We start from the raw sequence: 144,179 nt of genomic DNA on the forward strand, positions 1-144,179 counted from the left end.
CGTGGCTGGTCAGCCTTGGACAGGGTACCTGGAGGAGTGGGGACCCCTCAATAAAGCTCACCCCCCCGGCTTCACCCGTCCAGGGCTGAAGCCCGGGGCTGTCACCGGTGTCCGTGGGCTGTGGACGCCGGCCTGATAGTGTAAAAACAGTCATTCCTAACAATGCTTTACGCAGGTGAACTACAAGTGCCAGCAGACCTCCCCCGCATGCTGAGACTTGGAGAATCACAAGTTCCAGAATGAGGGGCATTAATGGGCCCGCTGGGACTTGTAGTCCACATGTAAAAAGAATGTTAAACTAAAAGGGACACACACAGAAAAGTATAATTTTATTACACACACACCTCACTTTTACACCAACATACTTACCACACCAGGGTCCAGCGCTGTCCTCCCTCCTTCAGAGTCAGCTCACCCCGCACTGTGTCTCAGCGCTACAGAGGCTGCTAGCGTGGTTGGCTTATGCATCTCCATGGAGATACAAAGCTCAGCCCTGATTTTTATTTATTTAACACAAATTCGCACATTTACTCAAAATCACACATTTTCATGACTAAAATTTGCACATTATCGCGAATTATGGGCAAATGTGAAAGTGACTAAAAAATCACATTCCATTAAATGTCACCCATTGTTTTCACAACTTACACCCTGAAACTCATTAAATCATTCCATGGAATTGAGGGGTTTCGTCACATGATGCTTCTCCATAATTTTCTTTTTCACCAAGAATCTTGCAGTTTGTGGTTAGTTTAGTCATGAGATTAGAAATTGCTTATTACATTTCTTGTAGTGCGCGTCTCAGCAAGATTGCAAAATGGAAACACAAAACCGTTCCCATGAAATGCATATAATTAGACCTGAGCTCCTAAGGTCACTTTGTAGAGTGGAAATGGCCAAATGCCCCTAAGTCGTGCACTACCACCTCTTTATGTATGTACAATAATTTCACCCAGCAAAATTCTATCATATTCTAAAGTGCAAAGGAGGGTGCTGAGGTGCAGTTATGTAGAAGCACCATCACTCTGCCATCTCCTCCCCGACTATGCAAATGTCTGCTCCTCCACAATCCTTTCCATTCTACTCTAGAAACAATGGGTGACATTTAATAGGATGACAGAATCAGAAAGTGAGAGATTTGGTAACAAATCTCGAGGTTTTTTTTTAAGCAGCAATCATTTACACTGCAAAATCAGTTTAATTTTGCTGTGTAAATGATTGCCGCTTTAAAAAACAAAACAAACGGGAGTTTAATTAACCAAATCTCTCACTTTCTGCTTCTATCATCCTATTAAATTTCACCCCATATTTCTCGCTGGGATTCTAGGTGTAACTTTGTGCCAATTTGCTTTTGTCCTGCATAGTTTCAGACTGGGGGGGAGATTCTCTAAGAATCTCCGCCCCCCTTCGCCGCCCATCGCATTTAGAATTATCGCATATGTTGTAACATATGCGATAATTATAGCAAAGGACAGCTCTTGCGTTAAGAGCTGTCCTTTGCTGTGAGAGTCGCCGGGTCCCAGCAGGTCCCGGCGGCTCCCCCCTCCCTCACACACCCGGCGCTGCTGCTGCGCTGGGCTCTCCTCCTCCCTGCACCCGGAAGAGGATCAGTGCAGGGAGGAGGTCACAGGTCCGGGCAGCACAGCTCTGTCCTGCCAGACACAGGTGAGGGGGCGATGCGGGGCGGCGGGGGTCCGTACAGGGCGGCAGGGGGTCGGCGCGGGGCGGCGGGTTGCGGTAGAAGCCCATTGGCTTCTATAGGGCAACCCGGCGGGGGATGCTTACAGCATCCCAAAATGCGGTAAAAACCCAGATAACAGGTTTTTTACCGCATTTCTAGCTTAGAGAATCTCCCCCTGGAGCTTTGTAAATTGATTGAAAGAAAAAAAAATCTGGACACAATGGTAGTGGTAGCACGTCTTCTAATTCCCGGCATCCGAGTGGCTCCCAGACAATGTCTAGAATTCAGTGGTAGCCAACCCTAGCCCTCGAGAGCTACCAACAGTTCACATTTTCCAGACAACCTAGCTGCTGCACAGCTGCACTCATTAATCACTGACACATTTTAAAAGATCCACAGATGGAGCTAATTAGCTCACTTGTGATTCTGTGAGGAGACCTGCAAAACATGCACTGTTGGTAGCTCTCGAGGACTAGGGTTGGCTACCCCAGGTCTAGATACACAATCAATAGGTCAACACCAAAAGGTTAACATGTACAAGGTCGACATTGACAAAAGGTTGGCATGCACTACATCGACATCATGGACATAGACAATATAAATACATGAAAAACTTTTGCTGAACTTTTAATGGGTCCACCTTTCCTATGTTGTCCTTTTGCATGAGTCTGCCTTTTGTCAGTCACTGTCGTCTTACTGCATGTCAGCCTTTTGTCAACGTCGACAAAGTGCATGTCAAGGTCAACCTAGTATATGCTGACTGTTTTTTGTCGACCTATTGATTATCTATCTAGACATTGTCTGTGAGCTAATCCACACCCCTAATTCCTATGGATGTCCTTTGCACAGTCTCTAGACATCCCTCTCACAGCCGCCATGGAGCGTGCCGCCTGTTTTATATTCTGACTTTGTTTAAGGACCCATGGGTAAATTTACTAAGATGTGATGTTCCATTGCAGATAGGATGTTGCCCATAGCAACCAATAAGATTCTATCTATTGTATTCTAATGTTAAAAAAGACAACCTTTTTGGGTTTGCAAAAGTGCAATCAATAATACTGACAGAGGCATTTGCGGAGTGGGGCAGGGGCGACCTGCTTTTCCTGTAACAGGTTTGATATCACTTTTTTTGGGACCATATTGCCAGTGATGGGAGCGTGCCCTGGCGATAAATCGCCGGGTGCGCGCTCCCGTTTTCAGCCCCGTTCTAATTGCTGGTCGCAGGAGCTTGCTCCTGCGACCAGCTGATTACCTCTGCGGCTCCACCAGCAGAGGTTTCTTTTCATCAGCGGCCATCTCTGGTCGCCAATGAAAAGGAGACACTGAGCGATATATCGCCCCGTGTGTACGCACCTTTAGACTTAATTGGGCTGCAGTGGCATGCAGCCGACTATTGCAATATTCCTTTAAACAGCGATCAAAGTCACATCGCAGTTCGATTCGATTGTAAATGCAAGCAGGGAGTGGTATGCACCTCCTCCTACATTTGCATTGCTTAATCATATATGATAAAAGCAGAAATAGACCCACAGTTCAGAATCACTGGTACATTTCTCGTCATTAATAATCACACACTTGGAGGGGTTTAAATAGCATCATTTGTGCAATAAGTCATTTTTCAGGTGAATTTTTCTAAAAAAAAAGCTAATACCTCTTTCACAAATGCAGCTATATCATGTGTGTTTGTATGTGAATACGCAAAAACCTGAGGGGTGACATTTAATAGGATGCGATTTTTAGTAAGGTTCTGACATCGCACCTTAAAAAAATTGACTATTTAATGGAATGCGAATTTGTGGCTGAAAAATGTTATATGGTGCGATGTGGTCACTCCTTATTGGCTTGTAGGCATGTGGGAGGAGCCCCAAATGTAAACAATCATTCGGTCTTCTCTCACATGGGTACTGCCAGGCAGAGAAGACATACATTGATCCATGAAGCATGTGATGAGTATAATTTCCCTCAACAGATACTCGTTTGGATTCTACAATCCTTAGGTAATGTATGGGGGAATGCATGTAGTATGTAATAAAAGTATACTGTTCCTGTGTGTTATATTTTACCAGAGGCGTAGCTAGGGCGGTGCCGGCGGAGCGTGAGCTCCGGGCGCAGACAGTTGACATGGCGCCGGAGCCACACACCGTGAACGGCAACCCTGCCCTGCTGTATACCGCCCGCCTGCTGCCTGAGTTAAAAGTCTTCAGAAAAATGGCTGCCGGCCTCCTGCAATGAGGACATCTAGTGCAGGAGGCCGGAAGCAGGAAGTAGCCTGTGCGTTCCACGGACTTGACTGCTGCCGTCGAGAATGGAGGGCGGCACTTTGGACCCCCCTGGATTCAGGTCAGCGTTGCCCGCACCCCCATTCCCCCTGTCCATGCCGGTTCAGAGCCGACCGCCCCCTAACCACCCCCCACTTACTGAGAAGGCATCCTCCATGTGCCTTTTCTTTGCTGCCCACCCAGTGCCACCGGGGGGAGGAGGGCTGTCCACGGCACTTCCACTGCCGCGCTGCCAGGAGGTGCCACTCCCCTGTTCACCATGGATCACGGCAAACTCCATGGCCCGCACACCCCCCCGTGCCGTGGAGTAGGTCGCGGCCGCATCGCATCCACCTCCCCTGGGGCGCTGACCGGGCCTGCACCGGCCCTGGGTAAGACAGGGGGAGCAGCCTGTAGTGTCCTATTGATAGACGGGGGAGCAGCCAGTGGGGTCCGATACAGGGGGAGCAGCCTGTGGTGTTCTGTATATATACGGGGGAGCAGCCTGCGGGATCCTGTTATTATACTGGGGAGCAGCCTGTGGGGTCCTGTTATTATACAGGGGGAGCAGCCTATGGTGTCATTTTGATACATGGGGAGCAGTCTGTGTGGTTCTGTTAATATACAGGGGCTCAGCCTGTGGGGTCCTGTTATTATACAGGGGGAGCAGCCTGTAGGGTCCTGTTATTATACAGGGGGAGCATCCTGTGGGGTCCTGTTATTATACAGGGGGAGCAGCCTGTGGGGTCCTGTTATTATACTGGGGGAGCAGCCCGTGGTGTAATTTTGATACAGAGGGAGCAGCCTGTGGGGTGCTGTTATTATACAGGGGGGAGCAGGCTCTGGTGTCATTTTGATACATGGGGAGCAGCCTGTGTGGTTCTGTTAATATACAGGGGCTCAGCCTGCGGGGTCCTGTTATTATACATGGGGAGCAGCCTGTGGGGTCCTGTTATTATACAGGGGGAGCAGCCTGTGGGGTCCTGTTATTATACAGGGGGAGTAGCCTGTGGGGTCCTGTTATTATACAGGAGGAGCAGTCTGGGGGTGCATATATATAGTAATGTAATAGGGTGGCGGGCGTGGGTGGGGGGCGCAAAGCATGCCTTGCTCCGGGCACTGTGGCACCTAGCTACACCGCTGTATTTTACTATTTGTCATGTTGTGGAACTACAAGACCCAGCGGGCCCTTTAATGCCCCGCATGCTGGGACTTGTAGTTCCACAACAGTTTTATCTAATCTTAACTATTTACCAGCACAGTGCCCACCACCCCAGGGGCACTGGGGACAGCCCTGGGCTTCAGCCTGGGCAGGAATAACTCTGGAAGGTGGTACCCCTTTATTGAGGGGCTCCCCACTCCTCCAGGGTGCCTGCCCAGGCTGACCAGCCACAGGGATGAATGCTTTGGCGTTTTGGGCCTGGTGCTGGTTGCCAAAATATGGGGGACCCCTACTCAATTTGTCCTCCATATTTTGGGAACCAGGACCAGTCCTTTAACCTGGTGCTGGGTTTTGACCCCTGGATTTCTAACATCAGGACTGTTTCTTTGAGCCTGGGGTTGGTTACGCTCAGGAGGGGGGACCCCATGCTGGTTTTTAACTTTGACGCATTTTTTTGGGACAGAACCATGCACAGATAGCACTGGCCTGTGCATGGTTCTGTCAAACTCGGCAAGTTGAACTTGGTCAATTTGTTTTGCTATTTTTGGTAACACTTTACAAAAATTGCATCCTATTAAATTTGCGAGTTGTATACTTTATAATGGGAAAACATTTGGATGCGAAAATCGACAGGTCAGAATGTGTGATTTTTTACCTCAAATTGTACCCTATTAAATTGGCGATTTCTGAAAAAGTAAAAGTCATCGCAAAAGTCAAAATATCTCATCCTATTAAATGTCAATGACCCTGCACCCAATAAAGGTCATGTAACTGAGACACATATTTGAAAGTGGCATAATATAGGACAGGTATGTGGAGATGTTGTATTGATGGACTTTTCAACTTGCAAATGAGAGATAACATTTTTTACAAGAGGTTATTAAAACACTGGAGAATCCTTTTATATTTTTATATACCCCAAAATACTTTCATTTTATGAAAACTACTGTCCTCTTTTTAAAAAACGTGAGTACTTTATAGCATTATAGCATCTTTCTCTCTCAGCTGGCAATTGGGGGGGGGGGGGGGGTGTCAGGATGGTTTCCATTCATTTCCATATATTTCTCCTAGGTGGTCACTTATTCTAGAAAAGTTGTGCAACATCATCACAAGTACAGCAAAGAGTATTTCTAATAAAAATCTTGCAATTCTCAGGTGCACACATTGCTGCGGCGCATGCAGGTTTCATGAAACAAACTCAATTTTGCAAACTTGCACCTAATTGGATTTGCTCCTTAGTGTTTATGTACATATCATCTTAGAACCAGAGGCACTTTGGGGGTTATTTTCGTTCACTCTTTCTGACAAATTCCTTCTTAAGGGCCCTACTCATCTGCCCGCAGCACACATGCGGGAGATGTGCTGGAACTTCTGAGCAACTGCACTAAAATTCTCTGACCTGTCATTTCTGAATCTTGGCAGATTCAGAACGGCGGGGCCGTGCATTTAAATCGCTGTGTGGTCTACACACACACAGTGATTTACATGCGTTTTCAGGCATTTTCTGAGTGATTTAGTAAAATCGCTCAGAAAATGCCTAAATCTCGCCCTGTGTGTGAGGGGCCCATTAGATGGACAAAACCATGTGCACTGCAGGGGGGCAGATGTAAAATGTGCAGAGAGAATTAGATTTGGGTGACTTATTTTGTTTCTGTGCGGGAAAATACGGACTGCTTTATTTTTACACTGCAATATAGATCTCACTTTGAAGTAAAACCCCACCCAAATCTAACTCTCTCTGCACAAGTAACATCTGCCCCACCTGCAGTGCACATGATTTTGTCCATCTAAGAAGGAATTTGTCAGAAAGAGTGAACCAAAATAACCCCCTTTATGAGAGGAGGAGACCTGTATGCAGGCTCCGATCAGGCCCCATCCTCTCCTGCAGTGTGGTAGACTGTGGCATTATACATGCATAGATCTCCTGGAATCCCACTGTGCCGTGTTTCTAAGGACATCCATATTGCGCATGTGGAAAATGTCCGTGGTGACCATTTTACTAGTGGTATTTGCAGCTCTGCAGCCAGAGCCGGATGAGAGAGGAGTATGCTTACATGGGTGCAGGGTGTGTGAGCCCCTCTGAACCTATGAGCCCTGTGTACACCGACCACCATGCACCCATTAGAGCTACACCAGTGGTTAGAACTGTAACGCACAGTATGTGATTTGAAGATTCTATAAAAAATAACTGTATGTCTTGAAAGATGGCTCATGTCCTAGGTAAATACTGTGCCTGGTTTCTGCTAAGAGAAACACCTCCTTCTCTTGTTACTGTGTACACAGTTTCTGCACACCTGGTGTGTGTTTTATGTGTTGTCTATCATGGGAAGGTAAATAAAACATACTCCTACATTTACAGTGTACAAACATTTTATAGTCACTTACTGGGGCAATTTCAGTCAAGTGTCGTTACCCTGTGCATTAAGACCCAGAGGGTGCAATTAAAGCAGATTTTCTTTTTCCTCGCAACTGCAAGAAACTATGGGCCTAATACAGACTTGACCTCAGGGCTAATTTGTTCTCAAAATGGGCAAAATGTAACACGTGCAGTTATGACCCTTTCACATTGCAAATGCCGAGTCTCACCAGGATTTGAACACGGGTCCGTCCCGGCATTTGCAAGGTGTCAGCCCCCGCAAATGATCTGGCAATAAGCATCATAGGGGGCTGGGTGAGGAGGCAGCACATTGACCTGATGATGTCTCCAAGCGATGTCTCCTCCATAGTATGAACCGGACCTGGGTCGCTAGACCCGGGGTTACCAGTTTACACTGCACATCAACCCAGCTGCGATTGCGGATTAGGCCTTCTTTTAACCTGGGTCAGAATGCCAGGTTGCTGGACCCAGCTTATAGGTGTTGGTGCTTTCACACCGCACCTCGAAAGGTGAAATGTGCCTTGCCATGTAAAAGGGACCTTAGATTTGGGTGAGATTTGATGAAACTATATTGAATCTAAATTGCAGTGTAAAAATAAAGAAGCCACCTGCAGAAAGAAAATAATTCACCCAAATGTAACTCTCTCTGCTACATTTGCCCCACCTGCAGTGCAGCATTGTAACGCTTATTTTGAGAACAAATTTGTGCTATGATCAGGACTAACCTTTTGTTTGCTAATTGTAGGCCATTAGGAAATAAAATCACCAAACTAATTATGACAATGACAAAGAATGATCTGAATATTAGTTATGGTGCAATGAAAATCCACCCCTAAGGATGAATAAGAGTGTCTTTAGAAATATCTAATTATTTTATACTGTATGTTACTGTCAAATTTCAAGAAGATCTGAAGTAATGAAGTACCGTAAATAATTTTACAGTGTTTAATTAAGTGTTTTAATGTCTTTTCTGGTGTTCTGATGAAAACTTTAACAATTAAGGATAGGAACATTAATTCCGTTAGAAGGCATTCCCCTTACTTTATTTGTTTCATTTGTGATCCAGTCAGGCAAAGGATCGTAACAGGGATGTTGCAGCCTTTATCTGTAAATTGGTAGTTATAAACACACTGTTTAAATAATTGATAAACGTAATACTTACATCTATCTATCTATAAGCTATGGTTTACAGGTCTACAGGAACTGAAGCATTCATTTGCAGGGCTCCAGCTACATTGTGTGGCTGGTGGGTCAGGGTCAGACTCACGAGATTCCGCCATCTGTAGCATACAGAAACAGTGTTTACCATTGGGTCCCAGTCCTGCAGCAGTGGCAGATACACATTCACTTGCTGTAGTGCAGGCTGAGCATATCCCCTATTACAGGGTCAATTGATGCTACTTTCACACCGCAAAACCTGATTAGACCAGGTATTTAAAACATTTTTTTAAACGGGTCAGAGCATGTTTGACCCCTTTCACACCACTGTGAAAGCAGTTTTGAAAAAGCGCATCCTAGAGGAGTCTGTACCTGACACCCGGCTATACCTGCCTTCCTCCATTAGGATTGGCATACTTGTCTCCAAGCGGCATATCATAGTTGCAGTGGCAGAGCATCAGCCAGCACTTACACGCCTCACTTAGCCGCGTGCAGGAGACTGTACACGCTGGTGGGATCCAGCCAGCTACACCACTGAGGGACAGAGCAATTGCTGCTGCCTAACACACATTGAGCCGTGCAAGCTCTGTGCCTGGCGGGGATGAGGTAGCCGGGTGTCTGCGCGACGTCCACGAGGAAAGGGTGGGATGCCTCTCTCCCTCATGCATATCTAATGAGCGGGTCATTAAATATGTACGCGGCGGGACAACTATTGGCTGGGTCCTAAATACCGTTTCAGACACCAAAAAAAAAACGGATCTGAAACGGGTAGGACCCTGCTTTTTTACTGTTTCCAAATACCAGATTTTTGGAAACGGTATGTTCATACCGTTTTGAAACAGTTAAAAAACTGCAATATCCTGGGTAAAAAGTGCGGTCTGAAAGGGGCATGCCTCTGTAGCACTAGTAGGATTAATTAACTCTGTTGGAAGAGCAACAGCCACACTTGAATCCTGCTGTAAACCACACAGGTGCTGCTGTACATGCAAGTGCCCCTTTATGGCTTATAGTCCAGAGGTGGGCATCTCCATTGCCTTTGGGAGTTACGCCCCTAAAGCCACATCCCTATGCTCTTGGTAGGCCCAACTACACATTCCAACACAAAGTGAAATTACTGTTGTGTTTTGACGTATTTGGAAATAGGTGAAATCCTTCATATGCAAGTCCAGAATTTATGTGAGGACCAGATGCACTAAGATTCAAAAGTGATAAAATGGAGAGTGATAAACAAACAACCAATCAGCTCCCGCCGGACATTTTTCAAACAGCCTGTGACATAGCAGGTAGGAGCTGATTGGCTGGCTGTTTATCACTCTCCATTTTATCATGTTTGAAGCTTAGTGCATCTGGCCCACAATGTTTATTCAGAAGTTCAAGGTGCAAAAATTAAGTGCCCATTTTCTGCTTTGTAAATGTCCTCAAATTTTAGGAGGCTTGGTGGTACTTATGTAATATCTGGGCTCCCGTTTTTTCTTATGAGACCGCGTCCCCTCGCGGGGCTCGCTGTGCTCGCCACGCTTCAGGCACGGTGGCTCGCTGCGCTCGCCACACTATATAAAATCAACTCCATGCGTAGTTCGATAGTAGGGGTATGAAAAAATGGGGTGCATTTAACATGGGAGCCCAGATAATACATAAGTACCGGCTTGGTGCATGGAGACATAACTGATAACAGCTAGACAGGGGATCTATGTATGGCTGCCATTATTACTAATAGGCAATAGGTTGTAAAACCTGCATCTCTGCTTATCAGCATCACACATAATTTTCTGTGATTCTTGAAGCTCACTGGTCGTTCATCAGGAAAAGAGATTAAGAACCAAAGATTTAATCCTACTGAACCTTAAGATTTGTACTACAACCGTCGCAAAAAAAAAAAAATCCACACAAAGTATGCATAGTTTTAACACAAAATGTAAAAATCTTTATTTCCCTACGAATATATTACATTTGGAATATAAATAAACGTGTTAAAAAAAAAAGGTAATACACATTTCTACACAGGACACATTTACTGTAACTGAAAGTCAACTGATTGGGAGTGGTAACTTTCAGTCAGTTATGTTAACAATTTTCATTACAATCAAATCTAAACTAAAACAACATATCATCCAGTGTAAAGGAACAATTCAACTCAGCATCTACAGCAGGCATGTCCAACGTTGGCCCTCCAGATGTTGTGAAACTACACATCCCAGCATGCTTTGCAATAGTTTTAGCATTCTCTAATAGCAAAATTGTGGCAAAGCATGCTGGGATGTGTAGTTTCACAACATCTGGAGGGCCAACGTTGGACATGCCTGATCTACAGTATAGAATCCCACATTCCAAGGTTTCATATTACTATACAAGCTACTTGATTTCTTATAAAAATAAATAGTATTACATTTGTTTTTTTATGTTAGGTTTTTTGTTGACCAAAATGTTTCTCTGCTTAGAAAACATGGTATAGAAACATGAGTTAAGCTGGGTACACACCAAACCAATGGTGTGACCGAGGCAAAGATTTCAACGAAGATTGAGGTTCCAGGATGTGCTGTTAAAGCTCCTTTTTATTGAGTAGATTGCATATACAATATATCAGATGCATTACTTTGTATTCCATTGTTGAAGCTCTTTTAAAGAAGCACAAAGAAATGGGCAACGCTGAGGATGGTGCACGCTGTGGTTCGCCAAGAAATCTTAGCGTATCAGGTGAAAGACAAATCATGCTTGCAATTGGCCCATTGGACATGCAAAACATCCAATGGGATGATGTGAACACTCATTCAGTCAAATGATGAATTGGGTGTTTTTTGTCCAATATATAGGATAGTTACAGTTGTTAAATAATGAAGTGTTTTAACCGAGTACTGTACTGTAACTAATGCAAGTAAATCAATGATCAATAAACAGTAGTCTATTGGAGTTTTCAATATTAATTAATAACTCAAGTGTCTGAAGTCTACTGGCAGCATCACTAGTGGTGAAAAGAATATACTCTAAGTACATACACACTTGCTGATTAGCTGTGATCAACATTTGCAGCCTGATTTAACATGTAGACAATGGGGTATATTCAGTTGCAGTCGAAACTGCCATCTTCTCGAAAAAAAGATGGCAGTTTCCGACTTGTATAGGTCGGAAGGGGTTGCGACCTAGTCAATAAGGGCTATTTTTTCCCGACAGGTCAGAATACCGCGGATCCACCTGCTTTTGTAGGAAACACAGACAAATCCGACAGGTTTTGGCCCCCCATTACTGACAATCTCAATCCGAGATCGAGAAGTCGGATTGAGACAGAGGACGGCGCCGGGTGAGCAGCAGCTCTCCTGGAGCCCTCTTCGCCGTCCCACCCACCTTCTCCGTCGCTCAACTAGTCCCAGCCGGGTGAGTAGCAGCATCCAAATCCGACAGTAAATTGCATATTAAATAGGGCATGTCAGATCCATTCTGACAAATGAATGTTGGAATGTATCCGACTTTAATTGAATTTACCCCAATGTCTAATATTTTAACTATTTTTGACCAACATGCTGTTATTTCATGTAAAATATTGTAATTTTTTCAAACTGCAGCATACTAGCATTTCACTACAATAATCTTACAACTGACCAATTTCAGATCATATGGCATACTGTAAATAAGCACAGGTGCAGAAGAGATGTACCAATAGGGGTATGTGATGAATGTAATTTAATGATAAGACCACCACCACCAGTAATGCTGCCAAATCAATAACTTACACAAATAGGAAAATTATGTAAGTTTAAGCATTACACTCCCACAACATTGTTATGAATGTATTAATATTGGGGGGGGGGGGGGGGTTGAAACAGTACAAACAGTACAAACCTGTATATCAAATATAGCGCTGCAAAAAAAAAAAAAAGTTACATTTTTCTGAAATGTTGTATTTGTCCATGAGAGTCATATTGGGGGTTATTCAGATGTGGACGGATGTGCTTTTCATGTCACAATGTGCCGGTTATTAGTACTTTGTGCATGAGCAGGACCCTTTCTGCGTGAGTGCAACGGATCCTGCGACTTAGCATGCAAAGGATCCCTGTTTGTTAGACAGGCAAGACACTCTGTGGTGAGTGAGTGATCCTATATTGTGCTCTAGCACACAGGTTGTATCACTACTGCAGAAGGAGTTATCTACATAGGATGCCGGCATTCATAATACCAATGCTGTTACCAGTGTGTAGGTGGTTAGGGATAGGCTGCACGAAAGGAGGGTGGGGAGGTTGGTGGGCGGGGGCAGGAGGAGTGTTAATATACTTGCCTTTCCCCTATTGGGATTCCCTCCTTCGTGATATCAGCATCATAATTCTGACCACCAGCACCCTGACCGCCGGTCCTCAGTATGTGTCCCACCTACATGTGATAAATGCCTCTTGCTGCATTACCATACAGCATTATCACTGCTGCTTACAAGAAAGCAGTAGTGATAGCACCTTAACCACATCTGAGTGAGTCCCATTGTTACAATATTTTTAGCTTCTGACATATAAATCATGTAATACAAATTCACATACATTCCAGACATTTTCCCGATACACATTAACTTGCACTATAAAGAAAAATGTGCATATTACACGAAAACAAAACATATTATATAGAAACACAAAAACATATTACACAAAACTCACCTACAAACATATTACACAAAAACACACCCTACATGTTAAACAAAAACATACAAACATATTATGCAGAAACACATACTATCAAATTATACAGCAAAAGAAAAAAGTACGAAAAAAACCCTTTTGTAAATCTCTTCCATATATACTGTATGTATATCCAATTACCAACTCATAGACTCTGAACATACAGTATGTAACCATTACAATCAATTACAATCAATCAACCATTACAAAAAGCAACATCATTTTAGAAAAAACTAAATCTACAGTTTTCATTTGGTACACTTAGGGCTATTTCACACGCTGCGGCTCCTGCCAGGCGGCGAAACCCCGCACGACGAAAAGCCGTGCCGCACACCATAGTTAATAATGGACACAAATGTGTCCATTCACATGGGACGGTGCGGGATGGCTGCTGGGCTGAGGCCATCCCCACCATTGTATGCTCCTGGCCGTGCAGGGTTTCGCTGCCCAGCAGGAGCCGGAGCATGTGAAATAGCCGTTACTATGCATATATAAATCAGTATTCCCAATAATATACAAGTATAAACTTTAACAACAAATTCAGGTTGAGGTATTTTGCATGCAATAAAGAAAAATGGAACTAAATACACAATTTATAAAACCAATTCTTAGGAGCAGGTCTAATGTATACACACACACACAAAACTGGGTCAACTTATCACCTCAGTGTGCGTGTATGTATGTATGTATGTATGTATATATATATATATATATATATATATATATATATATATATATATACACACGCTCCTTTCCAGCAACAGTTCTCAAGACAACCAATCAGTTTATGGGGGTTATTCTTGTTGATTCGCAAGGCAGCCTTGCAAGTCCACCAAACCTCTGCCCGGCGAATGCTGGGCTGCCCGCGCCCTCCCCCCCCCCCCATGTGTTCCCACCCAAAGGCTGCGAATGGATGTTTAACATAAACATCCATTTGCATGCTGCAGGGAACACCCACATCTTCCGATGGTCGCCGACCATCGAAAGATGTGGAAGATGCACGCATCTAAAAGTGACTTTCAAGCGGGGACGGAAATGGGCGGGCAGCTGACATCCGGTGATCCGCGTCACAGCCTCATTACCATAAGAATGCCCAGCGTTCTAATGAAATGCCGGGCGTTCCCATATGGTAATGGGGCTGCCCGGCAGCTCGCGCCCCTCTCCGCTCCCTATGTTGTGTGCACCTGGGGAACAGAATGTTTGTTGTGGGTGCACACACCCTGTGTATGCACATGCGCACTAAGAAACATCGGTCCAGGTGCGAACAGACATGAATAAGGTCCTATAACTGTTCTCTTCTAGAAGGTGCTAATACATAAGAAGCAGAATCTGATTGGTTGCTATTGGCAACATCCCATCTTCAATAGAACTCCCATCTTAGTGAATTTACCCCAAACAGTGCAGGTTGTAAGGATATCCATGCACAGATGGTTAAAGCAAAAAAATTTAGGTACAACATAAGTCAACTGTGCTATCCATTAAAACGTGGACTATTACTGTACCTTCAGGACTGAGGTTGGGAAACACTGATATAAACATTTAATTCCTTCATCAATGTATTCTAAAACTCTATTATTATTGTTCCATTTCAATATGGCACATTAAACAATTAACATAGTTTCACCCCTTCTATCTTTAATGCGTAACTGTAAACAGGTCTTGAGTTATGGTGTGTACACATAGTGAGATTCCCTTGCTGTTAAGATTTGAGTGCTATGCAATCTTTGCTATCTCTGTACTTTTTACATACAATCTGCACTATATAGTCATTGCTGCCCTGTCTATCTGGGTTATGATTTGTGCTGTCACGGGAGCGCGCATCGGGATCGCAAGGCAAAAAACCTGTGCGATCTGCATACGATCTGCATGTGATTTTGACTATATAGTCAAAATCTCATGCTGGATTGCACCGTGTGTACACACCATTAGTACAATTTGACCTTATGTTCCCTGTCTTTTATTATTTATTCTCTTATATTGTTTGCTTTTTGAAAAAGGGATTTGTATATTGCATAAGTTTTCGCAGCCTATCACGCAGCATGCTAGTTCACGTCCGCCGACACTGAGGACTGTTAGGGGTTGATTCATCACTGGACATACTGTACCTGCCTGGGCACTTTACTGCTTATTAGGGTATTGAATGTTTGTTCATTCATCTACTCACCTCTTCTGGGGTGCAAGAATAAATAACCATGGATGCATTGCTCACTGACCCATAGACCCAATATTCTAGCCATATTGTTAATGGTCCCAATGATGGTAAGGGATGCAGTTTAAATCCCAGCGGTCGGGATCCCGGCGTTCAGAATCCCGACGCCAGAATCCCGACCGCCGAAATCCCGACAGTTTCTTTCTCCGTGGGTGTCCACGACACCCCTGGAGGGACAATAAATTAGCGTGCCGTGCGTAGCGAGGCACCGGGGCCGCTGCGTGGCGAGCGCAGCGAGCCCGCAAGGGTGGGCGATCCACGTCCCCCCCTTGTCGGGATTTCGGCGGTCGGGATTCCGGCATCGGGATTTTGAACGCCGGGATCCCGACCGCCGGAATTTCATACTTAATCCGATGGTAATACCATAAGCTAAGTGTATACATTGCAATGGAGTGCCTCACAACCATTCAGCATTAAGGGGATCTGCTAATGTTGTCTTTATAGGCCACACATGATGACTATAGTATAGGCCAGGATCACCTGTCGGATTAAAGGGTGTATGGCAGGCATGTCCAAAGTGTGGCCCTCCAGCTGTTGTGAAACTACACATCCCAGCATGCCTTGCCATAGTTTTAACACACCTTTATAGCAAAACTGTGGCAAGGCATGCTGGGATGTGTAGTTTTACAACAGCTGGAGGGCCATAGTTTGGACATGCCTGGTGTATGGTCAATGCAATAAGAATGGAGTCCTGCTGTTAAATACAGCTCAGATTGGGGGGGGGGGGGGGGAGAGTATACGCAGAGTCAGAATCAGACCCTATTTATGAGACATCTTTGAAATAATATATATTCTGTATATGTATAGGCTCATTACATAATTAGGCCATAAAGATTAAATGGATAAAAATATGCTTTCTTTTCATATATATCTGACATATTAAAAACTGAAGTGATGACTACCCGGCAGGTGGCTGTGGATTCCACCTACAGATCATTTATTATTTTGTACTGTCTTGAAAATACTTCATGAAGTTTGTTTTTCTCTTTCCAACAACCTTCTGTCACCTGTAGGCATGTTTTTGGCATAATTCTTAACCCTTTGAGTGCCAAAGTTGCTGTGAGAGATCCTTAAAATACTGCATTGGCTAAAAATGCCAGCGTCTCTCACAGCGAGTGCATTTTTTTTTTCCCGCGGTGCAATATTTACATAAACTTCAATGAATTGATAGAACAATCGCTGTGAGCAACGCTGGAATATTAGCGGATAGTTTGAGGTCTCTCACAGCAACGTTGGCACTCAAAGGGTTCATTGTAAAGTGCTGCAGTGTAAGGTTACATGAATGCAATTTATTAGTAATAATGAAAGTTATTTTGTTTCCTGAGCTACAACACTCCTGCTGTGCGCCCTGCATCAGGTCCATGTATACTACAATAAGCAAATCTTATTAGAGAAGGTGCATTGGGTCATGGTACATGCAAGCCAATAAATGAGGCGGCTAGATAAATGACTAGACATACTAGAGAAAGAGGTAGTGCATATAGGTCAGGCTCAGTTTTTACCACATTGATATTTCCCTACACAATATACAGAAAATATGATAATCGTTGTTTTGTTATTTTCCAAGTATTTTTAAGCATTAACATTAAGTGCAAAAAAACTATACTCAATAATCAGTAATCAATAACCAGGTAAATACGAGTGAGGTTCTTTGTGCGTAAGATAACAGGAATCAGTTCAGTGTTTTCTTTTTTTTTCATATTTATACAGATAGATAATACCCAGATTGATATAGTTTTAAATATTAATTTATAACGCTGAAAAATGCTGTATTTTAGGAACTAATAAAGAAATAGTTTTAAAACACTATGTAAGGACCTTCTATCCATAAAGTTGAAACTAATTCCGCTTTTAAAGAGTAATCCCCTAACCCACCAGTATTTTGGTTGCTGTTATACTTTCCTGTAGGTTACCCAAAGGAATACTGAAGTATTTTGGAGCCTTTATTGGTCATATCTCCCATCACTTCTACCTGCCAATGTACTTAACTCTCCAAGTTCCAGCACTAATAGGTATTGAAAAAAGAAGAATAAGGGCTGCGCTTTGCAAAATAGTATAAATTTATTAAAACATATAAATAAAATCAAAACTTTTTTACACTATAATCAAAGATGCTGGGTGGCCACTTAGACATACAAGACAGACACACATATAACAATTAGAGCTCTTGTTTTTTTCTCTTTCAACTTTGTTAGTATGGATGTTATCTTAGTCTATCTTGTTAGTCCATTAGTATGATGTTAAAAAAGCTTCAACACTTTGTTAAAGATTAAAATACACCTCCTGAGGAAGCCGCTGACTCTTAAAGGCGGAGAAACGCGCAGAGGGCGACAGGGACATCTGGTGGCTAACTGAGACAAGCCTGAGGGGAGACTGACATCGCATTGAGGACCGCAGTGAACTGCTGAAATATTGGTTGTGACAACTCCCGAGCATCAGAGCTGGATCCCCACGTGTCAGCAACCTAATTATCACTAATGTGAGTTTTTAACCACTAATACATGTGCACATGAGTGGGGGACATTTTAATCTTTAACAAAGTGTTGAAGCTTTTTTAACATCATACTAATGGACTAACAAGATAGACTAAGATAACATCCATACTAACAAAGTTGAAAGAGAAAAAAACAAGAGCTCTAATTGTTATATGTGTGTCTGTCTTGTATGTCTAAGTGGCCACCCAGCATCTTTGATTATAGTGTAAAAAAGTTTTGATTTTATTTATATGTTTTAATAAATTTATACTATTTTGCAAAGCGCAGCCCTTATTCTTCTTTTTTCTATCTGACATATTTAGAAGGGGTTTGGTAATCCCCCTTCACTGGGAGCTGCCGCAGTGCTAAATAGTCAATCAGCGCTCAAACATTTGTGTTTTTTTTTTCTAATAGGTATTGCACTGTGACACTGGCAGCAGCACTGGGTTCCTCTTCGTCATCATGAGGCTATAAGGTGAATAACACTTTAGCAGTCGGATGGGGGTATGTGGAAATCTGTTTTAAATCTAATTTATTTAAATACATTTTTTTATGTTAATTTTACTTTAGAGATTTTATGATAAGCTAATACTGTGTGTTTGTCCTACTTTGATAAGCAAATCATATATTAATATTTGAAGCACTGGAGTTCAGTAAGTGACCATCACTATAAAACCTTCTCAAGTTTGAGGTAAAGTACTGCCAGTGACTATTGGAGGCCATTCAACAGACCAAATTGCTCCTTAACAGAAAGTGAAAGCAAAATGATATGTTATAAACGTCCTGGATATGGACAGAGGGAGCTGTGAAGACAGAGATTGGAGATAGGAGCAGATAAGGACTAAGCCGCCATTTTGACAGGCTTTTAACTAGTCTACAATAAATCCTTCAAAGGCTTCAAAAAATACACCAGGCATTATACATGTATATTACTACGAATTCTTAAACTTGAACAGGCCATGTACTGCTGGCAATCACAATACACCCATGTAAGATGACGCAGATGATTTGCAGAGGTGGTATAATTACTGGCTCAGTCATTATAAATGTAAAACTCTCTAATAAAAATCATCAAACAACATAGTTATCTCCTAAAATAGATTTAAAAATATCCCTCTTTAATTTATAGTATAAATAATTTACATTCTATCAGACTTCTATCAGGCACTTTCAAGCTTCACCTATAGAGGATTTGTCTTCACCATATCACTTTTGTCAAAGACAACCCTAGTGGAAAAATATATAGCTATCAACCCAAAAGCTGCAGCTAATGCTACATAGGCAGTGACTGTGTGTGTCATTTGTACAATGAATCCCAGGACTAGGGAAGGGACCACCTGTGACAGCAGACAGGCACTGTCAAGGATGGCCATATCCAGACAGATCCCATTGCTTGGGACGGTAGGCTCTCCGATCATGGCGGACCCATCACAAGAAGGACCAAGGCATAGAGTTGAGGAATGTGAGGAGAACAATGGGGCAGCACTGTTTGGTTTGCTGTTTAGGGACTCTTTGATGAATCCAGGCTTTTGTTCTTTTTCCTGAATCTCCTCTTCAGCCATGTCCTTATATTTTGGAAGAAAGACCTGTTAAATAGGTAAACATATTCATTCTTCCTATTTACATATGTATTGTCAATTGTATAATTTACTTTCTATATTACAGATTCACAGTCAAGTAGGATCTATTAAACAGTCTATATAAAAATAACTATATGTATCTAAATGCTGAATGTAGGGACAAAACTTCTGCTCACTTCCAATCAGGCTCCTCATAAGTCACACATTCCCTATTGAGCAAGTCATCATTATATACTGTATAGCATCTGCTTGCAGTTCAATACATGCAACACTTACAGAATGGAAGGAACATTTTCTGCACTCCATGATTAAGTCCATCCAAGGAAAGCAGGAGAAGAGAAAAGAATCACCAATAAGAAACAGGCAAGGAGAAATAAGGACACTCACCAAGAGAATAAAAACAGGACATGCCTGGCCAGACACTGTTCTATCCCAGGATTAGATGCCAATTGATTGAAGCAGATGTATTACGCCTGGAGAAGAGATAAACTGGAGATAAAGCACCGGCCAATCAACTCCCAACTGTCATTTTCAAACAGTTCATTGGCTGGTGCTTTATCTCCTTTCACTTTATCTCCAGTTTATTTCTTCTCCAGGCTTAATACATCTGCCCCACTATCCTATAACGTATCATTATTTACAAACTAGACAAATTGTAATGTTTCCATTATATGTTATTTGTAATGAAAGTGCTTGTGGATCCCAACGCACCCCAACAGTCCTGGTTTTGAGGATACAGTATACATGCTTATGCACAGGAGACTTGATTAGTTCCACAGTCAGTTTGATTATACCATTTCTGCACAAGTAGAGATATCCCTAAAACCTGGACTGCTTGGCTATCAGAAGACCTGAGTCTAGGAACCACTGGCCGATTGGCTAATATGTTTACTGTTGTCTTTTTTAAATTATCCATTCAAAATGTATAAACATTGAATCCTGCTGACCACATTATTTCTCTATAATTCCTGCTAAGCTTGGAAAGTTCCATAGATAACAGATGGAAATCTATTAATACAAATGGTTATTAATAGGCCCTGTTAAATATGCCATGTAAAAGGAAACAACTGAATTGTACAATGTTCTCCTAATTAATCACCAGCTCCTCTGCAGTATGTTTTTAGAATTAATTGCAGTAGTTTTAGCTTACAGTTGTGATCAATGCACTATAGACCTAATTCATGTTGGCTAGCAAAACCAACATCTAATGGGCAAAACCATGTGCACTGCAGGTGGGGCAGGTGTAACATGTGCAAAAAGTTACATTTGGGTGGGGTGTGTTCAAACACAATGAGTGTGTACAAGGGGGAAAAAAAGCTGTCTAGAAAAGTGTATTGTCTTTTTTGGAAAAAGGGGGAAAAAAAAGACCTTTTTACTGTTGAAACCCAGGCAGAGATACTTATTCACTTAGTTTACTTTGGAAAGTAACAAATCTTGAGAACAATCTGTTACACAACTATGTTTCATTGTTAAACTGTATCAAAATCTCTGTGCTTAGAGGAATTTACCTCAGTAATTATCCCCCAGCTGAAACAGGGAACAGAATTACAATACTATATCCCTAATAATATCAGCGGGTGATTATTGACACATCGTATCACAAATTGTTTTCGTCATTCATATAGTGTATGTGTGTTTGTCAAACCCTTTATTTTATTATAATTCTAATAAAAGCTATATTTAAAAATGATCAAAATTCATTACAAACCATAAGAGTGCCCCAAAAAAAGAGTTCTCTTTTTCTCTCTAAACCATTTGTCTAAGTCCACAAAAGGTATAAAGATTTATTTTTACACTACAATTTAGATTTCAGTTTAGCCACATCACCAGTTGCAGCTGCAGCCAATAGAGATCACTAGAAATTCGCCTTCAACTTCTAAAGCTGGGCATACATTAGGCGAAGTCTCCCACAATCCCACTTTGAGCCACTCAGGGCAGGATCGCATGCAATATATCAATGCCATATATTGGTTTGGATACTAAGTATTGGATTGATTGCCGCAATCGCATAAAAAGTAACCAAATCGCATGTATATCTCCTTAGTGCATGGGCACTTTTAGCCCACCACCCAGACTCCCATTGACTAGTTTCGCAGGAGTCTTATGCTGGGTACACAGTAGACGATTTCTGTGGCCGCCAATATAGTTAACTATAATGGCGGTGCCATGGGAGAGAGCAATATTGATGTACACATTGGTGATATTGTTCACGATATTACTCAGTGACATCACCCGCCCCCTGCTCTGTAAATGAAGTCTCTGACTATATTGTCAAATTGAGCTGCATGTACAGATGACCTGTAGCCACGCGCATTGTAAATTATATTGATTGAACACACTGGACGATATTTGTTCGATATCAATTATATCGTCCATATCGTTGACCATATATGGCTCAGTGTGTACCTTGCTTTAGTGACTGTGAATAGCACAATGCTCTTGATCCCAGAGGACCGGCAGATAGCACATATATTACATACAACATTGCATGTATGTTTATATGTGCTACATGCTCCCTACATACAAAGTGTGGTGTGCACAGCTCAACTGCACCCTCAAATATAAATCTCTCTGCACATGTTCCTATGCCCTATCTGCAGTACAACATGGTTTTGCATTACTTTCCAATATGAATCACCCCTGATGTGCGCAGCTGCTAACTAACTGGTAACTACATACAGTTGCTAGAGTGTACAGTAAATCCAGCTTGAAGGTATAATTTGGCACCTTGACATAACTGTTTCACCATGTAGGAGACAAGGTGAAATTGGGCACACAGATTTAGTATTGGCAGAGGACAGGTTCTGGGACTGCCTGTAATTTGTGTGCTGCTTGCTAAAGCACGCAGTATTTGTTCTGTATGCAAACAAATAACTATATTTGGACCCCTTGCATTGCAACATAGTTTTTCCAGGTGCAAATCTACACCATTTAGGTCAGGGATGGGGAACCTTCGGCCCTCCATCTGTTGTAGAACTACACATCCCAGCATGCCCTGCAACAGTTGTAGCATGGCCACACAGCAAATCTGTAACAAGGCATGCTGGGATGTGTAGTTCTACAACAGCTGGAGGGCGGAAGGTTCCCCATCCCTGCTTTAGGTGGACCCATAACATTAAAGGAATGCCTCATTCTCTAATCCTCTATCATTATTATGCTCTGGTACAAGTAAGGGAGAGGGGGTACAACCCCATATCTAGGAATACTACAGATACAAATTCCTGATAAGTATATTTTTAACTTTAGTAGGGATAACTTTGTTGGCTTATAATAAGTTTAATTAATAATGATAACTTTGTAACTATAGAATCTTTTATATATGTGTTAATGACATTCACCTGTTTACAAGAACACAACAACTTGTGGACTTACCTGCCGGTTATGGTGATAGAGTGAGGTGAGAGTGTATGGCAGGATCTGCAGCACAGAGAATGGGATGCCTGTCATGGCAGCCGATGCTGTTATCAGAATAACATTATCGGAAAAGCACATAATGATTGCAGCAACAGGGAGGCAGGATACACCAATCAAGTACACAGACCGGGTTCCAAATATCTTCACCAGATTATCCATAGAGGACGAAATGATTATTGACATCACAGACTGAAGGAAAAGTCCAAAACTTCCCATCCTGACTCCTATGTGCAGAATGTGCAAAGAAAAGGACATTGAGTTGATTACAAGAATGCAGGAACCAGATTTTGTTACATATGATACTGTTTGTGGCTTGTAAAATATTGCTACTGACCTTCATCATACCGAACTCTAGCCTCCGTGCCTGGCTCAGCTAATGGCACACCGCGATATATTCCTTCTCCAACAAAATCAGTATAAAAGAGTGTAATTGTCATCAGACCCATCCAGGAGCATAGCTGGGCCACAAACAGACGAGACAGAGCTGCGGGAACTCTGTATATAAACGTCCTAAATCGTGACACCAAGGTGCACACACTTTGCAGTGCTAAGGCCATTCGCCAAACTCTGTGTGGCACAGTCGAAAGTTGGCATGTCCTTAGCCAAGCCCAGCTCATTCCGGTGTGATCTAAAGAAATGTCTGACTGTCCAGCATTTGTCCTGACCTCTTCAGAAACGAAGAATGTTGCAAAGACACATCCAGAAAATATAATAAGTAGAAGTACAAAGAGACACTGTTCTTGCCCACCTAGCTGCTGTGCCAGCCAGCTGCCACTCCAGTCAACAGAAGGCAATAAGTAACCAATGCATGCACCTATTCCAACAGTTAAAGCATACACTGAGAATGCTTTTCTGCAGGCCTCTCCTTCTGGGAAGAGGTCAGAGAGTAAAGCTTCCACAGGAGTGAAACACACTTGTCCACAGGAGTCTAATAGCCCAATACCTATCACAAGGAAGGCCACCTCCATACCATCATGATGGCGGCCTGTTAAACTGGCAAAATGGTTGGAGTATGGGATGATAATGAGACTCAACATCACACCAAAGCATAAAAGCCAGATGAAGGGTCTCCTCCGACCATATCTGCTGCTCCAACGGTCACTAGCAGAGCCGATTAGATTCACGACCAACAGACCAAGGATAGGACCAATACCTAGAAGCAGAAAGAAATAGAATTCATTAGCCACAAACAACAATGCATGTTAAAATAAAAGTAACTGAGTTACTGTACCAATAACAAGTATGTATTTACAAATTTCAGGAGCCACCATCCCTTCTTTTTCTTTTCCTAATATTTGTTGAGTATTATTATTGGCCACTTTTTATATGTATCTGAAGTGTCCCTTTTTCATATGATTAAAACGAGTTTGCATTATATTCCATATGCTGATTATATACCTTTTCTGACAAGGGATCACAAACACAGGGTCTCAGATGATGACTTGGTGGCCATACACACGCAAATGTATCTGCAGATCTGTCTGGTTGGAACAAAAACATGGTTATGGATGAGAGCAAATGACAGTTGACCATTTGCTTGGAAATGCTGGAAAACTGACAAACTGTCATTCATCCATAACCATGTTTTTGTTCCAACCAGCCAGATCTGAAGATAAATCTTACTAGTGTATGGGCACCTTCTCATCGGCAGGTACAGCAGAGCAGGTGACATTCATATACAGTTGGCATCACAGGTAGTAGCTTACAGTCATAGCAGAATCCTAAAAGGCTCCAATGGTCCCTAGTCTAACCCACACCCCCAGTCTATCACTTGGGTAGAGATAGTCCACCATCGAGAGCAAGAAGACTCTGCCATGGGAAGCCTTAAATTAGAACATCCCAGGTGCTGTTGATTACATCTGGGATTCTGCTACTGCTAACAAAACCTGGTCTGGATCCTCCACATTACTTTCATGTGGGGGAATGCTGACTCTGCCACACTTCATATCGTATTAAAAAAAAAAAACGAACTCAGGAGATGCTTTTTCAATGCACTGCAGACCTTGTGGCCTTTAGTCTTTTGTAAGATAATTACAGAGTTATTCTGTAAGTGTGAAGTGACTAATAATAGACATGGGCAGTATTGTTCTCAATCATATACTGTGAGCATAATGAGCAATGAGTGATGAATTGAGTCCATACACTGGATCAGATCAAGTCTTGGTCTTTATTCTTCGTAGAAAGTTAATGGCATACGACGTAATCAGCACAGCAATAATGGTGACAGCATTCACAGCATACAGGTCACAGCACAGTATAAGCACTTCAGGAAGCTCCAGTAGTCCCTACCGTAGCCCACACCCCGGCCTATCACTTGGGCAGCTAATCCGCCATCAGGAACATTTTCCTTCTGCCCAGGAAACATTTAAATCAAGAGAGCACAGGTGCTTGTTGCTGCTACTGCTCCGAAACCTGGTCTGGATCCTCCACATTACTATCATGTGGCGAGATGCTGTCTCTCCCACAATATATATATAGCAAAGGCACATTAAGGATGAAATTTACTAAGATCGGATGGATGCAAATGCATGTATTCGTACCCATTCAATGTAAAATACAGCTGGTAAATTAGCATTAGCATTTGCCGTATTTATATATGGCCAGCTCAGCCGAATTGTGGTGTATGATTGAATGCAACATCGACAGAATTCAGCCATATACAGCCATGATTTCTATGGTGGTTGCTCATTTACTATCATTTGGCCTGCTGAATTTGGCAAGTAATTTAGCAAAAAATACGACTGAAAAACACTCCTCATTTTCCAGGCGTATTTGGCTGAACCTGCACGGATCAGTCAAAACTATATAGGCTTCTCTGTGTAAAATAGTATAAAAATAAATCATTTAAAAAAACGATGTGGGTTTCCCCCTCCCGAGTATAACCAGCCCTGGTCTCATTGAGCCACTCCTGGTTGCAGACATGTATTTCTATAACCAGCACCAAGCTTTCAGCCCGGTCCTGATTTAAAAAATACGGGGGTCAAATGGAGTAGGAGTCCTCTTCCCCGTATTTTAGAAACCAGCACCAGGCTCAAACAGTCAGCAGGCTAATGCCACAATCGAGGGAGACTTTTTATACAAGTACCCTGGCCAAAGTATCAACCTGTGGCTGGTTAGCCCAGGCTGGGTTCCAGGGGGAGTGGGGACCCCGCCTGCAGGGAAACTCCAGTCGGGCTGAAGTTGGGGGCTGTTCCCGCCACCCCTGGGCTGTGGGTGGCGGGCTGATGGTGTTAAAAGTGTAAAATATAGAATAAAGTATTGGGTTCTGTTGTGGAACAACAAGTCTCAGCAAGCCTCCCCCACATGCAGGGACTTGGAGAACCACAAGTCCCATTAAAATCCCTTCCCTGGTGGTACAATAGCCACTTTAATTATGCCGGAGTCTACTGCATCGGCGTCACTTCCCTGAGACATCTCTATTGAGCATGTGCAAATCGCCATAAAATGGCCAAGACAAGCCATTTTCCCAGTGATATTTGCAGTTCTGCTGCCAGTGCTGGGCTGACTGAGCGGTCAGTATAATTAAGGTGGTGTAAGGTTATGGTATCAATCATCTACAGCGTCAAGGCCTACAATCATATGGTCCACCACTAATGGTCGACAGTCACAAGGTTGACAGGGTCTAAAGGTCGACTTCGAAAAGGTCAATATGGTCAAAAGGTCAACCTGGAAAAAGGTTGTCATAAGTTTTTAATGTTTTCCAGGTGTCTATGTCGACATGGACACTCTCGGCACACTATTTTATTCTCCCACCATACCCTAGTGGATGGTAGGGCATGAAATACCGCCTGTTGGCACATGTTGGCTGAAAATTTTGTAAAAAAATGAATGTCAACCTCTTCCATGTCAACCTTTTGACCATGTCCATCTATTGCCTGTCAAGCTGTAAACCTTGTCGACCTTTAGACCATGTTGACCTATTGTGTGTCGACCTTTAAACCCAGTCGACCTTTTGACCCTGTCAACCTTTCGACTGTCGACCATTAGTGGTGGGGCATATGACTGCCTATCATGAGTCAGTCTATGATCAGTCCGGATAACGTTCTGCAGAAATCCTTGTGCATGATCCGTTTAGCTGACTAGCAAATTTGCAATAGGACTAAAAATTTATTTGGGGGCAAAGTTCCACTGGAAAGAATAGATTCCAAAACAATGTAAAACTATAAAGATAAATATTTAAAACTATAAAATATTGACCATTGCATTGAAAAATGCTTTATTCACATAATAAAACATTTATTTTCATACATTTCTTGTTATCTCCAACCCAAGAAGGAGATAACAGAAATAGTATTGCTAATTAGTCTTCCCAAAAACCAGCTAAGCTCACAGCCTACAGGTGCTAACTCTTTAACTTATAGGGAGAAAAAGAAAAGAGGCCCTATGGGTATTTTTGTCATTCCGTAATTATGCCCAATAATGGATTTAAAACATAACTTCCCACTGGCAGTGCTCTGTTAGGTCTTGTTTAAAGTATACAGACAGTTTGTGCAGGACGCTACTAGGATACAGTGACTAAAGGCCCCCAATGATCAGCAACAGACTGTCACAATTCCCCTGTACCTTGATGAAAGGGTTGGGGAATCAGGAATATTAAACATGTTAAAAAAATCTGAGATTTTCAAAGTGTTTAATATCACTGTTCATCAATGGCAGTCGGTCAGCTATGAAGGAATCGAGGCTGCTGATGTATGAGGGGCCTTAACACTGTAATACATTTTCTGTCACAACTTTCAGAGTGACAGGAAATTCCCCAATAGCAGTCAGCTTCTAGAGGAATACTATATTGGTATGTGACAGGGAAACACAATTTTTTAAATCTTCCCAGTTAAGATTTAGTGAAAACCAGTTTGATGCTGATGTTTCTGATAACTAACATTATGGGGGACATTTACCAAAATGGATTCGTAGAAAAAAGGTGTATTCGTAGGGAGAAATACACCTTTTTTTTACGAATTTGTATTTTCGGGATTTACAATCCCAAAAATACAACAATTCGTAGTCCTAAAGATGGGACATTCGTATTTGTAGTTACAAATACGAATGCCCTACACCATCGATAGGATACGACAGAAATCACCATTCAAAAGAATGGTGGTTTCTGATTTACTAAGCAGCCGTACTGATAATACGGCTGCTAAGTGGTGTGAAACACCTACGCAAATACGACAGGAAAATAGAACACCATTTTCCTGTTCTATTTGCGTTTTAGCCTGCACGGATCAGTCAGATCCGTGCAGGCTGCAGTGTAAAAAAATAGAAAAAAAATTAAATATTAAAAAAAAAACCGGCGTGGGGTCCCCCCCACAGCTGTAACCAGCACCAGGCTGAAGGAGCCGGGGCCGGTAATTAAAAATCAGGGAACCCGACAAATAGGGGTTCCCCGATTTTTAACAACCTGCCCCAGGCTCCAGGTCCGGGGCTGGTTCCCAAAATACGGGGGACAAAATGGCTAGGGGTCCCCCGTATTTTAAGAACCAGCCCCAGGCAAAACCAGCCAGCAAGGTAATGTCACAGCCGGGGGACACTTATAATATAAGGTCCCGCGGCCAAAACATTAACCCTACCGACCAGTCAGGCTGGCCAGGGGCCCTGGGGGAGTGGGGACCCCCCCAATGAAGGGGTCCCCCCCCTCCAGGACTTACCTGACCAGGCTGAAGCCTGGTGCTGTCCTCGATGCCCCTGGGCGGTGGGCATCGAGCTGATAAATGGTGTAAAAAAATAGATAAAACTATTGTTTTTTACTGTGGCACTACAAGTGCCAGCAAGCCTCCCCAGCAAGCTGGGACTTGGAGAACCACAAGTCCCAGCCTGCTGGGCATTAAAGGGCCCGCTGGCACTTGTAGTTCCACAGTTAAAAAAATAGTGCACAAAACACACTGACACACTTTTAAAATAAAACTTTAATACATCCATTACACACATACTAATACTTACCTATCTTCTTCCCGTAGGTAGCCCTGGTCCTGATGTCCTCCGGTCCTGTGTCGGCGTTCCTCTTCATGTCGACGTCCTTCTTGAAGTCGACGTCCCTGTCGGCGATGGCGTCCGGTGTCCGGGTCCGACGAAATCCATGGAGGAAGCTGTGGAAGGAAACCATACTCACCTGTCCCAGCGCGACGTAGTCCAGGTAAGGGTCTTTGCAAAAAAACAAACCGAACACCCCGAATCCAGCCGGACAGAGAGCCGCACGGTGTTTGTTTACATCGTGCGGCTCCGCCTCCCGAATGCCGCTATTGGCCGCCTTGCGGCCTAGCGGCTCCTGATTGGCCGCTAGGCCGCAAGGCGGCCAATAGCGGCATTCGGGAGGCGGAGCCGCACGATGTAAACAAACACCGTGCGGCTCTCTGTCCGGTCTGGATTCGGGGTGTTCGGTTTGTTTTTTTGCAAAGACCCTTACCTGGACTACGTCGCGCTGGGACAGGTGAGTATGGTTTCCTTCCACAGCTTCCTCCATGGATTTCGTCGGACCCGGACACCGGACGCCATCGCCGACAGGGACGTCGACTTCAAGAAGGACGTCGACATGAAGAGGAACGCCGACACAGGACCGGAGGACATCAGGACCAGGGCTACCTACGGGAAGAAGATAGGTAAGTATTAGTATGTGTGTAATGGATGTATTAAAGTTTTAGGTACTTGTTTCCTAGCACGGCCACATATCTTATGGATCGTGTACCTTTAGTTAAGGTACACGATCCATAAGATGGACCCGATTTCCTTTGAAATCAGGTCCATTTGGCCGGCTAGGACAAAATATCGGGGGCATCGCGTCGGTCGGGACCGTTAACAATGGTCCCGACGCGACCGACGCGATGCCCGCGATTTCCCCATAGGGTTCAATGTTAAAAAATATTTTAACATTGAAATCGTGTCTGGAAAGGTAAAATATCGGGGGCATCGCGTCGGTCGGGACCAAGAAAAGTGAAAAACTCCATGTCGACCTTCCCCATGTCGACCTAATGCTTGTATCAACCTTTTTGCATGTCCACCTTTCTGCATGTCGATCTTGTTGGTTGTCGACCTGTTTGGTGTCTACCCGTTGTCCAGATACCAAGTTGTAAAGTGACCTAAAGCTAATATGGCCTCACACTTCCTCATTCATTGTAATAACCTGACAAGCAGGTCCAGTATCAGCCATTTTCACACCATGTAACAAGTAGAAAAGTGGCCACAGAAATACATCAGATTCTAGCTATCATTTATCTAAAACATCGGTACTTGTTTCCTAGCACGGCGCCCATCGCATCGCATACCATAAGGCATACGATGGTATGAGATGCGATGAGATGCGATACGATGTTAGCCGATGTTATACAATTTTAAATTGTATACAATCGAATTGTATGCCACTGTACAATTTTAAATTGTATACCATCGAATTGTATGCCATTGTATGGCATATACAATGGTATACGATTTTAAATTGTATAAGCACCCTAATGGGTGTTTTCAATGTTAAATGTGCCCCCTATAAGATAAATAATTGTATAAGCACCGTAATAGGTGCTTACAATGTTAAAAGCACCCCCACGCCACCCCCACTATCAACGCCAACCCGAAGCGTGGCGAGCGCAGCGAGCCCGTGAGGGGCGGCAGTAGGCGTCCTCCAACCTTTTCATACCCCCACTATCCACGTCGGCGTGGAGTTGATTTTAAATAGTGACGTGGCGAACGGACTCGGAATACATGTGAAGTAATGCGCGGCCCCTCGTGGGGCTCGCCACACTATATAAAATCAACTCCACGCCGATGTGGATAGTGGGGGTATGAAAAAGTTGGACGACGCATACCGCTGCGCTCGCCACGCTTCGGGTTGGCGTTGATAGTGCCGGTGGCGTGGGGGTGCATTTAACATTGTAAGCACCTATTAAGGTGCTTATACAATTAAAAATTGTATATACAATTTAAAATCGCATTGCATTGCATTGTATGCCATTGTATGCCATATACAATGGTATACAATTTTAAATTGAATACAATGACATACGACTGAATATCGTGGGCGCCGTGCTAGGAAACAAGTACCAAAACAGCTTTTAAATGATTAGTCAAATCTAAAGTTTTGCTATACACAACTTCTTCACTACCTCTATAAAAGGTTTGCTAGATCTCCCCCATGATGAATAGTGTGGCCCATTTATCATTTTCCCTTAATAAACCTAAATGAGCATTCAACTGCATTCTGATCAGCCAGCACTTTGCCTTCATATCAGAAGACAGAGGCCAGGACTGGACTAACAATGGGGCAGAAGAAGCTGTAAAGGCCCCCATACACTACGAAATTTGGGCCAGATTTTACCAGATTCTGGAGGATCGAGCCGAGAAATCGGGTGAAATTGCCCAAATCACATAGGATCTATCCCATGCGCATGGGATGTGCGGTCCCATGCGCATGGGATAGATCCTTAGGTCGGACGGTCTGCACATAAGATAAAAAACACCATTTTTTTGTCCCCCGTATTTTTGGAACCAGGACCGGCCCAAGAGCCCTGTGCTGATTTCTTAAATATGGGGGATCCCCACGATTTTTTCCCCGCTTTAAAAAACTGGAGATCTCTTACCAAATTTCTTACTTTCTGAATCTCTCATCCTATTAAATTTCACCCTATAGGTCACTTGTGCATTACTAAGACAATAATCCCATTACCACTTTTCTTGGTTCGCTTCTTAAGGCTGAACGATTTTTGGTTGTGTAGCGTTTATGTGACTACCTTTGCAATCACAATAACTTTATTGTCCTATTGAGCTGCATGTACAGACGACAGAGGGGGTCATTAACTTTAACAATACCTAACATACACGCTGGACGATATTGTAAATTAAATTGTCTGTATCGTTAAGGATATGTTGCCCAATGTGTACCCAGCTTTAAGCCATGTACACAGGGGACTCAGTCCTGGCAATTTCGTGTGTATCAAGATGTATTTAAGCTGTAAGAGAGACAGCTAACTACATCCTGCCAACCCTGGAAGAAATACACAGTGTAGCGTAAATATTCCTGCCTGTAGAGTCTATTTAGCTGGGCGATAGCGTTGCTTCGGGGCCACGCATCACTATGACCCGCTGTGTACAAACGGGGCGATTCAGGCAACCCTTGTAAGCGATTTTGACGATGTAGTCAAAATTGTTTAGTATAATTGCCTCATATGTACACCATTTAAGAGTACAAATACAAAAGGGATAATATACTGGTGAAGATTTATCAGAAATTGGAGAGAGATAGAGGGGTCTATATGCTGAGCCTTGGAGAGAAATAAAGTGGATGGAGATAAAGCACCAGCCAATCACATCCTAACTGTCTAGTTATAGGCTGTGTTTTAAAGCTGACAGGAACTGATTGGTTGGTATTTTATCTCTCTACACTTTACCTCTCTCCAAAGCTAAGTACATAGATCCCAAAGTGCCAACCAGTCAGTTTTAAATTTGACTACATCGTTAACGACTGCATGTTCAGCGCTTAATTTTATAACAGAATAATTATTATTTTATAATTATATTATTATTATATAACAATATTTAAATATTGTTTTAGCGTTAGGTCTTATGTCCAGGTGGACTGAAGTTCCATGAATCGTATTGTGTACCCAACTTAAGTAGAGAATAAGCATAACGTTCTAATCTCACAAAACAGTACATCTTTATTTTGTAATGTTTCATGTAGATGGCCAAAGACACCATTAAAAATTAAAAAGTGACATACTGTAATCTACTATATATATATGTAGTGTTGAAGCTAGGCTGTTTTAGCAGGCACCACACCCTGCCCTGTCCAATTTCTAAAGGGCAAACTGTACCCCTGCCCCTCTAGCAACGCCCTACTGGAACAGCCTCTGCCCCCGCCGACGCCTGAATGGATGCCAGGTTATCAGTGTTGACTGTCTGCATTTAGCTTATTTAACAAAACAAAAAATACAATGCACTGTTTTAGAAACAGATGTGTGGCTTAACTTATATTTATTTAAGCATACACTCAAGCAGAGAACATCTTGGAAAGTTTTCTGACTGCCCAAGCGTAACTACAGACATAGAATAGATATAGATATTATAGATGGGGAGGCAAAGCTGGAAAAGCTTTGACCAATTAACCATGGTACAAAAATGCAAGCACATTAGTAGTAATTAAATAATCAACATGCCAGCCCTATCGAAACAGTATCCAAATTCAAATGCTTTTTTGATCATGTATGCATGATAATCCAGTGTTAAAAGATGTAAAGATAGCCACAGCAATAAAAGGTAACAGAAGTACCTTGAGGGCAGGGGATGTGACCCATACTGAAGACAAGGGAAGTCTTCTCCTCCTTACAGTGGCCCTCGTGCCAACTGGCAAAGGACCCTACAGCACCTCCTAATACACCATCTCTGCACAGTCTCTTCTTGGTGGCACATGCACAATGGATGCATGTGTCTGCCATGCAAGAACAGAACTGCCTTGTCGTGGAGAGAGGGCATCCAGGGAGGCAGCAATGGCATCACCAGCCCCTTTACAAGTTTAGAAATGGTTCAAATTTCTTGCTGGCAGTGTCATCTGGAGTATACTCATCTTCATCTGTGCCACTTCCATGCGGTGTCCCACAAGGTTGTATATTATCCCCCATGCTTTTGCAGTGTATATGCTGCCACTGAGGGAATAATTAGGTGCCATGGCCTTGTCTGCCACTGCTATGCAAAAGATACACAACTGTACTTGTCCTTTGCTCCGGGCACCGAAAACCCCCAAACAACCCTAAATGTATGTCTAGCTGAGCTCCAGGAATGGATGAGTGCCAGTTGGCTGAGACTGAATTCTGATAAACAGAGTTCCTTCTGATAAGACCTCAATATCAAAGGAAAAGACTGCAGCATAGCAACCCAACTGGACTGACACTTGGGGGTACAGAATTACAAAACTCTGATCATGTGCGGAATATTGGCATGGTACTGGATGCTGGCTTGACACTTAAACATCAGATATCAGCCACAAAAAAATCCTCATTCTTTCATATAAGGAACATAGCCAGAATCAAACACTTAATCCCTTCTGAAGATCTGCCAAAAGTCCTACATGCATTTGTATCATCTCGTTTGGATCACTGCAATGACCTCTGCCTTGGTCTACCAGCAAAAGAACTGCACCGATTACAGCTGGTGCAAAACACTGTTGATCAAACAGCCCTGTTCTAGCCACATAACTCCCATTATCTACTCCCTTCACTGGCTGCCCATAAAATGGTGCAGGTATATGTAACCAATATCTCTGAATTCTATTATCATGTAGTGTTCAAGATTGGTTGCTAAAACTATTCAGTGTGCCGGGGGAACCAATGTCTTGTTACTTACTAAGTATTAACCCCTCCCTTGCATGCACCCGAAAAGTTTTACTGAACTAAATTGAGCATCTACCACTATCTGTATGGATCATTTTCAAGATCAACTTACTAGTTTCAAATCCCTACATGACCAAGGCCCAAGTGACATGAAGCAGCTTCTGATTTCTTACTGTCCCACCCAATTAATGCGATCTGTAGATGAAGAACTTTTAGCATTACCTAGGATCTCCTGTAATTCATCTGGGGGTACAGCTTTTAGCCATGCAGCTCTGAATTTATGTAACTCAGGATTTATTAAACGTCGATCAGGGGAATATGCACTATCCACATCCGCTATGCCTGATGTATGATCCGGAGATGTGGGTCTTCATTTGTTATGAAACCCTGTCCTGGATCGCCATCTTCTTCTGGCACTGTGGGTCTCCTGCTACTAATATGCAGCACCGCTTGCTGGTCTCCGGCGACTTCAAATTAAAACAGCGCTGGGTATACAGCATCCCTGGCGAACATTACCCGGCGCATGTGCAGTGGAAAAAAGAAAGGTACCACACCAGCTGTTATGGGAGGTCGCATATCCCTGTTGGGTGGGGATAACGCACTCCCATAACGAACGCACTACAAATAATAAATCTGGGTGATGTGCTTGGCCGCTGCACCACGAAAAAGTGGTGAAGCAAAACTGGTCTCAGGGAACGTTAGGGACTTGTTAATAAATCTACCCCTCACTTCCCTGCACATTTCGAGAGGCTCAAGACTTTCCTGTTTACTCAAGCATTTCCTTCATTCCCTTAAGAATTGTTTATGAAAAGCTTTTCTGTACTTCATTGTTTCTGTACTGTATTACATTCATTCTATGGCCAGTATTCAATGCCTCTGATGCGCCATATTTTTTGGGGAATCAGGCAATTCGCTGGGTTTACGGGGAATTTTCTCACAGAAAAAACAATTTGCCCTATTCAATGGACACAATTCTCTGCAAATGAAGAGCAAATGTCTGGCGATTCTCTGTTTGTGATTCTCCGCAATTCGCCAGTGGTTTTCAATGGGGCTTTTAGTGGAATTCGCCGAGAGTGTATTCAATGCTGAAGTGGAGAACTGCTTTCTCCAGTGATTTTCCCCCGGATTCTCCATTTTACAATCGTCATCTTTTTATTTTGGTGTAAAAAAAATCAGATTTTTTTTTTCTGTGAAGGGGCATGCTATTTTTATTCATGTCCTTGCAGCACATGAATATATTTTATTATTATTTTTTTTTTTTTTAACTATATATATATTTTTTTTTACACATTCACCAGCAGGGGGCTGATTAATATTCATATATTCACTGCACACTGATCCCGATCATTACATATGCACGATCGGGACCAGTGTGTAGCGGCTCCCTAACAGTAGCGGCTCCCTAACACAGCCCCCTGCCTGCTCTGGGGGGCTCTCCCTGTGTCCCCGAAGCCCTCCTTAACCTCCACAGTGTCCGGCGCAGGCAGGGAGGCTTCCATCTCCCTGCCTGCAGCCGTCCTCCGGCTCCCTGCGGGGGGTTAAAATTCGCCGCCAGGGGCAGCAAGCCCCTGAGGCGTTGAATAGGGGGTGAGGGAGGGCTGGCAGCGAATGCTGCAGCCCTCCGGAACCCGGCGTTTGTGCAGCGAATCCAAAACAGGATTCGCTGCACAAGGAGAATTAAAGTATTGAATACCTGCCTATCTGTTAAGCGCATTGAGTCCTATTGGAGAAAGAGCGCTATATATATAAAATTATTATTATTATTATAATAATAATTATTATTATTATTATGTAATAATGTAGCTTTAGGTTAGAACAAACAAAATCTAATTCAGTTATACACTTTTTTAAAATATTCGGTACTCTTTACCTAGAAGGGCGCCCGTCGCGGGCATCGCGGGTACATTTATGTATGGCCGCAACGCGACCGACGCGATGCCCGCGATTTCCCATTGAAACCAATGTTAAACTTTGAAATCGTGTCGGTCGCGTCGCGGCCGTCCATAAATGTACCCGCGATGCCCGCGACGCGATGCTCCCGATTTCCCATAGGAATCAATGTTAAAAGGCGCGATGGACCCGATTTTACTGTTAAATGGCTCAATCCACCCGATTTGGCCATAGGAATCAATGTTAAATGGGCCACAGAGCCCATTAACCCTTAAATGTCCCCCCAAATTTTTAACGCCACCCCACGATCCACGCCAACCCGAAGCGTGGCGAGCGCAGCGAGCCCGCGAGGGGCGGCGGTACGCGTCCTCCGACCTTTTCATGCCCTACTATCCACTAGGGCGTGGTGTGAGAATATAATAGTGTGGCGAGCACAGCGAGCCACCGAGCCCGAAGCGTGGCGAGCGCAGCGAGCCCCGCGAGGGGACGCGGATACCTTCACAGTTATGCGCGTCCCCTCGCGGGCTTCACAGGTGTCCGTGGCGAGGCGGACACCTGTGAAGCCCGCGAGGGGACGCGTCTACCTGTGAAGGTATCCGCGTCCCCACGCGGGGCTCGCTGCGCTCGCCACGCTTCGGGCTCGGTGGCTCGCTGCGCTCGCCACACTATTATATTCTCACACCACGCCCTAGTGGATAGTAGGGCATGAAAAGGTCGGAGGACGCGTACCGCCGCCCCTCGCGGGCTCGCTGCGCTCGCCACGCTTCAGGTTGGCGTGGATCGTGGGGTGGCGTTAAACATTTGGGGGGACATTTAAGGGTTAATTTGGCCTATTTGGCCCCAAATCGGGTCCATTGAGGCATTTAACAGTAAAATCGCGGTCAATCAGCCGTTTTAACATTGTTCCCTATGGGAAAATCGCGGTGATCGCGGTCATCGCGGCCATCCCGATTTACCCGCGATGCCCGCGATGACCGCGATCACCGCGATTTTTACCCACGACGCCCGCGATTTCAATCGCTGGCGCCGTTCTAGGTAAAGAGTACCAAATATTCTTCCTCATAATCATGCTGCCCTTTATATTCTAAATATGCACAAGCATAAAATCTTGCCAACTTTTAAAAATAATCTATATATTAACAGCAGAAGGATGACTTTTATGATTTCTATCATGCTGTTGTCTCAGCAGGGCACATTATATATCAAAGTAAAGGTCAATAGATTAGATTTGCAGAAAAATAGTGTTAAAATGGGTTAATTCTTTTCGGGGTTATGTGATAAAACTTCCTCCATCGATCTACAATGTGTCACCATTGTGTTCTGGAAAATGTGACAGTTGGTGAACTCTCCCTGTGCACCTGCTGGGTAAGAATGGTTGTAAAAACAGCCCAATTGGGCGGTGTGATGGGATAGGTTTGTGTAACTGCTACTAAAAAAGGGATTGATAGGTCCTTAGACAAGAAAAACAGATACACAAATGTAGTAGCGCTAGACAATATTAAATTTAAAAGTACACATTTAATATGAAAAAGGATATAACATATAAAAAGCACAACCAATTGAAATGCGAATAGCACAGGCACCTCTATTTCTAAGCTACCAAGTGGAAAAGTCCATTCCTATTATGCCGCCATTATTTCTGGGGGTAATTTTGCAGAGTCCCATAAATTAGCGTTTCGCTGTAACCAGGTACAGCTTTATCAGCTTTATCCCTTTGATAAAGCTGTACCTGGTTACAGCGAAACGCGTCCGACGTAAGCACTTCTGGCTCCCCTCCTGCTACCCATTTCATCATTTGGTCCAGACCAGCCGTCACCGGAATTCACCATTCAGGAAACCGCTAATTTATGGGACTCTGCAAAATTACCCTAAACCTGCATCCACTTGAAGGACTATTTGCTGTCATGCTTTCCTTAAAAAAGGATTAAAAATCTTCACTTGGATATCTACTGCGGTAACTATACAACACTTTTTCAAAATCAAAAAGACATTGTTGCTATATCCGGGATTCCCTACAGAAATAATGGCGGCATAATAGGAATGGACCTTTCCACTTGGTAGCTTAGAAATAGAGGTGCCTGTGCTATTCGCATTTCAATTGGTTGTGCTTTTTATATGTTATATCCTTTTTCATATTAAATGTGTACTTTTAAATTTAATATTGTCTAGCGCTACTACTACTTTTGTGCACCTGCTGGGTAACCTGGAACATGGGACCTGCTAAATGATCTGTAAACTGTGACAGTTATTTGCAACCACCCACTAAGCATAGATTTGTCCAAACTCGATTTCTAAGATGGGAAAAGGAGTAAAATGTCCCACTCAGCAAATTATTGTTCAGTTGAAACAGGACACATCAGCTACTCTTATATTATTTTATCCACATATTATTTTATAATGCAAATTACTCTATTACAGTATGTCCAATTGACATATTATGATCAGAAACAAATATAACCTCAAGCTATCTTATTTCTCTGTGCGTTTCAGAAATTACTGAATTTCATAATGGCTTGAAGAGTTATATCACAGCCGAAATAAAAATAGAGGCATAAAGTAAATTAGAGCTTTGGTAGATCCCGACACTAAGAAAACAATATCATGTAGGCATCATAAATCTGATTACTGCAAACACTAATTACAGCCTTCCAACAAAGTCATGTAACCCAGTAAACAACCCTTCCTACAAGCCCAGCTTTGTTCCAGGAAAGTAATTAAGTATCTGTCTGATGTTCATTGTACAAAGATATATGTTATTACTTACTAAATCAACAGCAAACATTTCCCATAGTGTATTTATATGTATACCATGGTACCACAACAAATTAAAGCAGGTATTGTACGTGGTTCCTACATTTCATGTAAACACACAGGAAAATGTCAAATTAGTACTTCAAGTTACATGGCTTTTAAAGCTTTTCATATATGTCATGCACAGGAAGCCAATCTCTAATTGTTTATGATAAAGCCCTAATCATCACAATTATTTCCCCAATACCAGATATGGTTTACCTTCCAACGTTATAAGTCAAAATGGGGGCATAACCACACCACGGCGGCATGCCTCATGGGAGTATGCCAACATCTGCCTTGGGAGGAATGTGTATATTCACAACATCATCCTAAAAAGCACATGTATCTAAATATTGCCATTAACAATACGTGCTGTGGTAAGATACTGTATTCCAAGGTGTAAATTTACTAACTTCTATTAAAGATGGCAACCAATCAGATTCTATACAGTATATTATCTTCCCATCTTCAATAGAACTCCCATCTTAATAAATGTACCCATTAGTATCCACGGCTCACCACCAACATTAATACCATTTAAAAGTAGTAAACTGTTTCTTGTATTCTGTATGAGTTTGTTAGAGGTCACCTTAAATAAAGCTGCAATTGGTTGTACATTATGGGACAGGATGTGTTGCTAATAATATGTACTAACCAACAGACACAAAGGGCCAAATGTAATATGGTGTGAATCAGAAAGTGAGAGATTTTGAGAGTTTACCCATTTTTGTAAAGCAGAAATCATTAGCACTGAAAAAACCCAAAACATTTTGCCATGTAATTGATTGCCGCTTGTAAAAAAAAAAAGTGAAAACTCTCCCAAAACCTTTCACTTTCTGAATCTCTCACTCTAATATATTTGGCCCAAAATGTCTTCCAACACATTATTGTATGAACATTACATGTAATAGGGTGTTAGGAGGGGTATCCCATCCTCTTGCCCGTTTTGTCGATTACGGCCATGAATTTCGTGATCAGGGCCCAATCTCGACAATCCACGGCCATTTTTGTGGATACACCCCCTTTTCACCGATCGGCAGGTCGGACATTGAATCCCGCCTGGCGATATGCTGTAGAGCAAAATGAAAACGAGCCAGGGTCACGGCTGTCGGGACAGATCGACAGTCGTGACACAGGATTGAATACCCCTTTAGAATCAGAAAGATTTACCTGTTTTTTATTTTTTATTTTTTTAAACGGTAATCATTTATAATCATTTATACATTTATAATCATTTATACTGCAAAACTAGGTTGATTTACCATTTGAATTACTGCCCTTTTAACAAAAGAATTCTCACAAAATCTCTCACTTTCTGATTCTCACACCGTTACAACGTTCATTTTAGTTGATTGCATTTATTATATCTATACAGTCATTTCCTGTTATACCTTAGGAATTTGTTATATGGGTCATCACCGGCATGTGCAAAACTTTATTCTGTTTAACTTTCTGATATCTCACCTCTTCCTCATACTGTATCAACCATATTATAAGTCATCTTAAACTATAGAGTTTACTTTGCTATTTCCTTAACGTGACAGGTGGGCCACTCCTAAGTACAGGGTCAGCTAATAGTTTATTTATGGCACTTTCATCAGACAAAATACATTACCAAGTGCTCACCTTATATACCTGATCCCCGTGTGCATAATGGATGCCGGAAGCAGGACCTGCCAACCACTCGGCAACACGTGTGCTGTGCTGATATCAATGATGACGTGTCACCGAGCGGTTGGGATACATCATCTATATATGATATATAAGGCCAACAAAACTCTAGCATGTATTAAAAGGGGCATGGAAACTAGGGACTCAAAAGTAATTATGCCACTGTACAAAGCATTGGTTAGACCGCACCTCGAATACGGAGTACAATTCTGGGCCCCACACTATAAAAAGGACATCATAGAATTAGAAAAAAATCCAAAGAAGAGCAACAAAGCTTATAAGGGGAATGGAGACTTTAAGCTACGAGGAAAGATTAAGCAATCTGGGACTATTTACACTAGAGAAGAGACGTTTATTGGTTAAAAACATCCACAGGTACAGATGGAGCCAGGCTCCCTCTTGCTGGCGAATCGCCAGACTGTCACCGCTGGAGATCCGCCAGCAGCCCGGCTCTCCATCTGACTGAGACACGCGTGCATCTCATGCGCACGCGCGTCTCAGTTTCCATGCGGTGGGGCGATGGGAAACTGTCCGTCTCCACTTCAGGGAGATGGACAGGGTTAGGGGGGGGGGGGTGCAGGGAGGCGGTGGGGACCCGGGTGACCGCCGACAAGCCGGCGGGGACCCGGGGGATACAGATACAGATGGCGGGGGATGGCGGCTGGCGTCGCCATCGCCATCCCCTGCAAAGAAAAGCCCGGCTCCGTCTGTACGAATAAGTGACATAATCTGTCTTTAAAATATTGGAACATACTACACAACAACTTGTTTATCCCTTGTTGTCAACAAGGGATAAACTATTATAAACATAGGTTGAACTAGATGGACGCAAGTCTTTATTCAGCCTCACCTACTATGTAACTATGTCAAGTGTCTGTGTGACTCCAAAACAGTGCCATCTGTTGGCAGCAAGTGAAACTACATCTACTAACTTTCGAAGCATTTTCTTCGAGTGGGCTTACTAGTGTATATATATATTGAGGTATTGATATATTTCACCAAAGTACACTTAATTACTCCTATATACAGGCATGTACTCTATAGGAGTCAAGGACGAATATAGTCCTGCCTATAGTGTCTAAAAACTACTACACAACATTTCCATGGCCAACCTTTGAACTCTTAGTACTGTGATTGTGAGCAACAAAGGTAAACAGTATATACTGTAAACTCCCAAGACAGAATATCAGTCCATATCTACAGAATTCTGACCAGTATGTCCATCACAGAAAAATCCATGTATAATTACTGTACGCATGCCTACCAGGTTCTGAACTGTTCATTGCGGAGATGCGTAACAAAACTGGTGGGATGTCCCAGTGATATTGCTTGAGTGTCATAGGGCAGTATTCAATGAGAAAAATTTGCCATGTTTTATGGCGAGTTTGTGCTTTTCTCGCGTTGGACGGAGACTTTTGCTCTCAAAAAGCGAGCAACCCTATTCAACGTGCACTTCTCGCCGTCTTTCTGAGTGATTTTCGCCGTGTCTCTCCGTGTAGCAATTCTCCATCTTTTCAAGGTGAAGTGGAATGTGAACTTTTTAAATAAAAGGTTTTTTGTTTTAATTTTGGTGTCAAAACATCAGGAATTTTATTCTGAGAAGGGGCATGCTATTTTTATTCATGTGCTTATAGCACATGAATATATATATTTTTTTTACACAGAGCAGCCAGCAGGAGGCCGGGAGCCGAGCCGCTCATTAGATATTCATATATTCACTGCACCCGATCATTACATATGCATGATCGGGAGCAGTGAATATACCCGGTCCCCTGCTAGCTCTGGGGGGGGGGGGGCAGCTTGTGCTGCCTGGGTCCCGGGGAGCCCTCCTCCCCCCCCCACATACGTTCTGGGGCAGGCAGGGAGACTTCAATCTCCCTGCCTGCCACCGTCCCACAGCTCCCTGCCTCGGACGCTCGTCCGCTGCAGGGGTTAAGATTCACCGCGAGGGGCTACTCGCCCCTCCGACATTGAATACGGAGAGAGCGAGTGGCAGCCAGCCCTCCGGAACGCAGCGAGTATGCAGCGAATCCTAAACAGGATTCGCTGCACACGCCGAAATTTCTCATTGAATACTGCCCATAGTCTGAGGGGCTCCCAACTTTTTGGGAAAGGTCAAACAAGAGCTTCTATTAATTAAAAGGCTTGCTTGCCAATTTTCACACCTATTTTGACAAATTTCCTTGGCACTCAAAGAGCCAACTGCACCTATTTTGCTCAGAAGAGGCAAGCTCTTTTCAAAGCTGAGCAGTGGTGTCAAGAAAAGTGATTGAGGGCATTGGTATAGACAGGATGGGGGGTGGAGAATCCAGAATCACAGGATACCTCACTTCTTGGCTCCATAGCAGCTGTATTGCCAACACTCATTGTACTTCTCTTATGATGTCAACTATACACTACTCTATGCATAACAGAGCACAGATCAGCATAACAGCGTCCAGGCAACCACATGCAGACATGTATACATCCCGCTACAGCACCAATGGACATCCCCACTGTAGCTTTGTGCCAGCTATAGGTGAATACTTCAGTAATCTACATGTATTAGTCTTCAGATGTTATTTTAAAAAAAACTGCTGGTGCATAACTTGATGTATATGTTAATACATACCTAGGACCATAGTCATGAATTTTTCCTCCACTCCAGCTTCTAGCAGCAAAGGTGGGACAAAGGTGATTCCAGCTGCCAGACACACCTCCAGGCCACATGTCAGAGAGTTGACAAGAATAAGCTGTCCCAATGGACTGCGAAGATGCTCACTGATCCCCAACTTCTGCATTATGACAATTGCCGGAGTGAATTTTTTACTTTCATTATTTTATAACCAACTGATAAAGGTGTGCAGCAAAATATGCCACCTGCAGCTCTGACACAGCTCAGTGGAGACCATCTCTAATGCTGGATTCTTCAGCTATTGAGGGAGGGGAGGATTCAGGCTGAGACTGCTCATTTAAATCCAAGCTTAAATCCAAGAAATAGAATAATCACCTGAAAAAGAGAAAAACAGGGATTTCATCAGCAGAGAATGTATTGAATTTTATAAAGTTAACCAAAACAAAAAATGTAATAAAAAAAAAAAGAACAGAATTATTTGTTTGCCAAACTAAGGTTAGGTTTTTAGTGCAAAATATGTTTATTGAATTTTAAAGGGGTACAATAAACGGGAATACAAAAGTGTAGGATAGTCTTAACAATAATCCAACAGTATATAAAATTGCATGGATATATGAGCATACAAAAGCTTAAAAAGGTAGGGAGTAAGAGGGATTTAGGTGATGAAAAGGAGGGGGGGGTGGGGGAGGGGATTGGGGGTGAGGGTGGATCCGATATAGAACATAAAAATCCGTTAGGAGGTGATAAGCATATACTCCTCTAGAGAGTTTAAGGGGTATGGGTGATGTGTGTGTGAGGCATATAAGAGGTGGGGTCTGAGGCATCGTCATCGAGCTGTGGTAGCACTAGGGTAGTTGTGGCGGGAGGGGTGGTAATGCTGCTCTATAGGAGGGAGATTCTTTAAAGTTTATCCATGCTGACCAAGTATACCTAAAAGCAGCAGAATCGTCTTCAGCCGAGCAGACTATATCCTCCATGTCAATATAGGAATCTAACCGGCTAAACCAGTCTGAAATTGTTGGGGGAAGTGGAGAGCGCCACCGGACAGGAATAACTGCCTTTGCCGCATTGTTTAGGCGACAAAGGATAAATTTCTTATATCTTGAGATTGAGCCTGTTGAGTAGTGGAATAACCAGAACAAAGGGTCTGATGGGGCCGGTTCACCCAGTATTTTCCCAGAGATGGCAATAACATTATGCCAGAAGGATTGTATGGATGGGCAGCTCCACCAGATGTGTAGGAGATCTCCCGGGCTCGCGGAACATCGCCAACATTTGTTGGGAAGACCGTAGCCCATTTTAGAAAGTGTGTCAGGGCATCTGTACCATCGTGACAGCAACTTATATTGTGTCTCGACCACCAGTGTGCTAGGGGAACAATGATGTGCTAATTTGAATTTTTTTTCCCAATCAGCTTCTTTGTGGTCTACCTTCAGATCTGCATTCCATCTCGTAGTGAAAGGAGGAGGGCTATGGCTCCTGTCTTCCAATAGGAGATTGTAAATCTGGGATACTGGACGAGGAGGAGGATCTTTCGCCTCACATAGCTGTTCAAAGGGGGTAAGGGTGGAAGGTCTTGGGGTTGAGGCATTCAGGGAGGTAAGGTAGTGACGTGTTTGAAGGTATCTCCAAAGGTCATTTGCAGGTAAGTTCCATTTATTTTGTAGATCCGTAAAAGGGACTACCGATCCCTCGGACAGTAGCTGGCCCACTCGGTATAAACCCAGGTCATACCATGGGCGGAAGGTAGTGGACTCGTATCCGGGGGAAAGCGTTTGTCAAAAAGAAAGGACATGTAAGGGGAGGTGAGTTAAGAGATGGATGGGGATTTGTGAATAGTCTTCCAACAGACCAGGGTTGGGCTTATTGTAGGGTGGGTAGAGCTGGGTAGATGTGAGAGCCAGGGTGCAATATTGATAGGGGAAGAGAGTGAGTGGCTTTCTATCTGGACCCATTGCTTGTTGGTGTTTGATCTGGACCAATCTATTATTCTGTTTAATAGACAAGCTTGGTAGTACCCTTGAACGTCCGGCAATCTAATACCCCCTGCATTTTTTTGTCTCTGAAGTAAAGCAAGGCCCACTCGTGGTCTTTTATTTCCCCAGACAAAGTCCCGGAAAAGGGATTGAATCTCTCTAAACCATCTAGGTGGAATTTTAATAGGGAGGGTCTGTAGGAGATATAATATTTTCGGAAGTGAGTTCATTTTGAGGATCCCTACTCTGCCAAACCAGGAAAAGGGTCTAGATTTCCAGCATTGGTGGTCCGCGCGAAGTTTGTGTAGAAGAGGGGTGAAATTGAGGTCAAACAGTCTAGTAAGATCATTGGAGATGTTTATTCCCAGATATTTGAGGTGGGATGTGTGCCATGTAAAGGGAAATTAGGTTTTGAGGTTTGTCACAGTAGTCGGAGAGGCGGAAATGTTCATAGCCGCCGACTTGGAAAAATTTATTTTGTAATTAGAGAGGGTGCTGAAACACTGAAATTCGGACATTAAGTTAGGGAGGGAGGTCGTGGGATTAGTAATTGTGGCAAGTAGGTCGTCCGCAAAGAGCGCTAGCTTGTATTCTTGTCCAGCTATTGTAATCCCGATGTTTTGGTTTCCTCTGATCGCTCTGGCCAGAGCTTCTATGCATAGGACGAAAATTAGGGGGGAGAGCGGGCACCCCTGTCGGGTCCCATTGCTGATAGTGAACGAATTAGACAGGGTGCCATTGACCCATATTCTAGCGGAGGGGGAGGTATATAGGGCTAAAATACATTGTAGGCATGTCGGTCCCAAACCCAGGTGGCTCAGTACACCCCTCATGAAGCCCCAATCAATTCTATCAAATGCCTTCTCGGCGTCTGTTGAGAAGGATTCCAGGGGTTTTAGTGGTTGTAAGGTGGTGTATAAGGGCAATTATTTTGGAGGTATTATCTTTGGCTTCACGGCCTGGCACAAAGCCCACCTGGTCATTGTGAATAATAGCTGGCAAGAGGTGTTTTAATCTGTTCGCTAGTAATTTGGCGTAGAGTTTCACATCAATATTAAAGTGAGATGGGGCGGTAGCTGGGGCAAAGGGATGGATCTTTGCCCTCTTTAGGGATTATAGTAATGTGGGCTTCTAATGATTGGAGGGGGAAGGGATGAGTAGTATTTACTGTGTTGCATGCCCGTAGTAATAGAGGTAGTACTGTCTTTGAAAGCTTTGTAGTAAGAGATGGTAAAAACATACGGGCCAGGACTTTTACCTGAGGGGGTTGTTTTAATCGCCTCGGTCAGCTCTAATTCTGTAAAAGGTCTCTCGAGATCGTTTTTAAGCTCATCGGTTAAGGTAGGGAAGCCAATTTTCATAAGGTAGGATCTAATATGGCGTTGTTGTTCTTCGAGTTGTTCAGGGGTCTTTGGGGGATTTAAGTTATATAAGGAGGAGTAATATGAGCAGAAGGTAGCTGCAATGGAGTCCGTGTCATGTAGTGTTTGGGCTAGAGTGTTTTTAATAGAGGGAATGAAAGAAAGGGACCTTTGGGTAAGGAGTGCCTTAGCGAGCATTTTGCCCGGTTTATTCCCCCAGCGGTAATATCGATTACGACATTTCCGAAATACCAATTTCACTTTGTCCAACAATAGTTTATTGAGAGCTGACCTAGCGGAGGTGAGTTCTACAAATGTGGTGGAGGACAGGGATGCTTTATGGGTAGTTTCTAGTATTTGGATTTTCTGAAGGAGGTCATCAATTTTACTCTGTTTTTGTTTTTTAATAAATAACCCCAATTTTCCCCTCATAACACATTTGTGTGCCTCCCAGATCACCATATCAGAGACATCGGGGGTGACATTATGTTCCACATAGGTGTCCAGGGCTTCTTCTAATTGAGATTTGGGTACTTGTGTACTTTCACGGCTCCCATCGCATGCCATATGTAGTGGCATGCGATGGAATGCGATGGGATGCGATTTTCCCGTGTTTTTATGCTTTTTTGATAAAATCGCATGAGATCGCATGCGATCTGATGCGATGCGATGTCATTTTTCACAGAAATAATGGACATGAGTTGACATCATGTAAAATACACCCCAAATGTCATTTTTCACACTGTACCACTCCCACTATCAACGTCAACCCGAAGCGTGGCGAGCGGCGACGGTACGCGTCCTACGACCTTTTCATACCCCCACTATCCATGTTGAGTTGAGAACAGAAAGTGTGGCGAGCGCAGCGAGCCACCGAGCCCGAAGCGTGGCGAGCGCAGCGCGCCCCACGGATACCTTCACAGAGATCCGTGTCCCCTCGCGGGCTTCACAGGTATCCGTGTCCCCTCGGGGGGCTCGCTGTGCTCGCCACGCTTCGGGCTCGGTGGCTCGCTGCGCTCGCCACACTTTCTATTCTCAACTCCACGCCGACGTGGATAGTGGGGGTATGAAAAGGTCATAGGACGCGTACCGCCGCCCCTCGCGGGCTCGCTGCGCACGCTACGCTTCGGGTTGGCGTTGATAGTGGGGGTGGTACAGTGTGAAAATTCACATTTGGGGTGCATTTTACATGATGTCAACTCATGTCCATAATTTCTGTGAAAAATGACATTGCATCGCATCAGATCGCATGCGATCTCATGCGATCGCATGCGATGCGATTTTTCCCTGTACGATGCACATTGTGATAGCCGTGAAAGTACACAAGTACCGAGACTTGTAGTATGGGTCTGAGAGTAGAGATTCATTAAAGTGCCAGGAACGTTGTCTAGGGGCCATATCCAAGGAGATGTCTATATAAACAGGGGCGTGGTCGGACCAGGTTATGGAGCCAATGGAAGAATCTCGGATCAAGTGCAGGCAGTTGTGGTTCAGGAGGAAATAATCTAGTCTAGAGTAAGATTGATGGGGGGGTGAGTAGTAAGTGAAATCTCGTTCGGTAGGGTGGTGAATCCGCCAAACATCTGATAGTTGGTGAGTGTGAAACAAGCGCTTAACCTCCCTGGTTTGTGAATTCTGAGGAGATTTAGGAGATGGCGTTACATCTTGGAGAGGGTCTAGTGCCCAGTTGAAATCGCCCCCTATCACCAAGATCCCTTGCTTAAGCGAATCAACCGTATCTAGAACCTTCCTGAGGAAGGCCGGTTGTCCCTGATTGGGCGCGTAAATGTTAACAATTGTGAGCTTTGTATTATATATGGAGCATGTTAGAAGCAGACAGCGACCCTCTTCTAATATATGTGTTTGTACGTCAGAAATTGGTACATGTCGGGCAAATAAGGTTAGGTTTTTAATGGCTAACTTATGTAGTGACCTCCGGTACTTGGCAAAATAAAAAAATCGACATTCCGGCACCAGCGAACAGGGGAAGCACCGAAGGTTTATCTTCAGCGCTTCTCCTCCGTATGATTCTACTGGCCGCCTAGCGGCCAATCAGGAGCCAAATTTTGCGGCTTCTAATTGGCCTGATGGATTTCGGCGGACCCCTGGGCCATGGAGCCCCGGACCTACCTACGGGCTCAAGATAGGTAAGTATCAGTATGAAAGGGCTTTGAATGTATTAAAGTTTTATTTTTCATGTGTGTGTGTGTGTGTGTGTGTTTAATGTCCCGCATGCTGGGACTTGTGGTTCTCCAAGTCCCAGCATGCGGGGGAGGCTTGATGGGACTCACAGTTCCACAGTATTAAACAATAGTTTATTCTATTTTTTACACTGGAATCAGCCCGGTGACCACAGCCCAGGGTCACCGGGGACAGCACCAGGCTTCAGCCTGGTCAGGTAAGTCCTAGAGGGGGAGGCCTATATTGGGGGGGGGGGGGGGCAGGCTGACTGGTCGGTAGGGTTAATTCTTTGGCCGGGGGGACTTGTATAAAAAGTCTCCCCCCCGGCTTTGGCATTACCCTGCTGGCTGGTTAGGCCTGGTTGGGCCTGATTCTTAAAATACGGGGGCTCCCGCCACAGCCCTTCTCCGCTCCGCATATTACGCGAGCAAGCTTCCCCTTTTCTGCTCCCCGCACACTGCTGTCACTGTGATCGAGGTGGAGGGTGATATATAATTGCAGTAGCAGGAGTTGGAAGCATACTCACCTGAAAGATGGCAAACATGTCTTACTGTGACAGCCGTCACCCCCTCACCAATACAGACAGCAAGCCAGCAAGGTAAAGCAGGGCCGTAACTAGGGGGGGGGCTGGGGGGTCATGCGCACCGGGCACTGGAGGGGGGGGGGGCGCGCTAGTGTGCGGTCCTGGGACTCCTGGCAGCGGGTCCGGGGACGGGCAACGGGATCCCGGGGACGGGCAGCGGGGTCCCGGGGATGGGCAGCGGGGTCCCGGGGACGGGCAGCGGGGGTCCGGGGACTGGTGGGTTAACTCCGACTCCAAGCGCTGCCGGGCGGTGGGTGGGAAGCAGATTTTGAAAAGTCTTTTCAAAGTCATCAGCGCTTCCCGCCGCCAGGCACAGACAGATAGCACTAGGAGACGGAGTGAGTGAAGGCTGCCGCTACACCAGTCCCTGGACCCCTGGACGCTGCCTACCCCCTCTGGCTGCACACAGGTATGTTGGCAGCGGGGGTCCAGGGACTGGGGTAGTGGCAGTTTTCACTCACTCGTCACTCCGTCTCCTAGCCCTATTTGCCTGGCGGCGGGAAGCGCTGATGATTTTGAAAAGACTTGCCGAACGCTGATTGGCTGAATTCAGCCAATCAGCGTCCAGCAAGTCTTTTGAAAATCTGCTTCCCGCCCACTGCCCAGCAGCGCTAGGAGCCGGAGTTAACCTACTCCAGTCCCCGAACCCCCGCTGCCTGTCCCCAAGCCAAGGCAGTCATTTGGTGTGTGTCCCCCGCCGGGTGGGTGACCAAATGACTGCCGCCCCGGGCGCCGTAACACCTAGTTTCGGCCCTGGGTAAAGGCGCGCTCACCGGGGTCCCACCTCTAGAGTCCTCTGCTGTGCCTCCCACATCAGCCTCCAGCCGCCCGCTTCTGGCTGAAGGCCACTTGAAGTGACATCATGGGGCGCAATTGGCCCCTGGGCCGGACTTTGGGCATGCCTGCTCTAATACATGTACTGATTATCTTCCTCATAAATTATACAATTGGTCCCTTACTGGTTTCCACAGTGTACTGTATACTTCTAATACCACAGTCCACTTTGAATGTAGCTTTGAGACTGATCTTCCTTGCTAAATATTCATCTGCTGAACTGCTGTCCCTCCACTGGTTATCTGTATTGTGCCAAATTTAATATAAAATACTTCTGCTCACACATGAGACTACTGACCGAACTACACCAACATATATTGCTTATCTTAAAATATCTCGCAACACAATGGTGTTTCAATGATTCAATGCCTTTGGTGAGCTGTGACGGCAAACAGTGCCGCTAGCTCACCGACACAGCTCCCGGGTCACTATTCAACTGTCCCCCCCCTGCACTCACCGTTTCCACCACGCTGGGTTTTTCCAGCAAGGTGGAAATGGCAAGTGCGCCCGTCAAAATAGCGAGGGTCGCCGCTATATGTAGCAGGCTCGCTACGTTAGCAGCGCACCTCACCGTTCGGGGGAATCCTCGCCTGCGAGGAACACAGAATAGGGCTAGTGGCCGGCGAGGGGGTTAGATGGCGAGGATGGCTTGTTTTCTGCGATCCTCGCTGAAAACAAACCACCTTCGCCGCAGAAAGCCCCATCGCTGGCTGCATTGAAAACTTTGGCATTTGCATATCCAATTGGGACTAAGATACTAACAACTAACTGATATATTGCTGACAAGCCTGGATATGCTTTGCTATTAAGAGCTTATTGAAAACCACAGTTGCTCTTCTATAAGTAGTTAGTAATGTCTATATATTTTTATATATATTGTGATTTGACTTTTATTTATGTTGTGTGCTACTGGCCAGTTGATTTATATTTTTTAAACAATAAATGTCCAAAATTATTTATTTAAAGAGAAAGTGTGCTTGTTCTGTTTGGGTCCAAAAGCGCTGTTTAAATCACAAACAGCCAATGAATACTGCCCAATCTCTCCTCTCTGCACAAGATCTGCATATCTCTTCCAAATGCATTACCCATGGTAACGGGACTTTTTCCGGGTTGCACACACTATGGGCAACTATGACCAGCGTGTATGGACAGTGATGATCGCGTTCATCGCTGCGGGGAAAGACACTCAGTGCATACACACTGAGCGGCTTTCCCCCTGCCCGGCGCCGCTGGAGGGGGGGGGGGGTATGCAAAGCTATCCTGAAAGCCGCTCATCTGCTGTGGGAAAGGGGAATTCATTTATCTAGTAAATGCTCATCAGTGTATTACGAACTACTAAAAGGAAGTGGCTGGTGAAAAATACATTTTCATATAAAAAAAGGCATGACAGTCAGCATTAGGAAAGCAGAAGTAAAAGATGCAAGAGTCTCAACACTAGCTGCTAAGGCAGGGCTGGGCAATTGCGGCCCTCCAGATGTTGAGGAACTATACATCCCAGCATGCCTTGCATCAGTTTCAGCATGGCACATAGCAAAACTAATGCAAAGCATCCTGGGATGTGTAGTTCCTCAACATCTGGAGGGCCGCAATCGCCCAGCCCTGTGCTAAGGGGACAGTTGTGCTATTATCTAAGTACAGTATAATATAAATATTCATTGTTCTTCAACTATGTGATTTACAGTATGTTAATAAAAAACGAAGTACTCAATTTAAAAGCACAACTAAACACATTAGCTGCAATATTAAAAAAAGAAATAGCAAAATCACAAGGGCAGAAATTTTTTTTTGTCACACTTTAATAGGGATAAAGTTACTAAGCCCCTGTGTTTCTGCCGGTTGCAAATCGGCTGGTTATGAATTTACAAAGGTCTGTTTTTTTTAAATTCAGTGATTTACTAAGTTCCTGTGCTTGGTGCATTCGCGTTTTCTGATAGTGTTTGGCTGACAAATTTGCGGGCAGCCAAACACTGCCGAACATGAAGCACGCACAAATCAGTGAGATCTGCATGGTTCTTCTGTGTTTAAAAATATAAGAAAGAGTTACAAATAATAAATAAAGAAAAGCTGCAGCCCTGTGCTTCTAGAAATACAGGGGGGGGGGGGGGGGGGGTTGCGTAAGGTCTCCATGTATTTAAGGAACCAGTGCTGGGCTCTTAGATCAGTCCTGGTTCCAAAAATACTGGGTCCCCGTATTTTATTAAACCAGCACCTGGTCCCACTAGTCAGTAAGGTAATGTAACAGCTGGGGTACATGTTTATATCGGACTCTGAGGCCATAGCATTACCCCCCAACTAGTCAGCCCTGGCCAGGGTCCTTGGGGGAGTGGGGACCCCCTCAATAAAAGCCCCTCCAGGGCACCCAAGGGCCAGGGCTGAAGCACGGGGCAACCCCCAGCACTCCTTTGCAATTAGCCACAAATGTCTTTGGAAAAAAAATGCATTCTTGAATGAACATGAATGCTAGAAATGTAATACCAACTATGGTGAGCTCCAACTTGTGTTATTCTCAGCTCTTAAATTGGTGATGTCCAGATATCAGTTTGAAAATCACAATGTCAACAATTACAATGGGACAAACCTGTATGGCGACATACTAATAATATGATATAATTATCAGAAGGGATTTGTGTAGTGTTTGACCAAACACTGAACCTGTGACTGTCAACACTATGTTTGTCGAAGTGAAGTACCGAACCCAACTAGGAGATTTGAAGAGAAATTATATGTGGACCAAATGCATTTTTCCCCAACCTAGGGCTGGGTACAAACTATAAAATGTGTACCCAGCCTGACATCAGCAGCGGTAAGACTTGGAAGGGGATTTGGGATTGTTAAGTGTACACACACTTGACACTGCAGGGGTCATGCAGCAATTGTCAGCATGGCCAGTGATTACCGCATCCTCCGCCTGATCGCACATTAGGGCAGATATATTGAGCCTTAACAAGAGATAAATGCAAGGGTGATAAAGAGAGATAAACGTCCAGCCAATCACATCCTAACTGCCATGTTACAGGCTGTGTTTGAAAAAAAGTCAGTAAGGAGCTGATTGGCTGAAAGTTTATCTCTCTTTATTAGCCTTGCATTTATCTCTTGTTAAGGCTTAATACATCTGCCCCATTGTCAGCAACATAGCGTGTATGCACTAGAAGATGATGTGCCTGATTTGTCTGTTCAGTCCACCAGGTCCGGTGACATAACATCTAGTGCAGGGTTGGCCAAACCGGTCGTCGAGATCTACCAATGGTCCACATTTTACAAATCACCTAGCTGCTGCACAGCTGTAGAAATTACGGTCACATTTTCAAACCTGCTGCATTCATTCCTTCTATACATCCACATACCTGAACTGTTAGTAGATCTTGGGGACAGGTTTGGCCACCCCTGATCTAGTGTGAACACGCATTTATGTTTTGATTAAATCAGTTCTCCCATTGAAACCAGTATGACTGCTCTTAAAACAGGAAGGCAGACAGCTGACATAACACTTCCATGGGTGTTTTATTCTGAGCCTGGAAACAAGAGATGTTCCTGAAGGGTAAAACCAAATACCACCAGTGGTACATCATCATATGTACTACAAGTACAGCTCGCTTTGCAGAGATGCCAAAATCTTAATTGTCCCAAACTGTATATGTTACGTCAATGTCCTCTCTCCTTCTACTCTAGTACCACCTCTTTCAATAAAATAAACTAGGTTTAAGCTGGCCATACATCAGAACGATTCTAGACCCGAACGCATAGGGTTACCACCTAGTCCCTTTAATTCCGGACACATATTAATTACACAGGTTCTGTGGCTGGCTGACTTCAAGACTCCACTTCACCTGATTTTAAACTGCCACAGAACCTGTGTAATTAACATGTGTCTGGAATTAAAGGTCCTAGGTGGTAACCCTACGAACGCACGATTTCGATGGATCGTGCGATCGATTGTGTGCCCATCGTGAGGTATTTCGATATGAATGCGATGTACGGTCCCGCGGGTTGTTAGGTCGCACCTATGATCTTATGTGCCGCACATGTTATCAGTCGGGATGGGTTGTGGTCATAAGCAGATTGTATGCAGATCATGTGTGTTTTTAGCACATATGATCGATTGTTTGGTCTATCATATGATCTGCATCGTATGCAGGTCATTCTAATGTATGGCCAGCTTTAGCCTACTTTGTAAATTAGATCACAGGTTCTCAAACTCGGTCCTCAAGATCCCATACAGTGCATGTTTTGCAGGTTTCCTCACAGAATCGCAATTGAAATAATTAGCTCCACCTTTGGCACTTTTAAAATGTGTCAATGAGTAATAAATGCACCTGTGCACCTGCTGGGTGACCTGGAAAACGTGAACTGTGTAGGGTCCTGAGGACTGAGTTTGAGAACCCCTGGATTAGATTAATAATGACTTTGATGGTGCATTGGGATGAACTATATTACATGAGACATTTTTGTGCATATATACATGGAGAAGAACTTACCAATCAGCTCCTATAAGTTTCCAGGCTGTGTGTAAAAAATTACAGGAGCTGATTGGCTAATCATTTTTCTTTCTCCAAGTTTTGATAAATCTGTGCAAAAGCACTTTCTTAACTTGTTTGGAATGGGCCTGAAAATATGCTTCTACAAGGTCTAGATCAGTGGCTCTCAACCTCGGTCCTCAAATACCCCCAGCAGTGCATGTTTTGGGAATCACAAGTGAAATAATTAGCTCCACCTGTGGCTCTTTTAAAACGTGTCAGTGAGTAATGCCAGGTGATCTGTAAAACATTAACTGTTGGGGGTCCTTGAGGACCGAGGTTGAGAACCACTGGTCTAGATCTGTAGAAGCATATTTTCAAGAATTTGAATTAACCACCCACTTTCCTCATTTCAATAATCTCACACCACAGACATGTAATTTGTGGACAGCACTACTAATCTAAGGACATCTAACAGCATCCATACTCTGCAACAAGAGCAGACATCAGGTTTAAAACTGACTCTCATAGTTTGCATTGTGCTTTGTAAATGACTGCCAGTGGAATGCACTAACTCACCCTCACTCCTGTAATAGAGAATGGCTCAGTCTAGAAAGCTGCCAGCTCAGTTTCTCTGGGTGCATATGACAAAGCACCTGCTACATTGTGAAAGCAGCAGGTATTTCTGCATTCTTCTGCCATGCACACTTGTCTCAGCTACAGTATGTAACCTGTTCCTAGCTACAAAGGCAGCTGCTTCCCTAGAAATAAGACCAATGTGTAAAGTGGCTGACCACACAAATATGACTGCTACGTTTGCACACTCTTCTGTCACTGACATCACATGGCAAAAGTTCATAATATTTCCACTCTCTTCCCTGTACGGGAATAACTGCGCCCCTGTTTACTTAACCCTTTCCACATTGCTTTGCTTCTTTTCAAAGCACACCCGTATTATAAGCATGACAAGAAAAAAAGAGAGCTTATCTGGAGATCACAGAATGTCATATGAACACAATACGCGCACCACAAAAAAGTGTATGAAGCGTATAGACAATTGGTTCCCCAAACTATGCTCAGTGGCACGCTGGTGACTCAGGACACTTGCAAGGGTTTCCTGGTTTGGGGGTCAACCTAATAGGCAAAACTAGTGCTTGTGGCTTCTAATCATAATTTATGTGGACAAAAAATTGAACCTAAAAAAGACATAGACACAAAATACTTAATTTCATTTTTTTTTCTAGGGGTGCCGTGAAAAAAATTCTAGGTACTTGTGTATTATCACGGCGCCCCCGATGTTGGTCGCGCAATATTTTTATCGCATCGCATGCCATACACCCGATGGCATGCGATGCGACGCGATTTTACACCACTATTCGATTAAAAATTGTACAAGCACCCTAATGGGTGGTTTTAAGCACCCTAATGGGTGCTTACAATGTAAAATGTAGCGTAGCGTGCCGAGCGGACGCGTATACCTGTGAAGTTATGCGCATCTGCTTGCCACGCTTCGGGCTCGGTGGCTCACTGTGCTTGCCACACTTTATAAAATCAACTCCACGCCGACGTGGATAGTGGGGGTATGAAAAGGTCGTAGGACGCGTACCGCCGCCCCTCGCCACGCTTTGGGTTCACGTTTATAGTGGGGGGTGACGTGGGGGTGCATTTAACATTGTAAGCACCCATTAGGGTGCATTTAACATTGTAAGCACCCATTAGGGTGCTTATACAATTCACATCCCATCGCATTGTATGGCATTGTATGCCATATTCAATGTCATACAATTTTAAAATTGTATGCCATCGTATGCCTTATGGTATGCGATGCGATGGGCGCCGTGATAATACACAAGTACCAAATTCTAGTTCTCTAGTGTGGCATGATAAAAAAAATGGGAACCACTGGTATATACAAAGAGTAAAGTTGGAACTTATAGATTGTAAGCTTGCAGCAGGGCCCTCTTGCCTCAAAGGGGTGCCGGACGGCTCACCGACATTACTCCGCCGTCGGAATCCCAGTCATTACTTCGCCGTCGGAATCCCGACTGCTCCCTCGTGGAGGTCCACGACCCCCATAGAGGGAGAAGAAAATAGTAGCGTGGCGAGCGCAGCGTGGCGAGCCCTCAAGGGGCTTCATTGCGCTCCCCCCGCTGTGCAATCGGGATTCCGACATCTGAGTAATGACTGTCGGAATCCGGACTGTCGGGTAAATATACCACACCCCCTCAAAGTCTGTCTGTTGTTACCCTGTTTGTTCTATCACTGTCTACAATTGTAAAGCGCAACAGAATTTGCTGCGCTATATAAAAAAACTGTAAATAAATAAACTACCATAGGTGCAGGTGATGTGAGTGCTTTTAGGCTAATCTGCAAGAACAGTTGTTGCTATAGTATATTGCATGATGAAATTAAAACAACTTTATACTTAGGGGCCGATTAACAGAGGAGGGGGTCCATGTGCAGACTCTGTGTGGGCCCTCCTCTCTACAGCGCAGTAGTGCCAGGGTCTACTGCACCTGCGCAGGTTTCTGGAAATGTGACACCAGACATGTTCTGCACATGAGTGACAAGAATTTTTCCAGTGATTTTTTGCTGCAGCTGCAGTGCTGACACAGGACTGTGAAAGGTGTTCACCGAACATTGCACACAATGTAGATATGCCAATTAGGGAGGCCAATCCCGGGGCATTTTTTCAATCGGGATTCGGGATTGAAAAATGCTCAATCCCGGGATTGGCCTCCCTAATAAAAAAAATAAAAAAAATGACCCGCCCCCCCAAATATCAATATTAATGCCCTCTTACTTCGCCCCGCCTGCCCGCCCGCCACTCTTCCCCATCCCCCTGCCCTGCGCTGTCACTTACAGAGGTAGTGGTGACAGGCAGCAGCAGGAGCGATGTTCCTCCATCCATCCAGCGGCGGAGCGGGCGGGCGGCTGAGCGATTGTGTGCTTGTGCTGAATTTAGTGCACTGACAGGCATGGCGGCGGATGGGCTGCGCAGCGTGGCATGATGTCAGGGGTCACGCTGCGCAGCCTGGGCGCCGTCATGCCTGTCATCACAGAGCACCTGCACACAGCGGAGAGCGGACCAATCGGCCACCGGGGGGTACGGAGCAGACAGCCGGGCAGCATCTGAGCCATTCTAAAGTGCTCAGCGCTGCCCGGCTTTGAAAAAAAAGTACATTTAGCACTGGGATACTAATCCCGAAATCCCGGGATTGAAACCTTTAATCCCGGGATTCAAATCCTGACGATTTTAGGCCTAAATCCCGGGATCCCGCCGATCCCGATCCCGGGATTGGCCTCCCTAATGCCAATATTTATACTGCTGCTCTGTGAAATTTGTTAGCATTAAAAAAAGGAAATAGGTAGTTGTTTCCTAGCACAGCGCCCCCGATTTTGATTGTATTACATCTTATACAATCGCATCTAATGCGATACGATTTTTAATTGTTCAAGCACCCTGATGGGTGCTTTTCATGTTAAATGCACCCCCATTGGCAACGCCACCTTCACTATCAACGCCAACCCGAAGCGTGGCAAGCGCAGCGGTACGTGTCCTCCGACCTTTTCATACCCCCACTATCCACGTCGGCATGGAGTTGAATTTAAATAGCGTGGCAAGCTCAGCGTGCCACCGAGCCCAAAGCGTGGCGAGCCCCGCGAGGCGACACAGATTACTTTACATGTATTGCGCGTTCGCTCGCCGTGCTTCGGGCTCAACTCCACGTCGACGAGGATAGTGGGGGTATGAAAAGGTCGGAGAACGCGTACCGCCGCCACTCGCGCGCTCTCCATGCTTCGGGTTGACGTTGATCCTGGGGGTGGTGTTGACTATGGGGGGCCATTTAACATTGTAAGAACCCATCATGGTGCTTGTAAAGTCAAAAATTGTATACGATGAACAACTGATATATTTTTAACTAATCAGCGGGTGTGATTAAATGACACGTGCTTGAACTACGATGTTCACAGATATATTGCTTGGCTCTGCTGCACAAACCATATATCTGCAGATATTTGGTGCAGCCAATCCAATTCTGTCTATCATGTTCTAGGGTGCAGTAGAGAAATGATAGACAGAATCTGATTAGCTTATATGGGCAACATTACTTGTTTTCATATTTAGAAACTTTATTAAATTTAGCTCTTAAGGTTCCCATACACGGAGCAATGTTCTCTGTACTTTTTGTACTGGATCGCATTGCATCTAGTACAAAAAGCATGCAATTTGCTACAGCAATAAAATCTGCACAAGTAGATTTTAAATACTAAAAAAATGTAAATACGCCATTATAAGTGCTCAGTGGAGGCCCATGCCGGTGGCAGTGTCTTTGAAACTGACTAAATCCCACATGCATGCTTACCTTAATTCCTTATTCCAATCCCATTTGGATAGGTCAGAACAATCACATGGATGGCGCTTACAATGTCAAGCTAATGTGATCAATTTGGTGTAGTCACAGTTCCAATCCCCCTGCAGCAGTCACAAACAGTCACTTTTCAGCCTGTAATTTCACAGTACCACAAACCCCATGAAGGTATGCTCAAAAATTGATGTTTTTAATATACATTCTACTTTGACACATGCATTATGGTGGCATATTGTGGAAAAATCTACCATACTCCTTCAGTGTAGACAAAAAATAATAATAGAACAGTAGTATTGTAATAGGATATGGTAAAATAATTATGTTCCTGTAACCTTTAATTTATATACAGATTATTATTATTATCATCATCATCATCATCATTATAGACCTTAAAGGCATAAACATGCTCAGTCACACTGGATTCATTTTACATGACCACTATTTAATGGTCAAATTTTGCTTTCTTTCACTATGAATCTATTTTCTCCATGTCTTATCTATGTCCTGTTTGCTGAGGCAAAGTTCACATATAGTAGATATGCAACAGATTTTCCAGATGTGACTGAATAGATCCACTATTACAAGTGCCTCAAGCAGTTGCAACAAGAAAAGGTGTTACATGAACTACAGAGGAACCCTTCTTTATCTATGGGGAGATGGGTCACTTAACCTTATCCTATATTTGATAAAGAAAGCATGGAAAACTATCCACGCACAATGCCTTTATTTATCAGGGAACTCAGTGCTTACAAATAAAAAAAACTCCTAATATAAATTAATTCACCTAAAGTAAATAATACAGATGACAAAGAAATCTGTACCTTGAGAGAGAATACAATAAGAAACTACATCCTGGAAATTCTATGTGGAAGGCGTGTTATGACAGTAAGTGCAGTTTCACCTCTCTCTCTCTCTCTCTCTCTCTCTCTCTCTCTCTCTCTCTCTCTCTCTCCTCCAACTCATTAGACTTTCAATTCTAAAGAAAACTGTGCCTCTGAAATAAGCTCATAAGAGTATGATTTTGTATAGGGTACAGTTCTGTAAAACTAGTGACACACTGTATCTTGTTCACATTAATTGTTGATAGGTTAGTATATCTGTACTTCACTGGCTGTAACCAATAAAGCAATACATTTGTTCTTTGTTATGATCTTTTTACACGGGATTACAAATGTGGTCAATTGTTGTCTTTCAGGTTTAGGATACATGTATATATTGTACTTCCTGATTTATCTCAAACAACCAGTTTAAGGGCCAGATGTACTACGCTTGAAAAGTGATAAAAGGGGGAGTGATAATCCACCGGCCAATCAGCTCCTAATTGCCATGTCACTGCTGTGTTTGAAAAATGACAGGTTGGAGCTGATTGGTTAGTGGTTTATCACTCTCTTTTTTATCACTTTTCAAGTCGTAGTACATCTTGCCCTTACTGTTTTATGCTTCTTGAAAGAGGAAAAAATACAGTAGAGAAAACAATATTAGCAGGGTGATACTACTAAAAGCAGTGCATTGTGCATGCTATAAGTTTTAGGGGGCACACACACAGGGCAATTTAAGCCCGATTTCTAAGCGATCTGACTAGAGTGCTTAGAAATGAAGCACGGATCACTTATGTGTATAACCCAGAGCGACGGCACTTGACTAGGTGAGACGGCGCCTGACTAGGTCTTGACTACATATAGTCAAGACCTAGTCTGATCACCAGTGGCCTCACCAGAGAACACTGGTCAGCACAGATTGCCCAGCACACATCACTGGTGCATAGCATGTGTGCCAGCGATGTGTGCTGAGCCATCTGTGCTAAACTAGATTGCTCAGCAACAAGGGGCTTAAGTCACCTTGTGGTATGGAGATTGACTCTTTTACTTATATGATTTTGAGTTAGAAATAAAGCAAAAAAAAAAAAACTATGTTACAATGCCAAGGGGAGCCAATATATTTATATTTTTATGGGCAAGGTAAATACCTGCTGCTTTTGCACAGTTACTGGCTTGTTTTTTGCTTTATTTCCAAATCAAAATCTGATTGTTTAGCTCCATACACACTAGAGGATCTTGAGAAAGAGATCATTTACAAAAGGGCCTTCTGAGCAATATTGTTCACAATATCGTCTAGTATGTACAATTAATATTGTTAACAATTAATTACGTCTTCTTAACATGCAGGTCAACTTGGCTATATAGCCAAATAACCTGCTTGTTCACCAGGTCCTGGTGATGCCACTGAACGATATCGTTTACCAATCTAGTTATCACGATCTAGGCATCACGAATGGTGTAATGGTTAGCATTACTGCCTCACAGCGCTGAGGCCATGGATGCAATACCCACCATGGCTCTAACTGTGCAGAGTTTGTATATTCTCCCCATGTTTGCATGGGTTTCCTCCGAGTACTTCGGTTTCCTCCCACAAAAATATACTGGTAGGTCAATTGGCTTCCAACAAAAATTAACCCTGGAATGTCTGTGTGCGCGTGTACATGTGGTAGGGAATATAGATTGTAAGCTCCACTGGGGCAGGGACTGACGTGAATGTTCAACTATACTCTGTAAAGTGCTGCGTAGTATGTATGCGCTATATAAGAAGCTGTTAATAAATAATAAATAATAATAAATAAATCTACATAATTTAACGTATTGCAGATTGACCTGTTTCATGTCAACCTTTTACCCCGTCGACCTTATGCGTGTCAAACTTTTGGGGTAGACCTATTAACTGTCTATCTAGACTGTAGAGCTATCTACAGCAACCGTGCACACCGGTGCCGGAGATCGCAATGGCTGCCATAAGTATTTGTTGTAACCTTGAGCAGTGATTGGCATCTCATACTATACATCATCTACCAAGGCTTAGTGTATGGGGGGCCTTTAAGAATAAATCCAACTATGCACCTGAACAAAGGTTACAATGCAAAGGGAATTTAGTATTACTGCATGAAGTGAAACACTACTCACTCTTTCACATATAGGGCCTGATTCAGCTGGGATTGTGTATGATAAGCTGCTCGCAACTGTTTCTCATATGCAATCCTTAAGCAATGCAAATGCAGGAGGTGCATACCTCCCCCTAACCTGCGTTTGCAAACACATCGAACTGCGATGTGATTGCAGTTTAGAGGAACATCGTAATCATCTATTGCGGTGTCCCTCTGTGACCGTACTCAGGCTTACAATCGCAGGCAGTGTTTTTTTTATCCAGCTGTTTTGGGGTATTTTGCTTAGTCTGCCTGAGACAGGCAAACCAATATCCCTGATAAGCCAGCCAACCCACAGCGGAATGCATGTGACCTAAACAGTGTGATATCAGTAATTAAGCACATACTATTTCCGTCATCAACAGCAGCATCACCACATCAGCTGTGGACTTTGAAAAGTTTCCAGGGTTCATAAACCTGTAAATAACCCCAGCCCTAGTTTGCGCATTCATATTAGTAATGGGCCTGGAGTTTAGCATTTAGTAATGACACTTGGCCTGATTCAGTAATGGACAGAAATTCAATGGGGTTTGTAAGCAGCTTTGAATGGGAAACATGCAGCAGACGCTTCAGGAGAAGAGACGCCTCCTGCATGTCGCTGCGATTCCAGCACTGCGACTGATGATGCAAGTTTTAGTCCAACATCGCTACCATAGGTTCAAGCAAATGGTAAGCCTCAGCTTACATAGCTCACCAGTGGAAGGGGGGACTCCAAGGGCAGGAAGTCTGTGTGGTGACAGGCAAACTCTTGGCTCTCCCCCCCAGAAAACGGGGTCAACATGCAGTTTCCAGAGTCCGCCAGCCAACCAGAAGGCAGGCATGAAAACTATGGGCGATAATCCTAAACCTGCAACTGTCCCCTCTACTGTGTCAGTCTCCTAATTAGGCCCACTTTCATGAGCCATACTTACAAGTACAGAATAGAGAGTTAGGAGGGGGAGGATGAATGAGGCTTATTTGCTCATATGTGGGTATTGTTAAGAAGTATCAAATATTTGTGTAAATATATTACTTCATTAAAAATCCTTAATACCAAAGTATGTAGTATTTTTTTTTTATCATAGCCATGAACAGGGGTTAAAGTGAGGGGGAACTGGGTGGAACTGAGTTCCACCACCACTAATGGTAGGGGGAACTGATTGCCACCTCTACCATAGTCCTGAACAGTAATTCCAACAGAAAAGCCTGTCCCAGCAGCTTCTTCTTCTGGCATGGCGTATGTGATGTCATACCATCACCACTGTTGAAGTGAAGAAGGGCCACTAGGTGGATCAGACTCTGTGGAACAGGCTTTGCACTTGCTAAAGACAGGTGAGAGGGGGCTGGAGGGACTCAGAGGTCGGGAAGCTGCTGTAGGGACACAGCGAATGGAGCTGCTGAGGGACATGGAAAGAGAGCCTCTGGATTGACATGAGACAGATGTGTATAAGCAGCACAATTGGGAACATTATGTGTATAAGGGGCAATACTGTGACTTAATATGAATCAAGGGCACTATCTGCGGTGTAATGTGTATATGATTGTGCTACTGTATGTTGATATATTAATTGGACTTACTATTGTGTGACCACACCTCTTCCTTGTGGGACCATTGTCCCTTTATGGGAGGTAGGTCACAAATTCCCTGGCACTGGTCTAGTCTCTGCCTAATGTACGGGGAGGGGGGGGGGGGTGTTTGTAGGGGAAAGGAGTTCCACCACCTCTCCAGGACCACTTTCAGCCCTGGCCATGAATAAGTATAGAACTATAGAAGGGACAATTTAGAACATGAAGGCCTAAGGATGCACTGAGAAGTCCGAATGGTACGGGTCCAATTGGTCAGCTGGTCCGGTCCAGACTGTACTACTAACGCGTTTCGCTGCTTGGAGATGTGCAGCTTTGTCAAAGGTTTGACAAAGCTGCACCCCTCCAAGCAGCGAAACGCGTTAGAAGTACAGTCTGGACCGGACCAGCTGACCCATTGGACCCGTACCATCTGGACTTCTCAGTGCATTTGGTTGCCCACTCTCCACACAGAGAGGTAACCCACACATTCTTCACCCCCGCACGGGTCACCATCTCTGTTACCTCGCCGGTACACATCATATGCAGGAATCAAGGTTGGTCACGATCCTCTGAAATTACTGACCATCTGGTCCCACAAACCCTACCAACCCTAAGGACACCTGCTGTTATACACCATCCCTGAGATTGGAGCCTCTAGCGACATGTGAAACCCGTGGCTGATCCAACATCCAGCCCCACCACATCATTTGGGTCCCCACCAACTGTGGCCCCATTGTCGCAAGCATCTGAGGACATCTCTGCAATTCAGCATTTGGGAATGGACCAATTTTAACCATTGTGATAACTATTAGCCCATTGGGCAACTTGACTAACTTTACATACCAGCTGCACTCTGATTTGCTGAGACGAATCACTCATTGGTCCCATTCAATTTAGCCTCCGGTCCAGATATTTATCACCATTTTTATTGTGTAATTTTATGTCATGATTTCTTAATTGTTATTAAATACGTGTATGACCTTTCATCAAACCAGCGCCACTTTCTTTTTCTTCTTTACCTTGGTCTTTTGGGGCTGACAACCCCATTACTAAGTGGCAGCTCTTGACACAGCACCCGTGGTAGCACCTGTCTGTGCACCTTAGGGAGCACATTGCACCTAAGGATTAGGGAAACAGCAATGGTGAGACACAAGCAGGGGTTAAAGTGGGCAAAACTCCCCAACCTTAGTTCACTTTCTCGTTCTGCTGTATTGCCATCCATATCAATGTGGCAAATGGGCGAAGCTTCAGTGATCTGGCCTGTCTCCCCCTCCTATGGCAGGATGGGAATGATACACAGCATCATCATGAGGTAATGTGTGGTCTGTCTCATTCCTATGGCATGCAAAGGGGCAGGGCATAAGAGGAACCCTTGTTCGCAGATGCGCTGCACATATAAGGAGTAGATGCACAAGACAGGAGTGCACGCCCAACATCTTACTCCTCTTCTGTGACTCCTCCTCTCATACACATGGGCAGACCCACTTTCTCTGTTCTGTCTCTGTCCTATATAGTGTGGCGAGCGCAGCGAGCCACCGAGCCCGAAGCGTGGTGAGCCCCACGAGGGGACGCGTATTACTTTACATGTATTCCCCGTGCGCTCGCCACGCTTCGGGCTCAGTGGCTCGCTGCACTCGCAACACTATATAGGATCAACTCCACGCCGACGTGTATAGTGGGGGTATGAAAAGGTCGGAGGATGCGTACCGCCGCCCCAAGCCGGCTCGCTGCGCTCGCCACGCTTCGGGTTCACGTTCACAGTGGGGGTGCATTTAACATTGTAAGCCCCCATTAGGGTGCTTATACAATTTTAAATTGTATACCATCGGGTACCAATCGCGTCGCATCGCATCGCATGCCTTATGGTCTGCAATGCGATGGGCGACGTGATAGTACACAAGTACCAATGCAGTTATCATTTTATTGTTGTCATATCCAGAACTGTGCACAGGAGTTATATCATGCAAAGCTCACATCGGACCATCTGATTAACTGAATCTACCCTTATTATAATGTACTAAAAAGTCTTTATATTCAGATATATGACACTTTCCTGATATCCGGGTAATGTTGTTTCTTGTTCTATCTGTGCAGGGTGTTATATGTAACTTAATATGCTGCTCCTGATTTTTATAATGCATGAAAAATAATGCTTCTCATTACAACAGGTGAGCGCATTTGCATCACAGCTGCTTTACTAGCTGGTGACCCATGGAATAAAAGCCAAATTGCCTGTAATTAGCTTTCTTTGGGCTTGCAGCATTACCAGATCTGGAAATGTCGCACTTGATTTCCTCGATTTCCTGAATAGCCTATGGCTATGAAGAATATCAACAGGTAACACTACTGTCTTAAGAAACATTGAACACTGTGAATACTAACTTAATTCTCCTCTCACATGCCCTACAGACAATAAACCAGCAGTCGGTTAAGAGGAAAGTAAATGATTTACAGTGTCCTTTCTTGAATATATTCTTTTTATTATATCAACATAGTTTTCTATGATTGGTACTTGTTTCCTAGAACGGCCACACCGATGTTGATCGGGTCGGTCGCATCGCATCGATCACATCGCATGCGACCAAATCGCATGCGATGCGACCGACGCGATGGTCCCGATTTTTACATTGATTGTGAATTCTCCACAGACCCCAATTTCAACCCCCTCAACGGCACCCCACGATTGACGCCAACCCGAAGCGTGGCGAGCGGTGGCGGTACGCGTCCTCCGACCTTTTCATACCCCTACTATCCACGTCGGCGTGGAGTTGAGAATATAAAGTGTGGCGAGCGCAGCGAGCCACCGAGCCCGAAGCGTGGCGAGCGGACGTGTATAACTTCACAGGTATACGCGTCCCCTCGCGGGGCTCGCTGCGCTCGCCACACTTTATATTCTCAACTCCACACCGACGTGGATAGTAGGGGTATGAAAAGTTCGGAAGACGCGTACCGCCGCCGCTCGCCACGCTTTGGGTTGCCGTCAATCCTGGGGTGACGTTCACAATGGGGGGGGGGGGGGGGCATATACAATGAGAAATGGGCCATATTGGCCCATTTGCCATTTTTTTCACGATTACAATGTTAAAAATATTTTAACATTGAACCCTATGGCAAAATCGGGTGCATCGCGTGCCATGTTAATCCCGACCGACGCGATGGACCCGATTTTTCCTTTGCCGGCAAAATGAACCTGATTTCAAAGGAAATCGGGTCCATCGGGGGTAATCGTGTACCTTAAGTTAAGGTACACGATTACCCCCGATTGTGGCCGTTCTAGGAAACAAGTACCCTATGATTTCAACAAGAGTGTATAAATCTAAGATATTCAATTTGCTGAGATACACATAATCATCTATATATATGTCTAGGGACACATTGCTCGGTTTTTGTACTTTCCTCTGAATGTATGATTGCTATCACCTGTGCAGAACAAGGTAATTGATAAGAAAGGTGTTTTTCAACACAGGTGGTGGCAGTTATTCATTTAGCAGGAAGTCCAAAAACAGAGCAATGTGTCCCTCCTGGAGAGGGTCGTGTTGGGTGGTATGCTAGTGTCTGTTTGTGTGTCTCCGAAACTTTACCATCTGTTGGCAGCGAGTGAATCTACATCTCTTTCTCTCTCACATATGCACAAACACAGAGGCAATCACAAGGTAGCAGACTAGCTTTCGAAGCATTTACTTCAAGCGGGCTTACTAGTCATGAATAATGATGTAAAGGGTGTTTATAATTAAAGTTCACCTATTCCAAGCAGTCTACAGCAAACACTACTAAACAGAATGTCTCCAAATTTTCTGTACGTGTTAGCAAGACCATGGGAAGGAAATTACAGGCAAAAAAAGTTGCTGAGGACTGGAATTAGGAGCAGGGTTGCCTACCTAACCCTCTCCTTCAGGGAGAAAATGCTCTGTTCCTGGACTTCCCTGGTAATATATGATTGCCATCACCTGTGCATGTATCCCATGTTTACATCATCTATATACGCAGAAGCATACTGTCGATGTGCCTTTAGAATTCGATCCATCGTCCTTTGAAAGGTTATGGGTGCCCCATGTAACACAAATGTCAACATCTGGTATTGGAACCACCCTTTTACTTACTCGGTGGCTGTGGTAGAAACAGGGTGGAGCTAATGTCACACGACTTCTCTTCAAACGCTTGGGCATGCGTTTTCCCTGACACTCCCAGAAATTGGCAGTTACCACCGACAAACGCTGTCTTTCTGTTAATAAACTTGCGTCTGACCAATGATAAAAAAAACATAGCAGGATTTTATTCCAGGATGGCATCTCGTTTGCATACTATGAGATGTACGCATGGCCAGTCATTTCATTATTGCTGGCCTGCGAATTCACAGCCATGCGATCAGGTTGAATAAACACTTATGTCATGTTTACTGTCTGTTGCTTTACCTGGTATGTCTGAAAACACAACTCTATTTCTTATAACAAATTCGGTACTTGTTTCCTAGCACGGCGCCTACGACATCTTATGCATTGTATCACATCGCATGCCATATAGCCGCATGCGATGCGAGGCGATTTAAGCACCCTATACGATTTTTAATTGTATAAGCACCCTAATGGGTGCTTACAATATTAAATGCACCCCCACGCCACCCCCACTATCAACACCAATCCAAAGCATGGCGAGCGCAGTGAGCCCGTGAGGTGCGGCGGTACGCATCCTGATTTTATATAGTGTGGCCACGCTTCGGTGGCTCGCTGCACTCACCACACTATCTAACATCAACTCCACGCCGACGTCGATAGTGGGGGTATGAAAAGGTCGAAGGACGCGTACCACCGCCCCTCGCGGGCTCGCTGCGCTCGCCACACTTCGGGTTGGCGTTGATAGTGGGGGTGCTTTTAACATTGTAAGCACCCCTTACGGTGCTTATACAATTAATAATCTTATAGGGGGCCCATTTAACATTGAAAACACCCATTAGGGTGCTTATACAATTTTAAATCGAATACCATTGTATATGGCATACAATGGCATACAATGCAATGGTATACGATATAAAATTGTATAACATCGGCTGCCATCGCGTAACATCGCATTGCATACCATTGTATGGCTTATGGTATGCGATGCGATGGGCGCCGTGCTAGGAAACAAGTACCAAAAATGATTTAGCCTTGCGCTGTTGAACAGTTGAGAGGCTGAAGAGTTTTTCATAAGAAATAGTTTTGTTTTCAGACACACAGAGTAAAACAAAAGTGATTATGTCATGTTTTATGACTGGGTCATTGATTATGTTATGTTTGTTGTTTTACCCGATATGTCTGAAAACAATACTGTATTTTTTATGAAAAATTATTTATTGCTGTTGGAAGGTTGAGATGGTGTCAGCCATTGTTTATTTGGGAACCAAAGGCACTGGGTTTACTAGAGGGACTGGGATAGTTGACATACACACCCCCCTATCCTCCCAAGGTTTTATAAGATATACATGGAAGATCTACTCTGGCTTTCTTTTTACTGTACATAAATAATTAATAATCCTTCCCCACTTTTTTGAGGTTTTCAAAGGGTACTTTCCACTTAGTCAAAAGGTTCCTTTCTACTATAGGAACCAAAACAAGCAGACACATCACTGGGTACTGTGATTGTACACCCGATGCTGGGCCTGTTCCAAGTGTTCTTTCACTATCGGCACCACTGCGGCAATAACAGTTTTATATGGACTATATTGTGCCTCCCATGTCTCTTTGGTAATGTCCAGTAGTCCCCTTGGGTGTCTCCTGTACATTAAATAAAAATGTGACAACCCTGTGAAGGATTAAACAAAGACTGACAGCAGATAATAACCTTGGCTCAGCTAGTCTGCCCCTTTTTTTCCTTTTTATAATTGCGTCCCTTTTATGATCCTTAGTTCTTTGAAAGGATTTCCATATGCCAGCCACAAGCATTTAAATTGCTCTACTGTCTTAGCCTCTACCACCTCTGATGGGAGGCTATTCTACTTGTCCACTACTGTTTCTGTGAAGTTATTTTCCCTCAAATTTTCCCCTAATCTACATCCTTCCAGTCTCAGTGCTCGTCCTTAAGTACATTTCCTATTATTTTTTCAAATGGAACATGAATAATAGATAATGGGACAAGCGGGCTTTCAAAATTTGGCATTGACACATGATACTGACATTCAGGGCATGACGCATAATATTACTCAACATTTTTTCTAGCCCTAGGTGAGCTGCAGTTATGTGACCATGAGCTAGGTAGTCTTATACTTCTTCTATATGCCTTGGAGACTATTCTAGAATATCTTCATTTTACAGACACTCGATATACAAAATCCTGGTTTACTGCCATGTGAGGATATGACAACATAATATCAGGGTTTCCGAGGTTTCCATTAATTACTTTTACATTCTTTTGATCTTTTACCAGAGTTGATTAATTAACTGCTCTAAGCAAAGATCTCTTTTCCGATTTCAAGATCAGGCAGATGATCAACTGGTTAAACAACATTTTCTTTTTCAGTAGGAGGTATATCACTTTGTGTCCCACTACTGCTCTCATCATTCTCTGGTTCCCCAGTCATGCTTGAGAAAAAGAACACTTCAGACTCAGAAGACACTCCCACTGACACTGTAACATTCACAAATGGGTCAGGGTTATTAAGGTCTATAACAAATTGGATTTCCCACAACTTCCAAAAGCGGCAAAAGTCTCTCCACAATATTGCATCATACATCAAACCAGGAACCAATCAGAGACTACTGAGGAAGCATACTGCGCACCTTTAAAATCCCGCCTGCAGAAATGTCTGATCACCCTCGCGTGTAGGTATCCTCGCATGGTTGCGAATGGATTTTTTTACATAAACATCCATTTGCAGCCTAAGGGGCCAAATCCATCGAATGATGTGGAATGTAGACCCCAAACTAAAAAACTCTCAGGTGTCTTAGCTTTGCCTGTGTTCTGGAGGGGAAAATGGCAGGCAGCTGATGTCAGCTGCTTGCCCCCTGCACCCGCATCACTGGGTCATTACTATACAAACATCCAGTGTTTTCATAGGAATGCCCATGAAACACTAGGCATTCCCATGGCCGCATCACCCGGACCACCCCCTCTCCCCACGCAGTGTTGTGTGCGAGCGCCAGGCGAATGCTCTGTTCACTGTGTCCAATCGCACACAGCGAATGTACAGAAATGCGCAATTGTAATACATTGTGCACCCGTGCAAAATCATCTAAAACATTGTACACTTGTGCGCATGGACCAGAATAAGGTCCTGTGTTTCATCACACCAACAATATTTGTATTTCAATTTTAGGGGTTCCCCAATTTGACTTTCATGAGAGTATCCAGGCTACCAGAATGGAGCCTCTACCTGGTCTGCAGTGCAAAGAAAGACACTCTGCGGCTGAGATAAAAAGTATCACATTGCATAGGTTCAGAGGCACCATGGCTCATCCACTTGCGCAGAATTTGCGTAGAGACCGTACGTATCAATCCATAATGACCCTTTCCACGATCTGTGGTCCTGTAAGAGACTCTGAATTTGTATGGTTATAAAGGTACCAAGACTGAGCACTGCAACAATACACAAGGTAGTTATACTGCATCAGCAAGGTCTCTCCCAGGCAAAGATTTCAAAGGAGATTGGGGTTTCAAGCTGAAGAAGAAGGGAATGGGCAATGTTTAAGGGCTGTAGACGCAGTGCTTAGCCACAGAAACTTGTATCAGATGAAAGACAGATCATGCTTACTTCCCAATAAATTGAAAGATGTCCAGCATTGCCATTAGCTCAGAATTAGCAGAAACCAGGTGACCCAGGTACACCCATCTACTGCCTGGGGAAGTCTGGCCAGAAGTGATATGCATGTGAGAACTTCAATATGGAAACAAGGCCAAGCGGCTGAACTATGCACAAAAACTATGCACTCACAAAGGCAAATTCCTTCTCAAATGGACAAAACCATGTGCACTGCAGGTGGGGCAGATGTAACTTGTGCAGAGAGAATTAGATTTAGGTGGGGTTTTAAATTGAGTGAGATCTAAATTGCAGTGTAAAAAAAAAAAACAGTCAGTGTTTACCCTGCACAGAAACAAAATAACTCACCCAAATCTAATTCTCTCTGCACATGTTACATCTGCCCCCCTGCAGTGCACATGGTTCTGTCCATTTGAGAAGGAATTTGCCTTTGCAAATGTCATCAAAAAGAAAAGAAAGTTCTGGTAGTGATGATATGGCTCCCACAAAGCCTTGATCTCAGTCTGCCTGGGATGACATGAATAGACAGAATCATTTGAGCAAAGCTACATCCGCAGAAGATCTGTGGTTAGTTCTCCAAGATGGCTGGAACAACCTCCCTGCCAAGTTCCATCAAAAACTGTGTGCAAGTGTACCTAGAAGAATTGATGCTGTTTTTTTATAGCCGCCAGCCCTATGTCCGCCTGACGTGTGCAAATTCCTCGGCAAACTGTGATAGTCACTGAAAGCATTCACGCAGAGGGGCTGCACATGTGCATAAATGAGCATGCGCAGCCCCCTAAACATCAGGACGGAGCCAAATTTAAAAAAAGAATGAAGCTGAATCGCCTCTGATATGCACGATAACGATACCGTTAATGATATTTTCATTAATATAGTTTAGTATGTATGCACTGTATCGTTAATGATGCATGCTAGTGAACTATACAGTAAATGTTATTATGTACCTAAAGTCATAGGACCTATACAATTAATTCACTTGTCAACTACAAGGCACAGTAACACAATGGAAAAACATAAATTGCAGTGTAGCTGAAAATAATATATATTTCTTCTCCTTTGTTAATGTTATTTTTCTTTTATGAAATCATACTATGATTGGATATCTGTATAAAGATTGTTCATGTGTGTAAGTATGGTACAATCATCTAATTAGTGACATCATCAACTCAAATTGATTTTCACTCAAGATTTAAGGGGTTATTTATCAGTTGTGAGAGATATAAAATTGTGAGAGTTCATGTACCAACCAATCAGCTCCAAGCTTTCAAGTTTCAAATACAGCCTGGAACATGGCAAAAAGATAAAAGCTGATTAGCGAGTACTTTAGCCCTTACAGCTTTTTCTCTCTCTGAGATTTAATAACTACTCCCCTTAGTAGACATACCTGAGAAATTGGAACTACAATATACCTCAACATGAACATCCTCATTCCATATACCATAGCAAAACTACAGGATACAGTGATAAGGGAGGAGAAGTGATAAAGTGCCTGGTACATTATCACCGCCCAATCAGCTCCTGACTGTTAAGTCACAGGCTGGGTTTAAAAAGGGACGTTACGGAGCTGATTGGTTGGTGATAAAGTACCAGGCACTTTATCGCTTCTCCCACCTTATCACTGCTTCATACATCTACCCCAAAATGTGCTATTTGAATGCATTTCTTACAATGAATCACAAATTGTACATACATTTTTGTCAGCATGAGGTTCATGGAATCTGCCAGAAATCACTCTTTATGGTGACCAGATGATAAAAGCACGGTTCACAAGCTAATATTTACAGATGTATACTCCTACATTTACATGAACACAATGGAGGTTATTCAGGGCCGCAAGCAACGCTGGGAATTTTGCAGCATTGCGTGTGGAATGCCCCCCACCGCTCTCACAGCCTCCTGCCGCCCCTCGCTCGGCGAGTTCCCTGCATGGCTGTGAATGAATGTTTTGCATAGGATTTGGAAGGAACACACACTACTAAAGGTACACACAAAACTAAAGGCCCCCTTACACTTGTGAGATTTAGTCAGATTTGACCCAATTCAGATGGATTGGGCCAATGTATCTGACAAAATCTGATGTGCCTGTCTGACAAAATCTGATGTGTCTGATGCTGTAGGACCCAATGCACGTTCCCGTGCGCATTGGGTCTAACCAAGAGACTGATCCTCCTGCACATAGGATACATCTCAAGTCAATTAGATCCAACTTGTCTCTCAAACATGTTGGACAAGTGTAAGGGGGCCTTAAAGCTCTGTACACCAGGGGCGATATGCTCACTGAGCGATTATCTTTCAGCGAGCATATCGCCCAGTATCCCATTTTCATCTGTTCAAAAAACATTATTCACATTATCACTCACCATGCGATATCTGCTAACATGCCTCAAGAAGGTCACTTTTTACAGCTTTTCATATATGTACTGCTTGTGGTGGTAATAAAAGGTTAAGTTGGGAACGTGAACTTAAGTCTTCAAGAGGCGGAAAAAAATGACAAAACAGCATCCCAACTATTCATTTGATGTGAGTCACAATTCTCATGCTGGAAGATGAGAGAGAGAAAGGGTGCCCTCCTCTAGCAAACAAATAGGAGTAGAGTGGAGGACAGAACATAGAAGAGTGCAGCTAGTGTGGGTTCCACAAATTTAGATCCAGCATCTCAAATAGTAGCAACACCCGGCTCCAATCACAACGTGATGCTGAGAGCATGTCATGTGTGAAAGCTACTAGTCATGCCATAGAGTACTGTATGTAAGGAGCGTGTATCACCAGCTGCAGCACTGCTACATACACTCACATATCTGAAATAGCAGAATATAATATACTACTGAACTACAGGAAACAAACCTCACCCGGGGCAGCACATGCCTGAATGGCGAGGAAGGGTTATAGAGCTGGGATTGTTTTGTATAAGGGGAGATACTCTCATGCCTCTCCTTTGCGTAAGGTGAAGGGGGAGTATTTATTAGGGGCAGGGGTACATCGGACTCGTTCAGCACCCCGCAGATCAGAGAGCCCCGGAAAGTTAGCAGTGAAACATTAGGAGGATTCCTGTCAGGAGTAGCACGGAGTATCCGGGCACAGTGCGGGCAGCCGCTGTCCCAAAGTTCTGCCACACATACTCATACAGCAGCAGGGGGGGACCATGCGCTCAGCGCACAGGGAATGATGGATCGTCTACTTTGGGGACTAATGCTCACCTGCCTGCCGTGCGGGTCCCGGGCCGTCCGCCCACTGTGTCACCTCCCTCCTCCAGGTGTCTCCCTAGTGACGGCCTCTCTCTCCCCGGCTCCCACTAGGCTGCCAGTGCTTCTGCCAGCGCCGCCGCTGCTCTGTCTGTAGTGTACACAGCGGAGAGAGCGACGCATGCGCGGTGCGTGGCAGGAGAGACCTGGCTGCTGGGGAGGTGTCATTCAGTGACACAGTGACAGGAGATCGGTGGTGCTGTCACTCATGCACAGCGGGGACGCTGCCCATTCTCCCACAGCCCACCTGGGACCCTCTAGTCTATAGGAGAGCTACGGCAGAACTGCCACCTGTAGCTCCCTATATATTGGGAGTGGGTCACACAGGTGCCCAAGCTGTGACCTGCTCGCTCCACATACATAAGGAGAGCAGCTGAGTGGCACGGTGCCCATGACAGGTTTACCGGGCTGCCAGTGACATCATGCCACCTGCTGTGTGCCACTATTACCCATGCCACTTATCACGGGTTGATGTGCTGTGGTGGCAGCCAGGTCTCATACGTGCAGTGTACGTGGCTGCAGTGGTGCCCACAGTACTGAGTGCATGCCTCCGTGTAGCCTAGCAGCTGGGCCGGGGACAGAGCAGGTGGCAGAGCGCGGTGGGATCGTGTACGTGACTCGGGATCTAGCATAGCAGGAGTCGGCGTGCACAGGGTGCGGGAGTGACACGAAGGTGTGCCCTGTGTACAGACAGCAACCGGACAAACCTGTCAGCAGAACCTGTCGTAAAAGCGACTGCTTGTCACCCAGCGGGGAGAGTATTAGCTAATGTACCTGTCAGGGCAGTCCGTGTGTTCACTATGCTTAGTGTAAACAGGGCCGGCAACATACATTTTGGGGTACTGCTTTCCTAGCACGGCGCCCGTCTCATTGATTGTATGCCTTAAGTTTAAGGTACTTAAGGCATACAATCAACGCGATGGACCCGATTTTTTAATCTCATGGATCTTATGCATCCATAAGATGCATGAGATCCATGAGATAAAAAATCGTGAGCCCCCAATAACCATTGTTAACGCCACTGTGAGGGGACAGGCGGCGGGGGGCTGTGCTGGGGAGGGGACGGAGGAGGCTTACCTCCGTCTCCCTCCGGCTGGCTCCCCGTTGCGGCGTCAGTGGCAAGATTGCGGCCTGGAGGAACTTGAGTCCGGGAGGATTCAAGTTCCTCCAATCAACCGCCGGTATTTCGAATGGCGCGCCTTGCGCGAGCCAATAAGCGCTCGCGGCGAGGCGGCCAATCAGCGCGGGACGCGGCGGACCAATCCGGGCTCGCCGCGTCATAGCTCCGCCTCCTCCCAGCGTCTTATATTAGACGCGGGGGAGCGGCGGAGCGCTGTTCGTCGGCGGAGAGGGAGCGAGGAAGAGCTCCTGAAGGCGGAAGGGAGAAGCAGCGGCAGAGACGGCGGCGGAGACGGCGGCAGAGACGGCGGCAGATCCAGGAGCAGCCAGCACCGCAGCAGAGGCTACCGAAGAGCCCGAAGAACAGAAGCTGAGGACCGGAGAGTGCTGCAGCAGTGGGGAGACAAAAGAGCTAACGAAGTCCCCTGCTGCAGCCTCTCCCACCGGATCGGGTAAGTGGCCCTAGCCGGCCACCACCAGCACGTAGCCACCCTAGACCACTGGTGTCAGGCCTCCAGCCTGTGTCCAATCCCAGGCCTCCGGCCTGTGCCTCCGTGTCAGGCCTCTAGCCTGTGCCCAATTCCAGGCCTCCGGCCTGTGCCTCCGTGTCAGGCCTCTAGCCTGTGCCCAATTCCAGGCCTCCGGCCTGTGCCTCTGTGTCAGGCCTCCAGCCTGTGCCCTAACCCCAGGCCTCCGGCCTGTGCCTCAGTATCAGGCCTCCAGCCTGTGCCCTAACCCAAGGCCTCCTGCCTGTATGTAATCACCAGGCCTCCGACCTGTGCTCATCCCCAGGCCTACTGCCTGTGTCTCATAGGCCTGCGGCATCCATCTTAGGCCTGTCGGCCATTTTGTATATTAGCTAACTGTATAGGAAGGGAAGGGTGATCCAGCCCTCCCACACCACAGGTTTTTGAACTGGGATAGACGGCTGTCTTCCCAGGTATCAGGGCCTGTTCTAGGGGTGTATTGCAGTAAGCCGGGAGCACTTTATATCACAGAGGTTAGTACCTTTCACACACACCTGTTATAGTATGATCTGCTCACGTCATTGTTTGATTGTCCTTATGTCTGCCTTGACCGTTAGTTAGAGGATATTGCTTGTTATTTGCTAGTGTAAGTTCAGCCTAGTTACTCGTGTTACGTTAGGGACAGGTTAGTCCTAGTTAGATTAGAGAAGGGTTGTAGAGAGGCTGTTTTCGTTCTCGTTCCCCAGGTGCTGGGATCCTCAAGCAAGGTGACAAGGAATTACGTAGGTGAGTTTCATCCGTGTGTGTGTTTGTCCCTGAGCGCCGGTCTGTGGCTCTCCCGTGAGAGAGTCACACCTACCACCTACGTGCGAAAGTGCGAATAGGTGAAGTTAGGGTGGCTGAGGCCTTTGGCCGATGATGACCTTCGCCTAACCGGCGAAGCTTGCAGCCACCCGCGGGTGTCCATAAGTGACCCTGTCTTACTATACAGCCCGGCTGTGGTTACAAGTATCCTTTTCCCCTCTAGTGATATTCCGGTCCTCGTTGGATACCTGAGGCGGACTCTTCGCGGAACCTTTGAGGGTAGAGGAGCTCACCTAACCGTAAGTGAATTACTAGTCATTCACATTTGGCGTAGTCGGCAGGATGTCGGAGACAGAGGAAACTTCTCCGAAGGGGGACCGAAAGTTTAACTTCGGCTCCGCCCTCTCCAGAGTGCCCCGGTACGATGGGCGAAATATGCCGCTGGGAGATTGGAAGAAGAGACTGGAAGGGATCATCCAGATGTACCAGGTGCCGGAAGAGCTCCAGCATCAACTTGCTGTTAATGCCTTAGATGGAGAGGCCTGGCGGTCCGTCATCCTTGTCGCCGAGGATGAGCGGGGTACTTTAGACAACGTGTTTGAGATACTCGACGGAATCTATGGCAATACTTCCTCCGCCGGAAACCTGCGACAGCGATTGTTTACGCGTGTGCAGAGGGAGGACGAATCTATCCCGCAGTTTGCCAATGCCCTCCAAGAAATGCTGGGGGAAATTTGTCGTCGCGACCCGGAGTGTTTGGGCAAGCTGACCAACCCCAGCATCGTACTACGAGATCAGTTCGCACTGGGATTACGGAGCGTTCCCCTGCGGCAGATTTTGTTGGACAAGATTTCTGACAAATAAACGCTTACGTTTCACCAGACCCAAGTTGAGGCCATCGCCCGAGACCGGGATGCCAACTTCGGCCCCTACGCTATGGCCCCACAGTGTCTGACGCCTGTCTCGGCCCCAGTCGTTCGGGAGGAACCCCACCCCCTTGAATCCTGTATCAAGGATTTGAAGGAGGCCTTCTCAAAAGTCACCTTAGAAATGAGAGAAGAGATCTCCCAGTTGCGGGAGGAAGTCCATCGACAGAGGGGTCATGGAAGCATAGAAGACCGTGCTCCCCGGCGAGTGCAAGGGGGATCACGAGGGGCCAACCACGGCGGGGCCCGTCCTAGAGAGAACAGGGGCCCCCGATGTTACAGCTGTGGCCGCTTCGGACATTTCGCCCGGGAGTGCGGGGCCGACCGGGGCCCTCCTTTAAACTAGAGTCCCTCGCGGTCACGGGACCACCCGCGGGGGAGATGGGCGGAGAGGCAGCTATAGTGGATTCAGCTGACCTAGTGGGAGAGTGTCCTGTTGTTGTGGGATGTTTTGCGGACAAGGAACAGAAATGCCTGCTGGACACCGGCTCTCAGGTGACCACCATGTCGGAGGACTGTTTCCTGGAACATTATTCTCACCTGAAGGAGGCAGTGTTTGAAAGCTGGGTTACCCTTACGGCTGCTAACAACCTTCCTATCCCAGTCGTGGGGGTGGTCTGGATGGAGATAGAGATTTGTGGCCAGAAGGTGGGGAAGAAGGGGATCCTGGTAGTTAAAGGTAAGGGGCTCAGCCATGGGCCGGTGATCGTCGGTATGAATGTATTGAAGGATCTTGATCGGATTTTGTTCCAGGAGAGTGGCCCCCAATACTGGAAGAAGCTGGGTGTCCAGCGCCCGGTGCAACAGGCATTTCAACAAGTGGGACAAATTTGCGAAACCGGAAGGTCGGAGGAGTCTATGGGAATTATCAAAACTAGTCATAGACAACAGATAGAGCTGCCTCCCCGTCAAGAGATCGTTCTTCCCCTCGAGGTAAGGACCCACCGGCGGTTGGAGGGGTTTGAAGTGATGGTGGAACCCGACAGATATTTGGGAATTGGCTCCGGCCTCATCCTGGCTCGAACCCTGGCAGTGGTAAGGGACGGCAAAGTATTGGTTCGGCTGTGCAACCTTCTGGATGAGCCCAGGAAAATTCCAGCCGGCGCCACCATAGCTACCGTGACTACTGTCCCCAGGGATAATATATGTGGGGGGCGGCCAATTTTGCTACGACCAGAGGAAAAAGAGGCATGGTCGATGGCGGTGAGTTTGGGAGAGGAGGAGTGCCCCAGTACAGATTGGAATGGTCGAGTAATTCGGGAACAGATGGATGTTTCCCTAGATGAGTGCGATGCTGCGACAGTACAGAGGCTGGAGGATATGCTGTGGGAGAGGCGGAAGGTTTTTTCCCGGCATGAGGAGGATTTTGGGTATACTGAAGACTTGCAGCATGAGATCCGCACTGGAGATAGTCTTCCCGTTCGAGAGAGGTACCGGCCAATTCCTCCCAAACTTTACCAAGAGGTGAATACAATGTTGCGGCAGATGCTGGAGAACAAGGTGATCCGTGAGAGTAAAAGTCCGTGGGCCGCCCCCATTGTTCTTGTGCGGAAGAAAGATGGTTCCATCCGATTCTGTGTGGATTACCGTCGGTTGAATAGCTGCACCGTCCGAGATGCGTACCCATTGCCACGAATCGAGGAATCCCTAGCTGCCCTCGGGGACGCTCGGTATTTTTCCACACTAGATCTGGCCAGTGGGTACTGGCAAGTCGCCGTAGCTACGCAGGACCAAGAAAAGACTGCCTTTACAACACCGATGGGGTTGTTTGAATTTCTTCGTATGCCTTTTGGACTCACCAATGCGCCGGCAACATTCCAACGGATGATGGAGAGGTGTTTGGGGGACTTGAACTTTGAAGCGCTGTTGATTTACCTGGATGACATCATTGTCTTTGCTTCTACTCTGGATGAACACCTGGTGAGGTTGGACTTGGTGCTGCAGCGCCTGGAGAAGTACGGACTTAAGCTAAAGCCCCGCAAGTGCCATCTCCTTAAATCCAGTCTCGAGTACCTGGGTCATGTGGTGTCCAGGGATGGAGTGTGCCCCACCCCGAGTAAGATTTCGGCTGTACAAGACTGGAAAACTCCTACCACCATTACAGAGTTGCGAGCCTTCTTGGGATTGGTCGGCTACTACCGTCGGTTCATCAAGGACTTTGCCAAGGTGGCCGAGCCCCTGCAGGCCCTGCTGCGAGGTGTCGCCACTACCAACAAGAAACAGGCCGTGGCCTGGGGGGCTCCCCAGGAGATGGCGTTTGCCCACCTCAAGCGAATGCTCACGGAGGCGCCGGTACTGGGCTATGCCAACTTTGAAAAGCCTTTCATTCTTTATACGGACGGCAGCCTGCAGGGACTGGGGGCCGTACTATCCCAGGAACAGGACGGCCAGGAGCGAGTGATTGCCTATGGCAGTCGGAGTTTGCGAGAGACCGAGAGGAACCCGGACAATTACAGTGCCTTCAAGTTAGAGCTACTAGCAGTAGTCTGGGCCGTGACTGAGAAATTTGCGGAGTATCTGGCGGCAGCTCACGTGGAGATCTTCACCGACCACAATCCCCTGGCCTATTTGGACACTGCCAAGCTTGGAGCGTTGGAACAACGGTGGGTAGCGCGACTGGCGAAATACAGCCACAAGATCCGCTACCGGCCAGGAAAAAGTAACGGGAATGCTGATGCTTTATCTCGGTTTCCTCAACAGATACCCCTGGTCCCGGGGGACGAGGAACATGAAGCAGTAGAGATTCCCGACTTAACCAGGATCACCTCCTCTGGGGTACAGACACAACCCCGGGTAGAGGTGGAGACACGTTTGTACCGAAACACAGAGCGGGATTGGGCCTCGTTACAACAGAATGATCCCGGGCTACATGCCATTCGCCAATGGAAGATCAGAGGACACTGGCCCAATCGCGAGGAGCGGAATCGACTGACCCCCTACTGCCAGAAACTCCTTCGGAGCTGGGATCGTCTAAAGGTCTGCGCTGGTACGTTACGCCGCCAGGTGTACTTGGAACAAGAATTTCGCATGGTGGATCAGGTTGTAGTGCCCGAAGCATTGATACTGAACTTGGTAGTTGAGGCTCATGAGAATGGAGCCCACCTGGGAGTAGTAAAAACTTACCAGTGGGTACAACGCCTGTTCTTTGCCCCCCAGTTGCTGGCGATTGTAGAGAGAGTGTGTCGGGAGTGTCGACAGTGCGGGGTAGTGAAGCCCTCGATGCAACATCCTCCTATACAGACCATCAAGACCAGTCGCACCTTGGAACTGCTGATGATTGACTACGTCCTTATTGGAGAATCTGTCAGTGGTCATCAATATGCCCTAGTCATGACGGATCACTTTACAAAGTTCACTGTGGTGGTGCCGACCCGGGATCAGACGGCGGAGTCCGCGACCAAAGCTATTGTGGAGCATTTCATTCGGCAATATGGGTGTCCTGAACGGATCCATTCAGATCAGGGTGCCTGTTTTCAAGGGAGACTCATGGAACAGCTTTGCCTGCTATATGGAGTGCAGAAGTCCCGCACCACGCCGTATCATCCCCAGGGCAATGGAGCTTGCGAACGGTTCAACCGGACGTTGCTTCAGATGTTGCGAACTTTAGAAGCAACCAAGAGACGACGATGGCCCGAACATGTGCAAGAATTAGTGTGGGTTTATAACAACAGGGTACACAGCACCACGGGATTCTCGCCATTTTTCTTGATGTTTGGGCGCCCCGGGCGAGATGCCCAGGAATTACATCTGTCCGAATCGGGAGCGGGGGGGGACGCCTTGCCTGGGGATTGGATCACTGAACATCAACAGAGGTTGAAAGAGGCACACGACATAGCGAGGAGAAGAATAGCGGATCATGCTCACCCCCCTGTTAGTGGTCGAGGGGCGGAGCCCCTGCAGGTGGGTCAACGAGTACTTGTCCGCATGGTCCGTCCGGGGAACAAGCTGTCAGAAAGCTGGGAGGTGGTGCCATATGTGGTCCGGAGACGGTTGTCTGAGCAAGGTCCGGTTTATGAGGTAGAAAGTACGGATGGGACAGGTCGGCTGAGGATCCTCAATCGAGACAAGCTGCGTCCTTGCCCGTTTCCAGAAGACATCGAGGAGGAAGGACCTCCGGACACGCGGCCTTTGCCACCACCAGTGCCCGAGGAAGATGATCTAAGCGAAGATTGGTGGGTGCCCTTGGAACTGCCTAGGGACAGCGTGGCCCCTGATGATGGAACTCCTGGTCCTGGGATTGTTCCCCCAATGAGACGTTCACAGAGGACCAACCGTGGTGTTCCCGGTCCGCAATATGCTGACCCCAACTTTGTATGGTCCAGTCCTGTATTTGTCGGGACGACAAAGGAAAAAGGGGGGGGAAATGTGAGGGGACAGGCGGCGGGGGGCTGTGCTGGGGAGGGGACGGAGGAGGCTTACCTCCGTCTCCCTCCGGCTGGCTCCCCGTTGCGGCGTCAGTGGCAAGATTGCGGCCTGGAGGAACTTGAGTCCGGGAGGATTCAAGTTCCTCCAATCAACCGCCGGTATTTCGAATGGCGCGCCTTGCGCGAGCCAATAAGCGCTCGCGGCGAGGCGGCCAATCAGCGCGGGACGCGGCGGACCAATCCGGGCTCGCCGCGTCATAGCTCCGCCTCCTCCCAGCGTCTTATATTAGACGCGGGGGAGCGGCGGAGCGCTGTTCGTCGGCGGAGAGGGAGCGAGGAAGAGCTCCTGAAGGCGGAAGGGAGAAGCAGCGGCAGAGACGGCGGCGGAGACGGCGGCAGAGACGGCGGCAGATCCAGGAGCAGCCAGCACCGCAGCAGAGGCTACCGAAGAGCCCGAAGAACAGAAGCTGAGGACCGGAGAGTGCTGCAGCAGTGGGGAGACAAAAGAGCTAACGAAGTCCCCTGCTGCAGCCTCTCCCACCGGATCGGGTAAGTGGCCCTAGCCGGCCACCACCAGCACGTAGCCACCCTAGACCACTGGTGTCAGGCCTCCAGCCTGTGTCCAATCCCAGGCCTCCGGCCTGTGCCTCCGTGTCAGGCCTCTAGCCTGTGCCCAATTCCAGGCCTCCGGCCTGTGCCTCCGTGTCAGGCCTCTAGCCTGTGCCCAATTCCAGGCCTCCGGCCTGTGCCTCTGTGTCAGGCCTCCAGCCTGTGCCCTAACCCCAGGCCTCCGGCCTGTGCCTCAGTATCAGGCCTCCAGCCTGTGCCCTAACCCAAGGCCTCCTGCCTGTATGTAATCACCAGGCCTCCGACCTGTGCTCATCCCCAGGCCTACTGCCTGTGTCTCATAGGCCTGCGGCATCCATCTTAGGCCTGTCGGCCATTTTGTATATTAGCTAACTGTATAGGAAGGGAAGGGTGATCCAGCCCTCCCACACCACAGGTTTTTGAACTGGGATAGACGGCTGTCTTCCCAGGTATCAGGGCCTGTTCTAGGGGTGTATTGCAGTAAGCCGGGAGCACTTTATATCACAGAGGTTAGTACCTTTCACACACACCTGTTATAGTATGATCTGCTCACGTCATTGTTTGATTGTCCTTATGTCTGCCTTGACCGTTAGTTAGAGGATATTGCTTGTTATTTGCTAGTGTAAGTTCAGCCTAGTTACTCGTGTTACGTTAGGGACAGGTTAGTCCTAGTTAGATTAGAGAAGGGTTGTAGAGAGGCTGTTTTCGTTCTCGTTCCCCAGGTGCTGGGATCCTCAAGCAAGGTGACAAGGAATTACGTAGGTGAGTTTCATCCGTGTGTGTGTTTGTCCCTGAGCGCCGGTCTGTGGCTCTCCCGTGAGAGAGTCACACCTACCACCTACGTGCGAAAGTGCGAATAGGTGAAGTTAGGGTGGCTGAGGCCTTTGGCCGATGATGACCTTCGCCTAACCGGCGAAGCTTGCAGCCACCCGCGGGTGTCCATAAGTGACCCTGTCTTACTATACAGCCCGGCTGTGGTTACAAGTATCCTTTTCCCCTCTAGTGATATTCCGGTCCTCGTTGGATACCTGAGGCGGACTCTTCGCGGAACCTTTGAGGGTAGAGGAGCTCACCTAACCGTAAGTGAATTACTAGTCATTCACACCACCAGCACTATCAACGCCAACCCGAAGCGTGGCGAGCGCAGCGAGTCTGCGAGGGGCGGCGGTACGCGTCCTCCGACCTTTTCATACCCCCACTATCCACGTCGGCGAGCGCAGCGAGCCACCGAGCCCGAAGCGTGGCGAGCCCCGCGAGGGGACGCGGACTACTTTACATGTATTCTGCGTCCCCTCACGGGGCTCGTTGCGCTCGCCACGCTTCGGGCTCGGTGGCTTGCTGCGCTCGCCACTCTATATAAAATCAACTCCACGCCGACGTGGATAGTGGGGGTATGAAAAGGTCGGAGGATGCGTACCGCCGCCCCTCGCGGGCTCGCTGCGCTCGCCACGCTTCGGGTTGGCATCAATAGTGGGGTGGCATTAACAATGGGGGGGGGCATTTCACCCATGAGGGGGGGTTAGCAATTACAATTGGGGTTTTGGGGCCTTTTTACATTGATTCCAATGTAAAAATCTCGTCGATTGCATCATCTCATGCATCTTATGCCGCACAAAGACATAAGATGCATTAGATGCTTGCAATGTAAAAATCTCGTCGATTGCATCATCTCATGCATCTTATGCCACACAAACACATAAGATGCATGAGATGCTTGAGATATCAGCCCCACACATACCATCTAGATCGTGGGCGCCGTGCTAGAAAAGCAGTACCCATTTTGGGGCCCCGAACATTGATATCTCTGAGAGCCCCCTCAAACACTATCACCCCCCTTTGCTGGGAAATAAACTGGAAGTGCATGCCCATTACTGGAGTGGAGTGCTCTATCACACTGATGCACTACCTCACCCCACGGTCTGTGCTTTAGCACACTGACGCACTCCCTCACCCTGCGCTCTTTCAATTGAAATGGTCCCTCACAATGCGGTCTGCGCTTTAGCATACTGACGCACTCCCTCGCCCATGGCCTGTGTTCTATTCTATCACACTGACGCACTCCCTCACCCCTTGCTCTGCGATTTAGCAAACTGGCATGCTCCCTCACTCTGCAGCCTGCGCGCTATGAATTGACATGCTCCCTCACCCCGCGGCCTATGCTCTATCACTCTGACGCATTCACTCACCCTGCGGCACTCTCTCACCCTTTGGTCTGTACTCTATCTCATTGACATGCTCCCTTACTCCGCAGCCTGGCCTCTATCACACTGATGCACTCACTCACCCCACGGTATGTGCTTTAGCATACTGACGCACTCCCTCGTTCATGGCCTGTGTTCTATAATACTGATGCACTCCCTCACCCTGTGCTCTACGCTTTAGCAAACTGGCACACACTCACTCACCCTGCGTCCCGCGTTCTATCACAACTGACACGCTCCCTCACCCTGCAGCCTGCGCTCTATCAATTCACATGCTCCCTCACCCCGTGGCCTGTGCTCTATCACACTGATTCACTCACTCACCCTGCGGCTCTCCCTCACCCTGTGACCTGCACTCTATCACATTGACATGCTCCCTCACCCCGCAGCCTGCGCTCCATCACACTGATGCACTTACTCATCACGCGGCGCTTGCTCTCATACTTACACACTCCCTCATGCTCCCGCCTGTGCTCTATTACACGACATGCTCCTTAACCATTCCCAACCCTGCAGCCTAATCCTGACTCTCCTCACTAGTGCCAACCCTGGTATGCTGTACCCTAACTCTTACCTCCCCCGCGCATCCTAACCATAACCCACCCAACATGTATGCACACACCACTTACTCTTACCTCAGAAACACCAGCAGGGTGCAATCTTACTGGCTAGGCATCCCTGTCTGGAAGTTCCTGGAACTGCAGCAACTGTGTGAGTGCCATGTAGCCCCATCCCCTCCTGTAGCTCTGCCCACTTCCCTCTGAGTCAGGGGGGAGCCACACGGTAGCTGATTGCAGGCTGCAAGTCAGGCGGCTGAGTGGGGGGGGGGGGTTTGGGGGAGCAGATGGCTCTGGGGCCCATCCCATTTTGTACATCCCCAAGAGGGACTGTCCTCCCTAAAGAAGGACATTTGGTCACCTTAATATAATATTATGCACAGCTCACATTGGGCAATATGTACTAAAGAAGAAATGTGGTAAACACCCATTTTTAAAAAAAGTTTTCGCCACATTTACAAATGTACTAAGGGACCCATTTAAAAAGGATCCCATATACAATGTGATCTGGTTGGAATTACCGCCAGGATCACATTGCAATATGCTCCTATCGGTGGTATGCACTATAAAGCAGAGGCAGGCACCATGAAAAGAGCCCGTCCCTGTAATCTGCTGTGCCAAAAGGAGCCTGTGCATGTGTGGTCAGTGCAGACCCTGCTGACCACTGCCCCACTGGCGATGCGCTAAATAGCCCTAGGATACAATGCTATGGGGCATGCGGCTGCAAGTAGGACAGGAGGGATCACAGCAGGTATCAGAGACAGATGCTACGCTCTCTCTGTCATACACTTCATAGCTTCCAACTGTACCAATTTAGTCAGTACAGCACCGTTGTTGTTTTTTTATGTTCTGTACCTGCTAAAAAACCCTCTACCAAATGTACAAGAATTAAACCGCAGCCAGGGCCTGCCCGACAAATACGCTGGGGCTGCTCTATCTGTACAGCCCTTAGCAGATTCGGGGGGGGGGGGGGGGACCCGGGTCCTGTCGTTTCTGACATAGCTCATTTTGTAGCTAAGGACCAGGGCTTTCCAACGAGCCCGGCCCCGCGTCGCTAGCCCCCAGGAACCAGAGATACCGCAGGGCAAAACTGGACAGTTTTTTCCTTAGGATAACATGGTACCTGCTAATTCCGCCCCCCACCCTGTTCCAACGGCTGCCAGTTCCCTCACCGGCATCACAGAAGCTCAGGGTTGATCTCATTCGAACCCAAATAGCTTCAATTTGATAGCAGGCTGGTCCATATGGGTCAATTAGTTCCGGAGATATTGCGGGTAAACCAATTTTTTTATTTCTCAAATGTAATTTCATGGCTGTCATATTATTTGAGGGAAGATTTCTCGGGAACCAGGTCCAGTTTCAGGAGACCAAAATAATTAGAAGCCCACTCAAATGTCCTTCAATTCGATACTGGTGTAAATGATACTCATGTAAACGGGTCAGTCGGTTCCTAAAATATAGCCGGTTAAACTACATAGCTGGCTAAACGGCATATTTCTGGGTAATTCCATGCATTTTCTGGTGTGAAAGGGGTATTATTTCAAATAGCCAGGACCTGCTGCCACCTGTTCTCTGCCTGCCTGGCTGTCACTTTTGCCCGGTGGCAGCTGTCTCCCAGTTACCTCTAGAATGTATTCCGCCTTGGCAATGAGCATGTAATCCCACATGGCAACGAGCATGGAACCCCTGGCAATGAGCATGTAGCCCTTGCCAATGAGCATGTAGGTAAGCAGCATGTATGTAGCATAATTTTTAATAGTCATTATGGTGAGTGGCATAATACGTAATGGTCATTATGGTGTAAATTTTTAATGCGTGCCTTTGGTGCGCAATGTCCCTGCTTATGAAGCATATTGTGAATTTGGCTCAATCCATGTAGCATTATGTTATTTTTGGCTCAATCCGTGAGGCATTATGTGAATATTGGTTCAATCCGTGTGGCATTATATGAAATTTGACTCAATCCGTGTGGCATTATGTGAATTTTGGCACAATTCATGTGGCATTATGTGAATTTTGGCTCATTCCATTTTGCATCATGTGTAAAGTAAAATGAGTCTAGTATTTTGTTGCATAATGTGTAAAAGTTGTATATGGTGTGGTACACAACACTCAAAAACACGCCCGTTTGAGTGACCACACCCCTTTTTCCAGAGCGCGCCTTTGGCGCACGCACAACTACAATCTTCACTTTTGTCGCCAAGGTGGGCCTTTGCACTTTAAACACCAGGACCCATTTTTAATCCCATTCCCGCCATCTCTCTGCTCTCCTCTCTCTCACTGCTCTCTTAACATGTACACTGGCACCAATAACCCCTCCCCCTCCAAAACCCTCTCCTATCATGGTGACCCCCTGTCATTTTCTCCTGGATCTGCCCCTGTGTACAGTGGAGAGGGTGACGCATGTGGTGTGTGGCAGTGAGAGACCTGGCTGGGGTGGTGTCACTCAGTGTGACAGGAGATTGGGGCTGTCAATCATGCACAGCTGGGATGCTGCTGATCCTCCCACAACCCATTTGGGCACTATGTTCCCCTAGAACTATGGCAGAGTTTCCATAGTTTCCCCGCTACTTATGAGAATGCCCACCATATTGATCAAATGTGCATACACACTGCATTTTGTCCCGATAAGGTCCCGTTCCGTTGGATGAATATTAAACTGCACCTAAGACCGAGACTTTAGGAGTTTATCGATTGTACCACATGATTCGGGACAGTGTACATATCTATTCAATGCATCGGCTGTTCATCCGAGGTCGAAAGAAAGGTCAGACAATTGTATAGGGGTGTTGCAGCTTTACCCCAAGTTCCTATCCTGGAAATGTTTCTCATTGTCTTTCCTGCAGGAATATATTGATAAATATAAGGATTATTCTAGAGCTATATCATTACAGAGGTTTTCCATATTTACTTGATATAAAACTATTGGCTTGTACATGTTCTGCAATTTTAACTTAGCACATTTATTTTCTTTGTAGCCTCCTCAGCTTTTTCCCCATGTATTCCTGTCAACAGTTGATTGTTTATTTTGTTACTCCAGGATATTACACACACCTACTGCACATCATTGTGAAATGCCCCTTTAAGAACTTTCTATAAGTTTTCCCCCAGGAAAACATGTGTAGCCAGAGGGCACAGTCTTTGCCAAGATAACTTATGGTCTCTACCACCTGATCTTTTATAGGAAGCCTAGATGTTCACCCTGTCATTACAAGGGATTATAGTACTCTCATTACATGCAAAATCATCATTTTTTTGGGCAGGATGTAGCAAAATCTATATTTGGTTTTTAGCCTAAAAAAAATTTCAACCAGATTAATTTAAACTACTTCTGTTTTTTTTTTTTTTTTTAAACCAAAACAACAGGAAACACTTCAGATATAGGCCCTTATTCAGATCTGATCGCAGTACAAATTTGTTCTCAAAATGGGCAAAACCATGTGCACTGCAGGTGGGGCAGATGTAACATGTGCAAAGAGAGTTAAATTTGGGTGGGGTGTGTTGAAACTGAAATCTAAATTGCAGTGTAAAAATAATGCAGCCAGAATTTACACTGCACAGAAACAAAATAACTAACCCACATCTAACTCTTTCTGCATATGTTCCATGTCAGTGCTCCATCTTGAGTAATAGGCTATGCAACAATGCATTTTAACCTCTTTGCTGCTGAAGGGTTTTCTGTCCCTTTGACAGAGGTAGTGTTCACATTTCAAATTTTATTGAAGCAAAGACACTGTTTACAGTTTTGCAAAACAGACATGAGTCAAACACATTACACGCAGTGATAAACAATATACATAGAGACATATCCCAGCATGCTTATGCTTCTATGAGCACCCACTACAGTATATATATACATATATAGATGTTCATATCACTATATATATATATGTATATAAATATATATATATATATATATATATATATATATATATATATATATATATATATATATATACATATATAAAAGGCTAAAGATCCTCACTTTTTTTAGGTGAAGTACCGCCAGTGACCACCAGAGGCAACTCGTATGACCAAATTGCAGAAAGTGAAACCAAAATGATGTTTCAAACTTCCTGAATATGGACAGAGGGAACTGTGAAGACAGAGAGTGGAGGTAGGAGCAGATAGGGACTAAAGAATGGGCAATTTTGTCATTTGAGTCACTTTCACCTCAAAAGCATACCAGTGGTATTACCAGTAGATGAGCAGCGGGATGGACAGCTTTCCAAAGCCTCCACCCCTGGGAAAAACTGCTTAAATGGGTGAAAATCGCTCAGTGTCTATGTGCACTGAGCGATTTTCAGCCTAGTGATTTTCCCATTATTGCTGTGTGTATGGACCTTTAGATATCATTTTGATGGGCTTTTAACTAATAACTCAAGATTTGTGTCAAATACAAACAAATATTTGATGCTTGGATATTAATGTGAATGAGGTACAATTAAGAACAAAAAAAAAAGAAAAGAGTGCCCAGCACTCCCCTTTTTGGGCATTGTAATGGGAGGATCACCTAAATTTGGGATTGCGTTGAGATTGGCAAATTCTCTATAAAACTTTCTCATATAAAAAAGTCATTCTTCTCCTTATTATAATAAGAATCAGCTCTATTGGCCAAATATACTTGCATATACTAGGAATTAGATTCAGATTGCTGTGCAACAGCCAGGGTGGGAACAAGTAAACAGTGACAGTACAGATATATCACACGTACAGATAAGCACTAGAAGTATTTTGATGAGGGACATGGGGAACATATATTTACTGAGCTGTACAGCACCCAGGCAGCCATTTAGCTGTGCCACTTGGTGACTGCACCAGCCAGATAGGTAGGCAAGTAAAGAACAGTACAGAAATAGGACACATACAGATATGCAATAGACGCATCCTGGTGAGGGGTATGGACATGGTAACATATATTTACTGAGCTGCACAACACCCAGGCAGCCATTCAGTGGCACCACACAGTGATTGCAACAGCAAGATAGGTAGCAAGTTAAAAAAAACCAGTACAGATATAGAACACGACAGGGGAGACACAGGGAACATATTCTGGCTAGCAGGCCAGATCCTAGGCAGCCATCAGTGGCGCCATCTTAACGTTGCTACTCCCAGGGGCCCTAGCTGGAGCCAGAGCTGGAGGGAGAGCCAGCATGGGAGGGGGTGGGGTGAGAGAGTCAGTAAGGCCTGGGAAAGTCAGTGAGGCCTGGAGCCGAAGTTAGGCCCCCTCTGGGCTGAGGTCTACCGCCACTGCCCCCAATTTCTGCAGCCATACCTCCTCCTTGGGGGTCCCCCCGGTCCGCTGGGTTCACCAGGTGGGGGCGAAAGGGCTTCAGAGTTCACCAGAGGGCTTTCGGTCTCCTTTGCTGTGCAAGGCCAGCGTGGTTCTCCCCTGCAGGCCAGGATTCTCCTCTGTGGGTCGGGATCCCCCTCTGTGCATCGGCGTGTGCCCAGGGGTGTAGCATCCGCGCCCACAGCACTTATAGCACGTAATTATTTCCTACTGCCCATAGTAAGGGATAATTTTCTATTAAAGATGGGATAGAAACAAATCAGATTCTACTTCTTATTTATTTAGCACCTTCTAGAAGATAATAGATATAATCTGATTGGTTGATATGGACAACTTCCCATCTTCAATACTACTCACATCTTAGTAAAATTATTTTTTACAGGGTACCTGCAGATACTGTACCCCTTTTCTTTGTTTAGAAGACTTTTCAGAAAATACCATTAATCATTTTACTCATACTGGTCCAGATGTGCTAAGCTTGAAATGTGATAGAAAGGGATAAAATATCAGCCAATCAGCTTATAAATGCCATATTACAGGCTGTGTTCGAAAAATTACAGTTGGGAGCTGACTAACTAGTACATCTCACCCACTAACAGGTCAAGAAAAATTAAACCCGAATGGCCATAGCAATGTTTCTTGAAATTTCAAGGAAGGAATCCTGAGATGTTTTTGTCCATCGTATAAACACTACAAAGTAATACTTTGTGGTTCTTCTTTTGCCAGTAATTCACCTTTCCAAAAAAGTTAAAGTTTTCTAACGTGTAGGTGTAATGTTGTCAAACTAATATGTGGTGTAATCGGTACCTTGCACTCTTGATTCCCGCCTGTCACTGTTTGTCAGTGGTCTTCCAACTTCACTCGCCTGAACTCTGTGGGCAGTGGGACAAGTGACCCCAAAGAGCAACACCCCCAAACACACACCCACACAATAACATGCTAACCACACGTGAGGGCGGAGAACAGATATTTTATTAAGCAGCACTGGATCGCAGGTCACTGCTGTAAGGAAGATTAAGGGACACAATAGCAGTAACAATTGGCAATCAATGACAAAAGAATACAGTATAAATGGTTTTTAACGATATCGTGCGTGATGGGGCCCTGTCACGCAGGCCGCAATTCGCATGATATGCTGCGCAACAATAACGGTTAAGTAATTCAGGAATAGTGCAATCAATTTCAATCACAGGACAGGACTATATGCATTAAAGGACACAGTGCAATATAATCAAGAAAATAACAAATCTGGTACAAGCTAGCAATAGTACAATGCAATGGATAAATGTGTGTAAGTGTCCTGAATTCAAACAAGTCCAGTTCACTAAATATGTTAGGTACCTTTGTGGCCTAGGTGCATCGTGACTTGCAGTAGCAACTACTAAAGGAACTTGTAACCAATGGTAAGCAATGTCTTGATCTCTGGTGCAAGGCCAACACTGACAGTTAATTCCACCAAAAGAAAGGATTCCGATAAAAGCTGGAGTGGCCTTGAGCTATAAGGCAACTAACTTCTTTGCCCTATATGCCTGACGTACCTTGCGGAGGAAAGGGCACATATATGATAACGTTCCCGGGAAGGGGAGTGAGGCTCACTTGATGGGTTTTGTCCCTATCAAGCCTTCCGGTAAAGGCTGGTTAATACTGGCCAAAAAATAGGGTAGACTCTGAGGCGGACTCATTAAGTACTACAGAAAATTATTCCTAATATTTGCAAAATGCGAGATGTCCTTAATTTTTAATTACAAAACCCTTATACCTAATGGATTAAATAAGGACTTCGAGACCAAATGATTTCTGTAATTTTGCTATATTTTACTGTTTTACTAAATGTATTTTATTATCTTGTGTATTGATTTTTTTTATCTCTGAGGGAATATCATCTTTTTATACCTCCAAAAACAATTTCTTACATAAAGGGACATGACGCAAGCGGATTACCATGCCAACATCATTCCTCTCTTGAAGAAAAGGGCGGAGAATAGAGGACGTTCCGAATGGAACGCAAGCGCTACTCTGACAAACAGCTTCCGGTCAGTGGCGTAACTAAGTTTTGGGCGCCCCCCCGCCGTTAGGGGGGGCGCCCCCCCCAATCCCCCGCTGCCGCCCTGCCAAGCACCCCCAATCCCTCACTGCCCCGCCGCCCATGCAAACCCCCCCCCCCCCCCCCCCATCCCCTGCAGCCTTACCTATCGCGCTGGTCCCGGCGGCTCCGTTCTTCTTCTGCTGAGGACCACCACAAAATGGCCGCCCCCATACAGCAGACAGTTTCAGAGAACTGTGTGCTGTATGGGGGAGGCCATTTTGTGGTGGTCCTCAGCAAAAGAACGGAGCCGCCGGGACCAGCGAGATAGGTAAGTCTGCGGGGGATTGGGGAGTGGGTGTAACTATAGCACCGCAGCCCCTGGCGCCCCCACATGCACACGCGGTGGCGGGGGCTGCGGTGCTATAGTTACGCCGCTGCTTCCGGTGTACAAGGCGGAAGTCACCGCATGGAACGCAAATGTCATATCCGCTTCCGGCATCGGGCAGGAAGCCGGAAGCCTTGTACACCTGAGAAGCGCGAACGCAGTGAATTGGAATCAGCAGGCGTGAGAACAAGTGCATGGACTGAGACTACACTTAGGCTTTCCCCTGTGATAGTGTGTTAGGTCTTTAGCGGATAGGAAGTCTATGTCTGGCAATAGGTTTTTCTTCTGTCTCCCGGGAGAGGCTATTTATATCAGTACTACACCACACGCCTTGAGAAAGATACAGTGGTATCGAATCCGGTCGGCCTGTGACTTGTGGACACAAGGGAGAATTTCAGGGGACTTAGCTTTGACGACCAGCATCCAGGGACGCCTGTGGTAAAATCCTTATGCTATGTTTGTCTACAATCCATCTGTAGACATAAATTCATGGTGAGAGTCCTTTGATCATATCCACCGGTGTCATCTTGTTTTAACCTGTTTATATTAAAAACGTACTGCACCATAAATTGTTTCTCTTGTCCTTCCGAGTGTACATCCACTTTATTGGGCTAATGAGAGGAGGAGGATCCATTGGTGGAACATAGATTCCCCTCAATCAAGCGCTATTGTCTACAAATTAAGTAGACATATCCATTTGGTACGAGTTTACAATCTTTATGTCCTACATGTGTTGTTTGAAGTGAAACAATATCACACTATTTGTTTTCTTTTCTCTTCTTTTTTTGGGTCATTATACTCAATTTGAGAGAGAAATCATCTATTATAAGCGCTCTGGGAATATCAGACATCGATTGGTATTTGGTGGTTGCCCCTGACTATACATTGTCCGGGAATTCTTCCCGCGGACCGGCGCCTCATACTGTGATGCATACCAATGATGTGATGCCCATTCAGGTGACACACTCTTTTTCACTACGCGGTGCGTGCTGGGAGGAGGGGGGAGAAAGGGACACTGTGATGTTTCCCTCATCATCATGTGCCTTCCAGCTCCCAACCCAGGCAGCAGCAGTCAGGACCGCAGGGATGTGAAACAGCAGCTGGGCAAGCTCCTGCACTATATCTGGACCCTGGAGTACACCCACCAGCACAGTTGATGGTAAGAGACCAGACTGACATTTTTTGGGGGGAAGGGGGGGGGGGGGTGGATTACTAGTTCTAGCCCAGTCCCCTGGGTTTGCCCTGGTATAGCTCAGGCTTAGGAACCCTGTGGGACTACACATCCCAGTAGGTAGGAGTACTGGGGAATTACGGTGTGTGGCATACTGTGTACTGGACATTATGGTGTATGACATGTTGTGTAATGGGCATATGGGTGTGTGGCATAATATTAATGGGCATATTGGTGTGTAGCATAATACATAATGGGCATATCTGTGTGTGGCATAATTTGTAATAGGCATTATGGTGTGCGTAATCCTGTGGCAGTGTGTCCAACTGGCTCTAGCTGGCGCAGTGTAGATTGTAAATGAAGTAAAGAACCAAGACTATCCAATTTAAAGTAGATAGACTGAATTAAATCAGGGTTCTAAAGGGACTTAGGGAACCCCTATGTCATTCAGTAAGAGTCAGCAAGTATTTTCAAATAAACTGTTTTATACATGCATGTAATTGCGCTAAAATACCTTTCAGCTGAGCAATAGAAAACCCTATAATAATTGCCTTACTATTGTGTTTATTACCACCTTTAAGGTACAGGGATGCAGAGAGGTTTCAGTATGTACTAATATTACCCTGATCTGTGCTTGTGCAGTGTCCCAGGTCTGTGCCACCCCTCCTCCCTTCCCCCCACCACACACACTTCTTACCCATCAGCAGCAGCAAAATCTTTCCCCAGGTCACACTGCTGTGTGCAGAGCTGCGGTGGGTCCGGGGAAGCTGCTGCAGTTATTTTAATTTTTTTGACAACATGAGTTTGCATAGCTGGTATATTAGTCGTTCTGGTTTTCATATGGAAAATTCCCCAAATCAGTCCAGATCCATCTATAATCCATAACACATATTTGTTCATCCTATTGTTGACACCATTCTTCGTCACTAATCTTTCTTTCCATTAAGAAACTCCTGGAAAAATAGGTGTGTATGATTCCATATACGATACAATGTATAATGAAGGAATTTAAAGGAATTTTTTGTTATCTGTAGCCCCACATTTTTCACATATCAATTTGCCCCTGGAGTATTTTCTCTTACTAGAGATTTGGATTTGACAGAACCGTATATGGCGCTATGCAGCCCTGATGTTCCCAGTCCCTTTAAGTGTCACCCACACTTATAGAAACATGTGTACAAGAAAAAAGTAGGAACTGGTATACAATACGGCGCAACAGGAAAATGCTTGTAAATATGATGGAGTGTGGTCCTCCTTATCCTGACATATGATTCCACTTTGGTTCAGTGTCCGCTTCAAATGGATCGATACTCGTGATGAAGAAATAAAGTGAAAAAAAAGGGAAAAATTACTCCTTTGTGTCCTTGATTTACAATTGTTAATGTGTTGAAAAAGTGAATTTTTAGGGTAAGCGTACCAAACTCACGTTAAAGTAAGTTGGTGTGAAGCACATCAAGGTTTCTTTAGTGTTGTATCTTGTTTTTTCTTGAAGTGAATGTGACTCTTTGAATAGACTCCGAAGAGAAGAAAAAAGAAAAAATACAGTTTGTGTAGATGTGACGTGAATAATGTGTAAGAAACAATTTGTGAGGAGCTAGATTAGCGTACCTCACTCACCAGAAGTGAAAAAGATATACATATGTAAAGGTTTCTTTTAGATTTGAAATGTGGGCGTACCCCAACTCACAGGAATGTAGATGGCGTCAACCTCATAAAGGTATCTTTCCTTGTTCTTTTCCTTATATGTGTCGTCGTGGTTTATTTCCAATTTATCTCAGAGAAAAACCAGATGTACCATATATCAGAATATGTACCAATATATTTGAGGCAGAAAGTGGGGGTGATGAGAATAATATATAGAGAATATTGTCTCTCACCCTTTAGCCAGTTTTAAGCTCAAGCAAAAATTATAAAAATATATAAGAATATATAAGAAGAGAAGGTGGGCGTACCCCAACTCACACTTGTGTGTCGGGTAGTCCACTCATAAAGGTTTCTTTAATTTTCAGAGATTTGGGACCTCACAGCATTTTCATCATATTTCCTCCCAGATACATGCAAGACAAAGCATATATCCTATGTGTAGATATCACCTTTACGTATGGGTTAGATAGAAGATAAACCATACAATTATGGCGTACCTTACTCACCACTTTAGGTGGCGGCACGAAGCCTATAACGGTTTCTTTCAAATGGTGGTACACAGGAAAACGCCTTATTCTTATACACAATCTCTCTCCAAAATCAACCAGGTATTTGAAAGGGTAAAAAAACTTTTATTCCAAGATATCCATAAAAACCAAATGAGACCCGCCACGGGTATCAAGCAGCAAAACAATGAGTCCAAAAATAAAAAAATAAAAAAGCAAAAAACACCATCAGGTGTAAAAACAGTACAAGTTAAAAATGATACATACATCCAAGGTGTGATGGCTGTTCACTCCTCTCCAGTGGCATCAACGCGTTTCGGTCTGGGGACCTTTCTCAAGATGTGCTGGAGTGGAGTGAGCAGCCGATATTTAACTGGTGAACAGCCAATCACAGTTAACAGGAAGTGAGGTAAGATTGATTACAAAACGTGTTTAAAAATTATTATTTTTAACATAAAAGCACAATGATGTAAACAGTCCTAAATAGAAAACTTTTTCTGTTTTAAAAGACATATAAAAAGCACCATATTTTAGCAGCCATACAAATGTTGGGATCCGTTGCCATGGAAACATTTCCTGCCTCCGTATGTACGATGTTGTGGACAGGATTCTAAGTCCATTTGAAGGGATTAGGGCAGTGTATTTTATATATGCAATGTCCGATCACTAAAGAAAAGTGATTAGGGGATAACATCCGGCATGTTATAGCGTATAGATCAATCCGGAAGTGTCGGCTCGGTGAATGGAACGCACGCTGCCGGATGTGACGTTCCGTGATAGGACGTTGGTGGAACGCATCCCGGATGACGTCCAGAGCTTGGTCGGAGGTGTTACTGTGTTAGGGGCGGCAATTAGATGATATTCAGCCGACGGATCATGTTGCCATGGCACCGGACGCCCAGACCTATAAATGTATATAAATGCATAATTAGTACATTTAGATCGTGGAATATAGTATATTTTCCTTTATATCCCCATCTTTATATAATGAAAGTGTGTTTTGTGGAATACGGCAACATTTACATACAGTATATTATTTAACACAGGTGTAAACGTTGGTGCAGAATGCATCTGAAACAGATTTGGGGAATGTATGAACTTGGGGTTTTTGGTGGATAATCTAAGGCAGCTATAAGAACCATTTCAGCTCAAAGTCGCTGTTGAGCCCATTTGGTAAAAGGGTGTTACAATTATATATAAGGTTCATTTCTGCCTTGGCTAATGCTGTAGAAAGGCCTTAAGTATGCCCCCACCAATCATGTAGATCCCTTTAATTTATACATCGATGTTCAAAGATTTGTCCGCAAACTTACCCTTAAACGGTTCTTCTCTAAAGAGGAAGAAGCCCAAAAAACAGTGGATAATAGGACAAACTTTAAACCAAAATCATTTTTTTACCCTCAGCATTGCAAAGGGCCGTTTTTAGAAACATTTGCTACCATGGTATTAGAAGAAGCTAAATTAATGGAGGTTAACAAAAAATACTCCAATTTAACCAGGAAAGAAAAGGAAGCCATCAGTTCACTTAAAAATAACCATGATATTATCATCAAGCCAGCGGACAAAGGGGGGGGGGGGGTCATTTTAGATACTATAAAATATGAAAAAGAAGTGATGCGCCAACTTACTGACACATCTACTTATAAAAAATTGAGGAATGATCCTACCCCCACCACCCTTCCGAAACTAAAAAGCTTAGTCCAAAAGGCCGTTGAAAAAGAAATTTTAACCAAGAACGAGGCACAATTCCTAATTAATGAAAAACCTTTAACTCCGGTTATATATATTTTACCTAAAGTGCATAAAGCCTTGATAGATCCCCCTGGACGCCCCATAATTTCAGGGGTAGATTCACTGACAGCTAACCTATCCATGCTAATAGACCATCACCTACAACCACTGGTATTATGCAATAAGTCCCACTTAAAAGACACGGGCGATTTTTTAAATTTATTATCCACCATTGTTTGGGATAATGACTACTTCTTGGTAACCGCCGATGTAAATTCTCTTTACACCATTATCGATCATAGCGATGGTATTAGAAGTGTAAAGAGATTCCTGGAAACCACAGATAAATCTAAAGAATTGCAAGATTTCATCCTTGAAGGGATCCAATTCATTTTACAAAATAATTATTTTATTTTTAATAATGAATATTTCCTACAGAAGACAGGCACTGCTATGGGCACCAGATTCGCTCTGAGTTATGCGAACATATTCATGGGCGCATGGGAACTTGATAACATCTGGACAAGTGATCCCCTCGGAGCGAGTCTGGTGTCCTACGCACGTTATATAGATGACATTTTCTTTGTGTGGAGGGGAGACCAGGATACCCTTAATTCTTTTTGTACCACATTGAATAACAATGATTTAAATATTAAACTAACATTTGATGTCCAGAAGACGCAAATCAATTTTTTGGACATTACTGTATATGTGGAGGACAGCTCCCTCAAATATAAAAATTATGTTAAGCCAACAGATTCAGGAACATATATTCCATATAACAGCTGTCACCATGACCATTGGCTAAATTCTGTCCCCACTGGCCAGTTTAAGAGATTACGGAGAAACTGTAAAGATGACCAAGTTTTCTCCGAACAAGCATGCCAAATGAAAAACAAATTTTTGGCATGTGGATATAAGGAAAACATAGTAGAAAAAGGAATGGAAATGGCCGTATACAACCAGCAGACTCCCCAAAGTCAAATACAACAACAAAATGATGATAAAAAGGATGATTTCGCCTGTGCCTTTATCACTACGTACACTGTAGAACATAAAAAGATAGAACAGATCTTTAAAAAACATTGGGGAATTATTTTAAAAGACCCTATCTTAGGTAAAATAGTCCCTAAATGTCCAAAACACATATACCGTAGGGCACCCAATCTTCGCTCAAATCTGGTGGGCAGCAGTTTTAACACCAAAGCCGCACCAAAGGGCATTACATCCAAAGGATTCTTTCGCTGTGGTAGCTGCCTGGCCTGCAAAAACACCAAAAGCCAGGGCAATAATAAAACACAGGAATATTCCATCAATGGATATAATATCAAAGTAAAAGAATTTATTACTTGCAATTCAAAAAATGTTATTTATATGGTCAAATGCAGCTGTAACAAATACTACATTGGTAGAACATCAAGACCTCTAAAAACTCGCTTAGGCGAACATCTGAGGAATGTGAGAAAAGGGTGTGAAACTCACGCCCTAGCACTCCATTTCAAGCAGGTCCACCAAAGTGCCACTAGTGAAATTATTGAATTTGGAGGTCTAAGATTAATCAAGGGCAATGCAAGACAACCAGATTGTTCTACAGCATTAGCAAAGGCAGAAATGAACCTTATATATAATTGTAACACCCTTTTACCAAATGGGCTCAACAGCGACTTTGAGCTGAAATGGTTCTTATAGCTGCCTTAGATTATCCACCAAAAACCCCAAGTTCATACATTCCCCAAATCTGTTTCAGATGCATTCTGCACCAACGTTTACACCTGTGTTAAATAATATACTGTATGTAAATGTTGCCGTATTCCACAAAACACACTTTCATTATATAAAGATGGGGATATAAAGGAAAATATACTATATTCCACGATCTAAATGTACTAATTATGCATTTATATACATTTATAGGTCTGGGCGTCCGGTGCCATGGCAACATGATCCGTCGGCTGAATATCATCTAATTGCCGCCCCTAACACAGTAACACCTCCGACCAAGCTCTGGACGTCATCCGGGATGCGTTCCACCAACGTCCTATCACGGAACGTCACATCCGGCAGCGTGCGTTCCATTCACCGAGCCGACACTTCCGGATTGATCTATACGCTATAACATGCCGGATGTTATCCCCTAATCACTTTTCTTTAGTGATCGGACATTGCATATATAAAATACACTGCCCTAATCCCTTCAAATGGACTTAGAATCCTGTCCACAACATCGTACATACGGAGGCAGGAAATGTTTCCATGGCAACGGATCCCAACATTTGTATGGCTGCTAAAATATGGTGCTTTTTATATGTCTTTTAAAACAGAAAAAGTTTTCTATTTAGGACTGTTTACATCATTGTGCTTTTATGTTAAAAATAATAATTTTTAAACACGTTTTGTAATCAATCTTACCTCACTTCCTGTTAACTGTGATTGGCTGTCCACCAGTTAAATATCGGCTGCTCACTCCACTCCAGCACATCTTGAGAAAGGTCCCCAGACCGAAACGCGTTGATGCCACTGGAGAGGAGTGAACAGCCATCACACCTTGGATGTATGTATCATTTTTAACTTGTACTGTTTTTACACCTGATGGTGTTTTTTGCTTTTTTATTTTTTTATTTTTGGACTCATTGTTTTGCTGCTTGATACCCGTGGCGGGTCTCATTTGGTTTTTATGGATATCTTGGAATAAAAGTTTTTTTACCCTTTCAAATACCTGGTTGATTTTGGAGAGAGATTGTGTATAAGAATAAGGCGTTTTCCTGTGTACCACCATTTGAAAGAAACCGTTATAGGCTTCGTGCCGCCACCTAAAGTGGTGAGTAAGGTACGCCATAATTGTATGGTTTATCTTCTATCTAACCCATACGTAAAGGTGATATCTACACATAGGATATATGCTTTGTCTTGCATGTATCTGGGAGGAAATATGATGAAAATGCTGTGAGGTCCCAAATCTCTGAAAATTAAAGAAACCTTTATGAGTGGACTACCCGACACACAAGTGTGAGTTGGGGTACGCCCACCTTCTCTTCTTATATATTCTTATATATTTTTATAATTTTTGCTTGAGCTTAAAACTGGCTAAAGGGTGAGAGACAATATTCTCTATATATTATTCTCATCACCCCCACTTTCTGCCTCAAATATATTGGTACATATTCTGATATATGGTACATCTGGTTTTTCTCTGAGATAAATTGGAAATAAACCACGACGACACATATAAGGAAAAGAACAAGGAAAGATACCTTTATGAGGTTGACGCCATCTACATTCCTGTGAGTTGGGGTACGCCCACATTTCAAATCTAAAAGAAACCTTTACATATGTATATCTTTTTCACTTCTGGTGAGTGAGGTACGCTAATCTAGCTCCTCACAAATTGTTTCTTACACATTATTCACGTCACATCTACACAAACTGTATTTTTTCTTTTTTCTTCTCTTCGGAGTCTATTCAAAGAGTCACATTCACTTCAAGAAAAAAACAAGATACAACACTAAAGAAACCTTGATGTGCTTCACACCAACTTACTTTACCGTGAGTTTGGTACGCTTACCCTAAAAATTCACTTTTTCAACACATTAACAATTGTAAATTAAGGACACAAAGGAGTAATTTTTCCCTTTTTTTTCACTTTATTTCTTCATCACGAGTATCGATCCATTTGAAGCGGACACTGAACCAAAGTGGAATCATATGTCAGGATAAGGAGGACCACACTCCATCATATTTACAAGCATTTTCCTGTTGCGCCGTATTGTATACCAGTTCCTACTTTTTTCTTGTACACATATTTTCTCTTACTGTCTTTCTTTATTTCAGATATATATTTCCCAGGATAGCTATAAATCAGTGCTTTGTGCATTGTTTATACAATGTACAACAGCTCTGTCCTGCTTGTCCACACAATGAAATTCATGGTATACAGCTTGCAAGGCTCTTGTGTTACTCAATGGTCTTATTCACCACTTTACCTGCCCACCTAGACACACAAGAGATGGTCACCTCTGCCGAGGACAAGGGGGGCGATTCAGGTTTTTTAATGGACAAAACCATGTACACTGCAGGTGGGGCTGATGTATCATGTCCAGAGAGAGTTAGATTTGGGTGGGATGTGTTCAAACGGAAACCTAAATTGCAGTGTAATCGTGTGTACACACGGTCGATTAGGCTTGCTATTTGATCCCGATGCGATCAGATCGAATCGCACAGAAAGCCACCCAACGAATCGCACAGAAAGCCACCCAACGAATCGCACAGAAAGCCACCCAACATGCATGCAATTTGGACGATATAGTGCAGATCTGCACTATATAGTAATTTCAGCCCTGTCTATCTGGGTTTTGATTTGTGCTGCCACGGGAGCACACATCGGGATCGCAAGGTAAAAAACCTATGCGATCCCGCTGCGGTTTTGCCTATATTGTCAAAATCTCATGCAGATTGTATCCGTGTGTACGCACCATAAAAATAAAGGAGCCAGTATTTACTCTGCACATAAACAAAATAACTAAATAAAGTAAATTAAATAACAAAATAAATCAACCAACTCTCTCTGTACATGCACCTGCAGTGCACATGGTTTTGTACAGTAAAGAATGAGTTTGCTTTTGCAAACCAACCTGAATCACCCCCAAAATATATTACGTTTAGCATGCAATGTATCCAAAGTTTTACCTTGTGTGTTAAGGTCCATACACACTGGGCGATTTTGCACAGGGTGTATGGACAGCAATGATCGTTTTCATCGCTGGGGAAAAGCCGCTCAGCGAGGTGGGGGGGGGGGGGGGGGAGGGGGGGGACTTTGCATAGCACAGAACTGTGCAAAGCCATCCTCAAAGCCGCTCATATGTGTCTACAATAAACAATTATTAATAATAAAATATTAATGGATTTTTTTTGTTTGTTTGTTTTGTAATTCAAACAGTTCGGTTTAAATTAATTGTAAGTTTTTTATTAATCAAAAATGGTCTACATTGAATGTTGAATGATTATTTTAAAGTGGCTCACCATTGGATCTGCTACTAGCGCTAGGACTGTTGAGCCTGACTAGACGTTGGACCTCAAAGGCTTAAAAACCATGTATACCAAGTATATTCAGAGTACAAAATATATATTCCCTTTCCAGAGCCAGTGATTATAGCCAACAGATTGTAATGAGTTAGCTCACCTGACCTCTGGAAGCCCAGTATTTGAGGTGTTATTTTCAGCTTTGCAGTAAGATATAACTCACTGGAAAGCTAGCGGAGCCGCTAGCTTTCCAGGTCCTGTGGGTAAATGTAAGAAGTGTCAATATGGGGGATAAGCGGTATCAGTGCCATCACCCGTGCTAATACCGCTTCTCTCCCATGTATGAAGGAGGAGAAGCGGGCTCCGTGATAGTGGTGGCCCTGTTATTATCAGCAATGCTATCTGTAAGATAGCACACCAATATGTATGTAGAGTCAGTAGCACTGTTTGGTGTCTGGCAGCAATTGCTGTATGGGAGAGGTTTTCACTCCCCCATTTTGGCAGGCATCTGAGGTGTTAAAACATCTCGGAGCTCCTGCTTCACCTCTTCATCAAGTGTTATATACGCAAGATAGGTATGGCATAATAAGAGCATTAACCTTCTGGTCAGTGGCGTAACAAGATACATGTGGGCCCCATAGCAAAAGTTTGTAACGGCCCCTATTAATCAACTAATGTTGAAAAATGTATATAGCAAATGATACTTTGACAAGCAAAGTGGGCCCCTCTCAGCTCTGGGCCCCATAGCAGTTGCACCCCCTGCACCTATGGTAGTTACGTCCTTGCCTCTGGTTTCACACAGCCTCACTTTCAGCTGTTCTCTCACAATTTCCTAATGTACAACTGTGTTGCCAATTCAACACTCTCTCTCACTGAGCCTAGGAGTCTGTCTCTGCTATATGTGACATGTTCCCTATATGTGCATACCTCCCAACATGACCCTCTCCAGGAGGGACACTTTGCTCTGCTTCTGGACTTCCCTCCTAATGTATGATTGCCATCGCCTGTTTTAAACAGGTAAATGGGTAAGAAAGGTGTTTCCTCACAGGTAATAGCAATCATACATTACAAGGGAAGTCCAGAAACAGAGCAATGTGTCCCTCCTGGAGAGGGTCATGTTGGGAGGTATGTGTGTGTTAAGTAGCTGTATTTGCTAGTTTAGCCTAGTTCTGTTGTTATTATTATTATTTCAATGCCCTTGTAAACTATTTGTTGTGCTATCCTGTATTATCAGGGGGGGGGGGGGTTATTTGTAAGTGGGTAAGGGAAGGGCTTATTGTAGTTAGTGGGGTATGGATAGAAATGTGAGGAAGAATTTTTTCACAGAAAGAGTAGTAGATAAGTGGAATAGCCTCCCAACAGAGGTGGTAGACGCAAATACAGTAGTACAATTTAAACATGCTTGGGATAAGCATATTGATATCCTTACAAAAAAATAAGGATCAAATATGGTTTGAGGTAACATGTTTAAAAAAAGGGGCAGACTAGATGGGCCAAGTGGTTCTTATCTGCCGTCAAATTCTATGTTTCTATGTTTGGCATCCAGGTATGCCTGGGTTGGGGTTAGGTTATACAGGGTGGGGGGTTCTGGGAAGGTTTGTTTTGATAGTGTGTTTTTTCGGTACTTATGTATTATCTGGGCTCCCATGTTAAATGCACCCCATTTTTTCATACCCCTACTATCCAACTACGCATGGAGTCGATATTATATAGTGTGGCGAGCCCAGCGAGCCCGAAGCGTGGCGAGCGCACGCGGTCTCATAAGAAAAATGGGAGCCCAGATATTACATAAGTACCGTTTTTTCTTTTTGATAGCTACAGTAGGCATACATTGCTTTTTTTGGGTTTGCTATTGTATTTCGGTGAGACATGCACATTTATGCTTCCAATTGTGCAGTAGGGTTGAAGCACCTTGACCTGCTACCGTATTCTTATTCTATATTACTATATATCTCTAATTGGATTTACCCGAATGGCGCCTTTGGGTGATCGTGCACATGTAGCATGTTTTGGTGGTAGCTTGTTTATCCTGATTGAGATTTTGTGCGTTATGTACTCCTCTACATATTGCTTATACCACATTTGCTATTATATGTCTCTATGCCCACTATGTATGCTCTGGTTATATTATTTGGTACTTGTGTATTATCACAACGCCCGGCTACGCTACATTTTCAACCGTAAGGTACGTTGTCAGCGTAGCCGGCGCCGTGATAATACACTTTTGGATTGTGTGTGTGTAGTGCTTTATACTTCTCTCCTCCACCGCGTCCATCACAATATCCCTGCGATCCACCGATGTCCCCTGCGGCAGCGTTCAGTGACAGTCCCCCTTCTCCGGCAGTCACTCCCCGGTGCATGTACAATGTACGTAATTCAGCCTAGTGCCGCTGGGGGAACATCACATGATTTCCCTGCTCCCCCAGCGGCACTTCGTTAATTGCGTACATTGATATATATACACCATATATATACACCATATATGTATATAAACCTAGCTATGGGAATTTTATAGGAATGAACCTATGATGGCGCTATGCTGCCTATGGTATGTACTGACCCCTGATTATCACCTAATAATCAAAACACAACACAATATATACAAATGGGGTTTTCCCACCAACAGGCGCAAGTAGAGTTGTAGTCTCTAGGTCTTCTTATATTTCCTCCAAGTTTTATCGATCATATGTTGTCTTGAAAAAGGTGTTGCACACACCGAAACGCGTTGACAGATTTCTGTGGAGAGTGAGCAGCCATCATTCCTTCCTTAGGACGTTTTCTGGACATGTTGTATGTATTTTAAAAAATTTTTATTGAATTTTGAATTTTTTTATTTTTTATTTTTTTCTATTTTGGACTGTGTACTGTATTCTGGGCCTCTTTCGGACTCATTGTGGAGAGTCCTTAAAGGAGATAATGTTTGGCATCCTTTCATTGTTGGGATGAAGGATTTTTTACTATTTTTTCTACTGCATAATAAATAATTTTAAAGAGACATTTTACTGGAATATTTTTGGAATTACCTATCATGCATCAGGGATCCTGACTGCCTTAAAGAAAAAAGATACCTTTATAAGTGGAAAGACGCACCCACAATTGTGAGTCGGGTACGCTTAACATCCATTTCAGAGACCTCATCTCTTTCGGGTAGATAACTCCCTATCCTTTTAAACACACAAGTGAAGTCACGGTGAAGGGAACCTCTTTCTACAGAAAAGAAACCTTTATGAATGTTAAATTGCACAACCACGTGTGAGTCAGGGTACGATACGAGTACCTTCTGGTCACGTTAACATATAAAACCTTTATCACTACCTCCAATATAAAGGAGGCTTTATTATTGCTCATCTGACAACCTTTCTTTATATATATTTTTTCACTACACTGTGCCCGTGAGGAATAAGGCCATTTGATTCACATCAAGTCCCACCGGATAAAGAACACGCTACGTGTAAGACGATACATCTCTTCACGTGAGTGGGGGTACGCAAATACAAATTGGTCTTCAGATAAAATAAAAAAGATACCTTTATATGTGTACCTTACCTACAGTACTGGTGAGTAAGGTACGATCCAGGCACCTATTTCATTCACCAATAGATCAAGTCACAGGGTGTCGATAGATCTGTATAAGGAGGTTGCATCACCACTTACCTGATATTTTCCTTTCATATTTTTATACACACTGCTCCTGAGAGAAAATACGGCCCATCGATTGAGGTTGAGCCCCCCCAGACAAAGAACACGCTACGTGTATGAAGATACATCTCTTCACGTGAGTTGGGGTACGCCAATATAAGATTGGTCTTCATAGGAAAAAATAATCTCTCAGAATAATAAAAGAAACCTTTATATGTGTACCTTGCTTATCCTGCTGGTGAGTAAGGTACGATCTAAGCACTTTTCTCGGTTCACTAAATAGACCAAGTCACAGGGTGTGGATGTGTCTATATGAATATATAGCCAACTTAATATAAACCTGTACATTGCACTTTCCTTTTTCCTACTACACCCATCATCAACACTTGAGTCACACGCTGGGAGAGGAAACTACCGAATGAGAGTAAAGAGGGAGAATAAATAAGAAAAGAAGAAGAAAGAAAAAAGAAGAAAAAAGAAACTGCTACGTGTCTTTACGCTGCCCTTCTTGCCGTAAGTGGGGTACGCTTACCCATCTTTCACAAAAAAAATATCTATCTTGTGATATAGATTGATCCTTGGGATAGTCAGATCTAACCATTCCTTTCTCTTCTAAATTTCCCCCATATGATCGATAAAACTTGGAGGAAATATAAGAAGACCTAGAGACTACAACTCTACTTGCGCCTGTTGGTGGGAAAACCCCATTTGTATATATTATGTATATAAACCTGATGAAGGCTGGCATGCTGCCGGCTGAAACAACTGTCGGGACTACAGACAGACTGATAACCATTATGACCTGTTGAAATACATCTTCTTTTGTTTCACCAAAATCTTGAGTGCTGGTTTTCTTTTCCTACCAAGGATTAAGTGTCGCTGTATATAAACCTAGAGATGGGTAGTACCACATTTGCTGAAAAATAAAAATATTGACACACAAGAGTGTGACTTTAATAGTACATACGCAGATTAAGGCTTCTTATATAAGAGTGAATATCTGCAAATGAAAAAGCAGTACCTGTAGTAGTTAGGTAATTGTGGGTAATTATTTCTAGTTCACAAATATGTAGGGGAGAATTGGGGACCCTGTGTGGGGTTCCCACAGTTCTCCTCTTTAGAGTGAATTTATTAAAATATAGCTTTTAATCAAATACCTTAAAAAATTGGACTAGACAGACATATAACTTAACTTGGACACACATACATAAATGACATGAAAGAGAGACAGTATACGTTGGTTAGTCTCCGTGGGTTAAGGTCTGATACAGTCCCTCCTCTATAAAAAAGGAGATTTAGTGGCAGCTAGTATCAATCTGACAACTTATATACGTACAGAGAGAATATTGTCACAGAGTATCTCCCAAAAGTCAAAAATAAAGGCAGAGTGATGTATCTACTAATTAATCTTGTAGAATTTACAACAGTTTATTCTGCAACATTGTTTGCTTGATGGAGAGGAGACCAATTGTGATATGTGTCTCTAGGAACAAATGATCCTATTTGTTACCACGGAGGACGTATACATACACGATTTACTGTCCTAATACAAATAAAAAGTCACACTATACAGTGAAGTTTGTAGAATGCATATAACTAATACTAGTATACCTGCCGCTTTGTGGTGCTCTCATATTTATAGCATCCAGTATCTGGTATGGGCATTTGTCATATCACATTCCCTTTTTGCAGCAGATCAATAATATAATAACAGCTGTGGAAAATCTGAGGGGTATTGGTGTGGTGTTGCCAGAGGTTTCTCTGGTGCTTATATGTGTTTATAGTAGGGTTCTGGGTAAAGAGGGGTTAGAGGTAGAGTGGTGAGGGGGGTTAGAGGCAGGGGAGCCGAGAGAGGGGGGGAGCAGGTACTAATTACCCGGGCCCAGGCTTGCTGAAGGGGCCCCGCAGGGGCCCTGGTTCAACCCCTCCCTTCCCCCTCCGTCCCTCCCGGGTATCACCAGTAGCACACACTTCTACAGCATGTGCTGTTCTGACAGCAGGCTCAGCATGAGTGTCTCACTGACAGCGTGAGAGGTCATGCTGAGCCTGCTGTCAGCACAGCACATGCTGTAGGTGTGTGCTGCGTCTGAAATTACAGTTTTTAGAGTTTTCTTTTACCCACCTCTAAACATTTTGGGGGTGTGGCCTAAGTGTGGGAGGTGCCCACACCACCCACACTTAGGCCACACCCCCAAATTTTTACCGGGGCCCGGCATTCCTCTCGGCTGCCCTGGTTAGAGGTAGAATGGTCTGAGGATCCCTGTGAGGGTGGTGTGAGGTGTTCCCAAACCTACTTTATATACCCTCGACAGACAGGTAGTGAGATCTGGTCAGACCAGAGAAAGTCCCCCTTCCCGTCTGGCAGGTCCCTCTAATCCTGTGGTCAGCTGCCACCAAAATAATTGAGTGGGCTTTATGGGTATTGTGGGGGAGCACTTCCCCCCTGGGTCTCAGAGAAGTGGTAGTTGGCTCCGGGGGCCCTTGAGTGACAGGCGGCTGCTGCCCAGCTTTATATACCATATGATCAGAGTGGAATTAATACATAGGTTTGTCTGAAGAGGTCCCCCTTCTTCAGCAAATGTTTTCGACACAGCTGACAGGCTGCCACCAGTTTAATTTAGGTGGGCCCCTTAGGTATTGCGGGTGAGTGGGCCTGTGTGCACAACAAGGGGGTTCCTAATATGGGAGCCAGTAAATGGGGTACTGCTGCCCGGTACCATCCCTACCTACTCCCTGTTAAGAAAAAATTCCAGTGCAGGGAGGTGCTTGGGGATAAATTCTGGGTGAGTGGCCCCAGAAGTAGTAAGGGAAGAGGTAGTGCTGGTTTAGTACGCTGCTGTCCTCCACTTGTGACTAGCTACAGAGGTGGGGGATGAGCGATACTGACAGAGTTAGTCCAGCAGAGTTAGAGATAAGTAAGTTTGAAAAACTGGATACAGTTAGAGGGTAATTGGATAAGTGTGTGTAGGTTGGGAACCAGTAACCCACTGTTCTGTACCTACTCTTATGGCACCCAGACAATTAAGGTATCAATTGCCGGCTACTGCTATGTGTGAGGGTGTCAGGTGAAGCACTAATGCGCTTGTTGCTCTATGATGTCTGAGCCAGGCTGTATGGCTGCTGCCGGCTGGAATATGGGGGGACTAACTCAGAGCGTGCTGATACGCTCGTAGTACCTGGGCAGCTGGTTGCTGCTGCGGGAGACGCACTGCTCCGATCTAAGCTGTGCGGCTGCTGCCGGCTCGTGTCTGGGGAGATACCTCTGAGCGCGCTGGTGCGCTAGTATAACTCAGAGCATGCTGATACGCTCGCAGTACCCGGGTAGCTGGTTGCTGCTGCGGGAGGCACACTGCTCTGTGCAAGAATGCCCAGAGATACGTGAGCGCCTGATCTCAGCTGTGCGGCTGCCAGCTAGAGTCTGGGGAAATACCTCTGAGCACGCTGGTGCGCTCGTAGTACCCGGTCAGATCCGGACGGCTGCTGATTGCTGCTGCGGGAGGCGCGCTGTGATGGCGTTACTTCACTATCACCAACGATCGTTTCACCTTTAGACCAAGGCTTCTTCAGGGTGAGTGTGTGTGAAGAAGCCTTGGTCTAAAGGTGAAACGATCGTTGGTGATAGTGGAGTAACGCCAACACAGCGCGCCTCCCGCAGCAGCAATCAGCAGCCGTCCGGATCTGACCGGGTACTACGAGCGCACCAGCGCGCTCAGAGGTATTTCCCCAGACTCTAGCCGGCAGCCGCACAGCTGAGATCAGGCGCTCACGTATCTCTGGGCATTCCCGGCTCAGACATCATAGAGCAACAAGCGCATTAGTGCTTCACCCGACACCCTCACACATAGCAGTAGCCGGCAATTCATACCATAATTGTCTGGGTGCCATAAGAGTAGGTACAGAACAGTGGGTTACTGGTTCCCAACCTACACACACTTATCCAATTACCCTCTAACTGTATCCAGTTTTTCAAACTTACTTATCTCTATCTCTGCTGGACTAACTCTGTCAGTATCGCTCATCCCCCACCTCTGTAGCTAGTCACAAGTGAAGGACAGCAGCGTACTAAACCAGCACTACCTCTTCCCTTACTACTTCTGGGGCCACTCACCCAGAATTTATCCCCAAGTACCTCCCTGCACTGGAATTTTTTCTTAACAGGGAGGACGTAGGGATGGTACCGGGCAGCAGTACCCCCATTTACTGGCTCCCATATTAGGAACCCCCTTGTTGTGCACACAGGCCCGCTCACCCGCAATACCTAATGGGCCCACCTAAATTAAACTGGTGGCAGCCTGTCAGCTGTGTCGAAAACATTTGCTGAAGAAGGGGGACCTCTTCAGACAAACCTATGTATTAATTCCACTCTGATCATATGGTATATAAAGCTGGGCAGCAGCCGCCTGTCACTCAAGGGCCCCCGGAGCCAACTACCACTTCTCTGAGACCCAGGGGGGAAGTGCTCCCCCACAATACCCATAAAGCCCACTCAATTATTTTGGTGGCAGCTGACCACAGGATTAGAGGGACCTGCCAGATGGGAAGGGGGACTTTCCCTGGTCTGACCAGATCTCACTACCTGTCTGTCGAGGGTATATAAAGTAGGTTTGGGAACACCTCACACCACCCTCATAGGGATCCTCAGACCATTCTACCTCTAACCCCCCTCACCACTCTACCTCTAACCCCTCTTTACCCAGAACCCTACTATAAACACATATAAGCACCAGAGAAACCTCTGGCAACACCACACCAATACCCCTCAGATTTTCCACAGCTGTTATTATATTATTGATCTGCTGCAAAAAGGGAATGTGATATGACAAATGCCTATACCAGATACTGGATGCTATAAATATGAGAGCACCACAAAGAGGCAGGTATATTGGTATTAGTAGTGCTGCTTTCAGACCGCATAACTGGCTTTGACCCTGTATTTGGAAACGTTTCCAAAAACGGGTCTGCCAGATAAAACCCCTTTCACACCGCAGCACTTAAACGGTATATTACCGTTTAAGTGCCGATTTTTTGACACTGGCAGACCCGTTTTTGGAAACTTTCCAAATACAGGGTCAAAGCCAGTGCAGCCTTCAGCCCTCCCCTCCGTGCAGCTCCCCCCCCCCCTCGCGTGTCGACCGAGAGCATGCCGACGCCCCCCGCGCATGTCGACGCCCCATGCGCGTGTCGACGCCCCCCCCCACCCCACCCCGCGTGTCGGCGCCCCCCCCGTGTCGACTTACCCCGTGCCGGTACCTCCGTTGTGGACTGCAGCTCAGTATGCTCGGAAAGCACTTATGAAAAAAGTGTCTTCCAGAAAATGGCTGCCCCATAGGAAACCCTGTTTAAAAAAACTGTCTTCCGTATAGGGGGCAGCCATTTTCTGAAAGACACTTTTTTCATAAGTGCTTTCCGAGCATACTGAGCTGCAGTGCCGGGAACCACAACGGAGATACCGGCACGGGGTAAGTCGACACGGGGGGGGGGCGCCGACACGCGCGGGGGGGTCGACACGCGGGGGGGCGTCGACACGCGCGGGGGGCGTCGACACGCGCGCGGGGGTGTCGACACGCGCGGGGGGGGGCTCCAGTGCTGTGAATACTTAATGAGCGCTCATTAAGTATTCACTGTGCTGAATTTAGGACCCAGCTCATTGGCTGGGTCCTAAATACCGTTTCTGAGCCGATTTTTGCGCTAAAATACCGGTTCAGAAACGGGTAGGACCCTGCATTTTAACCGGTTAGAAAAAACGGCATTTTCTAACCGGTTAAGTGGGACTGGACCTTTCAGACCGCACACATTACCGTTTTAAAACGGTAAAAAAACGGCAATTTACCGTTTTAAAAGTGCGGTCTGAAAGGGGCATTATTTGCATTCTACAAACTTCACTGTATAGTGTGACTTTTTATTTGTATTAGGACAGTAAATCGTGTATGTATACATCCTCCGTGGTAACAAATAGGATCATTTGTTCCTAGAGACACATATGACAATTGGTCTCCTCTCCATCAAGCAAACAATGTTGCAGAATAAACTGTTGTAAATTCTACAAGATTATTAGTAGATACATCACTCTGCCTTTATTTTTGACTTTTGGGAGATACTCTATGACAATATTCTCTCTGCAAGTATTTAAGTTGTCAGATTGATACTAGCTGCCACTAAATCTCCTCTTTTTTATAGAGGAGGGACTGTATCAGACCTTAACCCACGGAGACTAACCAACGTATACTGTCTCTCTTTCATGTCATTTATGTATGTGTGTCCAAGTTAAGTTATATGTCTGTCTAGTCCAATTTTTTAAGGTATTTGATTAAAAGCTATATTTTAATAAATTCACTCTAAAGAGGAGAACTGTGGGAACCCCACACAGGGTCCCCAATTCTCCCCTACACATTTGTGAACTAGAAATAATTACCCACAGTTACCTAACTACTACAGGTACTGCTTTTTCATTTGCAGATATTCACTCTTATATAAGAAGCCTTAATCTGCGTATGTACTATTAAAGTGACAGGTGAGATAATGTGTACCTCGCCAAATCTTGTACTTATCTTAACGACCGAATTAAAATATGTATAGATTACCATGCGTAATCTGAAGTAAAAGAGTGCCCCAAAAAACAGAGAGTCTTTCCTTCTTCTTCTTTGCAACTATAACCACTCTCTTGGGTGCACCTCCACACTCCTAAATAAACGGAGGGTATCCCTCCCGATATATAGCAGTTACTGTGGAACTAATACGTTATCATAGGTTATCACTTTTTGTAATACCTACCTGTGCACCGGTCGCCATCCCCCTCCCCTTTTTTCCCCTCAAAAAGCGACACAAGAGTGTGATACAGGTAAAACCTAAATATATATATATATAGATAAGCAAAAGGGAATTGTATGTGGTCCACACAAATGAGCACTCAGTGCGTAATAGACAAACACTTCCTCCAAAACGTACATTGATGGCTGCGAGTGCCGGAGGAGGGGGACTGAACACTGGCGCCGGGGAGTGACTGTCGGAGGAGGGGGACTGAACGCTGCCGCCGAGGACATCAGACTTTCTACACATCTTAATTTAGTGAACTGGATCATGGGTGTAGCTGCTGTATGTAAGCTATGTACTGATATATTTATACAGCTTCAGTGCTTTGATTAGCTGTCTGTGGTGAATGATGCCACAGTAGGTGCTGTGAACATTGTCTTCACTCTGTTTAGAAACATTCTGTGGCTTTCACTCGGTTTGTTGCATGTGTCTAATGGCATCTGTGTGGCTGCTGGGTATTTTAGCTGCTATGGGCCTGTGAGACCTAGGCAGTCAGGGGGGTTGCGGTGGGCAAAATGAGCTGCCCAGGCCCTTCCAGAGGCCGGGGCCCGGGACAGCTGTACCCACGGCACCCCCCTATTAGCAGCCAAGACTGCACCTCTCCTCAGTGCAGCACACAGCAGTGTTCGTGCCGGGCTGGGGAGAGAGCCTGCTGCAGCAGTCGTTCCACTTTCTCTCTACTGACTGCAGTGGGGGAAAAGGCAAGCAGGGGGGGGGGGGGAATTAATGCCTTCCCTTTGGCGTACCACAGAGAAAGACAAGCAGTGTTCTGCAGGCTTAAACAGATGAACAAGGCCATGAGTATGTAAGCAGCAGACTGCAGGTCTAGAGGTTGGGAGAAATAAATTGCACAGCAGCAGATGGAAAGTGGACAGTTACAAGCTGCAATGGAACAGGACTGCACATTACAGGGAAGGCCACTCCACTTTGACATGTTGGCTAGGCCGTACCCTCCACAGAACCAAAACATAGGTATGAACAGGATCCAGGAATTTCACTGGTTTCAAGACAGGCAAGTGAGCCAAGCTCAGGGTGATCTGAGTGGAAGGATACCACTGAAAAGCAGGTGAGGTAGCAGAGGAAGCCTAAAATGGAGTCATTTTGATGTGCCTCCCTCTGTCTCTGCAAGTCTGATGTTTTGCAAGACAGGTAAGAGGGATATATGGATTGTGCTGGTCAATGCAACACGTCAGGCTACAGAAAAGGAAAGCATATAGGAGGTGTATTGAAAATAAAAGCTAAAGATTCAAATTGTAGAACATCACCCAACAAACTGTTTTCTACAGCAATCTGACCACTGTTTGGCTACAGAAAGTATTATTGTGGAAAAGCAGTGAACTGTTAAATCCTATTGTTACTAAACTGGGAAATGACCTGCCATCTGTTTATTCAGCTCTCATACATCAGATCTAGGGCCAGATCTACTAAGCTCTAAAAGGGATAAAATAGAGAGTGATAAACTACCAGCCAATCAGCTCCTAAATGTCATGGCACATGCTGTGTTTGAAGAATGACAGTTGGGAGCTGATTGGCTGATGGTTTATAACGCTTATCACTTTTGAAACTTAGAATATCTAGCCCATAAACTTTTTACTTTTTTTACAATCTCATGTATAGTGCAATAAAATGTTTTCTTTCTCCAGAACCAGATGAACCAGATGGTGAGAAATAAAATCACATGTATATCAGTCCCAAGTTGAATAAAAACGTATATTTTTATTACAGTAGTGAGGCCCCATAAAAAAAATCCACCACCACAGTGACTGCCAGCAGTGGTAGTGGTTTATTTTCCATTGGCTGCACTCTCTGCTAATCACATTCTGGATAGGCAGTCCCAGAAAGAGGCCATGTGAAGCCACTCTCCAGAGATCATGGCAGCAATTGCTACAGTCATTAAAAGCTGGCCACGCGTTCATTCATGCGAATACACAAGATACTGTATATATATCTGGCACTGTGTGTACACTGCTTTAGATATTGCTGGCAAACTGTTGAGTGAGGCGCTCTCCTCGCTCTGCAGGTTGAAGAGGAGCTCTCCTTACTTTGCAACCCCACTGCTACTGCCAGCTGCCACAGCGCAGGTCGAACTGTAAAGGCCCCCATACACCATGCGATTTGGGCACGATTTCAGCTGATTCGGATGAAGCTGTCCGACCCAATGCACGGTCCCGTGCGCTTCGGGTCGGAGTCGGGAGGTCGGACTGGCTGCACATAAGATTTGCTAAATCTTATTCCTCGCCTGCCCGGCTCCCTATGCAGCCTCCCCCTGCTCCCTCTGCCTGGCTCTCTATTAGCCGGCATGCCTCGCCCGCTGACGTCCCCCGCACTGCTCCCTCCTGCAGCTCCCTGGGGACTGCATATGACAAATCCATGCGATTTATCATATGTAAAACTTGGCACATCAATTACCTAATCATGTGTCCGCCTCCCGAGAAGCTGCAGGGGAAATCAGGTCCGACTCGTCCCTAGGACAAGTCAGACTAATGTATGGGGGCCTTAAGATGCGATGTGGCACCTGCAATGTGAAGTAGTAGCCAGGGCTCGTCTTACTTAACCAGATGCCTGCTGCTACGGGGAAGCGTGGTCTGCAGCCCGGGAAGCCTGTTCTGCATAGGAAACTTAAGCAACTGGAGTCCGTCGCTCATTGTGAGAGAAGCAGGAGAGCCCACCAGATAGGGCAGAGACAGGGAAGTGGAAGACCACACAGTGATTTAAATGCACGGCCCTATGGTCTGAATCCGGCAGAGATTAATAACCTGCAAGCAGGTTATTAATCGGTTGGGGCCAGTGTTCTCAACAGAGAACACTGACCCTGTCACCTCGCTCAGTACACAGCACTCTGCGGCTCTGTGTGCTGAGAGAGACCGGGGCATTCTGAGGGAAGTAGCTTCGCTCAGAAAGCTCGTTGTCCTGAATGTAGGGCCCTTAAGTCAGCCTACAGTATACAGAAAAGCTGTGTGAGTTTAGACAACACTATTTATAGCATTATTATTAGTTTCAATACAAACAGGTATTTCTGCTGTCTAGTCTAACACACTGAGCAGGAAACACCAGTTCTAGAAGCCTTTGTAATATAACAACTATCTGAATAGAATTCAAACATTTTCTAATAGGCAAAAAGGGCATAATTCAGCTACTCTTGGGGAAAACAATAACATGCCGAGGGGTCCTCCTTATCTGTATATAAAGAGCAATCTTCTTGTGAAACCTAGCTTTCCCCTCTGTAGAGGCAATGAGGTGGCACTTCAAAGTGATGTGTATCAAAGGTGTGTTTCAATCAGAACAAATAAAAGCAACGTTTCAAGACTCTGTGGCCTTTTCTTCACGTTGTGCAAGTCATACAAAATAACAAAACGTGAACTTCTTTTAAATAAATAAATGTGCTTATACAATTTGTCAATAATTATGATTACCTCTTTTGTCAATACAAATTTTGTAGTTAATATGTTCAAAATCTATTTATATTATTAGGATATCACTCAATTGCAATTTTGTAATTTGTCAAGTGATTTTTGTATTACTAATATGTGTTTATTTATTGTGATTACCTCTGTTATTATATCATATAATATTATTATTGTTTATTTATTTGGCTCCACAATGGTTCCACAACGCCTAACAAAACATAACTGAACAAAAACAAGAAAATAACGACTTACAGAGGGCCCTGTATCAGGGATGTGCAGTCAGGGGAGACAGCGCTTTCCCTGTAATTTTTTTTAAATAAATACAAAGAATATACCTATCACACATATTCTGTATCATAAGTTTTTTCTTTAGATTATTTTAGGGATTTGTAATATTTAAAATAGTTTGGAAGACACCATTAAGTGTGACTACCAAACAAGTGTACTATAAGGAGATAAGGGGACCATCAAAAGATGTGGGAGGTTCCCCCTGGCCTTCGAAAGGATGTTACTGTGTTACATGCTCTACATGCAAAATCACGCTTGCGAATGGGTGGCACCAGCTAACCATTCGCAAGTCGGGGTTTGGTGGCATCGCAAGGCTTGAGAATCAACCAGAATAACCCCTAAAGTGTAAAAACAGGAAAAAATGGTGTTCACCCATCGATACAAAACAATAGATACCTATGGAAAGCTGTAAAGAAAATGCTAAAAACCTTTACAGTAAAATAAAAGCATTACATTTATTAAAATATATTTTAAAAGTTATTAAATTACTCAAGCAGAATGGAAGAAGAAGCACAAGCGGTGTGAGTGTGTTCCGATAGCTGGCGTGAGTTCAAAAAGCAAAACACTTAAAAAAATTGTATCCAGATGCTTTCACATTGTAAACATCAAAATTGCAAATGTAACAGGGTTTGATTTTCTAAAATTGGACACCAAAAAAACAAAAATAGACCTGCTTCTGGCAGATGAGTTTGCCAGAAGCATGTGCAGATAAGTGAGATATGTGCATGCTTCTATCTGTAAAACTGTAAAAATAAAAAAATAAAAATAAACGGTTTGGGGGGAAATACGAGGGGGAAATTAATTGGATTCACCCTGTTTTAAAAAAAACAACACCGGACTTTCGGACTGGTCCCAGTTCCAAAAATGCGGGGGACAAAAAAAAGTACGGTTCCTTCATATTTTGGAACCAACACCAGGCGCCAACAGCCAGCAGGGTAATGTCACAGCTGGGGGACACGTTTTATGCAGAAATCACAAGTGATTTTTGGCTTGTGCAGAAAAATCAAACCTTTGGAGCTTCACCTCATATGATGTGTAGGATATTGTGGTGGGGCTTACTCCGCCAGTCTTGGTGGCCTCCTCCATCTCCATAGCCATTTTCTTTTTCAGCTGCCGCTTGATGTCGTTAAACCGCTTTTTAACGTTTTTGCTTAGCCTCTTGCGGTGACTGACAGCGTTGACCGCCTGGGTGATGTCCTTCAACATACCACGTTTACGATGTGAGGTGGTCTTGTGCTGGTTTTTCCCCAGTAAGCGGTCATACAGGGGTATGATGGCCCGGACAAGAAATCGCACTTTTTAGTGACATAATTTTGCATCAATTCGCCGCAAATCGCAATACATCGCACTTTTTAGCCTCTAATGCGCATCCCATTAAATATGCGAATTATGACCAAAAAATGCTATTTCTGAAAGTGTGAAGAGCGGCAATGTGGAGTGCGAAAAATAAATGCGCTTTTCTCTCAGCCCATAGAATGTCACCCCTGGTCCGGACTGAAGGAGCTTCCTACCATAATGGACATGTCTACTGCTACTGCCTATGATGCTATCATAAGTGATAGAATGGTGGATGATTACTTTAGCAATAGCATCGATATAGGTATGTCAGACTGTCCATTCTATTATTGGCAAGAAAAAAAGGCAATGTGGCGGCCTTTGCACAAACTGGCTTTGCTTTATTTAAGTTGCCCACCCTCCAGTGTATATTCTTAGAGAGTATTCAGCGCAGCTGGGAACCTTGTTAGCGATCGGCGTAGGAGGTTACTTCCACAAAACGTGGAGAAGATGATGTTCATAAAAATGAATTTCAAATTCCAACAACTGGACCTCCTTCACCAGTCTTACGTCCTAATACACACAGTCCTCCTGTATTGGTTGATTCCAGCGACAACAAATTAATTGTGTGTGAAGAAGAGGATGAGGGTGAGGAATCGGATGCTGAGGATGACATCTTGTAAAACCAGTTTGTGCACTGTCCATTGCCAGCTTGTTTTGTGGTGGCCCAAACAAACCAATCGTTTCAGCCACATGTGACAGTCCCTGCCGCTGAAGTCCCTGTCGCTGAAACGATTAGTTTGTTAAACTGTGCATGTCCTGTATACAACATAAGGGTAGGTGGGAGGGCCTAAGGACAATTTCATCTTGCTCCTCTTTGTATTTTTTGCTCTTTGGAGCATTTCTAATTTTTTGGTGTAGTTTATTAAACTGCCACCCTGTCTGCCCCTGCAGTGCCGCTCTGCTTCCAAGATGTGCCAGGTTGGAAGTGTAAGGTAGTAGTAGTAGTAGTACATTTATGTATAAGGCGCCACAAAGTGTCTGCAGCGCCATACATAGCAAACAAAAAACAAATTACAAGGTAACGTACAGGGTGTGTTGATAAAATACAGCATAAATAGGGGCATAGCTGGTAGAACTAAAATCAGCATCAGTTCAGAAGTAGGTGTCGAAATTGTCGAGGAGACTGAAGATGAAGTAGAGGAAGGGAAGAACAGGACAGGAGCACAGGTGAGGTAAAGAGGTAGGGTGAGTATGCGAGGAAGGAGGGCCCTACTCATAAGAGTTAACATACTAAAAGGAGGTGGGAGGACAAACGAAAAACAATAGGATAAGTAGGAACAGATGGGAGGTCCACATGTATGTGATGCCCACTGCTCTCGCTTAGCTTAGTCATCCAGCTACCTCGGTATAACCTTTTGGCCCAACTACAGTAAATGAAAACAATTTTGTGAGCTATGAAGTGATTAAAATTGACTAGAAATTAGTGGAAACTAATGTTATTGAGGTCAATAATACTTTAGGGGCAAAAACAGGCCCAAATTCTGTTATTTTAGCCATTTTTAGCATTTTTTCATAAAAATCCAGATCCAAAACCCGCAAGGGTGGTTTTGCAAAAACCAATCCAGATCCAAAACACGAAGAGAGATCCAGATCCAAAACCAAAACCCGAAAAAGTGGCCGCTGCACATCTCTAATATGAACACCACTCACTTCCACTCTACTCATAAGTATTGTATATATTTTAAATTGAGAGGAGGTGGACTCATATATGAAGAGCCTAATGAAGGGTTACGAATGAGAATAAAGTTTGTGAACTGCTGCTTTACATGATTACTGCAGTCAAATTCTATTTACCATATATAGGGTGACACTATATATACTGTGTATATATATATATATATATATATATATATATATAAAAGTGAATTTAATAAGAATTATCCCCCCTGAGGTCCTGCCTGGGATGCACATTGCGGATACCGATAGGCCGGCAAGCCCACCCCGAGCTGGTAAATGTCACCACATGCAATATGAAACATACATGCCAATGTATTTAAACTGCAATGTTATTTTGTATTGTTATACTAATTAATGTGGTGCTGTGGAACTACATAGCCCAGCAAGGTCTGTCAATGGCAATAGTTTACACCTACTTTAAAAATGATCAGAATGCTGGGCCTTGTAGTTCCACAACTGCACATCTATTGTTCCACACTGTAACATTTTTTCTAGCATCTTCATATGTATGTGGCCCAAAAACATTGGTGTACTGGTGGTTTAGCAGTCACGCCTACATACCACAGATTTGCCAACAGTTGTAATGTGTCAAGCAGTGTTTTAATTTTTTTGGCTGACTACAGATGCAAAACATCAATGTAAAAATATGAATAGTAAATAATATAGCCCTAAACCAAAGGTAAATTTGTCCATTATTGTAATTTATTTGATGATTTTGCACAAAAGCATCTCCATTGCTCGGTACATAAAGTCTGCCGATCTTTCCTTTCACAGATTGTCCGTCCCGAAGTGATCAAGCATCCAAGAAAAGAAGCTCCCATGGTGCCGCATCTGTGGAAGCAGGTAAATGTTCAAACCACAGGCCATTACACACACAGTACACACACCCATGTCACATCAAATAATAAATCACATTACAGTCATCTCCAGCTGCTACATTGCAACGGACATGAATGTAATTATGGCCTAGCCATGTCAATGAAGATTATTGTCAATGTTTCATGCAGGATCGGGGTCCATTTGTAAGTACATACCGTCTTTTCCCCGATAATTAGAGCTACCCCGATAATAAGCCCTACCCCAGATTTTGGACGCTGGTCCAAAATAAGCCCTCCCCCGAAATTAAGCCCTATCATTTTCCCCATGTAATTTGATGTACCTCATATGTGTAGCCCCCGCTCAGCCCCCGCTGACTCCCGCTGACCCCCGCTGACCCCCGCTGACCCCTGCTGCCCTCCGCTCACCTCCTCTCACAGAGTTTTCTTGTGTAGCCACTGCGATTCTCTCCTGGGGCACTCCCCCGTCTGCCCAGCCTCAGCGTCTCTGGCTAGCCGCTCCTCATGCAGCCAATCCTTCCAGCCTGCACCTCCCCTCCTGGTTCTTGTAATGTAGATGAAGTTCAAGGTCCCGTACAGCCGCTCAGCTCCCCTCCCGTAGCGCCTCTCCGGCTTCTCCACTATCTGGACAGCTGTGGCTGCCGCACGTCACTGCTGTGCGCCCCGCGTCCTCACTCCGTCAGCCGGCTTGCACTGCCGCCAGCCACACGATAAAACAGCCCAGCTCAGTCCTGCACTCTCCGAGCATCAAACGGCAAGTATTCTCAGCCTTTGGCTCCCTCCAACACTCTCCGGCTAGGGCATTTGCTTTTTTTTTATCAGGATGTATTCCAGGGAGCTCCCATACCACGCTTCCCTACACCCGCTCTGCCGTGGTCACGCCCCCCTTCCTGGGGCATTTTGTAAAGGCACAGTGGGGCATGTACGGTAACATGGAGCATCTATTAAAATAAGCCCTCCCCCGAAAATAAGACCTATGGTCTTTTTTGAGGGAAAAAAAAAAATAAGACAGTGTCTTATTATCGGGGAAACACGGTAGTACCCCTAGGTATGGGCGTCTACCATCTCAGACCCTCTCCAAAACAGTACTGACGACAGAAAGGACAATATATGCATCTGTACTTACCTCTTCCTCTGTATCCACAGGTACTGTACAACTAGAACAACAATCCACAGAATCCTCTGATATGCCGGTGGATGACAGAGATAATTCTGGAACCAGTGGACACGTTTGCGGCTGAGGAGGAAATAAACACATCATCACAGAGTGATCTTCCACCAAGTGGGGTGACTCCAAACCCACCCCTACCCAGAAATACTCCCCCTACAGCTGCTTCTGCTGCCCAAGTAGCTACCTCCTTGGTACATTTCAAGGACAAACAACTAGAATTTATGGCCTCCCAAAGTCTGGAAATGGGCAACATTAAGGGGTACATGTGTGACACCTTTCTACAGTTGAGAAAATTGTCTAGGAGTGTACGGGTTGGTGTAGACACTCAGGTGCGTATGGCAAATAGCATAGACACCCGTCTTGCTGAACTTAGTTCTGCTGTAAGGGAGCAGAATATCCATATTGGCAGCCTTGCACAAAGTATTCATTCAATTAGTCAATCGTGTACTGCACAGACCAATGCGTTGATCGCTATGCAGGCACAAATCCATCAAATGGAGGTGTCAGGTGTCATAGGTGCAACTACATCTACAATTAGTAGTGTATCTAGCACACCAGTAAGTGGCTCACCAACTTCCCCACCCCGTCGGAGTATTTGGACCCGGGGTGGCGTGTGCGCAGGGTCAAGAGGTGGTAGTGCGCGGCCTGATGGAGGGAAAAAATAATTATTTAACATAAAATAAATTGATAATGCATGTACTATGCTTGAATTTTTGTTACATTAATACACATTTCTATTGTTTGCGACTGACAAATGCAGGTTATGTATGACATAATATACTGTAGTAAAAATGTCACAACGCATACCATTTTGTCTGTGTGTTATTCTTCAAACATTTGTTGTGTGATCTGTTCCATAATGTAATGATATATGGGCAAGGTATTGGTGGAAGATGCTGTTGTCTCAAATCTGGCCCGTCCGAGGTTGTGGAACTACATATTTCAGCAAGCTGTGGCAGTCATGTTTTGAGCTGTCATGCTTACAGTGTGTCAGGGCATGCTGGGCCATGTAATTCCACAACAACAGGTGAGCCATAGTTGATTGCACAAAAATCACATACATGTTGTTAATATACTTACAAGGTTTTTTACAGCAAGGGATAGGTCTGCACCACCAACTGTACCCTTGGACTGTGTCTATTGGGCTAAATGTGGGGGCAAAAAGATGTTAGTGATAAATGTAATGTAGGTGAGTTCACTTCCAGCAAAGGTACATGTAGGAATAGAGGGCACATGTGTTTACCAGAAAAGTAGTGCCTGATGATGTCTGTACGCACCAGATTCCCCCTCTGCGTACCCCTCACTACCCGAGGTGTGGTAGGTTGGGCTTCCTGCACGATTGCTGCATGATCCTCCTCCACATAGGCTGGTTGGTATAGGCCTATGTTGTGTAACATGCAGCAAGCCTGGACAATCATCACTACTTTTGCAGGGTGGTAAAGCAGCAAACCAGATGACCGGTCCAAACACCGGAATCTACTTTTCAACACTCCAAACGTACCCTCCACCACATTGCGGGTTGCAATATGGGCTTCATTATACCGGTGCTGTGCAGGGCCATCGGGGGTGCGCAATGGTGTCATGAGCCAGGAAAGACACCCATATCCTGAGTCACCTAAACCAAAGAAAGGAAGTTATTGCCTTATATGGTTAGGTATGTGCAGTGGGCAAATAGTATTTACTTGGACAAGAGTAGTAGGCTGGTGAAAATTGAAACACACACACACACATTTCAGCAGGTACAAATACGAATAAAGAGGGTAATATGTAAAAATGTACTTACCAAGTAGCCAGCCCTCTGACATTTGTTGTTGGGTAAATCGGTTACAGAGGCCGGAGTGTCTTAGAATATAGGCATCATGGAAGTTCCCAGGGAAGCCTGCAACCACACTTAGGATTTTGAGATGAGCATCACATACAACCTGCACATTCAGGGAGTGCCGCCCACGCCTATTGACATAGATGTGGCCCCGAACGTGCGGTGCCCTAATCGCAATGTGTGTGTAGTCTATAGCTCCCAGCACGTGAGGGAATGCTGAGAGTCTATAGAAAGCAACCTTGTGGTCCTGCCACTCTGACTCTGAACTGGGGAATCTGATGTATGTCCGCCACAACTTCTTAAAAGCAAGTAACACTTGAGTAAAATGCTTTGAGAAAGTGGCTTGTGATACCCCCAAGGACCATGAGGTCACGGACTGAGTGGAGCCAGTGGCCATATAGTAGAGGGTACACATTAATTTCTGCAGCCCAGACACTGCATAGTTGCCCCCCCCCCCCCCCAAAAAGGGTCCAAATCATCTCTCACCTGCTCATATAAGTTCAACAAGTTATTGCGGTTTAGCCTAAACATTCCCACAACCTGTTGATCTGAGAGGGAGTCCAGGTACAGCCTAGCACTATACATACGTGGGGTACGCACTATTTGGGGTGGTACCTGGTTCTGGTGCGCAGCTTCCTCCCTCCTGCGCAGCTCCTCCAAATGGGCCAAATCCAAAATGAGCAACTCAAATCCACTCTGCACAATCTCCATGTCTCAAACCCTAACAGGTGTCCTTAATGATGTGGGGGTATATGTAGGGGTGTTTGTGAGTGAAATTAAGGACACCTGTGATGACATTAACCATGTGTGCACTTGAACAAATTGAGTTCTGGGCCAAATCGCCCAACAGAACCTGGTCTGAAAAAATGGCGATTATTAGACACCTTAAAAGTGCGATTTGCGACATCCCATTCCATTAAATAAGCGAATTGTATACATTTCTATTGGAAAACATCTGGATGCGATAAAAGTGCGAATTTTTACCGCACTTTAAGTACGCATGACTTATCGCAAAAAATATGTGATTTAGGGACCTTTTCGCATCACATTAAATATGCGAATTCACGGAAAAATGAGAATTAGCCGTTTTTTGGAGTAAAAATCGCCAAAAAACACAACTCTCATTCCATAGAATGTCACCCCAGATGTCAAAATATATTTCTGGACTGAATAGCATTGGGTCTCTTAGGAAAATTTTGTTTTTTCCTCACAACCCCAGTGGGAGAAACTAAAGGAGTTGTGTGCCTGCCACATTCCACTTCAGCTGACAATTTTTGGACCAAGAAGTCTTTGCACCTCTGTAGATTTGTGCCCATTGGTAACAAAGACACAATGTCAGACTTAAACCTAGGATCCAGTATTGTCGCCAAAATATAATGATCTGATTTTAAGTGATTGACGACCCTTGGATCCTTGCAAAGTGAATTAAGGGCGTGATTCACTAGTCCTACATATTTAGCAGATTCACTCTGCTTCAACTCCTCCTTCATTTTCTCCAACTGCTTTTGCAAAAGGCCTATCAAGGAAATGACCTGACTCAAGCTGGCAGTGTCAGAACTAACTTCGCGTGTAGCAACCTCAAAGGGCTTCAGGATCTTGCACAACACGGAAATTATTATCCACTGAGCTTGACTCAGGTGCATTCCCGTTCCTCTCCCTATGTCATAGGTCGATGTGTAGCTTTGGATTGCCTTTTGCTGCTCCTCCATCCACTGAAGCATATAGAGGGTGGAATACCACCTCGTGACCACCTCTTGTGGTCATACATTCAGAGGTGTGTTGTGCAAAGGAAGCAAAGTTAGAAAGTGTATACAGACACAAATGCATTTTATCAAAGAAAAATCTGAAGCAGCAAATAAAATTGTAGACTACAAAATATATCTAAACAAATATGTGGAAGGATGCTGGCTTAGACAGAGAGTTTTGGATGGAAGCTGTGTCCATGGCAGTTTACCTTCATAAAAAGAAAGAAAAACACTCTCCTATAGTTTTCCTAAAGGACATAAAACCCCTTGAAGTGTGATCTAAACTAACTCAGTACTGTTGAAAGTACAGTCTACATGCACATACCAAAAGAAAAAATATACAAGCTTGGATACTTCCATCACAGTTTATGGAATCCAGCCAAAAAAGTTTCTCATTGTTGGATGCTGGATGTTGATATGCACGATAAGTATGGTTCACTGGACATTCCAAGATCTGGAGATGTTTAATGTTTGTGTAACATTGAAATTCGCGTTGGGTGTTAAAACTAGGATGCTCTACTGCCCAGACTCGATGTGTACCATATGGCCACCAAGGCTACTACTGGGCATTTGCACAGCCATCTTGGAAATGTGTTAGAGTGCCACAGTGGAGGACCATAGTCTTCCACTTAGCTCCAGACAGGCCTGGATGTACTTACATACACTCAACAGGTGGTGAGCCATATGACGCCCAACTCCTCTCAAGCTCTACATCTATCAGTGTGTATAACAGTGAGTACCCGCTTTATCTTCAATTTAAGGTTAAATAACTGGGCTTTTCATATTGTAAGATATCCACTGTTTGGTGCAAAAACTTTTTTGCACCCTCAAGCCCTTATACATATTTTCAACATTGCACTGGGGGTCTTTTTTGTGCTTACCTTTCATGACAGGAGTTCATTGCATTCCCCCAGCTGTCTAGGCAAAACACACACTTTTAGATGTGCTTCCCAATTAATTCTCCTTTTTTCTATTTGCGCAAGGAAAATCTTAAAAAAGGAATCTTGTATATGTTGTATTTTAGCATTTGTCAGTTTCACTGTGAAAATTGTGATATGTGCTCATATTTTCAAATTTAGTAAGTGTTAATACATGTTTTGGAAAGACTACCCACCCATTCTATTAATGGATTCATGGAAAGTGTACTAGCCAGCAGTCAATAAATCTGTTTGCAGGACAAAGATTAATGCATTTTTTATTCTAGATAAAAACATTGCACATAGGGCTGTATACATGATGCCTCCAATGAGACTATAAATAGAACATATCCCATAAACAGATAATCAGAGGGAAGTCACCAGCTCCCTGTCACAGCTACTTAGAAACATTTATGTCAGGTCAGATTGTACTTATCATTTATCTAGCGCCTTTTAGAGGATAATAGATAGGTTGGTTGCTATAGCAACATCTCTCACTTCTCTAAACTCACACTTTAGTAAATTTACCCGTTAGGCTCTTAGGAACCACAAGAAAATTTCTTATATATCTGCTGTTTTGTTTGCAAAAGCAGCTGCTATAGGATTCTATGAGTGCTGATAAATTAAGAAATTTACCAGGCTCCAGAATGCATTAGCCATTGTAGCCTATGGGCTATATTACACAAAAATTACTTTTCTGAACAATCAGCAGACCACACATGTGTAGGACCTAAACCCACAGATGATCACTTTGCCTCTTACAAATCACAGGGATGGGTTACTACCGTATTTGCCCGCGTATAAGACGACCGGGCATATAAGACGACCCCCCAACAATAGGAGGGCCCCAGGAGGGCCCAGCTAAATACAAAAAGCGCCAGGAGGGCCCAACAATGCCCACAGGCCGGAGGGGCCTAATCTGTACCCACGGGCCTAGTGCCCGATCACCCGGTGGTATAGGGAGGGGTAGGTGGCCTGGGGCTGCCTACCTGCTGTTGGGAGAGGCCTCTCCGGATCCGGACGCCATCTTTCTGTCCTGGCCAGCGGCGGTGCCGCTTCTCCTCTTCCTGCAGAAGGCCCCGGAGATCTTCTTTCTTGATCCCGGCATCTTCTGGCCTCTTCAGCGGCCACAGGAGCTCTTCTCCCCGCCGCAGTCTTCTGTGCCGTCCTCCGGCGGCTTCCGGCATCCTCTTGCTCCTCAGCCGGGGGACTTCCTGCCGCACCCTCCCGGTGGCGTCTGACATCAGACGCCGGGGGCGGGGCCAACTATGGCGTGGCGAGCGCTGATTGGCTCGCCGCAGCCGTCTGCCATTGACTCCCAACTCGGGAGCCCTGATTGGCTCCCGAATGGCGGGAGATTCAAAACGGCCGTGAGCAGCGCTTTGGATTGGCGACCGCAGCGGCGCCAGATTCAAAGCATCGATCCGTTCGCTGCCGCTTCCATCCCCGCTGCACCTGTACTGTGGGTGCAGGTACCCTCCATTAACCCTGCGCATCCTGGCCTGATCCCAGTGTACCCGGCGTATAAGACGACCCTCCCACTTGGAAAAAAGTCTCTTATACACTGGCAAATACGGTATATCCCTGCATGTCATTTTTCATACATTTGGGTGAACCTTAATTCCTTCTTGCCACAATGAAAGGGGATAAGAAACTAGAGATGAGTCTTGTGTTTTGGTTTTGGCATTAATTTTATTGTCCTGTTTGGTTTTGCAAAATTACCCTTAAGTGTTTTGTTTTCAGAAATCAGTATTAAAATCTAATTTCTGAACCACGGGAAGATCACAACCCATACCTATCAACTGTCCCACTTTGGGCAAGACAGTCCCATTTTCTTGGAATTGTCCCACTGTGGCTGGGCAGTTGGGGCGTTCACACACAACTGCTCTGTTATGGAAGCAACAGTGTTTGCTGGGTGTGCAGCGGGTAACTGGATGCTGTGCACATGCTGGGAGAATGTGGTGACAGTCTCTGGGGGCAGCCAAGCATCTCAGGCAGTGCTGGGCATGCCCCCAGATCAATAAAATGGGGGATGCTGAGAGGCTATACCCCCATACCCATGAGGCCATGTATATATATATATATATATATATATATATATATACGAAAGCAAGAGACCGGCACACTCCACGGTACTAAGAGCTGTAGTAGCCGGGTGCCTGCACAAATATTAGATATTGCACGGGGGTGAGAGCGGCACTCGCAGCATAAAGATAAAACATAAACTTGTTTAGTTCAACAGCGACGTTTCAACGTCTTTTATTAGCCTGAAGAAAACGTCTAATAAAAGACGTTGAAACGTCGCTGTTGAACTAAACAAGTTTATGTTTTATCTTTATGCTGCGAGTGCCGCTCTCACCCCCGTGCAATATATATATATATATATATATATATATATATATATACAAACGAAGGTGCGGCACTCACGATCAGTCAAACAATAAACGATATGCTGCCACAGAGGTTCGATCAACGTTTCAAAACCCATATATATGGGTGGGAAAGAAGACTGGCACTCCAAGGTCTTTTCAAAGTATATATTTAAAAAAACATGGAACAATCCACCAACGTTTCGGGGCAGCTCCCCTTTGTCAAGGTGTAGGTGACTGTCAACAGGGCTCCAAACGCACACAATACATGACACCTCAAGATGCAGGCAGGAAGCAAATAGCGTGCTTCAACTGCTATAAAGAGGGACACATAGCCAGAAACTGCAAGACAGGGAACACTAGGATAAATGACACACATAGAAGGGACTGGGAGCCACACCGAGAGGAAACATGTAGGTATGCACCACAAAGACAAGGGAAGGAGACAGACAGGTCACAACACATGGCCATTGCCCCACCAGTTAGCCGACGTCGCCCAAAGGGTGACACAAATGTGCAAGTAGGAAGTAGATCATACTTGTATCCTACAACCAGGTAACATGACGCAATATCTGAGGGAGGAGCCTCAGATATGGGTAAGTGTAACAGTTGGAAAACGAAAGTTTTTTTAGGAAGGCCTAGCCTTTCTAACAGCATTTCTTCTTGATCTAGATTGTACCAAGCAAATGGTAGTTACAATTGGGGTAATGGGTAAAGTGCTGCATTACTCATTGATGAAATCAACAGAGATTATCATCAGGCCCTTGCATACCAAAAAATGTTTCTGTTGGCTGCATCAACTCTGACTAATCTTCTAGGTGGATCCGATATGATTTCCCGGCGGTCGGGATCCCGGCGGTCGGAATCCCGACACTGGAATCCCGACCGCCGAAATCCCGACAAGGGGGGGACATGGATCGCCCCCCCTTGCGGGCTCGCTGCGCTCGCCACGCAGCGGGCCCGGTGCCTCGCTACGCTCGGCACGCTATTTTATTCTCCCTCTATGGGTGTCGTGGACACCCACGGAGGGAGAAAGTTTCGGGATTTCGGCGGTCGGGATTCCAGTGTCGGGATTCCGACCGCCGGGATCCCGACCGCCGGGAAATTAACCGCATCCCTTCTAGGGATCCGATATGATTTCCCGGCGGTCGGGATCCCGGCGGTCGGAATCCCGACACTGGAATCCCGACCGCCGAAATCCCGACAAGGGGGGGACATGGATCGCCCCCCCTTGCGGGCTCGCTGCGCTCGCCACGCAGCGGGCCCGGTGCCTCGCTACGGTCGGCACGCTATTTTATTCTCCCTCTATGGGTGTCGTGGACACCCACGGAGGGAGAAAGTTTCGGGATTTCGGCGGTCGGGATTCCAGTGTCGGGATTCCGACCGCCGGGATCCCGACCGCCGGGAAATTAACCGCATCCCTTCTAGGGATCCGATATGATTTCCCGGCGGTCGGGATCCCGGCGGTCGGAATCCCGACACTGGAATCCCGACCGCCGAAATCCCGACAAGGGGGGGACATGGATCGCCCCCCCCTTGCGGGCTCGCTGCGCTCGCCACGCAGCGGGCCCGGTGCCTCGCTACGCTCGGCACGCTATTTTATTCTCCCTCTATGGGTGTCGTGGACACCCACGGAGGGAGAAAGTTTCGGGATTTCGGCGGTCGGGATTCCAGTGTCGGGATTCCGACCGCCGGGATCCCGACCGCCGGGAAATTAACCGCATCCCTTCTAGGGATCCGATATGATTTCCCGGCGGTCGGGATCCCGGCGGTCGGAATCTCGACACTGGAATCCCGACCGCCGAAATCCCGACAAGGGGGGGACATGGATCGCCCCCCCTTGCAGGCTCGCTGCGCTCGCCACGCAGCGGGCCCGGTGCCTCGCTACGCTCGGCACGCTATTTTATTCTCCCTCTATGGGTGTCGTGGACACCCACGGAGGGAGAAAGTTTCGGGATTTCGGCGGTCGGGATTCCAGTGTCGGGATTCCGACCGCCGGGATCCCGACCGCCGGGAAATTAACCGCATCCCTTCTAGGGATCCGATATGATTTCCCGACGGTCGGGATCCCGGCGGTCGGAATCCCGACACTGGAATCCCGACCGCCGAAATCCCGACAAGGGGGGGACATGGATCGCCCCCCCTTGCGGGCTCGCTGCGCTCGCCACGCAGCGGGCCCGGTGCCTCGCTACGCTCGGCACGCTATTTTATTCTCCCTCTATGGGTGTCGTGGACACCCACGGAGGGAGAAAGTTTCGGGATTTCGGCGGTCGGGATTCCAGTGTCGGGATTCCGACCGCCGGGATCCCGACCGCCGGGAAATTAACCGCATCCCTTCTAGGGATCCGATATGATTTCCCGGCGGTCGGGATCCCGGCGGTCGGAATCCCGACACTGGAATCCCGACCGCCGAAATCCCGACAAGGGGGGGACATGGATCGCCCCCCCTTGCGGGCTCGCTGCGCTCGCCACGCAGCGGGCCCGGAGACCTGCCCTGAAAAATGAGCTATGTCATCTTCTGGACTCCAGAAGATTCATAATTTAGATACAACGGGACAAAGGTGCACAATAGGTGCAGAATTGTTGGATAGACCTCAGTGATTAATGCTGCACTCTACTGTTATAGTTTCTAACCCATCTAAGGTAGCTGAAATTACAGCTTAAATACAGAGTTCCCTTTGAACTAAAGATGGGCAGGACACTGGATTAATGGCAAAAATAGCTCCAATAGAAATCCATTTAAAAGCATGCAGGATAGCGCCCAAAATACTTCATCACCATTTAAACTCTGAGATCTAGCTGGGAGTGTACCCAGTGATATAGCAATTGTCACAACAGTAAATCTTAGTTCATACCCCTAGAATGGCCAATAGTCTCACCCCCTGTGTAAAAGAATGGAGGGAGGGCTTACAGATTAGAACAGGATTTAAGAGGGATAAAAGCAAAATAGTTAAGAGCCAATTCCCCATAGTGCTAAATCCTGGAAAAATCCTGTTGCAACGTACAAATACCGCCGTCGTTGATTTTTTTTTTGCTTTGATTTTTCTTCTTTCTCTTCTGTTCCCTATACCTTTACAGCCCTAAAACCTCCTCCCAGGCCTTGCATAACTGTGTATGGCCCGACACTGATACAATAGGCCACTGATTTATTGTTATGTCCTGACTCATCACTGCCATCAGTGGATGACACTAGACAACTACTGATGTATTCCCCAGAGACAGGACATAAGGTATCGAAGGACAAATTGCCGTTATGCCAGACCAGGATGAAAAATCTGGGACACTTTATTAATCAACCACTGATATACACCACAAATTATAGAATCCAAGTGATTCAAGACTTCTGTCGCAGACCCAGCAGAAAACATATATATTATGAATGTTCATTATTCCAAAAAACCAGCACAAGTGGACAAATCCTTGCTTCCTTTGTTACCCCTGGCAACCACTGTCATCATTTTATGAATAGCAGTACAAGAAGTGTCCAAGACACTCCCTTTCACAGAGAATGGAAAAGGTTGTAAAATGCATTTACATATGAATAGGTGCAACCACAAACCCATGTCTTCCCAGACAATTGTGGATAGTGACAAGGAGAAATCTCAGGTTTCTCTGGCTTGGCATTGTCAATGCAGGAAATAAATTGTGTCATATAAAACAAAACAGGTTCTTCATACTAAAATGAACCTGTTGTTATTGTTGCTGTTTGTTGTGCTTCTAAGAAATTAGAAGCAAGTCTGACTAAAAACCCCTGCACTGGGAATGCCTGAACAGAGGAGACCATGTAATTTAACTGCAAAGAATCTACTGGGTATGCGACAGAAGTAGTGACTTAGAAACCTGGTGATGCCAGTCAACCAGTTTTCGTACTGCTGTGAACAATTAAACCCAGTTTGTTGAGCACTTCCTACCTGTCTACACAGTGTAGTTGTCATAGCACTACCGGTAAACAAGTCTGAGGATGTGGTGTTGGGGTGTTTTTAACTATTTATGCTCCTCGTGCAGTCTGGACACTTCTAAAATTCTTCCAAAACATGACAAAGTCTCATCAACCAAGTTCAACAAATGGGAACTTGCATTGATGAAGTTTATAAATATTACCAGTAAAATTGTGTAATATTGTAAACCCAGCAACACTCTTACCAGGTGTGCCCTCCAAGGAAGAGGTAGAGATAATTAATTTTTTTTCTTTTCTCTCTTCACTGATGGCAGCTGCCACAGAGACACCGAGATGGGAGAATTGTGCACTGGCTATACCGTGATAGATGGAGAGGGTATAGTAGAGACTGGGCCCCTTGGACCATCTTGCTCAGCAACAGTAGCCTGATTAGTGGCACTGACTAAGGTGTGTGATCTGGCCGAGCGAAAGGCAGTCAATATTTATGCCAACTCTAAGAAAGCTTGTTGGGGTAATGCAAGAGATCTGGGGCCCTATGGCGCCTCAGAGATTTTGTGACAGAAGCTGGCACGCCAGTGGCGCAAGCGCTGTATGTTAAAAGACTTCTGACAGCCGTGCAGCCGCCAGACAGTATGGCTGTTATCAGGTACAAAGCACACACCTCTTAATAAGGATCCAGTGTCACTTGGTAACAGCTGGGCTGGCAGGGCGGTGGGGTGAGCAACACGCTCTGCGAATAATGTTTGTTCCCCTGTAAATGTTTGTGTGTTCTAACGTATACCCATTCAAAGGTTCATAGACATGCAGAATTTGTGTTCCCCACAGGAGAGGGCAGTATGGAAGTTGAAGGGATGTGGTCAAGAGTCCACTGGACTCTGGAGAGATGGACATGGAAAGCCAGTGGCCCCCACGGCATACTTTCCTAGCATGGCCGAGGCGGCCTATGGGCTGACACATCTCGGCAAGGAAGGTATGTGCAAAATGGTGACAGCCTACTGGTGTGCACCAGGGTTCGCTTCACAAGCAGGTAGAGTTGCAATTCCATGCCTCACCTGTTTGAGGAAAGATCATTGGAAAACCGTTCCAACAGAGCCATCCCACATCCCTCCGACAGAAGGCCCTTTTCAGGTAATACAACTTGACTTTGTACAGTTACCACCCAGTAGATATGTTTAGAAATGTGTTTACTATTATTGGTATGTACTGATATATTTATGTATAGATAGGGTATCTCAAAAGAACTTATATTCTTCTTCTTAAGAGAAGTATCAAGTCACGTGTAAAACTCTTAGGGATTGAAAGTACACTTCATACTCCCTACAGATCCCAAGTAACCGCTAAGATGGAGAGGGTGAAGGGTACTATCAAGAACAAACTGGGTAAAGTTATGGCTGAAACAGAGTTGCTATGGCCAGGGGCACTGCCCATTGCACTGTATAGTAGTGGAATCACTCTCAGAGCTCCACCTCATTTGTCCCCATCGAAACATTGCTTGGCCGGCAGCCACACATCATGATAGCTCCACAAGAAGATCTTAGATGTAACCATGAACTGATTTTTTTCAACTCAAATTAAAGATAAACCAACATCTGAAATGATTGCAAAGAAGAATTTGTTGACACCTGACATTCCTGTTGAGAACTGTCATAACCATGAACCAGAAGATTTTGTTGTTTCCCATGATTTGACACACACAGGTTGCTTGATAGACCATTGAGAAGGAGCATACCAAGTCTTGTTGACCAGCACTACCTCAAAAACAGTCGCAGAAAGAGAGACTTGGGTACGTTTGTCCCACTGCAAGAAGGCCAGAAACCCGGAAGTTCCTTGTATCAATGCTCGTGAGGGGGACCTCACACCATTTTTTTAATTTTTTTTTTTACTTTTTACCCATAGAAGCATCGCACGGATCTGACTGATCTGTGCAATGTTTCAGCCTCGTCTGTACATGGCTACCGGAGAAAATCGTCAGCCAAATATTAATCACTTCGCCATCGGAAAATACGAATCCTGAGGCTTACGGCAGCTTAGTAAAGTAGCAGTATTCTCAGTTATATTTTTGGACCGATTACGGCCGAAAACATTCATACACGGGATCAGATGTAATCGGAGATATTAGTAAATTTTCCCCAAGGTGAGGAAAACTAGCTTAAGGCCCCCATACACTATGCAATTTGGGCCCGATTTCAACCAACTCGGATGGATTGGGCCGTGAAATCAGCCCAGTTTCCAATTATTTCTTTTAGTGATTCAGGAACAATACCTGACTGCAAAGAGCAATAGACCATTTTGGCCTATACAGGGCCAATTATGTCCATACACCTGATGAGAAGCTTGGCTGAGGCAGGATCCAGATCACAGGTAGTGGAAAGCAAAATTCAGGCAATGTCTTTTACATCCATTGGGTCAAAGGGCATGATTCTAGTTCACTTTTTCTGACAAAATCCTTCTTAGATGGACAAAACCATGTGCACTGCAGGTGGGGCAGATGTAAAATGTGCAGAGAGAATTAGATTTGGGTGAGATATTTAGTTTCTGTGTGGGGTAAATACTGGCTGCTTTATTTTTACACTGCAATATAGTTCTCACTTTGAAGTAAAACCCCACCCAAATCTATTTCTCTCTGCACAAGTTACATCTGCCCCACCTGCAGTGCACATGGTTTTGTCCATCTAAGAAGGATTTTGTCGGGGGGCGTGGCCTGGAGTAACTGAGGAGTAGACGTGCCTGCTGGCTCTCCCACCTAACATCCTGGATTACAATCATATTTCGGCGGCGCTACCTCCTGTATTTGCAATACAACAGTTTGTGAGCCTCCCCTGCATCCCCTGTGGCATTCCAGCGGAGTCCTCCTTGCATCTTTCTCAACCTGTGACCGGATAATCCTAGCGGTGGGCCCTGCAGCGTGGTGCTCCGGGCTGCGCCATTAGCTACCGCCGGATGCTATGCTGCGCGGGTGAGTCCCCCTGCTGATACCCAGCTGGGCTATTGTTCTTTCTTCATCAGCTACCTGCGCTACTTACAGATTTGGACTGGATCCTCCCGGCTGTTCCCCGCAGTCCAGTTGGATCCAGGGCGTAGCCGCGGCCATTTTAGAAAACCCTGGCTGTGCCTGTACGGAGCGCGTGGTGAGCGGTGAGGCTCCTTCCTGCTCTGTTATTTTGAGTTCTGTACTCCTACAGCAGTCTGTCCTATCTGTGCATCAGGTGGCAAATCGCTATTAAAGTATTGGACACTGTGTTGCTACCTCTACGGTGGGACAGTTTTATTACATGATGAATACCGCAGTCATGGATATTTCTCATCTCCTCACATATATTAAAGCCTCTACCCAGAGACTCCTTCATATGCTTGATGCAATACAATTGGATGGATCTTCCCTTTCCATTGCCCCTGACAAGGGTGTTGGGGAGGCTACAGTTGATACACCAATCTGTTACTCATCTGTTAATCCTATATGTCCAGAGGGTGTACTGATGGAAGCATCTTCCATCTCCTGTACTTTGGTGACAGGGGAAGTCAGGGATGGAACTTTTCTCCAAGACCATTGTACTCCTGTGTTTTCTGCAAATTCTACAACCCCAGTTATGGATACATCCTTCCTTATAAGTATTCTTGAGGCATCTAATGATGGAGATATGATCACTATACCTACCTGCAATGACCCTGAGATTTTTACTAAGCCCGTGTACGATGGGAGGTGACTTTCTTACGAGACTTTACCCGGATTACTGGCCTACTGTCGTTCCACGTGTGAAAACCTAGAGATGGTCGTGCTGCTCCCAATAATACTACCACTGTTCCTGTTGACTAATCTAATATTTCTAATTTCAAAATATGCTGAACGCTCTGATACATATTCTGATCTGTATGGGGATGGGACTGGTACTATATTTATCCCGTACTGCTATGCTCGCAGGTGGCCAGATTGATGTAATACTCCATTTACCTAATGTGGAGTCTCTTTCCAATTGTGCTCACTATTCACTACATTATGTTGTCTTACGTTATCATATCCTATAATTCAGGGTTGCCGACCCTCCCGGAATTACCGGGAGGATCCCGAAAATCGGGTCCTCCTCCCGGCCCCCCGGAAAGGTGGGCAACCCTCCCGGATTCCGGGGGACCCCCACGCCACCCCCCGATTGTGGCGTCTTCCCCATACCTTTGAATTGAAAACCATCAATCCGCGGGTCTCAGGGGAGGGGGCGGAGCTAAAATTGCGTCATTTTAGCCCCGCCCCCTCCACGGAGATCCGTGAATTGGGGTTTTTACCATCCTGGGGGCGGGGCTTAATGATGTAAAGCTCAAGCCCCGCCCCCCGAACTGCAGCTGGAAGTCTCCTCTCCGGGCTTCTCCCGGAGAGGAGACAGAAAAAGTCGGCAACCCTGCTATAATTTTATTTGATCTTCTGTGAATGTTACATTACACTCTGCTGCTTTCTCTTATTGTATCCTGCTTTACATATACTTGTCTGCTGATATTACTATATCCTGTCATCTTCTATGACTGTAATCACGATATTTATATATATACATAACAGTTTTTCAATACATACTGCTGGTGGGGGAGCCAGTGTCAACTCTAGTTAGGGTCATTAGTCTTTTGTCCTTATGTTCGGGTGGAAGGGGGGTATAGTTAGCTATTGTTCTAGTAAGGGGGGGGGGGGTAAAATGTTTTAGGGAACCAGGTATGCCTGTGTTGGGGATAGGTCATACAGGGTGGGGGGTTAATGGGAGGTTTGATTTAACAGGGTTTTTTTTTTTTTTTTTTGTTTCACACGTCAATGCCAGCACCTTATTTTAATATCCTGTTTTGATTTGGTATGTGGATATTCTTTGTCAAATTTATGCTGGGTAGATGTCTACATTTCCCTGTAATGTGACTGTAAAGTATGCACTCCTGTTCTTTTATACTAAATACATGCCCGAATGGCACCTTTGGGTATTTCAGATATAATATCCTATGCTGGGGGTGCTCTTAAAATCCTGCACTTAATATTTGCTGTATGTTCTGTTTCTATCCACTGTATACACTGCACTTTATCATCTACTTGTTGTGTACCACTTGTGTTTTGACGTGTCTACCAGCTTGTTTGCTCAGTTTCTCATGTAAAAGTCAATAAAAATAATTGAATTGAAAGAAGGATTTTGTCAGAAAGAGTGAACTAGAATAAGGCCCATAGTGACTTACATTGGAAGGATTGGAAAATTGGCCCTCCTTTGATGGCACTGTGGTGATTTCAGCCTATATAAATGATACTTTATTGCATACTTTATTTAAGAAGTTTGAAAACTTGTTTTATCTTGACTGGGAGAGGCAGGCATGCTGGTTTGCAAAGCAGCTCCACTGTAGGCAAAAAGCTGAGCTGGCCGATTGTTTGCTGCCATGATCTTATTTGACAGGAACGTTGTTTTCTTACTTGTGATATTGTTCGCTATGTTTAATTATGTTTCATTAGTTTTAACTTATCCTCTACCAGGTAAGTCTTCCTCCATACTTTTTCAAGTCAATGCCCCTTTTCTTGAGCTCATTAACACTATTGTCAAACCCTATTATGGTAACAGACTAGGGAACTAGATAAATTATAATTCTGTATTATTATATTTTAACTGATCCTCATTATTTTAGGGGAATTCCTTTGGTACTTATTTCCTAGCACGGCGCCAGTCTCATTGATTGTATGCCTTAAGTGTAAGGTACTTAAGGCATACAATCAACGTGATGGACCCGATTTTCTGTCAATCACCTGCTAATTTGCCGGTGAAAGAGAAAATTGCGTTGATCGCGTCCATTATAATGGGCCGCGATGCGACGAACGCGATCAACGCGATTTTCCCATAGAGAATAATGTTAAATTATTTTTCAAGTCAAAATCGGGTTGATCGCGGCCCATTATAATGGGCCGCGATGCGATCAACGCGATTTTACATAGGGGACAATGGAAAATGGGCCAATATGGGCAATTTCTCATTGAGTTAACGCCACCCCACTATTGACATCAACCCGAAGCGTGGCGAGCACAGTGTGAAGTTATGCGCGTCGCCACGCTTCGGGCTCGGTGGCTCGCTGCGCTCGACACACATTATAAAATCAACTCCGCGCCGTCGTGGATAGTGGGGGTATGAAATAGTCGGAGGACGCGTACCGCCGCCCCTCGCGGGCTCGCTGCGCTCACCACGCTTCGGGTTGGCGTCAATAGTGGGGTGGCGTTAACATGGGGGGGGGGCATTTAAAACATGAGGGGGGTTTTCTATTAAAATGGGGGGTTTTGGGGCTTTGTACATTGAAATCAATGTAAAAATCGGGTCTCAGGGACCATTTTACATTGATTCCAATGTAAAAATCGGGTCGATCGCGTCGATCGCATAGCATGCGATTTGGTTGGCATGCGATGCAATCGACGCGATTTTTCCGACCCGATCAATACAATCAAAATCGCGGGCGCCGTGCTAGGAAATAAGTACCATTCATTTATAGATGAAACGGTAGGCAGTTTACAAGTTCGCACGTGGACAATGTTCTGATACAAGAGGTATTTCTCTTCTCACAGGTATGTGATTTAAATTGGTGAGCTTCACTACAAGTCCCAGCTGTCTGCTCTGCATAAACCCCTATGAGCCCATTGCAGTAGTATACAATGTAAATTGGTATCTAAAACACTATAACTGATATTCTGTATTTTGCCCATTGCATAACAAATGTTGTATTGTTAATGTGTTTCTAGTCTTTATAGAACCTGTTTGAAACTGTGTTCAGTGAGACATAATTTATTGGAGTATGTTTTGGCTAGTGTTTATTTTACACAGGCTTTGATTAGCTGGTCATGTGACCTCAGCTGTAGGCTCTCCTAATTAGAACTGGTATATCTGTTCATATAGAAGGCAGTTCTCTGCCTGGGCAGTTCTTTAATTGAGAAATATCTGAAGTGAGAAATTTCAAAGTGGGAATTAATTATAAAGAACAGTTATAAAACAGTGAAAAAACATTGAACAACATCAAGCAAGGTCAATACAATACTTATTACACATTATTACAATACTATATCCACTCTACTGAACCTGGTCACCAACAGACAAACTATCACATCATGCTCACCACAATGCTACTTCTCATTTCATTACATGGCATACTCACCAAATTTCAACAGTCCTATAATCTCCCTGACACTCACCACTCAGTACACATTGGGCGGTATTCAATGTGAATTCCTGCGACGTGCAGCGAATCCTGTTTAGGATTCGCTGCACATTCACCATGGGTCGCCGCGTTCCGGAGCCTCGCCGGCTCCGGTATTCAACAAGTCAGGGGCTCGCTGCCCCTGACCGGCGAATATGAGCTCCTGCGGCGAACGCCGCAGGGAGCCTGAGGACGGTGGCAGGCAGGGAGATGGAAGTCTCCCTGCACCACAACGTTTGTGGGGGGGAGGTGGGCTCCCCGGGTGCCAGGCAGCACAGGCTGGCCCCCGGGGGTGCCAGCAGGGGACCGGGCATATTCACTACACCCGATCATGAATATGTAATGATCGGGTGAAGTGAATATATGAATATCTAATGAGCGGCTCGGCTCCGGCGCCCCCTGCTGGCTGGTCAGTGTAAAAAAAATATATATATATATTTTTTTTAAATTAAATATATATTCATGTGCTTACAGCACATGAATAAAAATAGCATGCCCCTCCTCAGAATAAAATTCCAGATTTTTTGACACCAAATGTAAAAAACAAAACACTTTATTTTAAAAGTTCAGATTCCACTTCACCATAAAAAGATAGCGATTGCTACTCGGTGAATCATGGTGAAAAAAAACTTCAAATGTATTCGCCATCTGGTCATTGAATAGGGTGATTCACCGTTTTAGTCAAAAATTCGCCAAACAGCACAAATTCGCCATAAAAACCTGGCGAATCAGCCTCATTGAATACCGCCCATTGCCTCTTCCATTATTCACTCCCCTCTTTTAAACACTCATGAGCTCTTTACTTACTTCTCTACTTGTACTTTCACATCCACATCCCATCACCAATACAAAAAACTGCAAACATCCACCTATATCTATCTCTCTTTTCTAATCTTATTAGCTGGTGACATATTACCAAACCCAGGCCCCAACCACCTGACCCACTAAGATTTAATTGCTTCTAAGCCTAGAAATTCAGCTAACCTCATAAATATCACATGCCTCCCACCACACACCAAACAAATTAAATGTACCCTATTGAATGAACTCTCTGTTTGCAATAAATTAACATCCATCCATGACCTCTTCATCTCTCACAATTTCAATCTGATGGCCATTACAGAAACCTGGCTCACACAACAAGACACTTCACTCACACCTCCAGGCCTGGTAACTGTAAAGGAGGTGGAGTTGGAATATTACTGTCACAAGCCTTCACATACTCAGTTCTACCACCAATTCCTTCACTCACATTTACATCATTTGAAGTACACTCCATTAGGGTTTTTCCCCTTTCTCTCTGCGTGTTGCTGCTATCTATCGCCCACCTGGGCTTCCCAAATCTCAATTTCTGGAAGATTTCTCTGCCTGGCTCCCTCATTTCTTATCCTCTGACATCTCCACTATCATCCTGGGTGACTTCAACATTGCTATTGACAGTCCACCATCTTTGCATGCCTCCAAACTCCTCTCTCTAACCTCCTCTCTTGGCCTCTCCCAGTGGTCCGACGCCTCTACTCATGAGGAAGGCCACTGCCTTGACCTTGTTTTCACCAGGCTATGCTCAGTCTCTGATTTTACTAACACTCCCTTCCCTCTCTCTGATCACAATCTCATTACCCTCTCACTCTCCTCCATTACCTCAAGCTCACTGACACAGAAATCATGCATGCCTACGCAGAAATACTAATGCTATTCATTTTCCACAACTTTCCACCTCCCTGCAACAACAGCTCTCACTAATTTCTACATTTACCTCTCCTGACTGTTTCCCACCTCTACCAGACTCTTGAAACAGCCCTTGATGAAGTGGCTCCAGCTACCCATTATACCCCAAGTAGGCTAATACTGCTTTCACATTGCAGAAATGGGTAATGACATGGTATTCTTAAATGGGACTTTAAAACGGGCCAGAGCCTTGAGACCTTTCACATTGCAGGTGAAAACCGTTTTAAAAATCATTTAATACCATTCAAACATTCAACCCGTTTACCCCCAAGGGACACGTTTAAAGCCATTGAAATAGAGCTGTTCAAACTGCCAAAAAAACGGCTTTAAAACGTGTAGAACTCTGCTTTTTAACCGTGTTGAAATACCGGTTAACTTTAACCGGTAAATCAACTCTGGCACTTTCACATTGCAGCCTTAAACGTTTTAAAATGGAAAAAAAATGGCAATATACCGTTTTAAAAGTGCGATGTGAAAGGGGTATTAGATGCCAACCGTGGCACTCCAAAACAACAAGACAACTACGAAATCAGTCACGTAAAGTAGAACGCCAATGGCGTAAATCTCGTAATATGACTGATTTCCTCACATATAAGACTAGCTACTACTCCTACTGCAATGCTTTGGACACGGCCAAACAAACATACTACTAATCGCTCATTTCTTCTCATGCCACCAACCCTAAGCGACTTTTTAACACCTTTAAGTCTCTTCTGTACCCTCCCCCTCCTCCCTCACTGGCTACCATCAGTGCACAAGAACTTGCCTCCTACTTTAAGGACACGATTGATAACATCCGAGATGAAACCGTATGCTCCACAACCTCTAACCCTCTTTCTTCCCCACCTGAACCTTCTGGCCCTTATCTTTTCATTTGAGCCCACAAATGAAAAGGAAGTATCCGCACCCTTCTTATCCTCCTACTCTACTACCTCTCCTCTTGATCATATACCTGCACAAGTCATTAAAAATCTATCTCCTGTGCTTATTCCAACCTTAACTAAAATCTGCAATCTCTCTCTTGCTACTGGTACTTTTCCGTCTCTGCTCAAACATGCAGTGATTACTCCCATTCTGAAAAAACACAATTCTGACCCTAAATCTCTCTCTCAGCTCCCATGCCTCTCCAAGCTATTCGAGAGACTTGTCTACTCTCGCCTCACAAACTTTCTTAACTCTAACACCCTATTAGACCCGCTTCAGTCAGGCTTTCCCTCTCAACACTCCACTGAGACAGCACTGACTAAAGTGGTGAATGATCTGGTAACTGCTAAGTCTAAAGGCCATTACTCACTGCTTATTCTTCTAGATCAGTGATTTTCAACCTTTTTACCTTGCGGCACACTAAATAAGATTTAAAAATTGCCAAGGCACACCATGAGACCCCCACAGGGCAAAACACATTGGCCCCCACTGGAAAAAAAACAAACCTATTGGCCCCCATATAAAAACAATCACACTGGTCCACACAGGTAACAAAAATAGAATACCTTGGCCCTTTACATGAAAAGAAGGGACTGGTAAATAACAGTTGAACTGGTGGTGCCTATAAACTGGTATGAGCATCTCTAGATCTGGGGGCACACTTGAGAACAGCTCAAGGTACTATAGAGTGCCACGGCACAGTGGTTGAAAAACACTGTTCTAGATCTTTCTGCTGCGTTTGACACTGTGGATCACACTCTCCTTTTACAAACTCTACACTCCCTAGGTCTTAATGATACAGCCATTTCCTGGTTCACATCTTACCTATCTGATCGCTCTTTTACTGTTCACTTCTCTGACTCTACTTCCTCTTCACTACCTCTGTCAGTCGGAGTTCCGCAAGGCTCAGTCTTAGGTCCTCTGCTTTTCTCAATCTATACCTCCTCGCTTGGCAAACTAATCAGCTCTTTCGGATTCCAGTATCACTTATACGCAGATGATACTCAAGTCTATCTATCTATCAACCCCAGAGTTGTCACCAGTGGTTTTGGGCCATCTCATTTTAGTCTTCTCGCCAACTCAAACTCATCATTTCCAAAACAGAATTACTTATATTCCCGCCAACTAAGAACAGT

The 144,179-nt window shown here is 44.9% G+C and overlaps 1 protein-coding gene and 2 long non-coding RNA genes across 4 annotated transcripts; 1 reads left to right on the forward strand and 2 right to left on the reverse strand.

Annotated features, from left to right (window-relative positions):
• Positions 1-18,333: 18,333 nt before the first annotated feature.
• Positions 18,334-74,574, reverse strand: SLC45A3 (solute carrier family 45 member 3). Its single transcript, XM_083171102.1, has 5 exons — positions 74,456-74,574; positions 43,243-43,620; positions 23,303-24,121; positions 22,927-23,192; positions 18,334-19,560 (listed from the first exon to the last, which is right to left on the reverse strand). Exons 2-5 carry the CDS (start codon positions 43,409-43,411, stop codon positions 19,156-19,158), a joined length of 1,659 nt encoding a protein of 552 aa, XP_083027228.1. The 5' UTR covers positions 43,412-43,620; positions 74,456-74,574; the 3' UTR covers positions 18,334-19,155.
• An 18,728-nt stretch (positions 74,575-93,302) lies between these two features.
• LOC146058890 (uncharacterized) lies at positions 93,303-123,415 on the forward strand. Of its 2 annotated transcripts, XR_014470023.1 has the most exons (5): positions 93,303-94,187; positions 94,281-94,389; positions 118,910-119,042; positions 121,232-121,300; positions 122,440-123,415. It is a non-coding gene; the product is annotated as an uncharacterized LOC146058890 (long non-coding RNA). The 2 variants fall into 2 exon arrangements; XR_014470024.1 differs by lacking the exons at positions 93,303-94,187; positions 94,281-94,389 and having other exon boundaries at positions 118,858-119,042.
• LOC146058891 (uncharacterized) lies at positions 123,067-123,800 on the reverse strand. Its single transcript, XR_014470025.1, has 3 exons — positions 123,708-123,800; positions 123,545-123,609; positions 123,067-123,109 (listed from the first exon to the last, which is right to left on the reverse strand). It is a non-coding gene; the product is annotated as an uncharacterized LOC146058891 (long non-coding RNA).
• Between the last annotated feature and the right edge of the window lie 20,379 nt (positions 123,801-144,179).

This window comes from Crinia signifera, chromosome 2 (assembly GCF_055691185.1).
Source record: "Crinia signifera chromosome 2, ASM5569118v1, whole genome shotgun sequence".
Classification (NCBI taxonomy): Eukaryota; Metazoa; Chordata; class Amphibia; order Anura; family Myobatrachidae; genus Crinia; species Crinia signifera.

Coding starts and splice junctions, on each gene's coding strand:
- SLC45A3 (XM_083171102.1), bottom strand. CDS start 43,411: ATGCAGAAGTTGGGGATCAGTGAGCATCTTCGCAGTCCATTGGGACAG. Junction 24,122..43,242: donor ATTCATGACTATGGTCCTAG/GTATGTATTAAC, acceptor TTCTGCTTCTAG/GTATTGGTCCTATCCTTGGT. Junction 19,561..22,926: donor TCTATCACCATAACCGGCAG/GTAAGTCCACAA, acceptor CCTATTTAACAG/GTCTTTCTTCCAAAATATAA.